We start from the raw sequence: 144,179 nt of genomic DNA, 5'->3' as shown, positions 1-144,179 counted from the left end.
AACATATAAGAAATAAATAAAAAAAAAATAACTTGTATTAATCCCGAACAGTCACGCTGCTGTGGAATTGTAGCTCGATGAGGAAAATGTAGTAAATAATGTTAGTTGGATATAGTTATAGTTATAGTTAGTTTCGTATATTAATATTTTATTATGTTTTGTTGGCCTTCCTGTTACTTGCTTAAGTTATTTACTATTACTTTTTGTGTATGGATGACCCTGACACTGATGTTTATAAATAATATTCAATAATATTATTATATGCCATATATGTGACGGACTGGATGGCATGAAACAATAAATATCTGTTGAACATTTCCACTGTTCCCAAGTGGAATTGGTTGCTCAAGCCTTGGATATTTTTTATTTCGCAGCTCCCGGAAAAATTGATAAATTTCATGCATTTATTGTAAACAGAATGTATATATAAGGAAATAAATTTACAAAAAAACGCAAGTGGAGCTGGAGTATTTCTGTAATAAATTTATTTGTGTGGTTCGTAAGGCCCGGAAATGTTGTCATGCTTAGTGCCCTATTGTTATGTCTGTGTATTTCTCACATACACTTGCTTAAATATATGGAAATAAATACGCGCCAAACATGCAATTTTTAACGGTATGTTTGCTGGAAATGTTTGTGTGTGGGAAGAGAATATATGTGTAGACAAAATATTTCTTCGAGAATTGGAAATGTTTATTGTTTGTGGACTATATTGTATATTGATTTCGTATATATTTTTCAAGGATATAGTAATGTAGATATGTAAAATTATTTATTTATATTATGTACGTATGTAAATATTGCTTTGGAAATGTTCGTATGTCTGTAGTTACATATGTGCATAAAAATGGAAATGGAAAAGAAAATCCGTGGAGTCGCTAAACGGCGATCGGTTGCAAATTGACGGAAAAAAAATCCACCGGTGCCGCTGGAAATCGCAGATCGATATGGCCGAAGAACCAAAATGAGGAGTTGGAAGGGTGGATTTTTACCGGTAGAATTTGCTTACAATAAATAGCTACTTGCTGGTTTAACTTGAATTCCACTTTTATTATTATTTTTTATTTTATCACAATGATCACTTTTAGCCTTCGAAATTGTAACTAACTAACTCTACTTAAACCTTATGCTAGGAGAGCGGAGTTGGAGACTGTTAACAGACCGAGAGTGAGATCAGAGTTCATCTGGACATAACTGCTCTCGACTGTTAACAAATAACATTGACAGTGGCCCCTCCTTGGCGCGGACACTATATATTTGTATTTCGTTAATTTCGAGGTGTAACATTTGTCCCAGTGTGACAGCAAGAATGATGACTTTACAATATGACGGGCCACGGTTGGTTCGACCAAGCGCATTTACGTAAGGAATTTCACAAGGCACGAGCGAATTTCACAATCTTCAGAAATGGAAGTACTATCCGAGATCGCTGGTGGTCAAATAAGTTTAGCACACGCAAATTTGACTCCCCAGGTGTCCAATGTTCAACACTTGTGCATGCAGATGTTATCTGTCTGGGAATGCAGACATTTACAAATCGTCTGATCTCGACTTCACCACGGAGTGTTCGACCTGGGTGCATTGATGAGACCAGATTTGGTGTAGAACGGGCATTTTATAGGAACGAAAGAATTCACTTTTTAACACACTTGGCATTCAGAACCCTATATAAGGGGAATGCAGATCAAGAAGAAAAAAAAATGTAAAGAACCACTGTGAACCGCCGAAATATCCGAGTGACATCTCGCTGTAAAAGTAATAGTGATCCTGGGGATAAACCTGTAAGGACCTTCCAGAACCTTACGAAAATCTAAAGGCTTATTCGAGTGGATTTCTAAAAATGGTTAATTTATCTTCAATTCTTGTCAAGGATATCTTCGTCCTTGAGTGTTAAATACAACAACTACTGTAGACTTACAAATATAATGTATTAATACAACGTCAAAAGCAGGAAAATAAACCACATAAATTAAATGCAAAATAAAATAATTTATCCACTGAACATAACTATGGTCGGAAGCACATCCAAAAATGTCGAGACGTACAACCAGTCTCGAAATCGTTGATTACAACCGACAGATTTCCGAAAAATTTTTACTTTCTTGTTTTGACTACCATTCTAAACTTAGTCCAGGCCTTTGTCAAAGTGAAAACGATTGGGACAATCAAAAAACAATAAAGAAATTTAAAGTGATTAATAACAAACCAAATAAACTAAAACGAAAAGCCATTGAAATGCATTTCATGAAAATAATATAACCAAAAATCTGTCGAAATAAGAAACTTCACGGGTCTGCCAGCAATACACCGTTCGCTACAATGTCTTTATAAGTGAAACATACTATAATCATGTAACGTTGTTTTTGTTTAAGTGCTTATAAGTGAATTACCAAATAGCGTAATAACGTTGCACAAATATATATATTAGAAATAAAAAGACAGCTCTCTACGTTGGACACAAATAAATAGGGCGAGTGTTCCGGAACACAAGTTCCAAATAGGTATCTTTTTATGATCCTATTTAACAATTTTTAATTATTTAATTATATATTTATTATTTAATCATAATAAAATAATAAAAGTTATATTTAGATATGTGCATTTAAATAATTAAATCTATCATTACTCTATTTTTTTTTAAATACTTAAAAGATTTGGTTTACAGTTCAGCGGGAGGTATCAGGTATTTGCAGAAGCAAATACAACCAGCTTCAGAGCGACGTTTGTAGTCGTGCTACATTTTGCATTTATTAATTCAAAAATTATCATTTATATATATGTTGTTGCAGGACGCTCTCACAGCCCTGGGACAGCCCGGAGGACTGGACGACCCCAACAGGCGTGGCCTGCCAGGGTCAAAGGTAAAGTGGTACCTGAGGTACCTCATGCAGGGCATGACACCAGAGGAGGCCTTGAAGAAGGCAAAGGAGCCGAGGGAGCAGCCGGCATTGGGGACAGCACCGGTTGGTAAACGGCTGAACACCAGCCGCACACCACCGACGGACACCCCCAAAAGGTCTAGGCACGGCCCGGGGGCTAGTGAGACGTCCTCACGGGTCCCTGAGCAAGAGGGGCCTAGCACATCAGCAGCAGCGGCAGAAAAGGCAAAAGTGCGGGCCAGGAAGATACCTTCCCAGCCCCATCAAAACCAGAAGCCGACAACCGCTGGAGGAAGACCCTCTAGCTCGGCACCGCCGGTCATCGGACCCCGTCCGACTTACGCGGAGGCTGCCAAGAAAGCCACCCTCATCAGGGTGGCTATACTCCCGGAAGGTTTCCCGGCGGCCAGCCTGACCGCAGAGGAACTATCCGGGCTTCAGGAGTCGGTCATGGACGAGATGCTCACGTCAGCGTGGAGCGGTCCCGTCGTGTTCAGGGGAATCCACTTCAGGGTGGGTTACCTGATTATCGACTGCCTGGATGAAGGCTCAGCTGAGTGGCTCAAGATTGCCGTACCTCAGCTGCGGACGTGGAAGGGAGTACCCCTAGAGACCCGCACGGGAGCAGACATCCCGGCAGCATACAACGCCACGTTGTTCTGCCCGAGGAGCTCCGACCGGACCAATGAAGAAATACTGGCCTTCATTGGTTTCCAAAACCGGGTCGAGACGGACGCCTGGAAGGTCATCTCCAGGAAGAACGACGGAGCTGGTGCACTCCTGGTCGTAGGGATGGACCAGACCGGAAGGGATGAGATAGTGGAGCGTGACCACAAACTCAACTTCCGGTTTGGCCACGTCACCGTGAGCGGTCTGAAAAAGACCAAGAGAGCTCCGGAAGAGACGCCCAATGACGGCACATGCAAGGCTGTCGAGGATACCCTCGAACAACCGAATGTGGAGCCGAAGTCACAGCGTGGTGAACAGGATGAACAATCCATCACCAGCATGGACATTGGGGACGACCAAGGGGATGGACACCCTATGTCATCCCAAGAGCTGGCCCAGGAGCTCCTCCTGGACGAAAGCTGCGAAGAAGCCGAGGTTACCGTGATAGCCGGTGGTGGAGAGACTTGCTCTCTCTCTTCACCAGACCTCACGGAGCATCAAACCTCGGAGTGATGGCTGCAACAAGCAGCACTCGGCTAGCCCAGGTAAACATCCATCGGGCCAAAGCAGCATCTGCTGTCTTGGCGAGGATGTTCACCTCCCAACACCTCGGGCTAGCCCTTGTACAGGAGCCATGGTGGCACCATGGCATAAAAGGCCTGTACACGAAGGACACTAAGGTAATATGCGATCCAGGAGGATCACCTCCCAGATCATGCATCGTTATAAGGAAAGATATCAACTATAGTATCTTTTCAGAGTTCATGAGCAGAGACTGCGTCGCCGTAACCATCGACGGCACAGAAGCTGCACCGAAGCTAGCAGTGGCCTCCGCCTACTTTGCCGGGGAGGAGGCCTGTCCACCGCCAGGAATACCCGGGCTAGTAGACCACTGCCGGACGAACAAGATCCCCCTCATCATAGGATGTGATGCCAACGCACATCACGTGATCTGGGGTAGCACGGATGTCAACAACAGAGGTGAGCAATTACTAGAATTTATTTTAAACAATAACCTAGAGATCTGTAATGTCGGCGCCAGGCCGACATTTGTTACTAGGGTACGAGAAGAGGTGCTAGACATAACTCTAGTAACCAATTCTTTTAAACCCCACATTAAGAACTGGCATGTGTCACCAGAAGAATCAATGTCAGACCACAGGACAATTTTGTTTGAAGTAGCCTTCAAAACAAAAAGATGTAGCCCTAAAAGAAACCCCAGAAAAACAAACTGGGACAAATTCAGGTCAACTCTAGAGCTCAATCTTTCCAACGAACCGTCAGGATACCCTAGACATCCCTTGGAATTAGACAGAGCGGTAGACAACCTGGGTCACAAGATAGTAAATGCCTTTGAAGACAGTTGTCCTCTAGGTAGACAGAGGCGGGAAACAGACGCATCATGGTGGAATGCTAGTCTTGAACGACTACGAGTAACCACTCGGAAGCTTTTCAACAAACCAAAAACTGATAGAAACTGGGAACTATACAGGCAAAGCCTGACGCTCTACAACAAAGAGATCAGGAAGGCCAAACGGAAAAACTATAGGAACTTCTGTGAGGCAATAAGTAACGTCAACGAGGGCGCGAGACTGCAAAAAGCAATGGCTAAAAGTGCAGCGGATAGTAATTTAGCCCTGAGGAAAGGGAATAACACCTTCACCTCCACGGATCGGGAGAAATTAGAATTACTATTTGACACGCATTTCCCGGGGAATACTCCCACTATGGGAAACGCAAGGCGTGATCAACATAGAACCCCTAGGACAGTAGCCAGTGACTGGGCAACAGCCAAATCTATAGTTACGCCCGAGAAACTCAAATGGGCTATTGGAACCTTCCAACCATTTAAATCACCGGGATTAGACATGATCTCTCCAGCTTTCTTACAGCAGGGGCAGGAACTACTCCTAACCCGCCTAAGAAAACTATTGGTGAGCAGCCTAGCCCTTGGGTATATCCCAAGTGCATGGTGCAGCGCTAGGGTGGTCTTCATCCCCAAGATCGGGAAGAAAGACATCACCAGCCCAAAGTCCTTCAGACCTATCAGCTTAACTTCGTTTTGTCTCAAAACGCTGGAAAAACTGGTAGACTACAACATCAGAAGAACAGCTCTCAGAGACTGTCCGCTGCAAAACACACAGCATGCATATAGAGCAGGCCGTTCAACAGACACTGCACTTTATCAACTATGTCGCACCCTAGAAGGGGCAATTGACAGCAAAGAAATAGCTATCTGTGCCTTCCTAGACATAGAGGGAGCCTTCGACAACACATCACATGATGCAGTTCGAGCTGCCCTGTCCAGAAGCAACATAGACACTACTACGAGCAAATGGATTGGCAACCTACTTGAATCCAGGCAAGCAACATGTACACTGGGTTCGGAAAGAGTAACAATCGCTACCAGCAAAGGCTGCCCGCAAGGAGGAGTACTGTCCCCTCTGCTATGGAGCCTGCTAGTAGATGACCTTCTCAGCAAGCTTGCTGGAAAAGGAATTCAATGTCAAGGATACGCCGATGACATCGTGATAATCGCCAGAGGCAAATTTGAAGCGACACTCTGCGACATCGTCCAACTCGGACTAAGGACAACGCTAGACTGGTGCAGGGAGGTTGGACTCAACTTAAATCCTGCTAAGACAGTCATCGTTCCTTTCACAAGGAAGTACAAACTACAGAGAATGAGACAAATCTCACTGCTAGGAACTCCTATAGAAACTAGCCGAGAGGTTAAATATCTAGGAATCACTTTAGATAGTAAACTGACTTTCGCTTCCCATGTCCAAAAGACATTGGAAAAGTGTTACAGAGCACTCTATACCTGTCGGAAAATTGCTGGGAAATCTTGGGGAACCAGGCCTCAGATAATACGATGGCTATACTTAATGATCGTGAGACCAATCCTCACTTACGGAGCACTTGCATGGGGCAAACGAGCTAAGCTCATCAGCATGCAAAACCAGCTAGGAAAACTACAAAGACTTGCCTGCGTATGCATGACAGGGGCAATGAGAACCTGTCCTACAGCTGCCTTAGAAGTTTTGATGGAGCTAACACCACTCCACTATGTGATTGATATCCAACGCAAAGCTACACTCCTGAGAATAAGCACTGAGGGCACAGGTAGTGGTTGCATTCTAAATAACAGGGATGCGACTAATTTGTTAGGTGAGGTGCCTAATACTCCACCCTAGGGATGAAATGACAGCCGAACTAATCTTCGAGCAGAACTTCACAGCACACCTAGGCAATAAGAAAGATTGGACCACACTGTCTGAAGTGCATCCGATGGCTAAACACACCATTGCATGGTACACAGATGGATCCCTGACACAACAAGGCACGGGCCTTGGAGTGGTAGGGCCTCGCATTAAATACCACGAATCCCTTGAGGCTGAGGTATGTGCCATTGGACGTTGTGCAGAGCTCAACATACAGCGTGGATACAAGGAAAAGGACATATCGATCCTTTCGGACAGCCGAGCAGCAATTACTGCTTTACATAGTAACAAAATCACCTCGAAGCTAGTCCTAGAGGTGAAGAGTAAGCTAAATATACTGGGCAGTCGAAACAGGCTGGCCCTCAGATGGATTCCGGGACATAAGGACATATCCGGAAATGAACTTGCCGATAAAATGGCAAAACTAGGAGCCGAACAGCCCCTGGTAGGCCCAGAGCCCTACTGTGGCATAGGGAGGCACACTATAAAAGAATACCTTAGGAAAGCGGAAGGCGCCATGAGACAAGAACACTGGAGAAATACCCCAGGTCTTAGGCAAGCCAAAACTCAAATAAATAACTATAACAAGAAGAGGTTCAAGGAACTTATTCAACTGGGGAAGAACTCACTTAGGATCGTTACCGGATTACTAACCGGGCACTGTAGACTGAAAAGTCACCTAGGTAAGATGGGAATAACCAGCAGTGGAACTTGCAGATTCTGCGACATAGAGGACGAAACCTCTAGACACATCATTGCAGACTGTCCGGCGTTAGCAAGCATAAGATGTAAAATCTTAGGAACCAGAACTCTTACACCTGAGCTCCTAGTAAGAATCAACCCACTAAAACTCCTCGACTTTATTCGAGGAAGTGGGTTGATATCTGAGCTGTAGGCTCTGAATGGGGGTACAATAGATCTTATAGGTCGCGGTACACTGGACACCCCGATATTAATAATAAATAATATATGTTGTTTAATTTAAAGATTGTAGATTTAATAGAATTTTTAATAATGTTTATAAAAATAATTATCAATAAAGAAATGTCAGGAAACGCTCGGTTCCTTCGCGTCTTCGATGCTTGCTGTGCCGCAATGGTCGCAGCAGGGGTTTGGCTCGTGCTTAAACCTGTACATGTACTATTTAAAGCATTCGTGCCCGGAGATCATCGGCGTGAAGTAGAAGTCTACCTTCCCGTTCCATCTCTGCGACCAAGGGACTAGACTGGGGATTTACCTGTGCGTCCACCGTCCTGTGTTCGCTTTGTTCCACCTCCTTTGCCAAACCTCTATCGTGCTACTGCTCCCTGTCTTTCGTTCTGCCGCCTGGAGGTCTATTGGTATTGTGCCTGTTCTGATACCGTGCAGAAGCTGCTTGTGATGCGCAGTGTGCAGTCTGTAGACTGCTTTGCACTGGCAACTGTATTTTGCGGTCTTCATAGCTTCGCCTCATATGGGCGCGGCGTACAGGATGGTCGAGGTCAGCACTGTGGCTATGATCCTTCTGGTGTTATGCTTTGGTCGTCGGGTGATGGCCATCCTTGAGATGGATGCAGTCGGTCTGGATGCCACTGCATACGCTGATGGGTCTTGAACGATAGCCAGTGATCGAACAGTACCCCAAGGTACTTGATTGAATCGCTTGTTAGTATTGAAGTTGAACCGACTCGAATTGTTGCCTTCTCAACAATCTTTCTGCTGCTTATAAGCACTGCCTCCGTTTTGTGCTCGGCAAGCGAGCCAGTTCATAAGGGTGTCTATTGAAAGACTGCACCTTACTGTGGCCTCTTCGAGGGTTTTCGCTAATGTTACCAGCGCTATGTCGCCCGCAAAGCCCACTACGGTGCATCTTCCGGGTAGTGCCTGCCTTAGGATCCCGTCGTAGATGGCCCAGGACTGAGCCGAGCCTGCTACCTTGTCATTAAAAACTTGGAAACTAATAAAGGTATAAACACAGCTATCGTGGTATGAGGTGGTTTTTAGTACGTAGGCGTTGTAGAATAAAATCTCCCTTTCTGTGAGATCTGCAATGAATCGTGCATGCGAGTCATCGATACGTATCGGAAATGATCGAACTCGTATCTATAAGTAGACCGCTACGAGGTCGGTAAGGTAGTCCGAGATTCCCACGAGATGAAGCGCTTGCAGGACAAAGTTCCAGTTGGCAGAGTTAAAGGCATTCTTAACATTCTCCTTCAACTGCGTTAGCAGACAGTTGGGTGACCGTTCGGATCGACTGGTGGTCCGAGAACGCTCTGAGTTCGTCGAGCTCCTCTTCGAGGTGGGTGCAGATTATGTGCTCAAATGACAGTTAAGAGATGGGAAAAGGTTTTTTGTTAAAAAACTTATTTTTAAGAGGCGGGCAAACATGGGCAGCTTTTATTTTTTCGAAAAAACTATTTTTAAGGGGTGGGCAAACGATTTTTGTCGGAAAAATTAATTTTTAAGAGGTGTGCAAATGATTTTTGTTAAAAAACTAATTTTAAGAGGTGGGCAAACGATTTTTTTTTAATTCTTAAATTTTAAGAGGTGGGCAAACATGGGCAGTTTTTATTTTTTCGAAACGACTATTTTTAAGGGGTGGGCAAACGATTTTTGTCGGAAAAATTAATTTTTAAGAGGTGGGTAAAGGTTTTTTGTTGAAAAAACATATTTTTAAGAAGTGGGCAAACGATTTTTTTTAAATTCTTAAATTTTAAGAGCTGGACAATCATGGGCATCTTATATTTTTTTGAAAAAAACTGTTTTTAGTGGGTGGGCAAACGACTTTTGTCGAAAAAGCTTTTTTTTAAGCCTTCGGCAAATGATTTTTGTTAAAAAACTAATTTTAAGAGGTGGGCAAACGATTTTTTTTTAAATTCTTAAATTTTAAGAGGTGGGCAAACATGGGCAGTTTTTATTTTTTCGAAAAAAACTATTTTTAAAGGGTGGCAAACAATTTTCGTCGGAAAAATTACTTTTTAAGAGGTGGGCAAAGGTTTTTTTGTTGAAAAAACATATTTTTAAGAGGTGGGCAAACGATTTTTTTTTTGATTCTTAAATTTTAAGAGCTGGACAATCATGGGCATCTTATATTTTTTTGGAAAAACTATTTTTAATGGGTGGGCAAACGTTTTTTTCGGACAAGGCTGTTTAAAAGCCGGCGGCAAACGTTTTTTGTTAAAAAATCATATTTTAAGAGGTGGATGTTTAATTTAAAGATTGTAGATTTAATAGAATTTTTAATAATGTTTATAAAAATAATTATCAATAAAGAAATGTCAGGAAACGCTCGGTTCCTTCGCGTCTTCGATGCTTGCTGTGCCGCAGTGGTCGCAGCAGGGGTTTGGCTCGTGCTTAAACCTGTACATGTACTATTTAAAGCATTCGTGCCCGGAGATCATCGGCGTGAAGTAGAAGTCTACCTTCCCGTTCCATCTCTGCGACCAAGGGATTAGACTGGGGATTTACCTGTGCGTCCACCGTCCTGTGTTCGCTTTGTTCCACCTCCTTTGCCAAACCTCTATCGTGCTACTGCTCCCTGTCTTTCGTTCTGCCGCCAGGAGGTCTATTGGTATTGTGCCTGTTCTGATACCGTGCAGAAGCTGCTTGTGATGCGCAGTGTGCAGTCTGTAGACTGCTTTGCACTGGCAACTGTATTTTGCGGTCTTCATAGCTTCGCCTCATATGGGCGCGGCGTACAGGATGGTCGAGGTCAGCACTGTGGCTATGATCCTTCTGGTGTTATGCTTTGGTCGTCGGGTGTTGGCCATCCTTGAGATGGATGCAGTCGGTCTGGATGCCACTGCATACGCTGATGGGTCTTGAACGATAGCCAGTGATCGAACAGTACCCCAAGGTACTTGATTGAATCGCTTGTTAGTATTGAAGTTGAACCGACTCGAATTGTTGCCTTCTCAACAATCTTTCTGCTGCTTATAAGCACTGCCTCCGTTTTGTGCTCGGCAAGCGAGCCAGTTCATAAGGGTGTCTATTGAAAGACTGCACCTTACTGTGGCCTCTTCGAGGGTTTTCGCTAATGTTACCAGCGCTATGTCGCCCGCAAAGCCCACTACGGTGCATCTTCCGGGTAGTGCCTGCCTTAGGATCCCGTCGTAGATGGCCCAGGACTGAGCCGAGCCTGCTACCTTGTCATTAAAAACTTGGAAACTAATAAAGGTATAAACACAGCTATCGTGGTATGAGGTGGTTTTTAGTACGTAGGCGTTGTAGAATAAAATCTCCCTTTCTGTGAGATCTGCAATGAATCGTGCATGCGAGTCATCGATACGTATCGGAAATGATCGAACTCGTATCTATAAGTAGACCGCTACGAGGTCGGTAAGGTAGTCCGAGATTCCCACGAGATTAAGCGCTTGCAGGACAAAGTTCCAGTTGGCAGAGTTAAAGGCTAAAGGCATTCTTAACATTCTCCTTCAACTGCGTTAGCAGACAGTTGGGTAACCGCTCGGATCGACTGGTGGTCCGAGAACGCTCTGAGTTCGTCGAGCTCCTCTTCGAGGTGGGTGCAGATTATGTGCTCAAATGACAGTTAAGAGATGGGAAAAGGTTTTTTGTTAAAAAACTTATTTTTAAGAGGCGGGCAAACATGGGCAGTTTTTATTTTTTCGAAAAAAACTATTTTTAAGGGGTGGGCAAACGATTTTTGTCGGAAAAATTAATTTTTAAGAGGTGTGCAAATGATTTTTGTTAAAAAACTAATTTTAAGAGGTGGGCAAACGATTTTTTTTTAATTCTTAAATTTTAAGAGGTGGGCAAACATGGGCAGTTTTTATTTTTTCGAAACGACTATTTTTAAGGGGTGGGCAAACGATTTTTGTCGGAAAAATTAATTTTTAAGAGGTGGGTAAAGGTTTTTTGTTGAAAAAACATATTTTTAAGAAGTGGGCAAACGATTTTTTTTAAATTCTTAAATTTTAAGAGCTGGACAATCATGGGCATCTTATATTTTTTTGAAAAAACTGTTTTTAGTGGGTGGGCAAACGACTTTTGTCGAAAAAGCTTTTTTTAAGCCTTCGGCAAATGATTTTTGTTAAAAAACTAATTTTAAGAGGTGGGCAAACGATTTTTTTTTAAATTCTTAAATTTTAAGAGGTGGGCAAACATGGGCAGTTTTTATTTTTTCGAAAAAAACTATTTTTAAAGGGTGGCAAACAATTTTTGTCGGAAAAATTAGTTTTTAAGAGGTGGGCAAAGGTTTTTTTGTTGAAAAAACATATTTTTAAGAGGTGGGCAAACGATTTTTTTTTTGATTCTTAAATTTTAAGAGCTGGGCAATCATGGGCATCTTATATTTTTTTGGAAAAACTATTTTTAATGGGTGGGCAAACGTTTTTTCGGACAAGGCTGTTTAAAAGCCGGCGGCAAACGTTTTTTGTTAAAAAATCATATTTTAAGAGGTGGATAAAAGGATTTTTTTTAGTTTCTGAAATTTTAAGAGGTGGGCAGTTTTTAAATTTTTGAAAAAATTGTTTTTTTGCCTTCGACGAATGATTTTTTATTGGGTAAAAAATTATGAAAACTTAAAAGTTCAATATTTTCTAAAGTTTTTACTTTTTAAAATTCTAAAAGGTAGACAAACGATTATCTTGCGATTAAAAGAAAAAAATTTAAAAAAGTCAACTTTTATGTTTTCGAAAATCTTCGAAAATTTTCGAACTTCCCATACTTTCAAAACTGGAGGTGGGCAAAAAAACTAATTTGCCCACCAATTAGTTTTTTGGGCAAATGGGCAAAAAATGGGCAAACGATTTCGCTTTTAAAATTTCGAAAATTCGATTTTAGTCGACCCAACTTCTTTGAGCTAGAATACGGAGTGGCTTGATATATGCAGCAGTTTTGGACAGGTTCGTTATACTTCATTCCCTCGATTGGTTTCTTCAAGCGCTGAGATTGTATTCATGAATTTTGTGACGCCAGCATTGAAGCCTATTGAGCCTGCGCCTAAATCGTTTCTAAAAAACTCTCACAATTGCTTTGTTCCGAATCTAGGTTAGCTCCATGACAGGAGTACCGGAGCTGGAACTATATAGAAATAGCAGACATGAAAGTATTCGAATATTAAATATTGTTGAGGCAAACCAAGGAGCACCGTTGGACGATGGACTTTGCCATGGCCACATATGCTCCTGACTATCAGGTGGGCAATAATAAAACAACTCATACTCGTAGATACGCATTTGTTACCACGAATATTACTTCATAGATTTGTATTATTTGCAATGCTGCCGGCATGCAATCTACTATTGTCCGAGTTCCAAAGACCTATCTCCCGCTAATTCAAGAAGCAAAAAGAATGCTCTCTGCATTAATTGTCTTAAAGTTGGGCATCAATTGCTCCAGAGAAACTCCAGTCATTGCACTTTACTACACCTTGGAAATCAGTGCAAGAGGAGGCGCAACCCTTGAACCATAATTCTCCTTCGATGCCTACCACACCCATGAAACTTCTTCATTGCCTTCTACGTCTGCGCCTTGATTGCCCAGGATTTCAGCAATGAGATTTTGTTTTTGCCTACTGACACTGTGTAAGTAAAAAATCGTTCCGGAAACTTCGTTCCTTGCCGTGCGATTCTCAGACTCAGAAATTCATCTAATAACAGCCCGATTCGCAAATCAGCTTCAAATTGGGAAGATGAAGTCCCGAGCTTGTGTCACTGGAATAGGGGACTCAAGTTTCTTGACGGAGGGTTACTCTCTGGGTACTTAGCAACCCTCACTACTGGGGCTGTCACTAGTATTACCGAGCGGCAGCCAAGCGTCAATGTTGACATCTGCGACTGGAATATACCCCAGAACATACAACTCGCTGACACAAAGTTCCATACTTCACAGCGTGTGGATCTTTTAATTGGATAAAGTCTATTCTACGATATTGTCTGTGTTGGTCAAGTCAAGCTCCTGCCCGGATTACCTTTAATTCGGAAGACTCGTCTAGGTTGGGTGGTTTCCGGGGGTTACGTCCGCTTAAATGGCTCTTCCCTAGTAACGACTAATTCGGTATCTTTGGCCAGTAAGGAAATTGATTTGGATCGGCTGGATGATCTTCTTCGGCGATTTTGGGAAGCTGAAAGCTGCAATTAGCCAATAATTCGAGTTTCCAATGAAGAGTTAGATTGTGAGGCGCATTTTGTTAAGACTGTCACTTGCTTACCAATTATTATATTAGGCTCCCTGCCAAGCCTAGCCTGGTTTATTTTGAGATTCCTACCAGCAAGCGCGACATAGATTCTTGTCTCTCGAAAAAAGGTTTACGCATCGCCCAGTTTTTAATCGATTGGTTTCCTCAAGCTGTGCGGCTCAGATTCATGGATTTTGTGATGCTAGCATCGAAGCCTACGGAGCCCGCGGAGGACAATCCCAGTTGCTTAGCTCCAAATCTCGCGTAGCTGACTTAAAAACACTCTGCATAATCTGGAACTTTGTGGAGCTGAGCTCCTATCTAGGCTGATCGCAGAAATAGCAAGCATGAAAGCTTTTAAAGGGGATTTATATTGGTGGAATGACTCCGCTATGGCGCTTTCTTGGATCCGGGATAGCCTTCAAGATACAATATTTTTGTGGTAAACCGCTTGACAGCTATTCAAAAACTCACCTTATCAATGCAGTGGCGTTATTTCAAGCATTTCATATTTACCCTAAGAAGGTCGCAACAAATTTGGTCTGATAACGAAACTAAAAATCCAGTGAACATCCAAACCATGCACAGTGGTTGCGCCCATAGGCCAAAATTCAAAAAAATCGACAGTACCAAAACTGATCGATAAGTATACAAATTGTCTCAAAAATAACCAAATGACCAAGTGGTCAAACGTTCGCAAGAAAGGTCCGAATTAGTTTATTTAAAATGAACGTTAAAGTTTCAGGTATTTACTTTAATAAGTTATTTTTTTGAAATTAATCTGTTTTATTTGTTATTTTTGTGTATGTTTGATTATTAATCCTTTTTTTATGTATTATGTGAATGTCATTTTCATGTTTAAATATACTTTTAGATATGTTACCCCCCGATCCCCCCTTTAGGAGTGTTATCAGTATATTTGTCAATGTTTGAAGGTAATAAAAACGTTAAGTGTAGCTGCTAATACTTGCTAATTTGTGTGTATTCATTAATAAACTTATGCTGTCTTACTGTTTTCAGGGTCAAATTTGCGAAGCAGTCTTCTGCTCTTCCTTTGCTTTTGTGATGTTTCTTTTGTGTTTGTAGACAATTTTGGATATTTTTTTTCGCTCATTTGTATGTTATCATTTTCTATAAGCGCTTCTTGTAACAGCGAATTTTCACACATGTACATCTTTGTTCTTTGGTGCACAGAAGAGGGCAAAAATGCCGATAAAACTCGAAGAGTGACTACTTTGGTAGAAGAGAGCATTAAGAACAAGGGATACGCAGTTGACATGATAACACTTAAGAACTGCATTAGTTACATTTGCAAAAAAATTATTGCCCTTTGGACTAAATACAAGCGTATTAAGAATTTAATTGTTCAATATCACTCTAATTGGCTGAACATTATTGAAACAATTATAATTGAGCCTCCTCATCGAAAGGTTTCAAGTGCTGAACGTGGACGACCCAAAATTGATTTTGCCGAGTCCTCAAAAAGAACAAATCGTCGTCGGCTAGCCCTACTAGAAACACATGATGAGTCTGCAGCTTCTGTTTTGCGCTCATCCGATTTTCCACCGATCCTAAAGTCATCCGAACCAAATATTGACAAGGTTTTATCGCTTTTAATGGAAACTGGAATCACGAAACACCAAAACTTGCTCATTCGTGAATTCATTAATAATGAAGCCCCATGCAATATATTGCCAAGTTAATTGAATTCAAGATATCCGAAAGACATAACAGTAGCTGAAACATATGCAGAAGTCGAGCTGCAGAGTCTACTAGACAACACAGCTTTAAGTATTTTACAGCTCCAAAAAACTGTAATTGAAAATTATCTTGATGGCACAGAGGACACATTAAAATTAATTGGAAAATGGGGATTTGATGGCAGTACTGGGCACAGTGAATACAAGCAAAAGTTTTCAAACTGTAATGACGATGATAGAAGTCTATTTTTAACATCGTACGTCCCACTTCAGCTAATAACTGAAAGTAATTCCAAAATAATATGGAAAAGTCCTAGACCATCATCTACACGCTATTATAGGCCAATCAGACTTCAATTTAAAAAGGAAACAGCCATACTATCCGTTGAAGAAGAAGTCTACTTCAAAAATAAAATACACAACTTAATGCCAACCGAATTTCAAATTCCCGATAAAAAATTATTAATAAATCATGGCCTGCACCTTACTATGGTGGATGGTAAGTGTGCAACGCGTTAAGCAACACATCGTCTATGAAATGCTTTATTTGCGGTGCGAACAAAAGCTTAATGTACAGCAAAGAAAAGAACCAGTCCTCGCGGAGTTTCGCAATAAAATGGGAATAATTGTGGATAAGCCAAGAGACGGAGGCAGAGGAACTTCCAACGACATATTTTGGTAATACGAGTGTGGCATCTGATATTACAGGTATTGATGAAGAAGTAATAACTCGATGCGCAACGATATTGCAAGCCTTAGCATCAGGATATTCCATTAATGCTACAAAATTAGAAAGCTATGCGTTGGATACGGCTAAGAAGTTGATACAAATATATCCATGGTACTATCTTCCACCAACAGTGCATAAAATCTTTATTCATGATGCGAAAGTAATCGAGCACTTTAGGGCACAATCGCTGTCAATTGGAGAGCTCTCAGAAGAAGCTGCGGAGTCGAACAACAAAGAAATAAAGAAGTGCCGGCTGCAACATACTCGGAAGATGTCTCGCATACTGACAAATACAGATTTAATGAATACACTTCTGTTGCGTTCAGATCCTTTTATAACAAGTCAAAGAAAACTACCAAAGAAAGAGAAATCAAGATTATTTGTATCTACATTTGATTTATTAGAAGATATTTGTTAAATATTGTTTTTTTGTTGTTTTTTGTACTGAAATTAAAATCTAAATGATTTTGTTTTTGTTTTTTATGATTTAAATATATTGAAAGAACTAGAGAACCTCATTTGTTTATATTTCGTAAAGCTTGTGGAGAGGGGGAGAGGAGTTACACTTTCACAAATTTATACTGAAGATAATTTAAATATATAAATATATAAATTTTAGCACTGTAACTTCACTGGAAGTATCTTTGCGCACCATCGCCATATAAGTCATACTAAGGTGCTATGTGAGCTATAGGATAGAGTCTTCCGATTTAGCCAATTTTTTTACTCTATATTCTCAATATTTTTTTAGATTTTTGAGGAAAATTTCATAACGATATCTCAACGGGAAATATTTATTGCCGCGGCTCCATACAAGCCCAACCAGTGTGCCATGGTAGGATTGATAGCACAGCTTCCATATCTCAAAAAAAATTTTTCATTAAAAATGTGAGCTATTTTTTCCCCCGCTTTTATTAAAATAGTTGTGATCGAAACCAAAAGAACAGCAAAAAGAGAGAACAGAACAAATTTTCACAATCATTCTGTGAGGAACCTGGGGCACAAATTTTCAACAAACCTGTAATTTTTATAAGCCAACATATGTAAGTTTGATTTAATTTAGAATAAATAATAGCTATAAGTATTCGATAGTTATTTGGTATTCACACTCTTAAAATTGGTATCTGCTTAGCCAATCCACGATAGTGAGTGAGAGGACGATATGGTCACATGTTTCATTAATGAAACTAATGGAAAAAGTAAGAGCTTGCAAAAAGCGTGCTTTTGGCACTGACAACTCTTCTTGCGCAGCGGCCGATTGGCGCTGATTGTAGTCTTCAAAGACGAAACTTCTTTCGCAGCGGTCGATTGATCGTAGTGTGAAATGACGAAACTTTCCTGGACAGCGGCTGGTTGGCAATGTACCAGCGATGCTACGGAGACCAAGACCAGCAGTAGGACAAGCAGTAACCAGGGACGCTACGAAGACCAGGACGGAATTTACTTGGACGGTGGCTGATTGGCACTGAACCAACCTCTCGACGAGTGACCCGACGGAGACGAACACGTGACCCTCAGCAGGAACAAAGGACAGAGTTCCCGGCCAAGGACCAGCGGCCAGGATTTCATCTGCAGGCGGAGACGCCAACCAACGTGTGTGTGTGTGGGAGAGCCAGATGGCCCAAAGTCGAGAGGACCAGGGATTTAAGCGAGGAAAAACTTTCGCAAGCCGGCTGTTTGCGGGTATGTACAGGTGTTTGTATATTTTCCCCGATCTCGACGAGGTATCAGGTTAAGGTTAGGTTAGATCGCCACCCATGTAAGCGCTGAAGCAAAATAATTAGTGAACTGAATTTCGGAAATAATTTCGACCGTTCGTAAGGGAAAGCCAAGTCAAGAGACTCGCCAGTGGGTTGGCAAACATCCGCCAACGGTTGTTGACGGCTCGTTCGAAAGTATGTATAGCCTTTCGACGATTGTCGGAAAGAATGCGACTGCCCTAGACATGGCGCAAATATAAGTGCATGTATAAGTCTTTGGCCAGCTAAGCATAGAATAGTCAATACATAAATCACACAAAGAAGGTACCACCTTACGTGTTCCTAGGAAAGTAAAAGTACCACAAGTGTACCTAAGTACATAATTGTACCTAAGATTCCACAACTCTTCCTCAAATCTTGGATAGATAACCCGGCGTCTGACATTCAACACCTATCGTCAGCTCGCCATTCATCCATGCCATGTCCCAGGCATATGACCCAGAACCAGCCTTAGAACTTCCTTACAATTACCCAAAAAGGAGGGCCCTCAATACGGAAAACACCAAAAGCACCATAGTAAACACCAAACATAACAGTAAACATAAATCAGTAAATCATAATTTTTCTTATATTTTTTTTAATCACATGTGTATTAAATTTAAATCTTTATATTTATTACGAGGCCCGAAAAAAAATATATACAAAGTCGGTATTTGCCTAAATATTTGCGTTTGCTTATAAAATTTGATGAACAAATAGCGACTTACATGTAAAATGCCATATCAACACGTAAACACTGAAATGTGTTGACATTTTTTATTTATTTTTTTTTAATTGCTTTCCGAGGTCCCTGAGGATGTTTTGGTTGCGAAAATACCATGCAGCATGAGTGATAGATCTCAGGATTTTCGATTGTGAACGCTGTATAGACATAAATGTTGCTGCTGCTCGCGTTCCCCCACAGCTTGTATTCCAGACGCAGAGCCGCTGCCGGCTCTTGGTTTTAGATATAGTTTCTTGCATTCGATGTGTCTTCTTCAGGTCAGTCGTCTACCAAGGTAAACGCCGAGTTACATTACTTCGTTGACTTGGAGAATCTGCGTACTATTCAATGATTGTTTTGCCTGTTGAGAGTAAACGAAATTTGTTTACATTTTTTTTCATTTATTATAATACGCCAGTCAAATAGAAAGTTCCCCACTGCGTTGAGTTGATTGGCTGGTAGTGTTTATGCTCGGCTTGAGAACCTACAGCGACTTACGATTGCAGTGTCGTCAGCAAACCTACATGTTGTTTAAAAGAAAGAAGACATTATTTCAACATGATAATAAACTTATTGGTCTGTAGGATGACGGAATTGTGTAGTCGTTTCCGGGTCCGGTATCATTATGATAGTAGATTTTTTTCATATTAAGGGATAGTATCCGCGTTGTATTATCTTATTGAAGAGTTTACAAATAACCTCAATAGCTGAGTTTGAAAGTTAAATTATCATTTTTGGGGTTACCAGTTCACTGCCCGGAGCCTTTTTAAGTTTTAGTTCCCCGATGACTTTTGCGATCTCCTTTGTCTGAAGCAGTTTTGGTAAGGAATTAGTTTCAGATTCGATTTGTGGTAGGACAAATTAACCAGTGGCAGAGTTCGGCTGGAAGACTCTTTGGAGATGTGAAGCAAAAGTTTCTGCTTTATTTTAGTAGCCTGGGGCCTAGCTGCCTAAAGAATTTTTTATGACTGTTTCAATTGGAGAGCTAAGATGGGTGAGCTCTACACAGAGGATGTTTTGTATTGGTGGCAAAAGTTTTTCGATGTACCGTAGTTGTGTATTTTCAGCGTGTTTCTTCAGGATTTGGTTAGTGTGCGTTTGGCTTCCTTAATGCGTTATTTTGTGGATGGTGGTCTGTTGATTTGCCAAGCACGTCGCAGACGCCTATGTTCCAGTATAAGCTGTTCAAATTGTGGATTAGTTTTGAATTGGTTGGTTTGCACGTCCTTCCCTTGTGGTGTTGAATCTAGTATATCTTCAGGAGCATCGGTAGATCAGTCGATGTTCGCTTCGATGTTGAGCTGCGGAGTTAGTTCAATGTTACATACTTTTCAGAGACTTTTCTGGGTTCTGCTGGCCACTATATGGGGCTACCAATTTGTTGCTCAGTCTTACGATTGAGTTATATTATTGTCTATGTTGCGTTTGTTTGGCATAATATTCTGCTATGAAGCGATCTCCTAGTAAGTTGTAAAAATCCATAAATTGTCCTTCAGAAATTGTAAAGAAAGGCGTCAGTTACCGACCAGTCGGTAGGTAACGAGCCTCCAGCCAAGCCACCCAAAACTACCCTGGAATTGGTACGCTGACTTGGTGGCCACTATGTCACAATCCAAATAATGTCAAAGCCGGGCAACGATCACTTAAGTCGTTGCCCAGCTAACGTTTTTGCTGACACTGCAACAGGATGCCCCAACCCACCGGATATGTGACACGAGCAGCACTTGCATTGGAATTCCAAATAAACATTAATTTATTTCTTTGTATTTATGTATTTAGCATTTATGTATAGCATGTAAGATTTCCTATGTACACTTCGGTGGCGGTGGCTACTTGGGCACCGCTGAATAATATATGAACTCAGTTTGAGAATTAACTCCAAGCCGAACGGTCTATACTATTCTGAGATCTTTCAATTGAATTAAAACTATCAGCGGACATTTCATCGAGTCAAGAGGAAAGTTTCCTAGATAAGACTAAAGTGGGTTTTTCGTTCCTGTTGGAAAGGCTAGGGTATTCAGATGTGAAGCCTTGTGGGGTATTCAGCTAGCCAAATAATGATCTTGCAGCAGTGCCGAAAATAACTTTGAGTAAGTGTACACGTTTTGAGTATTTTGAAGGCGCGTCGTAAGCGGTGTTTTAACTCCTTGTAGCCCACACAGCCCCTTTAGTTTGCCCTGTGATTTCCTCCGCCATTTCCATTTCTTCTTTTGGAGGTCTTCCTTGTTGGCAGGGCAGTTTGCGGAATCGTGAAAGTCTCCACAAAGTATGCAGTATGCCCAGGAGTGTCCATACTCCTGCCAGTATCTATACTGAATTCTTTACTCGTGTTCGTGATCTTTTGTAAATGCATTCCGATAAGGCAGTCTTGAGAACCCCTGCATTAGAATATAAGAGAAAAGCATATGGAAATGTCTTTCTTTTTCTTACTTGCACTTTGTTGTTCGCAGCAGTTGACGCTGCTCCGAGTTCTCTGCTGACGGCAACGACGCCAGAGTATTTACTGCTCAAATCGAAGGCAACGGCGTCGACTGCGGAAAGTTTTTCATCTGAATTGTTTCAGCCATGAAAGCCAGAACTGCAGACAAAATCTAGCTATTATTTTAGAAGTTATGAAGGGGCCTTACTAGTATAATTTTTTATCCCCTTGCAGAGGGTATTATAATTTCAGTCAGAAGTTTGCAACGTAGTGAAGGAGACATCTCCGACCCTAAAGTACATATATTCTTGATCAGCATCACTAGGAGAGTTGTTCTAGCCATATCTGTCCGTCCGTCTGTCCGTCCGTTTCTACTCAAACTAGTATCTCAGTTTTAAAGCTATCTGCATGAAACTTTCCCAAAAGTTGTCTTTCTATTGCAGGTAGTATATAAGTCGGAACGAGCCGGATCGGACGATTGTAGCATATAGCACCCATAGGAACAATCGAAAAAATAAATAAAACAAAATTATAACTTTGCTGTTTTTCATTTTTTTTTTAGTTCTTTGACATATAGTAATGGTAAAATATTTCAGAATTGCTGTTTAAATATCAAAAATATATATCAAAATCGGACGACTATAGCATAAAGCTCCCATAGGAACAATCGAAAAAAAAAAAATTATAACTTTGCTGTTTTTTAATTTTTTTGTTTAGTTCTTTGAGATAAGGTATTGGTTAAATATTTCAGAATTTCATCAAAATCGGACGACTGTAACATAAAGCTCAAATAGGAACGATTAAAATATTTTTAAAAAAATTTAAAAATTTTTAATTCTTATTATTATTATTATTTTTTTTTTTATTCTTTTTGCTTAATTAATAATTTGACAGTTCAGAATTACGTTTTTAATTTTAATAAAATCGGAAAAGATATCATATAGCTGCTATAGGAACTATCAAATAAGCTTTAAATAGCTTCAATGTAAACATACACGTCAATCATAATTTTAATGTTTTCAAGAATATTTAATTTTTGCAATAGCTGCAAGGGTATATATACTTCGGCTTGCCGAAGTTTTCTTCCATCTTGTTTTAAAATCAACTTTTTTTTTTTTATAATTGAAAGCTTACAATTTTAAAAAAGTCCTGTGAAAGCGACAAGGTCGTTCCTAAAATAGTTTTTGAAAGGCAGCGTTCTAAAAAGCGTCCACTCGCAGGCCTGTACCGCAGCACCTGAAACTTGCACCGCGATTATCTCGAAACGACATTTTTGAAAGCTGCTGACATCAGAACTCGACTACATTTGCATGTGTGCCGAGCAACCAATGGCCTGTAAACACTCGTATTAGCATTCCGCACTCGGTACGATTTAGCTTTAGAAGTTCAGAAGTTCTCTTCGCATTATTAATTGGCCATGTCTGGCGAGTGATGCGATAATGTCTTACATGTGTCCATGCTAGGCTCGCAAGTTTTTTATATTTGATTTTAATGTTTAGCTTGCAGGTGGCCATCGGAATACCAATGTTATCCTTGTCCGGAAGGAGAGGAACGGTAGTGCCATGCCTGGCCAACTCATCTGCAATACAGTGCCTGCAATGTTTCGGTGACCCGGGACCCATATTAGGTATACTTTAAACTGCAAAGCCATCTCATGTAGGATTTGCGGCAGTTTGATATAGTTTTAGAGTTTGTATTGGTCGAAATAATCGACCTGAATGCCGCTTGACTATCACTGTAGATGTTTACCCATTTTTTTTGACAGCTTGCATCGTTTAGGAGCAACAAAGCTTCACTTATAGCATATGCTTCCGCTTGAAAGACACTGCAATACGGAATTTTGACGAATTTCATGATGTTAAGTTGGTCGGAGTATATACCACCTCCGACTTGATTATTTAATTTGGAGCCGTCAGTGTAGAAATTGACTGCCTCTTTTAGGCCTGGTGGACCTTGCTCCCAATGCTTTAAAGGGGGTGTGGCTGTATTTAATTGGTTCGCATAGATCCGTTTAAGGTGAGATCGTTGTGTCTTGCTTTTTGGGGTTTCCATTGCCCTAAGTCCCGCACTCGAACAGCAGCTATCTTGGACCGTTCCATGCCGGCTAATTCCAGGCTGCGAAGTTCAGAATAGCATTTAGCGCCTCGTTGGGGGTGGTGCGAAGCGCTCCGCTTATGCATAAGGATGCCATTCGTTGAACCTTGTTAAGGTTTTCTGTGGTTGTCTGTTTCATTAGCTCAGGCCACCATATTGACACTCCGTAGAGTAGAATAGGTTTGACTATCGCTGTGTGTATCCAGGTGAAGATTTTCGGGGACATGCCCCATTACTTAACCAATCCAAGTAAGTTTATTTTGTATCCTTTAAAAAAACAAAATTTAACGCTTTATTAATTTTAAAGAACGTTTTTCTTTAAAGTTTAAATTTTCGATTTCTATGTTAAGTTGTACATAGAACGAAACCTAATGAAACATTGGCGATTGTGGCAACGGCGGCGGCTGCGATGGCAGTGGAGAGGGCAGCGGAGACGGCAGTAGGTGGCAGCGTTGGGTGGCAGCAAAGTCAGCGGAATCAGAAAGTTGGTAGCGGGGTTTTTGGCCGCAGCTCAGCGCTTTCGCAATTGTGTCGAATTGGAGGCACAGGTCGGTACAAAGCTCACCACTGTTGCAGTAGCTTTTCGTCAAATACGGAGGTGGGACAACAGTTCCTTAAAAGTTCAGAAATTATGATTTCTCCTTTCAATTGTTGCTAGTCCTCGAGCAACTGTTGATTTTTAGAAGAATGGAATATTATTGAATTTCGGTAGTTAGTTTAATTGGCTCAGGCCTCGAGCAACTAATGATTGTTAGAGGAATGGAATATTATTGAATTCCGGTGGTATGTTTAATTGGCTTACTTTTTTCGGGTTTATTTATAGATAAATCGATAGTCGTGAGAGAGAAATAGACACACCTTTGTGAAGCTCCGCTTTAAACACCGAAAAACGCCTTAAACTCGGCTTAAAAAAATTAAAAACTGCTGACGGCAGCAGCATAAATAAGAGTATAACACATTAAAGTTCCTGTTGCCCGGAATAAATCGGGTTTAAGCAGTAAATCGCTTCTTTATAAATCCACAATTTTAAGTGCAACAACAAACCAATGAAGAAACAGTGCATAGCCAAACACAAGAGCACAGAGACAAAACACTCAACACATCAAAACACTCAACACATCAAAACACTCAACCCTCTTGTCACCAACACAAATATGTCTTCAGCAGCAAAGCGACTTAGGAAGGAAACTCAGTCCGATCTGAAGGGAGCCCGTGGCTCCGATGTTCAACTGCTTCACACGATCGACCTCAGATTTTCCGAGCTAAAGGAAAGTCTTGCAGGGGAGATCCGTGATGGCGAGGCACGTAAAAAGTCTTGCAGGGGAGATCCGTGATGGCGAGGCACGTAAAACCGGCACTCTGGAAGAAAAATTTAAGTTAATAGCAGCTGACTGCAACAAACTTTCACTGAGAGTCACTCAATTGGAGAGCGTGGTGAGAGAGATGGGGATGCTGAGGCAGCGGGTCCAAGAGCTGGAGGCGAAACTGTTCAAAAACTGCCAGTATCAGCGCGTTGATGGGTTGGAGGCAAAGTGGGTGGCCTCTTACAACGCACAGGCGGCGTCTGAAGTCGACTGTGACTTGCGTTGGCATGTTGTCCCACAAGTCCAGGTGGAAAATGTGAAAGCACTTTTTCACGCACTGTGCTTCTCTCTCAAACTGACCCCGCCGCCTAAAGTACGTACGATTTTTCGAATGCGACCGCGAAAATCGATCCGTACAGTAGTGGATCCAATTATAATTATTAAAAGAGGGGAGGCCATTTGCGTGCAAAGCCTGGGCGAACTGGCTTAAATGGAGATTTGCACCACCGATGAATTAGCTGCGCTGGAAGCTGCTAGTTCTGGGACATTAGGAACACCTAAGAGGCGCTTATATTTATATTCCATTGTTGTGAAATTATCAGTAGTTGTTTTATATTTATTTAGGATTAGTATCAGTCGCATTAATTTTATTTTGTTTCTTGCTGTGGTGTGTCTTTATGTCATAAATATTTATAGACTGCGAGCGCAGCAAATATTATAATTAAATAATTTAAATTGGATGAAAGCAACAACAATAACATAAACATAAATCCAAATCGATCAAATAACCATGCGATGTTAAGGGTTCTCGGAAAGAAGAGAGCTGGTCTTAATATGTGTCATATAAATGCTCAAAGCCTCACACGAAAAATTGAAGAACTTAGATACCTCTTTATCAATTCGAGCGTAAATGTTATATGTATTTCTGAAACTTGGTTTGTTCCTAATTTATGTGATGTTTTAGTTGAATGTGATGGCTATAATTTGCATCGATCTGATCGTGATAGTCATGGGGGTGGGGTTGCAATATATGTTAGTAAAAAGTTATGTTCCACGTTAATATGTAAACACTCAACCAGTAGTGCAATTGAATACTTATTTATAGAAATTAGATGATAGATAGATAAAATATATGCTTATAAGCTACTAATTGGGTGTATATACAGACCCAACTGCCGGATTGACTATGAACAATTTTTAAACATCATTCCTGACGTGTCAATTAATTATTCAGACGTCATTATAACAGGTGATTTTAATAGCGATATTTTAAGGGAATACCACCTTGAAGAGGACAGAAATCGCTGGGGATGAAGTTGGTTAACTTTGTGTCCCCTACGCATTTTACCAAATCCCGCAACTCACTTTTAGACTTATTTTTGTGTCTAATACAGACAAAGTAGCTACATATGACCAACTTATTGTCCCATCGTTTTCAAAACACAACCTCATATACTTGACTTATGACCTACACTACCTTGACCATCCAATAGTTTTCAGGGACTTTAGAAATATCAACTATGACCTTTTGGACTCCATATATTCTCTTTCCAAAGTAGACGAACAAGTTGACCTCTTACAAAACAATATTTGTTATTAATATAACTGTCTCGTACCTGTTCGTAGCAAAGTTTTTCGTTTTTCTGAAAAACCATGGTTCCAAAGAAACATTAAAGACGCAATATTACAGCGTGACGGGGCGTACAATAAGTGGAGAAGGAAGAGAACACCTCAAGCTTACGCAGTGTTCACGTCATTGAGAAAAAAAGTGACCAAACTTACTGACACCGCCAAGACAAATTTCTATTCCCATAAATTCAACAAGTTTAACCAAGACTTGAACAAGACATGAATGTAAATGAACTTAATAATAAGTTCTTAAGCTGCACAGTACCTGAAACCACTGAAAATAAATATCTGAACCCACGATTTGTACCTGAAACTGTCTGTGATATTAGACTTAGGTTTTCAAAGTATGCTAAGAATTAAGAGTGACGCCACTGGGTCTGACAACATAAACCCTAAATTCATAAAAATTCTGCTGCCAAAAATCCTGCCATACATAACCTATACCTTTAATACTGTACTGACAAAATCTACTTATCCGGACTTTTGGTAAGCGGCAAAAATAATTCCGATTCCTAAATCAAATAATGAGTACAGACCCATCTCCATCATACCATACCTATCAAAGGTATTTGAGAATCTAATGGCTGATCAAATTAATAAATTTATGTCCGACAATGCAATGCTTACTAATAATCAGTCTGGTTTTAGGAAAAACAGAAGCTGTACCTCAGCTATTTAGTAGACAACATAAGGGAACAAATAGACGAGAACAATGTTACACTCTTAGTTTTACTGGACTATAGTAAGGCCTTCGATACAGTAAACAATAATGTCCTTTGTGCAAAACTACGTAATATGTTTATGTTTTCTAAAACTTCTGTCAAACTTGTGTCTTCAAAATCAAAATGTCTTGTCATAAGTAAAAGAAAGATAATTTTAAACAACTTGCAGCCACTGAGTATGAATAGCACGCCACTTGAGTACGTTGATACAGCTGTAAACTTAGGTTTTACATTTAACAGAACTCTTACCTGGAATAATCATATTACAAAGTCTGTAGGGAAAACATATGGCATAATAAGGACATTATCCGTAACTAAAAATTGCCTGCCCACCAATATACGTTTAAAACCGGCATTGTTCCAGCGCTATTTTATGGAGTAGAAGTTTTTTCAAACTGTGACTGGTAGTGACCAGTAAGAACAAAATTATAGTTCTATTTAATTGCATAGCCAGGTATATATTCAACCAACCACATACAGATCACGTATCCGAATTTTCTCGCTAAATGAATGAATAAAGATGCGAAACTTAATTTTTCTGCAAAAAATTATTTTCCAAAACGAACCTTCGTATCTTTTCGAAAAACTTCAATTTACATCCTCTAGAAGAGCAAATAATCTTACTCCCATAAGACCTAGATCATTGACATCCGAAAGACAATTTTTAATTAATGCTATTCGATCATGGAATCAGCTCCCAAAATAATCTTAAAAATTTTAGCAGTGCCACGCAATTCAAGATAAAATTATTCACACACCTTAAAAACACTATTAAGTAAATTAAAGTAAAAATAGAAGGCGACTTAGGTTAGTTTTTATGAAAATTAGTTTTAAGTATAATGTAACTATTAAATATTTGCAAACTCTTAGTGACTAGCGCATTAACTTAAAAGTTCCAAACTTGAAGCGTTAGGATGAAATTTTATAATAAATACAAATACAAATACATCTGCTGTCTTAGGAATGGTAGGGTTCATTTGTAATATATTTTCTCTTTTCGTTTCCTTGCATTTGAATTGTTTAACCGGTTCTTTTATATTGTTACGTATGCCAATTGAATGGAATGCGGGCTTACTAGAACGGAAAAACAACGAAGACTGAATAATTAAGAATGGAATGTAAATTATAACGGAACAGCGTGTATTTTTATCAAGAGTATAATAGACTACAAATTGACGACGAGGATTTAAATTCTTTATATAACATCAGATAAAACTAAATTTTTGTAAATACAAAAACTTATTGAAAGAAGACATAAAAGCCGAGATGGCGCCTCCAGCCTCAACATCTACGTTTTATCAAATATCTGCCAATCCGGAGTTTTTTCCAAACAACGAATCATTTTATATCTGGATAGAAAACTTTGACATTCATTTATGTGAACTAAATTTAAGAGACAAGAATACAAAGAAACATCGTTTTTAAAATCAATCGGAGCTGCAGTCCCGAGGTGCCGTACAAAAATCTTATTCAGAACTTTGTTCAATACTTATCATACATTAAATACCACCAACGCTCGAATTTCGAGTGCGAAAGAAGTTGCATATGGCCACCAAAGGTGGTAATGAAACTGTTGCGAAGTGGTATGCATGATTAAAGCATTTTTCGCTGAAGTGCAAAGATTTTTGGAAGCATTTGTTTTAAACCAATTTATTATGAGAGTGCCTGGTCCAATATTTGACCGCGATTGTGAAGAAGACAAACAATTTTCATTACCTGAACCATTAAGAAAGGCAATGATAGTTGATACAAAGATTACCACAAAGAGTTTGAATGAGATCATTAATTAAATAAATCGGAACAACACCACGAGCGAGAGAAAAAGATAGATCAACAAAAACAAAGGCTGATTGAGCACTTGTAAAGGTTTCAAGGGCAATGGAAGTCAACGAAGTCCCAATGGCGATCACACAGGTGATTTGCAGCAGTAAAAATCGTGCACACGTTGCGTCTGGAAGAACCACTTCTCGGTTACTTGTAAATACAAAAATTTGGCACTGCCACAAATGTGAAAAAATAGGACACATTGTGGCGAGCATTTGTAAGTTAAATTCAAAATCTGTATCTTATGTAACAAAATTGTATTATTTTTTTTTTATTACTTTGCTATTTATTTATTGAATCTTTTTCTTTGGGTACTAACAATAAGTGTATCAAATCTTATGGTAATAACCTAACTAATAGTCTTAATAATAAGTAATTGGCCATTCTAGCTGGAGGCTTGCCTTGTTACAAGAAATTCATACAAAAAGATCATATTATTGTAAACAAAAATATCGCAAACTCTTGATCTTAATACCTCCGAATATGGCATTGCCCATTAAATTTAACAAAATATTCTTAACGGTGGTTAAATACGACTTCCTTTTTGGTTCTGCCAATTTAAATAAGTAATTGGCCAATTCAACTGCTTTTTTGAAACTTCAAATAATAATCATGTACAGAACTTTTTGTTATATGAATTGAAATGTCGTGAAATGTTCACTATTTGTGTATGCCTGTAAAATGATGTTCAAAATAGAAAAAATTAAAGTACTTGATTGTTCGTGTGTTTTGTTCACATTTTTTTCGAACATATAAACTTTGAATGTGTAAATCATGAAGAAAAGACGAGATTCGGTCATTTTATCAGGCTTTGAATATTCTGTTGTGTATGTAAGGGGTTCTAACAATGTAGCAGATGAAGAAGGCTAGAGATTTTGGGAAAAACTATATTGAATTCATTCAATCTAATAATGTCTTCAAAATAAATTTTACGGACATTTCTCGAGAAACCAGGCGAGAACCAAAACTATCAAAAGTTTGTGAAGCAAGGGTGTCCATATAAAACAACCAGAAGCAGGGCAAGTGAATTTCATTGCATTTTATGGGGATATCGAGTAGTAGTTCCCACCAAACATAGAAAACAAGTGTTACTTGAGATGCACAAATCTCATCTCGGAAATGTTCATATATTTGGTGGTCAGGTCACACAAAAAGAAGAAGTGTGAGCCATGTCAACAACAGAAAAAACGATCCAATAATGTCACCTCACCTCATACCGCACCAATAATGTAACTTGTTTTGGATGCTTTGGCTTCTCCAAGACGACAAAATTGAGCCCTGGCATATGGTATGCTTGGTAAAAAACAACGAAATATTGAAACAAATGCGAAAAATTATATTTTTTCACGAATAACACTGGCTTAAAAATTTCAATCGATGAACTCCTACACTCCCAGACTCAAAAAAATTATACTCAAATTTGTTTGAAAATTATCTATTAAATTTATTGTATGGTAAATTGTTAACACTGAAGTTACGACAACATAAATAAATTCTTAAAAAATACCAGCATGAAAACCGAAAATAATTCTCTGACTTTATCTTGAAGATAAATGTATTTTGTATCTTGTCTGCGAAAAAAGGCTATTATCCGACTGAAGACTACAGGGGTGTAGTCTTCGTTGACATCTGCAAATAACACTTAGCATATGCTTCACAGTCGCTAACAGCCCTAAAATGACCGTTTTTGGTAGCTTGAAAAATCCGTTTAAAATAGATTAACCGGCGGAATGTTGAGGTTAATAACTTGTTAGATACGTGAATGTTCCATCTTCAAGATGTTGAAAACAATTTCGTTTTTTTGTTTTCAGAAGAAATTAGGTAATGTTGTCGGAACTTCAGTTTTAGGAAATTGTTCACACTTTGTTGAGCTCTAGCATCTATATTAGGAAACCTATTCTTAGAAGAAAATGGCACCATTTTGAGTTTCATCGTTTGAATCAGGGAGTCGACCTGCACCGGAAAATCGTGGTTTGATCTCTGGAGGATTTCATCAATTTAAATTTGTAAGCCAGTGTAAGTGTAATTTGCGGGGAATTACCGAGAAATATAACCTTAGGCATCTATATGGTGTGGCCATTTATATATAATGTTGAACGTTGATGCACTATAAACAGTACAAACAAGTGGACCAACGAAACCACGCACGAACTTGTTACGCGCGGGAGTTATAGTATGTTGTAACGGTAGTAGTTAACAGTGATTCTTACTCATCCAATATTCAGTTAACGTTTATATATAAACAGTTGATGTGTTCGCTTTGGTTGTTCCAAACGGAATAATTTTTATTGTGGCTTGAGATTCAAATCAAACCTCCGCCAAAGAATTTTATGTGTTTACAATTATGTATGTGTGGGTGAGTAAATGCTAACAAAGTATTTTCTGGAGCTCTGCTGATTGGGTGTCGTTTAGCAACATCCTGCCTTGTGCTGATGTTGCATTTCTTATGTGCATCCTGTGTGGGACAACGAACGGCTAGCTGTCGGTCACTGTCCACTTGGAAGAGGGTAACACGGGGAGGTTTAGGCGGTGGCATAGTCGATGGTACCGGTACGGTAACTCCTCCCCCCCTAGAATGGAGCGATGGCCACATCTGTGGTATATCCAGAGCGACATTGTGCAGAAAGGCATTGGGGGTGAAGATTGTTTTTGTTTTTCTAATTCTCCATATTGCCAGTACCGTTATCGCTAGGAGCACCAGCATACCATATATTACGGAAAAATGTGTTTCCTGTACTTTTCCCATGTACACTACTTTTTTGAGGTTTCTCATATCTTCAAGATGTAAAACTTCTAGGTTTAACTCCTGTTTAGTGTTATTTATAAGTATCTGCTTACTTATTGTAGTGGTAAGTACTATATGGTCCTCTTTATGTTCCATAACTTGGCCATCATACTTTATGCCATTTATTTCGATCGAACAGTTTGCATATTTGATTGCTAACGCCCCTGATATTGTAATATCTTCTCCACACGTGTTGTTTACAGGTAAGTTCAAAGCATTGAAAATGAATATGTGTCCATCCTCAGGTGCCAAAACCATTTCTCTTCCCTCTAGATTTACTGAATCGCATATTGGTGGTTTGTTCGTTAAAATCTTCCTCAAGCACTCCTTTCCTTTTGTCTCAACACCCAACTCTTCGCTCTCACAAATAAAAGTTTCATGAACTTTTGAACATTGGTTGTTAAAGAAACTTATTTTATACTTATTAATTGCTACATAATTTGGTATTATTAATAAATGAGTTCCATTAATTGGAATTGGTATAACATGATATAGCTGATAAACATTTGGCTCAAAAATTGGAGCTCTTACCCTAAATATTATGTATGTCTCATTTATTTGTGTCTGTATATTTATTAGTTCGTAAACTTGTTCATTTGAAACAATTTTGAGCCCTTGACTCTCTACAAACTGTATAATCCTCTCTAATTCTGTTTCTGCTAAAATGAATTTAGGCACAATGCGAAGTTTCGCTAACAATATGCTTTCCGCAATATTGTTTAAGTGTACTGTTAACAAATCAATACTGTAACTAATCCTATTCAAATGCTGGAGCATATGTATTTCATTGTGCTCTTGTGTTAGTTCCCTAAATACGTTATTCTTATAAATCCTGTATGGTTTAAGCACCTCCCTAAGAATTTTTGCAATTTCCTCTTTTGTGAACTCCTTTTCTGTTATCGTCCTTCTTGTCTTGTTCTTAAAAGGTGTCACCACTGTTCTGCTTGGTGTCGACCCAACCTCAAATATTAACTGGATATTAAAGTCATTCAGTGGCTTTTCTGCCACATGAATGCAACTTAATTCCAGTTCACTTGTATGGGCCGCACAAGTAGCCTGAGTTGACTCTAATTCACTGTTGTGAACTTGTAGTTCAATTCTGCTCAAGGCGTCTGCCACGACGTTTTGTGACCCCTTTTTGTAGGTCACCTCGTAGTCATATTCCAACAGTTGCAGCTTCCACCTCAACAACTTGGAATTTGGTTCTTTAAATCCCATGAGCCAAGTTAGTGGGCGATGATCTGTGACTATTGTGAATTTGTGACCAAACAAGTACGGTCTGAAGTGTTTTATGCCCCAAACTATGGCAAGCATTTCCTTTTCTACTGTGGAATAATTTACTTCAGCCTCATTTAACGTTCTGCTTGCAAATGCGATTGGTCGATCACTTCCCATTGCTCCTTGTGATAACACTGCACCAATAGCAAAATTGCTAGCATCTGTGGTCAAAATGAAGGGTTTTGTAAAATCTGGATATCTCAACAATGGATCATTGCATAACAACGTCTTGCAATATTCAAAAGTTTTTGTATACTCCTCATCTATGATTATCTGTTGTTTTCCTTTTAGTCTCTTAGTTAATGGTTTCGTTATTTTTGCAAAATCTTTTATGAATTTCCTGTAATAGCCAATAAGTCCAAGAAATGACTTTATTTCCTTTGGTGTTTTGGGCAAAGGAAAAAGCTTTATGGCTTCAATCTTCTTTGGGTTTGGTCTGACTCCTTCTTGTGTCACTACATGCCCTAAATACTCTATCTCCTTCTTTAAAAATTCTGATTTGTCTGTTTGAAGTTTAAAATTTGCTCCACTTATCCTTTTAAAAACTGTCCTCAAATCTTGCATGTGACTTTGTAGGGACGGGGAATACACAATTATGTCATCCATGTAGACTAGACAAATCTTGCCCACCAACTCTCCCATCAGGTTATTCATCATTCTTTGAAACGTCGCTGGAGCATTTGTCAGTCCAAATGGCATCCTTACATATTCAAAATGCCCGTTATCCGTTGTAAATGCTGTTTTTGGAATGTCCTGTTTTTCCATCTCAATCTGATGGTATCCGCTAGCCAAATCTAATACCGAGAAATACATATCTTTTCCCAGTTTATCGAGTACTTCGCCAATTACTGGCATCGGATACCTATCCTTCACTGTCTTCTCATTCAACTTCCTAAAATCTACCACCAGTCTCCACTTTTGTTTTCCTGACAGGTCCATCTTCTTTGGTACTAGCCAAACTGGTGCACTCCAAGGTGAGTGACTGTGCCTAATAACTTCCTGTTCTAACAATTCCTGTATCTGATTCTTCATTTCTTCTCTTTGTTTAAATCCATACCTATATGGCTTTTTATAGATAGGAATATCGTCCGTTGTTGGAATTGAGTGAGTTACCGCATTGGTAAATGTCAGTTGATTTCCCTTTGTGTGAAAAATACTTGGAAATTCCGAACACAGTTTTTTAAGGCTTGCCGCCTCTTCTGTATTTAGATGGGACGTATCCAATTTTGCATGGCTTGCATCACCCCCAGCTAATTCCGTTGTGTTCATTTCCCTGCATACATACTCCTGTTTAAATGGTCTTAGCATTTCGATTTCTACATAATCTTTGGAATCATATGCAGTGACAGCCAACGGCTTTTCTAGGTATAATTTCTTTTCTTTTCCTGTGAAATTGACAACTTCTAGGTCGGCCTGTCCCTTCTTTGCATAATAAATTCCACCGGTTATTTCTAACCCTTCTTCCACTAGTGTCGTTTGTATCAAAAATGAACCATTGTTTACTGAAACTGGTAAGGTGACAATTGTTTTAGTCGCCTCCTCCAGGATATGTATGTCAGTGGTCCTATTGGGCTTCAAATGGACTTTAACTGTCCCTGTCTTGGTTCTTAATACGAGATTTTCTAAATCTAAACTTGCACCTAACTTAATTAATATGTCCATTCCCAATAATCCATCAAACCAGGAATGAAAATGGAATAAAAAGAAATCAAACGATTCCCCTTTTGCAATTTCCTGCAGCTCGACATCTTTTATATAACTGTTTATTTTATGACTCCCTATTGGAGTTTTAACTACAAGGTTTTCTTTCAATTTTTGCTGTTGATCTTTACTAACCATTGCGGGATTTAAATACGTATTTGTAGCTCCCGAATCTATTAATAATTTTAGTTCTGTTTCGTTATTTACTTTAACTACCACGTATGGTAATGTCGCCTGATGGGTATTCTTCCTTATATACCCTGTCTGTTTTTTGAGGCATTCTGGCAAAAATTCCCCTCGTCCTCAATGTTATTCAACTCCTGCTCCTCTTCTCTTTCTACTGTATTTAATTGCCCTGACTGCCATCGTTTGGCACCTCTAGGCCCAGTTGATGAGCATTCTGCAATTTCTTGTTTTGGCATTATTGCCTTTTTATTATACCCTGAAGAGTTAGAGGTCGACTGATTGTCATATCCTCTATTCCTAATTCCTTCCTTATTCCACCTGGGGTTCCTGTTATATCCTCCTTGTTGCCTATATCCTTCATTATCTCTGTTAAAGTTGTTATTGTATCCTCTGTTTCTATTATACCCAAAGTTCTGCCTGTTATAACCCCCTGCCATACTAAAATTATTGCTCCTGGGTACCTCTTTAGACCGGTAATAAATGTCTCTCTCCTTAACCGCTATCTCGTATGCTTCCAAGAGCGTCTTCGGAACTCTTCCCCTCACGGCACTACCTAAATTGCCTTTAAGACCTGTTACGAACGCCTCCAGACACGTTTCCTCATATAACTTTTTCTTCGCCTGAATTGCGATGGGGTCCGTATCTGTCCTGTCCGTAACATTACACAATGCCTTATGTACATCAGATACCTCTGAGTAAAATAATTCTACTGTTAGTTTTTTATTTTCCAACTGGTTTAATTCCCTCAGTAAATCAGGTTCTGACCTCTTGTCTGCAAAATGGGCTATCAAAATTCTTTTAATTACATCCCAATTTAATCCACAATTTGATTTTACCAAAATGTCATCGGCCTTTCCTTGGATTTTATTCCTTATTTGCCTAAGGATCATTAGTCCCATAGGTGTTTGATCCATCCCTCTAATCATTAAAAGGATCTCCTCTGCGTTTAAGATAAACTCGTTTATCCTTTCTTTTTCCCCCATAAAAACATGCATCGACCGGATCACGTCGGAAATTTTCACAGTACCTAACATCTCAAATGTTGCCTGTTGCATTCCTAAATTGTCCTGATGCGTCATTGTATTAGCTTCCCTGTTCTGCACTGCTCTAGAAGTTGAGGGCTCAAAATTTAACTGTTCGACTATCGTTGGCAAACTGGTAGCCTTTTTTATAACTTTACTTCTAGTCAGAGGTCTAAGTGACTCTTTGATTTTGCTAATTTTTGACATTTACAATTCTCTTTTGTTTACTCTTTCAACTATTATTATTATTTTTTTTTTCTTTGCTTGTGCTTATTATATAGTATATGTGTATCTTGATATATATGTATATATTGTATTATGTATTTTCTTAGCTTTTTCCTGATGTGTCTTTAATAATTCCTTTTCCTTAGAAGTGAGGTGTGTGTCGGTGTCTTTTATCTGTAAAATTTTGTTATTATCATTTGTTCAATTGTTTTATTACTAAAAATTTTTTGTACTGTGTTGGAAGTGTTGTGTATGTGTTTCTTTTATTTTTTTTTTAATTTTCTTTTCACCCTTCTATACCCTTGCGCGATGCAGTGGTATCAGGTTCCCTTGTATTTTTGTAACATATATATATTCTATTATTATTGCATAATCGTCACCCTTGCGCGATGCAGTGGTTTCTGATATGGCCAAAATTTCTTCTTGTAGGTGTTATAATTTATTATATTTAACTTTGAGATTCACCAAATACCCTTGCGCGATGCAGTGGTCTTTGGGATTTCCTTGTCTGTTTACTATTTTTTTTTTTTTTTTTTACGGTGCTGAAGCTAACTGGAAATCCTGCGCGATGCATTTATTCCAGCCACGAGCGGACAGTCACTTGCAATAGATATTTCTTTTATAATCTGTTTATTTATTGACAGGCAGAGTATCCACCCAGCGACCTGGGTTTCTTTTCCCAAGCTGCATGTTTGATGTTCGCGTCCAACATCGAACTTTCGAACGTCTTACTTGCAACTCAATCCGTCGAACTAAATGGTTCGATGACGTTGCAGGTCGCCAGGTTGCGTCGCACCACATTATTTGATTTAATTTATTCTTGCCAATGTTCTTTGTTGTTGTTTCATTTTATGCCTTTCAATTTTATCATTATTATATCTGTGCACCCTTTCTTTTTCTATTTACACCACACACCTCACTCCCATCACATCACTATTTTAACTTACTGTTGTATATAAATTATACAAATAATTGTTTTCATCATTTCGGTCCTTCTCAGTTCTCCGGGTATGTGTCCTTTTTTTCTCCTTCCGGCTGATAGGTCCGGCTGCGCCAGTTATAGTATGTTGTAACGGTAGTAGTTAACGGTGATTCTTACTCATCCAATATTCAGTTAACGTTTATATATAAACAGTTGATGTGGAATAATTTTTATTGTGGCTTGAGATTCAAATCAAACCTCCGCCAATTATGTATGTGTGGGTGAGTAAATGCTAACAAAGTATTTTCTGGAGCTCTGCTGAGTGGGTGTCGTTTAGCAACATCCTGCCTTGTGCTGATGTTGCATTTCTTATGTGCATCTTATGTGGGACAACGAACGGCTAGCTGTCGGTCACTGTCCACTTGGAAGAGGGTAACACGGGGAGGTTTAGGCGGTGGCATAGTCGATGGTACCGGTACGGTAACTCGGGCCCCATTAGCATAGTGGGCAGTTATCGAGTTCGCGAGGAAAACACAAATAAAATAATGAAGAGACATTTATAAAAAAAACTAAGACTAAGTGCGGTGCAAATATGTTAAAACTGTAGTTTTTAAGACAGGGATAGAGGTTGAAATCCAAATTTGATGATATCGGTTATTATAATTATTACAAAGAACCCGAAAGAGTTCACGCAGTCAAAAATTTGAGGTACATCTTGACAAGTTTAGAGGATGGTAGTTGCGGGTTGGTTTAAAAAGCACATTCAAATTTAAACGCCTTACCAATTCTATGGAGTCAATATCACCTTTGACATATCACCTTTCCAAGCATGATTCTACGATTTACAAGAGTAGGTAAATTTAGTAATATTAATCTTCTAGAGTCAGAAGGCAACCTTGCGTTTTGAACCCAGTTCAACCTTCGTGGTTCGAAAAAAAAAACTTTTTTGTACCGACTCAATGCGATCAATGTAAACTTGATATTGGGGACTCCAAACGGGATCGCAATATTCCGAATTTGGACGGACAAGGGAAGTAAATACTAATTTAGTTGTATAAGGATCGTCAAGTTCTTTTTACCATCGCTTAATAAACCCAAGAATATATACGGTCCAGTGACATATTATGAAGAGAATAGCTTATATATGATGGCGTACCTTTATAAAAAGTCATTACGTTACATTTAAGGTAATTCAGATTTAAGAGGTTAGATTGACACCATCTCTGAAAAAATCTATATCAGACTGTAAACCGAGACCCGATTGCAAATTATAATACAGGGAGGGCCCTCTCGACCTTCGGTATAGAAACACTGAAAAGCTTTGACGTTTGTGAAGCGATGGCTTGTGTAGTTAATAAATAATGAATAAGTTAACACCAAAAAAACATATAAAGGTGGTGACATTGTTTATCGAAAATGGGCGTTCAAAAGTGAAAACGCAGAATGCGTGAAAACTGGGTTTTTAAAAATATCCCTCTGAGTTCTTAAATTCAAATAACATGAAATCCAAGTTAAAAGATTATTCAAAAATTCGAGTTGATCTAATTTCAATAAAAGAAGAAAATGGTTAAAAGAATACTGAAATCTGTATATATAAAATCAGTCTGCATTTTATTATAAAATCCTTTATCTATAATAGATGTCAATTCAAGTAGGTTCGTGGTAGACCTTCGTTTAACAAAACCATGTTGTTAAGGTGATATTCGTGAGGAACACAAATGTTGCAAATGAGAAGTAATAATACGCTCAAATGCATTAGGTATTGCAGACAATTTAGAAATACGCCTATAATTTCGAACATCCAACTTTCTCCGTTTTTATGGAGTAGAATAATAAAATATCGTTCCAGATAATTGGAAAACCTGATGTTGAGGTAGACAATTGAAACAGTTTAAAAATCGGTTTACAAATAGTTGAGGCACAAATTAATACGCACCCAGGAGTCTCGTCCGTCCCTGGAGAGTATGTTGGTGTTGTGGTCTCCAAATCCTTTAGAAGAAAACTTTCTGTTATTACCGTGGAAAAATAAATGTTGACCTTTTTAAATTGTAAGGGTAAGCTGAATTTAGACAAGAATCCGCACTATCGGTAGTTGGGAAGAACTTGGCAAATAAATCAGCAATTTCAGTGTCAGTAGAAGTCTCAGTTGAGTTTAATCGTACTAATGAAGGCAAGGCGGAGTTTTTTCGGTTGACATTTGACAAAGTTAAAAAATTGCTTCGGATTATTTGAAAACTCGGTTTTACACCGGTTCAAATACAAATAATTGCATTGACTGTTAAGAACATTAAAATCCGATCGAGCAACCACATATTTCAAAAAATCAAATGGCTTGCCCGTCCTTTTGTATTTTTAGTAAGTGTTTGTTTTAAGTCTTTGAAGCTCTTGTGTAAACTACGGAGGTCTGTTATGTCTTTGAGGAAGATTGTCAGGGACATTAAAAAAAGTTTTTAAAACTCTGTAGAAAAATTCAGTGGTACTTTCCATATCCATTCAATTGTATAAGTTTGGCCAGTTGCATTTGGAAATCAAGTAGCCCAGCTTATTAATGTTGCATTTGCGAAAGCATTTCGTTTTAGTTTCACAAACTAAATGGGAATATGTATCACGGCAGGGCAAGAATATTGTCAATTCCATTTTGGGATGGTATCGGTCCTCTTGGACAACTAGACAACGACCTCAGACGGATTCAAAACTAATACAAGATCTTATTGCCCATTCAAAGAATTACTGATAAAGCTAATTTTTTGTAATGATAGGTCTAAAAGTCCATCAAGAAAGTCATGGTCCGACAAAGGCGTGCAAACAAGGGAGTCGATAGGAGATGACCAAGATATAACTGGAAAACTAAAATCTCCCAAAACAATCAAATGATTCCTGTCAGAAAGTAGAGATAGCTTTAATAGTAGGTTAATTATGATGTTCATAAATTACAATTTCAGACCCAGGTTACAAAAAATAGAAAAGTAATGTAAGGAGACTTTTACACTAAAAAATTCTATTTCATTGGGGTAATCAGGCTGAATTATCTCCGATGTAAGACTGGAGTTAACAGCAATAAGCACGTGTGGTGCTTTCCCCTAAAATATACGCGATCAGTTCTCTAAATGTTAAAGTTGTTTGGAAAAACATCGGTGTTGGAAATCTCCGGTTTCAGCCAAGTTTCTGAGAAGACTATAATATGTTCATTAAGGGCCGAGCAATCAGCGAAAATCATAGGTAACTTCATTTTAAGACCCCTTACATTTTGTTGGGCTACAAATATAGAAGTGTTCAGTTTTTTGGAAAAGACTGTAAAATCGGAGAATGAAAATTATTTCTTTGTCTTTTAGAAACAAATTCAAATTCAAACAATACTTATTATTAAGTTATCATCAGGCCAAAAACTTTTATTATATATAACGTTAAAAGCTTCTGGAGGAACAGATATTTTAAAATAATATGTATTTCGAGCGTATGAAAATTTTAATTGTTCAACTGTAATGTTTGGAGATGGGTATTTTTCTTAAATAAACTCCATAACATCATCAGATGTGGTTTGGGGGTAAGTCGAGAAACAAATAATTGTTTCCAATGGAGTAACACAGAAATTTTCTTTTTACCACCACCCACAACTTGAAGACTTGTACATTATGACTCCGACTTTCTAATGAAGGGAGTACTCCGCCCATTAGGAGCAGCTGGCTGTTAAGCTTTTGACCAACCGGGCTGCACTACAACTTCCCAGTGACAGGGGCTGCTAACTAGGTGCCGGTAAATGAACAGAATTTAAAGAAGCGCCCATTCTTATGGGCTCAGTTTTTTACGCTTAGGTGACTTACTAAGCAGTTTTTTACTGCAAAACCGTTCACTTACCGCGTTGAAACATTCAGTGTGTTGTTTTAATACTCCAAAAAGAAAGCCACACAACACAAGTTCCATTTCCCTGCAGGACTCACATGACCACTTGAGTCTAGTCCGCAGGTCAATGTTATCTGTAACTCTTCCAACAAATCCTGCATATTTTGCACGCATGATTTTCGCAGAGCCAGCATAAAATATATATTTCTTTTGATGTAGATGGAAGCTGGCAACCTTTCTTTGAGCAGGTAACAGACATAGTCATAAAATGTGCAATGTTATAAAAACAAAACACTGGCAAAGCATGCACAAGAGAAGGAAATTACAATTACAGTGCACAGGGATTAGACAATTTAAAACAAAATTATTAGAACTCTAATAGTGAGTACTGATTTATAAGAAAAACCTAGTTCATAGCTATTAGAAAAGCCTAAGAAAAGCCAAAAACACACAATGAACTTACGCAATGCTTGATTTAAAGAAAAACACCAGTACTTTCAGAAATTAATCCAAAGACAAAATAACAGAGCACGAGATAAACACAACCGATCACAAGCGAGGATAAATCGACTTTTGATATGATCTTTATATGGTATGTTCATCGGATTTTTCCATTAGAATGATATAAACTGCGCGACTTCGACCATTAATATTGAAAAGAGCGACCAAATAATAAGACGTCCCATTTGCTGAGCTATAATTTCAAACTGTTTTATTTCATGAAGTTTTTTAGCAAGTAACATTGATGAGTTTCGTATTCTAGTTTTATCAATGGCCTACGCAGAGCATGTGAGCTATATTTTGACCCCCGCACAAGACCTTTGTGCAGTGTGGGAAACATTTTAAGTCATAATAAATTTCCCTTCCTGTGCCGGTGGTTTCTTCATCAAAAAACGCGCTCGGCAACCTGGGCTCTCTTCCCTGAGTGACAAAGGCCGGTGAATACCCCGCGGACTCTGCCACACTAGTGTTCACGGCCAGCTGCAATTCTGGCCATTTCTCATGCCACGTTCGCTGGTCTTGTCCGGCGAACTGGGCGACCATTGTTTTCACCGTTCTATTGGCCCTCTCCGTAGACTTTTCTTGTGACTTGTAGCCCAGTGTCGCGGTGGTAGCCCTAAGCAACGGTATTATTTCTTTCCACTTCGAGAACCGATCTACGAGCACTAGTAGCATCGAGTTCCCGTGCTTCGACCGAGGAAGCGGCCCAACGAAATCGGCGCATATTGTGGCCCAGGGCTCCTCTGGGATCTGTGTGAGCATTTTTCCGGCCGCCTGAAGCTGACTGGGCTTGTACCTGAGGCAGCTCTCACAGTTCCGCACATACTTCCTGATGTCGCGGTGCATGCCCGGCCAATGATACCTCGTTGCCACACTCGCGATTTTCTTCCGGCAGCCCATGTGTCCGGCCGTCGGCATATCGTGATTCTCAGCAATGACTCGCTGCCTTGATATCTTCGTTGCCCGCTCTGTGAGGAATGTGCCGGTACAGCCGGTTGGCCTCCACTAAGTAGTCCGGATATTTTTGGGAATTCTGAGCTATCTTGCCCCTCATTTCCCTTACCCAGCTACTTTCGGCCTGTTTTACCGGTTGACCTGGTGGCTTCGTCTTCATTTTTCGGCAGGTTTCAGGCAAGGGCTTCCGCGACACTACGTCCGCTACAGTATTCAGCTGGCCTTTTCTGTATGCGATTTCGTAGTCGTATTGTTGGAGCTCCAGTGCCCTTCGTGCGAGCACGGATCAAGCGTCAAAGTCGTCAATGGTCGTCGGTCCATTCCCATTTCACACTCTTTCGGAGAAGGGCGTTTAGCGGATGCACTAGCGTGGCAAAATCTGGCACAAAACCACGGCGCCACTCCGAAATACTGCCGATGGTCCTTGACAGTTGCCGGTGGTTTTAGCAACGCTATCGCCGATATCTTCTCCGGATCCGTCCCGATGCCCTGGTCTGTAATGCGATGCCCTAAGTATTGAAGCTCCTTTCCGAATAATTTACACTTATCAGCGTTTACTTTCAGGTTCGCCGCTCGCAGTCTTCTAAATACTTTCTTAAGCTTACGCATGTGCTCTTCCAGCGTCCGTCCGATGACGATTATATCCTCCTGATCATTTCGGGTTCTATTATCTGGTCCAAAGCCCGCTGGAATGTTGCTGATGCCGAGTGTAAACCATAACTTTCCATCGGAACAGGCCTTTCACTGTTTACTGCGGTTTACTGCCTGCTGGCGGCCTCCAACGGTATCTGCCAGTACCCGTACTTTAAGTCGAGGCTGCTAATGTACTTAGCTTCTCGAAGTTGGTTCAGGATATAGTTGATCACCGGCATTGGATATGCATCCTTCACGTTTATCTGCCTGAAACCTACACACAGCCTCCATTTCCCGGTCTTCTTCCTCACCATGACTATTGGTGGGCTGTACGGACTCCTTGACGGCTCGATGCAGTCCTTTTCAAATAGCTCGGTTACTTTGGCGTTGAATTTTTGGATTTTTCGGTTAGTACTGCTGTATGACCGGCTCATCCTTCATGGTGATCCTGTGTACTGCCACGTTTGACGTGCCTTGCAGATTTTCCAGGCTCTCCAACTCGGTCATTAGAAACTGGTCCACATCCTTTTTCGAAAATCCCTTCGGGGCTTCCACGACTGCTACCGACAATTTTTCCTTCAGCCAGCCTCGGTTCCGATTTTGGTGAGGAAGTTCCATCCTAGCACCAGTGCGTCGATCAATCCTGGTGGGATCAGCAGCTCCATTGACACTGTTCTTGTGCCAAGTCCGATTTGAATGTTTAGCTGCGATTTTATGTCTCCGCATCTACCGTCCGCCATCCGTACTTGGCTCTTTGTGGGTCCAACCTTTCCTGCCGCCTGCAGCCTATCCGCCAGCTCTTTGCTAATCAAGCTCGCTGTGGCGCCGGTGTCCGTGGTCTTAATATTTGCGTCACCTATGAGCACTCCGGCCTTCGCCTTCAGGTCGCCCATTATTACCGAGGAGGCCGGGATCATTGAGCGTTTCCCGAACAGCACTCCACCGTTCGGACACCTGTTTTCCCGCATCGCCAGCAGAACGTGAGTCGCCGATTCCAACACTCCTTCGTCAAATGGTCTGCGCCCCTCATCTACGGTAAGCGTTGGCTGGATTTTGAATAAATCCACTGATCGGGTGGTGGGCCGTGTCACTGCGGAGTATGCCTCCGTGGCGCGTCTGTGTCCTCCTGGCACCGCCTACACACCGCATCCTTCTCTGCCCTTGGCTTTGGCACTGGGTGGTTCTGTATTCTTTGGGAGTTGTTCTCCAGCTCGAACTTCTCCCGTTGCTCCTCGAACTCATCTGCCATCAGGGTGTCCAGGTGCCGACACTCATACGGCCGGATAAACATTCGGAGGGCCGGCGTGCTGATCTCCTTGATCCTGTTCAGGCAGACATACCCAGGAGCCGCATCAGCGTCTGCACGTCCACCATGTAGTCCTTAAATGTTTCCCCGTATGTCTGCCTCCGCTGCCTGCCCTGGTCTGCTAGCTTTTCCATGCACCCTCGAGGGAGGAAATAGCTTTGGATGGTATAAAAAGAGTCTCCCCAGTTGTCCCACTGCTGGTTGTTGGCTATGAACCACTTTAGGGGTCTGCCCTGCAGCAGCTCCGGTATTGCTCGTGGGATCTGGCTTATATCCAGACCTTATGTCACGGATGACCACTCCACCTGCTCCAGGAACTCCAGATGCTTAAAGTTCCACTCTCGGCCGTACGCTTTCTCTCCGTACGCTTTCTCTCCACTCTCGGCTGCCTGCCGTTGCTTGCCATGCTCTGAATATCCAGGCTTGATATCAGACCTTCGGCATTCGCGGTGGTTAATTTAAATTTTGGGACCGGCAGCTTATGGAATTTCATCTCCAGACCTGACAGCAACTCTGCCTCGAGTTCTGCTCCCAGAACATTGCTTACCTCGGCGAAGTCCTCCTTCCTGAGATTATAAATCCAGGACTATCCCATCTTGAATCTTTTGTTTTCTTGGTCAGGACAATCACTCATGGGCGTCAGATGTAACGACCTGATTCCTTGAATATCTCGCTCGCTACGTAAACGGGCGGATAGCTCAGAGAGGTTGTGGGTGATTGCCTTTGACCAAAGAATAACGCAAGAGTTCTGTTGGGATCGAAAAGGTTTTTATTCGTCTCCTTATACAAGCCTCGCGGCTCTTCCGCTACTGCTGCTCCTTGTCGTCGTCCTCTGCGGCGTCGCTCCTCGTCGTTGTCTCTCGCGGCGTCGCTCCTCGTCGTCGACTGCTTGCTGGTTTCTGATTCGGACGGCACCTCCAAGACTGTGGATGTTATGCAAACCTCACTGTCAAGGCGATCTTGATTCTGGTACTCGGCACTCGCTTTGATTCTCGCACTATTACTTCGGGGTAAGCTGCGCTTGCGCCGCCCTTTTATAGTCTGTAATGGTCCCGTTTTTCCTCTCCTCCAGCTCGCGTGATCGGGTCCAAGGTCCACTGCCGCACCGTTAGTTCACGATGCGTCCTCTTTGTGCGGGTCCGAAGTCCGCCAATTCACCGTTCGACCTTGTTGCCGTTGCTGTGTGAAGTTCCAATGTCCAGCGTGATACCGTTAATTCACGGTGTCTCCGCTTTGCCCGGGTCCAAGGTGCGTCGTTCACAGTATGACTTCGTTTCCCTTGACTCCTCCGGCATTCTCGTCTCCTTCGCTGTTGCTATGCAGCTCTCCTGCATCAGGATTTGTGCCTCACAAGGCATTTATAAAAAACTAAAACTAAGTATGGTGCAAATATGATAAAATTTTAGGTTTCAAATCAAGGAAAGAGGTTCAAGTAAAATTTTATAGATAATTATTATTATAACAAGGAACAAGAAAGGGTTCGTGCATTCCGAAATTTGAGTAACATTTTGGCAAGTAAAGAGGACGGTAGTTGCGGGTAGGTCTAAAAGGCTCATTAAAAGTTAAGCGGCTTACCAACTCTATTGAGTCAATATGACCGCTTACAAGATTTTGCATTAAAATAGTTCCAAGCATGATTCTACGATTAAGAAGAGTAGGTTAAATACATAACAGTAATTTTCTAGATTAAGAAGACAACCTTACGTTTTGATGTTTTGATTCCACTTAAATTACGATGTGTACTTGATATTGGGGACTCCAAACGGTATCGCAATATTCCGAATTTGGACGGACAAAGGAAGTAAATTAATTTTGACCATCGCTTAATAAATCCAAGACCACTTATAGCCTTGTTAACAGTAGACTTTATGTGGCAGTTCAATTACAAATTTGGGTCAAGAAAAACTCCTAAGTCGTTGACCGAATATATACGGTCCAGTGGCATATTATGAAGAGAATAGCTTATAAATGAAGGCGTACTTTTATAAAAAGTCATTACGTTACATTTAAGGCAATTCAGGTTTAATGGGGTTAGATTGACACCGTCTCTGAAAAAAATCTATATCAGACTGTAAACCGAAACCCGATTGCAAATTATTATACACGGTGCGCACTCCCGAGCTTCGGTATAAAAACACTGAATAGCTTTGACGTTTGTGAAGCGATTGGCTTGTGTAGTTACGTTTTGGAAACAACAATTCAGTACAATTTGAACCATGAATAACTTAATACAGAAAGAACGTATCAAGGTGGTGACTTTGTTTATCGAAAATGGTCGTTCAATAATGAAAACGCAGCGTGCGTGAAAACTGGGTTTTTAAAAATAACCCTCTGAGTTCTTCCATGCAAATAACATGAAATCCAAGTTAAAAGATTATCCGAGTTGATCTAATTTCAATACAAGAAGAGAATGGTTAACAGAATCAAAAGCCCTACTAAAATCTGTATATATAACATCAGTCTGCATTTTATTATTAAATCCTTTATCTATAATAGATGTCAATTCAAGTAGGTTCGTGGTAGACCTTCGTTTAACAAAACCATGTTGATAAGGTGATATTAGTGAGTAACACAAATGTTGCATATGAGAAGTAATAATACGCTCAAATGCATTTGGTATTGCAGACAATTTAGAAATACGCCTATAATTTCGAACATCCAACTTTCTCCGTTTTTATGGAGTAGAATAATAAAATATCGTTCCAGATAATTGGAAAACCTGATGTTGAGGTAGACAATTGAAACAGTTTTAAAATCGGTTTACAAATAGTTACGCACCCAGGAGTCTCGTCCGTCCCTGGAGAGTATGTTGGTGTTGTGGTCTCCAAATCCTTTAGGAGAGAACTTTCTGTTATTACCGGGGAAAAATAAATGTTGACCTTTTTAAATTGTAAGGGTAAGCTGAATTTAGACAAGAATCCGCACTATCGGTAGTTGGGAAGAACTTCGCAAATAAATCAGCAATTTCAGTGTCAGTAGAAGTCTCAGTTGAGTTTAATCGTACTAATGAAGGCAAGGCGGAGTTTTTTCGGTTGACATTTGACAAAGTTAAAAAATTGCTTCGGATTATTTGAAAACTCGGTTTTACACCGGTTCAAATACAAATAATTGCATTGACTGTTAAGAACATTAAAATCCGATCGAGCAACCACATATTTCAAAAAATCAAATGGCTTGCCCGTCCTTTTGTATTTTTAGTAAGTGTTTGTTTTAAGTCTTTGAAGCTCTTGTGTAAACTACGGAGGTCTGTTATGTCTTTGAGGAAGATTGACAGGGACATAAAAAATAAAAGGTCAGTGGTACTTTCCATATCCATTCAATTGTATAAGTTTGGCCAGTTGTATTTGCGAAAGCATTTCGTTTTAGTTTCCCAAACTAAATGGGAATAGGTATCACGGCAAGGCAGGAATAACGTCAATTCCATTTTGGGACGGTATCGGTCCTCTGGGATAACTAGAGAGTCAATTCTGGATACAACGACCTCAGACGGATCCAAAACCAATACCAGATCTTTTTGCCAATTTAAAGAGTTACTGATAAAGCTGATTTTTTGTAATGATAGGTCTAAAATTCCATCAAGAAAGTCATGATCCGACAAAGGCGTGCAAACAAGGGAGTCGATAGGAGATGACCAAGATATAACTGGAAAACTAAAATCTCCCAAAACAATCAAATGATTCCTGTCAGAAAGTAGAGATAGCTTTAATAGTAGGTTAATTATGATGTTCATAAATTACAATTTCAGACCCAGGTTACAAAAATAGATAAGTAATGTAAGGAGACTTTTACACTAAAAAATTCTACTTCATTGGGGTAATCAGGCTAAATTATCTCCGATGTAAGACTGGAGTTAATAATAATATAATATAACAATAAGCACGTGTGGTGCTTTTCCCTAAAAAATACGCGATCAGTTCTATAAATGTTAAAGTTGTTTGGAAAAACTTCGGAGTTGGAAATCTCCGGTTTCAGCCAAGTTTCTGAGAAGACTATAATATGTTCATTAAGGGCCGAGCAATCAGCGAACATCCTATGTAACTTCAATTGAAGTCCCCTTACATTTTGATAGGCAACAAATAAAGAAATGCTCAGTTTTTTGGAAAAGACTCTAAAATCGGAGGATGAATATTATTATATTAACAAATTTAAATTCAAAAAATTATTAGGTCATCATCAGGCCAAAAACTTGTTTTATTTATAACGTTAAACGGAGGAACAGATATTTTAAAATAATATGTATTTCGAGCGTATGAAAATTTAAATTGTTCAAATGTAATGGTTGGAGATGGGTATTTTTCTTAAATAAACTCCATAACATCATCAGATGTGGTTTAGGGGTAAATCGAGAAACAATTAATTGTTTCCTATGGAGAACAACAGAAATTTTCTTTTTACCACCACCAACAACTTAAACACTTGTACATTTTGACTCCGATATTCTAATGAAGGGAGTACTCCGCCTATTAGGAGCAGCTAGCTGTTAAGCTTTTGACCAACCGGGCTGCACTACAACTTCTCCATTGACAGGGGCTGATAAGCTAGGTGCCGGTAAATGAACAGAATTTAAAGAAGCGCCCATTCCTATGGGCTCAGTTTTTTACGCTTAGGTGACTTACTAAGCAGTTTTTTACTGCAAAACCGTTCACTTACCGCGATGAAACATTCAATGTGTTGTTTTAATACTCCAAAAAGAAAGCCACACAACACAAGTTCCATTTCCCTGCAGGACTCACATGACCACTTGAGTCTAGTCCGCAGGTCAATGTTATCTGTAACTCTTCCAACAAATCCTGCATATTTTGCATGCATGATGTTTCGCAGAGCCAGCATAAAATATATATTTCTTTTGATGTAGATGGAAGCTGGCAACCTTTCTTTGAGCAGGTAACAGACATAGTCATAAAATGTGCAATGTTATAAAAACAAAACACTGGCAAAGCATGCACAAGAGAAGGAAATTACAATTACAGTGCACAGGGATTAGACAATTTAAAACTAAATTATTAGAACTCTAATAGTGAGTACTGATTTATAAGAAAAACCTAGTTCCTAGCTATTAGAAAAGCCTAAGAAAAGCCAAACACACACAATGAAGTTACGCCATGCTTGATTTAAAGAAAAACACCAGTACTTTCAGAAATTAATCCAAAGACAAAATAACAGAGCACGAGATAAACACAACCGATCACAAGCGAGGATAAATCGACTTTTGATATGATCTTTATATGGTATGTTCATCGGATTTTTCCATTAGAATGATATAAACTGCGCGACTTCGACCGAATATTGAAAAGAGCGACCAAATAATAAGACGTCCCATTTGCTGAGCTATAATTTCAAACTGTTTTATTTCATGAAGTTTTTTAGCAAGTACATTGATGAGTTTCGTATTCTATGGCCTACGCAGAGCATGTGAGCTATATTTTGACCCCCGCACAAGACCTTTGTGCAGTGTGGGAAACATTTTAAGTCATAATAAATTTCCCTTCCTGTGCCGGTGGTTTCTTCATCAAAAAACGCGCTCGGCAACCTGGGCTCTCTTCCCTGAGTGACAAAGGCCGGTGAATACCCCGCGGACTCTGCCACACTAGTGTTCACGGCCAGCTGCAATTCTGGCCATTTCTCATCCCACGTTCGCTGGTCTTGTCCGGCGAACTGGGCGACCATTGTTTTCACCGTTCTATTGGCCCTCTCCGTAGGCTTTTCTTGTGGCTTGTACGGGGCTTTGAACTGGTGCCGCACTCCCAACTCTGTCAACTCTTGAACGCCATGCTTGTGAATTGGACCCCGTTAGCAGTGATCAAGACCTTCGGCACGCCGTACCTTGAGATGACTCCAAACGGGATCGCAATATTCCGAATTTACTAATTTAGTTGTATAAGGATCGTCAAATTCTTTTAACCATCGCTTAATAAACCCAAGAATATATACGGTCCAGTGACATATTATAAAGAGAATAGCTTATAATTGATGGCGTACCTTTATAAAGAGTCATTAAGTTACATTCAGATTTAAGAGGTTAGATTGACACCATCTCTGAAAAAAATTTATATCAGACTGTAAACCGAAACCCGATTGCAAATTATAATACAGGGAGGGCCCTCTCGACCTTCGGTATAGAAACACTGAAAAGCTTTAACGTTTGTGAAGCGATGGCTTGTGTAGTTAATAAATAATGAATAACTTAACACCAAAAGAACATATAAAGGTGGTGACATTGTTTATCGAAAATGGGCGTTCAAAAGTGAAAACGCAGAATGCGTGAAAACTGGGTTTTTAAAAATATCCCTCAGAGTTCCTAAATTCAAATAATATGAAATCCAAGTTAAAAGATTATTCAAAAATCCGAGTTGATCTAATTTCAATAAAAGAAGAAATGGTTAAAAGAATACTGAAATCTGTATATATAAAATCAGTCTGCATTTTATTATAAAATCCTTTATCTATAATAGATGTCAATTCAAGTAGGTTCGTGGTAGACCTTCGTTTAACAAAACCATGTTGTTAAGGTGATATTCGTGAGGAACACAAATGTTGCAAATGAGAAGTAATAATACGCTCAAATGCATTAGGTATTGCAGACAATTTAGAAATACGTCTATAATTTTGAAAATTGAACTTTCTCCGTTTTTATGGAGTAGAATAATAAAATATCGTTCCAGATAATTGGAAAACCTGATGTTGAGGTAGACAATTGAAACAGTTTAAAAATCGGTTTACAAATAGTTGAGGCACAAAACTTAATCACGCACCCAGGAGTCTCGTCCGTCCCTGGAGAGTATGTTGGTGTTGTGGTCTCCAAATCCTTTAGAAGAGAACTTTCTGTTATTACCGGGGAAAAATAAATGTTGACCTTTTTAAATTGTAAGAGTAAGCTGAATTTAGACAAGAATCCGCACTATCGGTAGTTGGGAAGAACTTCGCAAATAAATCAGCAATTTCAGTGTCAGTAGAAGTCTCAGTTGAGTTTAATCGTACTAAGTTATAAAATTGCTTCGGATTATTTGAAAACTCGGTTTTACACCGGTTCAAATACAAATAATTGCATTGACTGTTAAGAACATTAAAATCCGATCGAGCAACCACATATTTCAAAAAATCAAATGGCTTGCCCGTCCTTTTGTATTTTTAGTAAGTGTTTGTTTTAAGTCTTTGAAGCTCTTGTGTAAACTACGGAGGTCTGTTATATCTTTGAGGAAGATTGTCAGGGACATAAAAAAAAGTTTTTAAAACTCTGTAGAAAAATTCAGTGGTACTTTCCATATCCATTCAATTGTATAAGTTTGGCCAGTTGCATTTGGAAATCAAGTAGCCCAGCTTATTAATGTTGCATTTGCGAAAGCATTTCGTTTTAGTTTCACAAACTAAATGGGAATATGTATCACGGCAGGGCAAGAATATTGTCAATTCCATTTTGGGATGGTATCGGTCCTCTTGGACAACTAGACAACGACCTCAGACGGATTCAAAACTAATACAAGATCTTATTGCCCATTCAAAGAATTACTGATAAAGCTAATTTTTTGTAATGATAGGTCTAAAAGTCCATCAAGAAAGTCATGGTCCGACAAAGGCGTGCAAACAAGGGAGTCGATAGGAGATGACCAAGATATAACTGGAAAACTAAAATCTCCCAAAACAATCAAATGATTCCTGTCAGAAAGTAGAGATAGCTTTAATAGTAGGTTAATTATGATGTTCATAAATTACAATTTTAGACCCAGGTTACAAAAAATAGATAAGTAATGTAAGTAGACTTTTACACTAAAAAATTATATTTCATTGGGGTAATCAGGCTGAATTATCTCCGATGTAAGACTGGAGTTAACAGCAATAAGCACGTGTGGTGCTTTCCCCTAAAAGATACGCGATCAGTTCTCTAAATATTAAAGTTGTTTGGAAAAACTTCGGAGTTGGAAATCTCCGGTTTCAGCCAAGTTTCTGAGAAGACTATAATATGTTCATAGGTAACTTCATTTTAAGACCCCTTACATTTTGTTGGGCTACAAATATAGAAGTGTTCAGTTTTTTGGAAAAGACTGTAAAATCGAAGAATGAATATTATTTCGTTGTCTTTTAGAAACAAATTCAAATTCAAACAATATTTATTATTAGGTTATCATCAGGCCAAAAACTTTTATTATATATAACGTTAAAAGCTTCTGGAAGAACAGATATTTTAAAATAATATGTATTTCGAGCGTATGAAAATTTAAATTGTTCAACTGTAATGTTTGGAGATGGGTATTTTTCTTAAATAAACTCCATAACATCATCAGATGTGGTTTGGGGGTAAGTCGAGAAACAAATAATTGTTTCCTATGGAGAACAACAGAAATTTTCTTTTTACCACCACCAACAACTTGAACACTTGTACATTTTGACTCCGACTTTCTAATGAATGGAGTACTCCGCCCATTAGGAGCAGCTGGCTGTTAAGCTTTTGACCAACCGGGCTGCACTACAACTTCTCCAGTGACAGGGGCTGATAAGCTAGGTGCCGGTAAATGAACAGAATTTAAAGAAGCGCCCATTCTTATGGGCTCAGTTTTTTACGCTTAGGTGACTTACTAAGCAGTTTTTTACTACAAAACCTTACCGCGATGAAACATTCAATGTGTTGTTTTAATACTCCAAAAAGAAAGCCACACAACACAAGTTCCATTTACCTGCAGGACTCACATGACCACTTGAGTCTAGTCCGCAGGTCAATGTTATCTGTAACTCTTCCAACAAATCCTGCATATTTTGCATGCATGATGTTTCGCAGAGCCAGCATAAAATATATATTTCTTTTGATGTAGATGGAAGCTGGCAACCTTTCTTTGAGCAGGTAACAGACATAGTCATAAAATGTGCAATGTTATAAAAACAAAACACTGGCAAAGCATGCACAAGAGAAGGAAATTACAATTACAGTGCACAGGGATTAGACAATTTAAAACAAAATTATTAGAACTCTAATAGTGAGTACTGATTTATAAGAAAAACCTAGTTCCTAGCTATTAGAAAAGCCTAAGAAAAGCCAAACACACACAATGAAGTTACGCCATGCTTGATTTAAAGAAAAACACCAGTACTTTCAGAAATTAATCCAAAGACAAAATAACAGAGCACGAGATAAACACAACCGATCACAAGCGAGGATAAATCGACTTTTGATATGATCTTTATATGGTATGTTCATCGGATTTTTCCCTCAGAATGATATTAACTGCGCGACTTCGACCATTAATATTGAAAAGAGCGACCAAATAATAAGACGTCCCATTTGGTGAGTTATATCTTCAAACTGTTTTATTTCATGAAGTTTTTTAGCAAGTAACATTGATGAGTTTCGTATTCTAGTTTTATCAATGGCCTACGCAGAGCGGGTGAACTATATTTTGACCCCCGCACAAGACCTTTCTGCAGTGCGGGAAACATTTTAAGGCTCAAGTGGGCTGCGCGAATTATAGTCGAAGGCCGGATCTGGCTGGTGTAGATTAGAGGTCGGATCTGGCTGGTGTAATTAGAGGTCGGATCTGGCTGGTGTAGGCTGTCGAGTTAGGAGGTTTCGGGAATGAAAGACTTATACTTCCAAGTGTCGCTCTAAGACTGATTTTTATTTCTGGTTTCAAGTACAATGAGAGCTTCGTTTGCGGGTGGGGTACATATGTTGAGTTTGCGAAATCTCAGCGGTTTCGGCCGGATGCCCGAGACCCAATTGTTTACACGATCCGGCATCCAGAAACCGCTGCGTTGGCGATCCTATGTCCGGGTTGAACGGCATCGCCGTTAGTGGGACAATGCCCGAGGGGGTTTGGGTGGAGGTGATGTCATCGGGAAGACATCAGCGGTAACTCACGCACTGTAGGGGAGCTACCGCTCAAGCTCAAGCGTACCGAAAAAACGAACAAACGTTTAGGCAGACCGAAAATTGCACTGCTGCAGCGATCGAGAACGAAAACGACAAAAGATAACTCGAAATAGCGGTAGCGGTGTCGGTGTGCGTGTGTATGTGTACGCGGCTAGCGGCTCTTCCTGTGCAAATGCTAACGGATAACAAAGGGCAACGAATATATAAGCCTGACGCCAAAATGCGCGCAAAATTATGAAAAGCGCGGAAAAATTGGAAAAGCGCGGGAAAATTCTGAAAAGCGCGAGAAATGTTGTGACAAACTGCGTCGAAAGTTATTGCCGCTAATTTTCTGAGAGCTACACTTTTCACAATTTGCACTTTTTTCCAGCTATTTTTATTTATACCCTAAATTGGTGCTCACTACGACGAAAGTTGGGGGAATTAAGTTCGCACTAATTGGGTCGACGACGAGTATTTTATTTGCTTGTTTTTTGGCCAAAGCGATTCACATATAATTCGAAATATATTATGTTTATTGTAGAATTTTGGTTGTTAGTACATGCAAATTTTTATATCTTGGTTAGATTGCTCACTATCAACCGATTTTTACACGAATGCAAAAATTTGAAAGATGGGCCAAAACACAATTGACAAAACGCCACAGATTAACATTCAACTTTTGGCACTCTATACCTGGATGGCCGACTTGATAATTGCAACTTCCTTCTTAACTTTGGCGGCAGCAGCAAATTGAGCAATTAAATTTGCCGAAACGTCAGGCGCAACTTCAAGAACGGCAGAAAATTTTCAGCGACGAAATTATTGAATTTAATTTATTGGCCGAACCGACACGAATGAATTGGTTTTTGTGTAGTATTTAATGTTTATAGTTCTTCACCGAAAAAATTAAAACTCGCGAACTCTACTGCTAATCACGTCGGGGTCACCATGTTTGTATTAGCTCGAGCGTTGCTCGACTCTGGTTCACAAATAAACTTTGTAACCGATGAGCTCGCTCAGAGGCTCAAAATTACAAGAGAGGACGTGTGCATGAGCTTGCGAGGCATTGTTGGAACTAATGCCCAAGCCACAAAAAAAATACACACGATTGTGAAGTCGCGAGTAGGGAACAGCCAATTGTCGTCCGATTTTTGGATTATGAAAAATATTTCTGGTTATCATCCGGATCAAGCGGTGAACACCAGCGGGTGAAGGGTGCCTGAAAATATTCAGCTGGCAGATCCATTCTTCTTCAAGCCCCAAAAAATAGATATGCTTATTGTGTGCATGAGCTTGCGAGGCATTGTTGGAACTAATGCCCAAGCCACAAAAAAAATACACACGATTGTGAAGTCGCGAGTAGGGAACAGCCAATTGTCGTCCGATTTTTGGATTATGAAAAATATTTCTGGTTATCATCCGGATCAAGCGGTGAACACCAGCGGGTGAAGGGTGCCTGAAAATATTCAGCTGGCAGATCCATTCTTCTTCAAGCCCCAAAAAATAGATATGCTTATCGGCGCTGAAACATTCTTTGGCCAGATGAGGCAGGGGCCTGAATTCCCCATCCTACAAAAAACAGTTCTCGGCTGGATAGTGTCAGGGAGATGTGCCTCTGAAAATAATAAAAACGCGGAAAAAAGGGTACATCGCAGCTGCCAGGAGGAAGCGTTGGAGTCAATTGACACAACCCTGCAGAAATTTTGGTCTGTGGAGGACTTGCCGCCCAAGGCTAAATTCCATACTCCTGAGCAACAACTCTGTCAACAACACTTTGAGAAAAATACTCAAAGATTGTCGTCCGGTAGATTTTCGGTTCGTTTGCCGTTTAAATCTGACCCAAATATTCTTGGTTCGTCATACGAAGTTGCGAAACGTAGATTTTTGTCGCTAGATAGGATATTGTCAAAGGACCCTTCGCTGAAGAAGATGTATATTGAATTCATGGAGGAACATGTTTCACTGGGCCACATGTCCTCCACCAATGACAAAATTGCGAATACTCCGCACTATTTCATTCCGCACCAATGCGTTTTACGGCCACAAAGTACTTAAACTAAGTTGAGAGTAGTTTTCGATGCATCGAGCCGTACTTCTACGCAGGTAGCGTTGAATGACATCTTGATGGCAGGCCCAACTATTCAAGAGGAGCTGTACTCGACTCTGCTTCGGTTTAGATTGCATAAGTTTGCCCTTGCGGCCGACGTCAAAAAGATGTATCGCCAAGTGATGGTGGACAAAGCTGATCGTAACTTCCAGCTCATAGTATGGAGACGAGATCCTTCTGAGTCCCTGAAAATCTTTAAGTTGAACACCGTTACATATGGAACTTCGCCAGCACCTTTTTTGGCGATTCGGTGTTTAATGCGGCTAGGAGAGATTGCGCAAGCAATTCATCCAAAAGTCGCAAAGGTTATTCAGAATGATTTTTATGTTGACGATTTGTTGACTGGCGCCGGATGCGTTGAGGACCTGCAAAGTCTTCGAGACGAAGTTTCTTGGCGTGGTTTAGTTACCGGTTAAAAAATATTCGTTGCTACCGGTTTATTCTTCCGAATTTTACTTATGTCGTCCCTGAATTCGTGAAATTGGATAACTTCGACAATTTTATCGAAATCAAAATCTAGTTCTTTTGGCGAAATACTTTTTCCAAAGGGCTTCGACACCTTTCTGCACCTTTGAATAAAACAAAAAACCCACACGAAAACTCTCAGAAGCTTCAGGTGTGACGAAAAGGACTCTTTTTTCTGAAGCACATAATTTGGCTATGGGCTGACTACGAGAGCTATTGCCGATTTGCGTAGCTCCATCGACATTACATCAGCCGGCTGTTCGAAATGTTTATTTACAGGTCAATTATTTTCTGAGTCTAGCAAGAACGAAGGCCCACCGAACCAAATGGACGTTGACTTTCGTGGGAACGTGTCTCCAAATTGCTTTCTCCGACCACTCCTGAATTTCTGCAACCCGGTTCAAAACAAAAACCGACAACGACGAGGGATGGGTTTTAATCCAGTGTAAAGTGATCTCGGAGTCTGTCCACAGGAAAACATTCGCAATGGGAGAATTTAGCAATGGCCTGACACGATTATAGAGATCTTCTAATAGGTGAGCTGCACACAGCTCAAGGCGAGGCAAAGTTTTCGTCTTGAGGGGAGCTACTTTCGATTTGGCGGTCAATAAAGACACTTTCAAACCTTCAGCAGTTTGAGTCCGAACGTAGATGCACGCTCCATACGCTCGCATGGAAGCGTCAGCGAAACCATGTATTTGAATCGGGACTTGACGAATCGCGATACCTTAATTTTAGGCAGCTGCAGAAGCGTCGCTTTAAACGTCTCCCACGACGTGAGCAACTGCATCGGTAGCGACTCGCCCCAATCTAATTTTCGAAGCCACAGTTCCTGCAACAACATCTTTGCCTTTGTGACCAAAGGACACAAGAGGCCAAGTGGGTCGAAAAGTCGAGCAGTCACCGACAAAATATTTCGTTTTGTCGCGCGAAGATCCAGGAAAGAGTCATCCAACCGAAATTGAAAGTAATCTTTAACCGGTAACCAAACCACGCCAAGGGTCTTGGTTACGTCTGAGTCTGCCATAAGTGGCATTACAGCGCTATCAGGTCCTCAACGCATCCGGCGCCAGTTAACAAATCGTCAACATAAAAATCATTCTGAATAACCTTTGCGGCTTTTGGATGAGTTGCTTGCGCCATCTCTCCTAGCCGCATTAAACACCGAATCGCCAAAAAGGGTGCTGGCGAAGTTCCATATGTAACGGTGTTCAACTTAAAGATTTTCAGGGACTCAGAAGGATCTCGTCTCCATACTATGAGCTGGAAGTTACGATCAGCTTTGTCCACCATCACTTGGCGATACATCTTTTTGACGTCGGCCGCAGGGGCAAACTTATGCAATCTAAACCGAAGCAGAGTCGAGTACAGCTCCTCTTGAATAGTTGGGCCTGCCATCAAGATGTCATTCAACGCTACCTGCGTAGAAGTACGGCTCGATGCATCGAAAACTACTCTCAACTTAGTTTAAGTACTTTGTGGCCGTAAAACGCATTGGTGCGGAATGAAATAGTGCGGAGTATTCGCAATTTTGTCATTGGTGGAGGACATGTGGCCCAGTGAAACATGTTCCTCCATGAATTCAATATACATTTTCTTCAGCGAAGGGTCCTTTGACAATTTCCTTTCTAGCGACAAAAATCTACGTTTCGCAACTTCGTATGACGAACCAAGAGTATTTGGGTCAGATTTAAACGGCAAACGAACCGAAAATCTACCGGACGACAATCTTTGAGTATTTTTCTCAAAGTGTTGTTGACAGAGTTGTTGGTCAGGAGTATGGAATTTAGCCTTGGGCGGCAAGTCCTCCACAGACCAAAATTTCTGCAGGGTTGTGTCAATTGACTCCAACGCTTCCTCCTGGCAGCTGCGATGTAGCCTTTTTTCCGCGTTCTTATTATTTTCAGAGGCACATCTGACACTATCCAGCCGAGAACTGTCTTTTGTAAGATGGGGAATTCAGGCCCCTGCCTCATCTGGCCAAAGAATGTGTCAGCGCCGATAAGCATATCTATTTTTTGGGGCTTGAAGAAGAATGGATCTGCCAGCTGAATATTTTCAGGCACCCTTCACCCGCTGGTGTTCACCGCTTGATCCGGATGATAACCAGAAATATTTTTCATAATCCAAAAAACGGATGACAATTGGCTGTTCCCTACTCGCGACTTCACAATCGTGTGTATTTTTTTTGTGGCTTGGGCATTAGTTCCACCAATGCCTCGCAAGCTCATGCACACGTCCTCTCTTGTAATTTTGAGCCTCTGAGCGAGCTCATCGGTTACAAAGTTTATTTGTGAACCAGAGTCGAGCAACGCTCCAGCTAATACAAACTCGCCGCTGTTTGTTTGGACGCTCACAACAGCAGTTGCAAGAATGACTCGATCCGATGCATTCGCATGCAAAACATGCGACGTGGATGGAGACTCCTGCATGAGCGTGGGCTGAGAAGGAGGTGGCAACGCGAGATTTGTGTTTGGGGCATATATGTGTAGCAAAATGTGATGTGAGGAATTGCACACTCTACATCTGTTCGATTTGCATTTTTTGACAGTCTGTTAAGCAGTTAGTGCATAAGGGTGCTCTTTTAGCGAAATCGAATCTTTGCTGAACTGTTAGAGCTGCGAAGGAAGCGCAGTTTCCAATCTGATGTTCAGCTGAGTTGCAATTCATGCATTGAACAGGGACGTTCCTGGCAGCGACAAACGAAAAACTCCTATTTCCATTCTTCTTAGGGTTAGATTGGGTCTGCTGAACAGTTTTAGGCTTGGAAGCCTCTTCTGCTACCATGTGTTGGTATCGCCTGTTGAGGGCCGCCTCACATTCGCTCTAAAGTGGAAGCGAAGTATAATCTAACTGTTCTTCCCATTTTCTTTTAGTTCCTGCATCGACCTTGCTCATTACCAGATGTATTAAAATAGCATTAGTAATGCGTCTATCATCCCCAATATACAGCAAGGAGTCATACCAAGGCTGTGACCGTGTCGATGAGGGTTCTCAAGGCTGTAGCTGAAGGCTGGGAAATTTTTTGCAAATTAAAAAGTGTCGATATGTTGTCAAAAAAAATATGACAACCATTATCGTACACCCGTTTCAGGCTAGCAAGGGCTTTGGGATAATTTCCCGCAGTGACTTGAAAGGCCCTAACTCTTCCTAAAGCGTCTCCAGCTGAGCACGAAATTAAATGATTGAATTTTTCATTATCGTGTAAAGTGTCATCTTTGTCAACGAAAGTTTCGAAAAGGCTTATAAAATTTTTAAATTCGGAGTGTTTTCCGCTAAAAGTTGGGAGAGCAACGCTCGGCAGACGGCATTGAGGCGGGCGATTTGCTGGCGGAGCGGATTTCTCGATATTATTTTGTTTGCACTTGTTTAAAATTGAAATCAGCAATGACTTTGTCATTACGGCCCTCTCTTCCAACTCTTCGCGGTATACATCTTTTGTATCTTTCACTTCTATTTGGTTTTGCAAAAGTGAAGCATTTTCAATATGCGTATTTAGAATCTCTAATCGACACTCAAGCTCGACCGGATTTACTGATAATTTAGCTTCTTTTAAGTGGCGATAAGTTCGGTTAATACTTTTCAGCAAACATCTCGTTGGTGTTTAAGCTCTTCGATATCCTTAGTTGCCATTGCGTTTATTTGTATTTATTTGGTTGGTATCGAAGAGGTGTTAAATATTTATTTTTATTAAATTATTTATTTGTTAAATAATATAATAAAAAATCAACGAGTAATATACCGATCGCACAGGGTGTAAGGGAGCTAAGTGCCGAGAGAATTACAGCGAAAAATCTACATAGGGTTTTTATATTTTTTATATAAGCCCTGCGACAGTATATGCCGCACGCACGAATTATAGTCGACGGCCGGATCTGGCTGGTGTAGATTAGAGGTCGGATCTGGCTGGTGTAATTAGAGGTCGGATCTGGCTGGTGTAGGCTGTCGAGTTAGGAGGTTTCGGGAATGAAAGACTTATACTTCCAAGTGTCGCTCTAAGACTGATTTTTATTTCTGGTTTATAGTACAATGAGAGCTTCGTTTGCGGGTGGGGTACATATGTTGAGTTTGCGAAATCTCCTAGGTCAGCGGTTTCGGCCGGATGCCCGAGACCCAGTTGTTTACACGATCCGGCATCCAGAAACCGCGCGTTGGCGATCCTATGTCCGGGTTGAACGGCATCGCCGTTTGTGGGACAATGCCCGAGGGGGTTTGGGTGGAGGTGATGTCATCGGGAAGACATCAGCGGTAACTCCTCCCCCCTTAGCTTGGAACGATGGCCATAATGAAGGTATGGCGGGAGTGACAATGGGGTCCGCAGGGGTAGGGGAAAAAATTATCTCCTTCCTTTTAAAGGTCCAAGCCACAGTTGTAATCAGGATTGACGATGTCACGAGTATGTATATGATTGACAGGTGAGTAGTGGCACGTCCTTCTATGTTGGAAACTGCCAATCCATTTTCCAGGTTGCTCAGATGTAGTACTTGAAGGTTTAAGGGTTCGACCTCGGGAATTGTTGTTAAGTGTTGGATGTGAGGGAGGTTTACTTCAATGTCGTCAATTATTGTAGTGGCGGCCTCGACTTACTTGGTCCCGTTGGCGGAGATAGAACAGTTATCGTATTTTATGAGCATAGAGCCGCTAAAGATCTTACTGGAGATGCAGTTGGAGGTGATGTTCAAGTTCTCCACATTGAGGATCACCATCAATCTCTTTATGGGAATGAAGATCTGTGGCTGATGGTCCCTTTTTATTGTGCTGCAGGTCGCTTCCCTGTCGTCCAGAAAGTTGTAGAGGCATTCTGTGTTATTCGGAGTCGAAGGAGTTTCGCAAACATGTGTACTACCCACTTTTATACAAGGTGTATCAATAATCTTAATTTCTACATCATTCTTAATAATAACATTCGGTACGTTTACAAACATTGTTTTGTTAAGTGGTAGTGCTATGAGTCGGTATAAATTGTAAGATTGTTGGGACAGAATTGGAACTTTAATGTTAAATATGAGTGTTTTATTAATAGTAGTGGATTCTACTGAAAGCACATTATATAATTCGTGTTCCAACTGAACTTCTACTTTCTGATCTGCTAGTAAAGTTTTTAATTTTTCCATTTCCATAGAATTTAATAAGTATTTCGGGACTATTTTTAATTTGGCAAATAGTAGGCTTTCTGCTATATTATTTAAGTGATTGTAAATTAAATCTATGTTGAAATTAATCCTGTCTATATATTGGATAAGTTGAATGTTTTTCTGTTCCTCATCTATTTGTTTTAAGATTTTATTCTGGTATGAATTTACAAAATTGCCTATAAGCTCTTGCTCCCTGTTAATGTGGTTAGTTATTTCCTCAAATCTTATACGTGTTTCATTTTGGAAAATAAGGTTCGTTTCGAAATTACTGCGTAAGGCCTCTAAGTCTTTGTTTATTTTTGCCTCGTCATAGGCTGAAATATCCTGAAACTATTTCAACTATGTGGCCTAATCCATTAATTAATCCTCTCCTGGGCCTATTACCCCCATTGTTGGGAAGCAAGGAATTTAGTCTTTGTTGAACTTGAGATAATTTTTGATGTAAGGTGAGTTTCAAATCTTCAAAACCCTGTTCGTCGGGTAGGTTTCCTATCACCTCCTTTATTTTAGCTGCCGATTCCTCATAATTTTTCAGATGAATTACATGTTTAAATATTTTAAATGATTTTACCACTCTCGCTGTACCCAGGTTGATTTTTAAAAGGGGTTGGTCTTTATCCAATATTTCGCTAACGAGCCGTTGAGTTGTTCCCAAGCTCAATCTGTAAAATTACATTGGGAGTATGATTAACCAAGTTTCGCAAGTATGCTTATGTGTCATTTGTCTGTATTACAGCTCTCCTAACTTTTTGCTTGTGTAGTTTTTGTTTCCTTATTGTTCGTAATGTTACTCCGCTGTCCAGTAAAACCTTGTGCTTACTAAAACGAGGTGTGATTTTATTTCTCTTATTTTCCTTGCGAAAAATAGAAGTTCCAACCGGTAAGTCAGGGGGGGTTTTCCTGTTCTCGTTTAAGCGATCTATTCGTCTTTTCGTTGCGTCCGCCATGTGTTTCTTTAAGGTCGGGTATAGTTCAGTTTGGAATTCGTTAAGTTTTTGTAGGTAATCGTGTTCACTGTCGAATTTGATTGTTTTTTCAAAGATGTGAGTGCGGCCACTAAAAAGTTCGAATGAAGTTAAATTTATGGTTTCGGAAAGTATCTCAGCGAGTTCAATGGTTAATTTTAATTCCTTTCTCTTACTCAAAATGATTCTATAAATCTCTGTTAGAGTGGAATGTAAACGTTCTACTACAGAGTTACTACTGGACTGTTGAAAGGAAGTAATATGAAGTTCTATTTCGTATTGTGCCAAGAAGTCTTTGAAAATAGCACCAGAGAACTCGGCCCCCTGATCAAGTGTTTTTTTTTTTGGGTATTCCAAACTGGCAAAAAAAGGTTTTAAAGGCTTTGATAACAAGAATTGAGTTTCTGTTGGTTAACTGGTAGGCTTGAGCGAATTTGGAGAATTTATCAATAATTGTTAGGTTATAATTATTATTGATAGTATATATGTCCGTGTGTATTATTTCTAGGGGCCTGTTCGGTATTTCTGGTTAAACAAATGGTGGTTTTTGTGGACACCTTACGTACTTAAGTGTAAGGCAGGTTTCGCAATCCCGGATTGCTTGTGAGATTAGAGATTTTATTTTGGGTACGTAAATTTCCCTTTTCAGATGCTGGTACATCACTTCCACACCTCTATGATTGTTGTTAGAATGATGGGCTTTTATTAGGCAGTTAATTTCGTTCGGGTCGATAGGCTCGTGTAAGAGAATGAGACATCTGTAGATCTTATACAAACCGGAGTCTGCGAAATATTTGGTGTAAGCATTTTGAATTATATCGAAAATTTCGTCGGGTGAGTGAACTGCCAAGGTCTTGTTTGGTGTTAAAATTGGTTTTAAAATATCTGTGATTCCTTCTAAGGTATAGGATGGTTCCGTTATACGTGTCCGTGTTTTATTTTTAGATGGATCGCATGTTACAAATGAGGGGGTCTGGCCGATTTCGAATATAACTTGTGTGTTGAATGTGTTAAGTGCCTTTTGGGCTACTGGGATACTAGGTGAAATGGTGCGGTCGCCGTCGTCGGCAAGTATGTTTGGTTCAATTCTACTCAAGTATCGGCAATGACGTTTTGTGAGCCTTTTTTGTAGACAATATCGTAATCGTACTCAGAGAGGGTTAGTTTCCAACGAAGGAGCTTTGGGTTTTGGCAAATTTCAAACGCCTCTATAAATTCTGCATCTAATGACGGATTTGCCACCCTTAAGCTGGCGAGAAATGGGTTTCGTTCTTCTAGCTAAGTCTTTTATAAACTTCCTATAATAACCCAATAATCTTAAAAAGGATTTTATTTGTTTAGCAGTTTTTGGGCAAGGGAAATTTTTCACCGCTGCTATTTTGTCTGGGTTTGGTTTGATACCATCCTGTGTTATTACGTGTCCCAAGAAATCGATTTCTTTTCTCAAGAAATTTGACTTGGTGATTTGAATTTTTAGATTGGCTTGGCGTAATCTCTGAAATACAGAGCTTATGTCCATTAAGTGTTTTTGGAGGGAGGCAGAGAATATAATGATGTCGTCAAGATAGACTAAGCAGATGTCTCCTATTAATTCGCCTAGTACATTATCCATTACCCTTTGGAAGGTAGCTGGGGCGTTTTTCAATCCGAAGGGCATTCTCGTGAATTCGTAATGTCCGTTTTCCACCGAGAAGGCTGTTTTGGCCATGTCCCTGGGGTCCATCTGGATTTGATGAAACCCGCTAGCCAAATCTAAAGTGGAAAAATATTTGGCCCTACCGATGTTGTCAAGAATGTCGTTAATATTGGGGATCGGATACCTGTCGGAGATGGTTTTCTCGTTCAGTTTCCTGAAATCTATTACCAATCTCCACTTCTTTTGTTCGGGGGAGTCAGATTTTTTTGGAACTACCCACACGGTGGCACCCCAAGGAGAATGGCTGTTTTTTATAATATTTTGTTCAAGCATTTTGGATATTTGTTTTCGGACCCCCTCCTTATGTATATATGGATATCTGTACGTTTTGACATGTATTGGTATGTTGTCGGTGGTCGGGATAGGGTGCTTGACCGTGTTGGAAAATGTGAGAGGTGTCGCGTCATCATAGAAAAGATCTTGAAATTTTTTGCTAATTTTAACCAGCCCTTGTTTTTCCTCGTCCGTTAGATGGTCCATTAAAATTTGTTCGCTAAGATTGCCCCTTATTTGTTGGTAGCTTGGGTTGAGTGTTACCCCGTTTATTTGGTCGTAACATTCTTTGTTATATGGTAGTACCTTCAATGGTTGGTCGAGGCATAGGATCTGTCCAGTCCCGGAATTGTTAGTTATTTCGAAGAAGCTATGGCCGTCTGAGGCTGTGTAAAGTCCCCCGGAAACAGAAAGGTTGCTGTCTACCTCTAATGAATTACAGAGAAAGTCACCTTCCATTAGATTTACTGGTAGTTTGATAATGGTTTTACTTTGGGGCTGGATAAAAAGTTCGTCTGTTCCTCTATTAACTTCTGTAATAATGTTGATTGTGGTGAATGGGGTTTCGATTTTAAGTTCCTCAATATTAATCTTTACTTTCCGGTCTGTTAGGCCATCCATTCCAAGAAGACCATCAAAGTATGGGTGGAATTTGAAAAGTAGTAACTGAATTTCTCCATTTCTATTGGTATGGGTAGTACAGCCCCTAAGGTCAGCGAATAACTTTCCAGTACTGTTGTGATTCGGACAGCATTTTCTAATTTTTGTATGTCATCTTGCGGGATAAGGCTTGGGTCTACAAAAGAATAAGTGGAACCGGTGTCGATGAGGAATTTTAGTGGTTTTGGGGAATAGGATAGAGTGATAACTATATAGGGAAGAGATAGACCGTGCGTTTTTTTGTTTATGTAACCGACTTGTCGGTCGAGGCTTCTTGTTGAAAATTTGAGCTGTCGTCAATGTTGTTAAAATTGGGAGCAGGCCTGCGTGAGGTACTGCTACGATTTTGAACAGTATTATTTCCTCCCATTCTATTGTCGTTATTCTACCTGTTGTTATTGAAACGATGCTGGCTTTGTTTGGGGCCTTGGCGGAACGGGTTTCCCGAGGAATAGGAATTTCCACGATAATCTTGCCCGTAATTATTGGAAGAGTAGTTATTTCCACGAACGGAGTTGTTCTGGTGCGAACCCCTCTGATAGGGTCTATTGCGGTCTGAGTTGAATCTATTGTTTTGTAGTTTGTTTTGTTTTTGATAAATGAAGTTCTGCTCAGCTTGGCACCACTCGTAAGCCGCCTCGATCGTTTTCGGATTCCGGGCTCGGATGACCGTTCTTAGTGGGTCTCGTAGCCCGACGAGGAAGGCGTTAAGGCAACATTCCATCATAAAGAGCTCTTTTTGATGCTGCACTTACACCGTGGTCTGGGTCTGCGGGGAGTGACAAAAGTTCGCTACGGAGTCTTGTGATTTCGAAAAATAATTTACCCAGGGACAAACTAGCGGGAAGGTTCTGAACTTCGGCGATGAGTATTGGTTCTGTCTTTTTGGAGTCATACATACGCTTCAGATTTTCCCTGATACTGTCCCATTCTAGCTTGGTGTCCAAAATATTCAGAGTCTCGTCCGCTTTTCCTATAATTTTGTTTCTCAAGGTTCTTAGTAGTAATTGTCCGTACGGGGTCTGGTCCGTTCCCCTTATTAGCATAATAATTTCCGCAACGCTTACAATAAATTTCTGGAGGGTACCTGGGGTCCCTTCGAAAGTAGGCAATTGTTTGACGAAGGCTAATATATCGGTTGGGTTAAGAGTGGTATTTAGGGTTGTGGTTGACGAAGTGCTTAGAATGGTACTAGCATTTCCTATATTGTTAGTGGCACTATCAGTGGGGCTAGTGGTCCTAGAGCCCGATGCGTTATATAATATAATTATAATTTATATAATTTATAATTTCTTCTCCCCTAATATTGGGTAGACTAGTACTATTCCTGAGACCTAGTCTAGTTCTAGTTTTCTCTACTATTGTTTTCCTTGACATTAGGTGGGGAAAATACGTATTTGCGTAAGTAAAGATTTAGGAGATATATATGTGAATTTTGGAATTATATGTTTTGGTAGATATTATGTGCTTTAAAAGGAGAGGTGTCAAATTATAAACTGTGTGGAAAAAGAAAAAAAAAATCGTATTACCTATATTTTCTCGTGTAGCTAACTTAATACGAAAACGTTTGTGTAAATGTCGTATGTGTAATTAAAAAAATAAATATATATATTTTTTCTTGTATATAGGTAATTTTACGTGTAAATATATATACGGGTGTATGGCTTAGTCTATGCTAATAGTTACGGAAATTTGTGTCGTTGTATTACGCTGAGAATCTGTAAAACTAACATAATTAGTGTGTGTGTGTACTTTTATTTGTGGTGACCATGGGGCAAAGTAATTATTCAATCCGTTGGTGAGGCAATGATTACTAAGATTACTGTGTGCTTCTTTTGCAAATTGTTATTTGATTTTACTCTTAAATTATAGTTGAAATGCCAACAATGTAAGTAGTTTAGGGCTTTTTTTTCTCTTTCAACGATTTCATCGACGAGTTTTTATTCTTTTCTGCAGCATTGTAGCTGTTTATTTTTTTTATTATCTTTTGATGATGTGGGTGCGAAAATCAAATTTTCAGTGTACGTTTTATTTGGAGTATTTTAGGTTGTACATATCTGTAGAAATGCGCGATGCATTTTGTGCCGATCAGCAATTGATGGTCACAATTGATACAGATATATAATAAAAATGTGTATAAAAACCCTTATTTATATTTCTTTTAAACATGTCGTTTTATATATCTATAATAATGCGCGATGCATTTTGTGCCGATCAGCGATTGATGGTCACAATTGATATAGATATATAATAATATATAATAAAAATTGTCGTGTATAAAATTTTTATTTATATATATTTTTTTTCTTTTTAACATGTCGTTTTATATATCTATAATAATGCGCGATGCATTTTGTGCCGATCACCGATTGATGGTCACAATTGATATAGATATATAATAAAAATGTGTATAAAAATCCTTATTTACATTTCTTTTAAACATGTCGTTTTATATATCTATAATAATGCGCGATGCATTTTGTGCCGATCAGCGATTGATGGTCACAATTGATATAGATATATAATAATATATAATAAAAATTGTCGTGTATAAAATTTTTATTTATATATATTTTTTTTCTTTTTAACATGTCGTTTTATACATCTATAACAATGCGCGATGCATTTAGTGCCGATCAGCGATTGATGGTCACAATTCGTATAGATACATAGTTTGATTTAGATGGCCACATTTAGATAGATTAAGATAACCACATTTAATGTACAGTGTATACTGTGCTGGTGAACAATTGATAAACACCAAATGGGTATTTGTTATAAATTTTTTGTTAACCGTCACTAACTTGTTGACTCAGATCGTTGAGAAAAAATTTTGTTCAAATATATATATTTTCTTTATTATCCACATTTCTTTGTGGGCACACAAAAATGTTTGCACTTCCATTTCCACTGGCTTATTTTATTTTACTTTGCCCCTTGGCTTACCCGAATTATTACATAGTAACTACTATGACGATCTCGCTGAATTATATCCTTGGTTCTTTTAAAAAAAACCGGCTGCGCCAATTATAGTCGAAGGCCGGATCTGGCTGGTGTAGATTAGAGGTCGGATCTGGCTGGTGTAATTAGAGGTCGGATCTGGCTGGTGTAGGCTGTCGAGTTAGGAGGTTTCGGGAATGAAAGACTTATACTTCCAAGTGTCGCTCTAAGACTGATTTTTATTTCTGGTTGCAAGTACAATGAGAGCTTCGTTTGCGGGTGGGGTATATATGTTGAGTTTGCGAAATCTCCTAGGTCAGCGGTTTCGGCCGGATGCCCGAGACCCAGTTGTTTACACGATCCGGCATCCAGAAACCGCTGCGTTGGCGATCCTATGTCCGGGTTGAACGGCATCGCCGTTAGTGGGACAATGCCCGAGGGGGTTTGGGTGGAGGTGATGTCATCGGGAAGACATCAGCGGTAACTCGCGCACCTATTACAAGTGCTAAGAACTGTTTACTTGCATGGTTTGAGTAGCAGATCGGAAACTTTGGTTCTAGATCGATTGCAAAAGAGACTTGCCCAGAGCTCATAAAATCTTATATTTGTTATGATTATCTTATTTTTAATAACCCACAGAGTGGGTGCGATAAGGGAGATCACAACTGCCCTGACAGTATTTATAGTCAAAGACATTCTATGACCGTTCGCAGCAGATCAATTTACATGTTATGTGTATAAATTTTTTGTTCAGCTCATACGTGTTTATTTCTGAACATTTTTAAAACTGACAAATAATATACAAAATTTTAAAAATGTACCAATCTTTTGCAATTTAAGAATTACATTAATTAAATAATTTAATAAACGGCCTTCAAAAGTTATGGCTTGCAATTGCCTGTCGATGCTACACTTACGTATTACATATATAAATTAAATTACAGCGATTAACATACATATAATTAAAGAAGTATGACCAGATATCTGATGGACATTTAATCCATTTTAAAAGTGCTAATTCTTATCATGATCTATTAATTTCCTCACTATGATTTATTGAGTGGATTTCAAATGGGCTTCAAACAAGTTTCGATATATCCGAGATATCACCTGTATAACCGGTTCTATTACGCTACTAAAATTGATTGATTTGAAATTGAATCTAACGTAACTGAAATTATGTAGCAACCACACACGGTTGCATTTAACTTTTTACCAACACTGCGCCACGCATTACATTCTGTAAACTTAAGCCACATCTAATTTTAGCGCGGAAGCGCAGCTCACTTTGCTTTTGTCTATTACGCTAACAACACAACTTTACAACTTACAATGTTGAATATAACACATGTTTTGCGAAAATACAGCGAAGTAACATTAGAACACAACACGAGACTCAGAGCATTATCAATTGTCCCATGGATGAAGGAAAGTAGCCAATTAGTTGCTACATTAATGGCGACCGTGACAGGATAAGCAATAAGGAGAAGTATTCCTTCAATTTCGTCATTCGAGCGTCATTTGTTTACATAAGTCTCTGATCATTAATTACGTCCACATTATGGAGGCAGTTGTATGTGAATAAGCTAAACAGTCTTTTAGTTCGAGTGGAGTACTCGCACCAACATAAAGGTGGTACTGCCATCGTCATCAACACGGACACATCGCTGGGCTCACCCTAACCTAAAACCCAGCTTGGGAACTTTGGTCAAGACAGTTTGCTACAAGTGGAGAAGCTAAACAGTCTTCTAGCTTGAGTGAAGTACTCGCATATAGAGGGCACATTCTAACCTAAAATCCAACGTGGCCGAGAACATTCGGAAAACAGCATCAACGGCAGCGCCAGCTGAGGAACGCCACCATCGCAAATCATCTCTAAACTTATCATTGACCCTGTAGCATGTGGAGTAGATATCAGCATTTCACCCCAATGACAAAGGCTACACGTGGAATTCAACATCACACACACCATCTCACGCATCGCATTTGTAACCATCAAATCGCAAGTATTCATTCTCGGTTATATTAAAGAAAACCCTTATACTCGGCGTTACCGAGCTTATCGTTATAAATCATATATTCTGCGTCGGTCACGGAATATTAGGCATGGGGAAAGTAGAAGAACCTAATTTAGCTGCCGACGAGGCAAAACTAACTGGCAAAGCAGAAGCTTCCCAGCTATGATGGGAAATACTCTTAGTTTAAGCGGCTCATCACTTCATTCAATAATTTAGTTCACAATCACAATTAGCGCAGACGGATAAGTTTAATTATTTATTATGCTGCTTATCTGGGCCAGCGCTGGAAGTAGTTGATTTCAGATTTCGGAAGATAACTATCCAAAGGCTTTAGAGCGGTTGAAGTCAAGGTACGACAACGACGTGCTCATATTTCTGGACTGCATCTCTAGCTTATTCGCGCTTCTAGCGAAGCGCGATCCTTTACAATTACAGCATCTCGTCGACAAAGCTTCAGCCATTCGCGGCTCTCTACTGTCATTGGAGTGCAGATGATTCACGTGATTTTATCAAAGGTCGACAGCCACACAAAGGCTAAATACAACGAACAACAAACATTCGAGCAGTTACCCTCTTGGGATGAGTATTGCAAGGCTTTAAATCGTAGATGCCAGGTTCTCGAAACTTAAAACGGTGGCGATAGGAAGTCCAATCAAAGGGATCAAAAACTAAAGTCTGAAACACATATATCTCAAGACTCATTCGATACCTCAAACGTTGATTTTTTTTATTGTAATTCAAGCGTACATTTCATCAGTAGCTTCAAAGCATTTGCAGGCTTAGCAATTCAACAACGACAAGAGTTGGCCAAGAAAGCCGTCGAAATTCTCATCAGATCATGGACTGCGGATCTAAGTATATCTGCAAAATTTGTCGCAGTTCACATCATACACTACTGCATCAACTCCGACCGGAGCGTATATCAGCATCAAGCACAAATCATATCGAGAGGCGAGTCACGAATCAAGCGAATCTTCAAAATTTAGCAAGACACGATCCAAGGCCCCACAATAATGTCACCTTAATAGCTCGCACTGTAAAAAGGGGCATTATACCGACAGCAGCCGTCCTAATCATGGACAAATTCGGGCAATTCCAAAATCAATTATGTAATGTCATTAAAAAAAAAAACCTCACTCTACATGCTCGTAAACCAATTTTGGGAAATCGAAGAGTGTAAAATGGGCAAAGGCATTCTCACTGAACAAGAAAAACAAGAAAAGGAATACTTTCTTCAAACAGAGGAGGGTCGAATACAAGTCAGACTTCCATTCAAGGACACCTCTGATAAACTGGGAAATTCATTCGATCAGGCTCTTAAAAGATTCGTGTTGTTGGAAAGGAGACTCAACAAAAAAAAAGAATGTCACAAGCTGAAAGGGTGGATAATGTTAAGCCACACTTTTACATTGTGCATCACCGCGTCTTACGGCCGTAGAGCCTTTCAACAAAACTGCGCATGGTTTTTGACGCATCTGCCAAAATCACCTATGGAAAGTCGCTCAATGATATTCTTTTGGTAGGTCCCACAATATAAGCAGACCCCATAATAACACTTATAAAGTTCCGTCTTAATAAATTCGCACTAACAAACAAAATTTCAATTAATTCTCTGGCAAGGACACTCAACAAACGAGATAAATACTTACAAGTTAAATACCGTAACGTAAGGTATGTCAGCAGCTCTTTTCCTATCCATACGAGCTTTACGTTGCAGCGCAGAAATAAATGGAAAGGACTGCCAACTCGGTGCGTCGGTGCTGCATAGCGATTTGGATGTGGACGATGTATTAACAGGCGCAGATAACTTAACCGAATTAATGGAAGTAGGGGAACAGTTCAGCAAAATATTTGGTAGGGCTAGATTATAGCTCGCAAAGTGTAGCAGCAATTCAAAGGACATAGTCGAAAGATCTCAAGATAAGCGATACTCGCTTATGTCTACCGAGCTATCAAAACGTTGCAGCAGCTAAACACTTAAAAGTAAAGGACGTCACACACATTCCTGCGCGCGAAATGAAACAGACATTTTGAATATTTTATTCTTTATTCAAAAGAACGTGTATTCGTCTGAAATTCTTGCGTCAAATTTGCAGGCGCTTACACCTTTGTTACAAGAGACTACATCAGGAATCGTTATAATGAGGGTAGGAGGACGACTTATCAATTCGAAATTACCATTTGACTCCAAGTTTCCAGCCATCTTGTGTGTCTTTACATTGAATAACTTCATCGCTCAAATCATCGTATGACATGACATCGTAAACAACGAGAGAAGCAGCTAAAACTAAGAAGACGAGTAGATGGTCAGAAGACGCATTTCTAAGGAAGACGAGCCGATGGAAAAGAAGACGACGATCACTACAACGAGATGTGACGACGAGGAGACGAGCAGAGCAACATATCGAGAGGACGAGCGTCAGTTGCTGACGGGATCGAGTTGAGTAAAGACGTGCTCAAGCGAACGACGTGTGACGACGATTAAATCAAACACAAAGATTTCTTACTATGTTAATTAATATTAATGATCAAACTTTTAAATAATAACCTACTTAATAAATAAAAACCCCACATTTGGGAGCTCGCCGGGACGTATCCGAGGAAAGCTGAAGGTGAAGGTGAAAATTGACTAAAGACGACTGTGAAATTAAAATTTTTTTTCTAATCTATGGCTTGCCTAAACGATCTGATTTCCAATACCCTGAAAAGTGCATCGAAAGAATGCATTTGTGCACTTCAAAAATTCATATTCAAAGGAGAAGGGGACAGAAACAATTGCAAACGTTTACGCTTATTTGCTGGCTTTCAGTAGGACGAAATTGACGCAATTTATAAATCCAAATGTGTATACATACACGCGAAATTGAAAGAAATAGATTTGATATCAATATGCGCAGTTTTGAGAATTAACTACGACGTAGAAAATGTGCAGCTGCACATTTTTCGCAATCTGCAGAATGGCAAACTTCTCTTTTCAACGAAGTGGACGATTCTGAGAACGAGGAAACCGACGAAGAGAAGGAAAATGACGAAGACAGCCAAAATGATTATGAAATTAGAACTGTAACTGAAATACCTTCTACAGGCGAAAAGAAAAGAAAGTCGAATTCGCAACGAATCAAGGAAGTTGATATGCCGCGTTTTGCTCTAAGTTTTCGAGACATAGAAGAGTCAATTAAACATTTTGATGGGAGTGATGAAATTCCAGTTGAGGTATCGATAAGCGACTTTGAAAATCAAACCTTTCTTATGCGTTGGAACGCGCTATAAAAGCTTATCTTCGCCAAAAAGTTACTTAAAGGTGTCGCTAAGATGTTTATATTGGGCGAAAAGGGATTAATTTCGTGGAATGCATTAAAGGAGTCTTTGCTAAATGAGTTCAGGTCGAGAGTGAGCAGCAAACAAATACATATGCAACTAGGAGAGAGCAAGCGATGTGCAAACGAAAATGTGCAAGAATATTGCATCCCGAGGAAATGTTGAGGAAGAAGCTCTTATTCAATATGTGATCGACGGTATCGACGAACTTTTTTTAAATAAATTAATTCTGTACGGTGCTAAAAACATGAACGAATTCAAGTACAAATTGAAGGACTACCAAACAATAAGTGCAAAATCGAAAGTTTTGGTAGGGAGTGTAAAAGACAAAAACGCTTTTTCAGCAAAAAGTGGTTCAAAAGGTGGTAAAAAGGAAGTCGTTTGCCACAACTGTGGTGAAAAGGGACATATTTCTGGTGGCTGCAGCAACAAAGAAAAAGGAAGAAAGTGTTTCAAGTGCAACAACTTTGGACACATTTTCAAGAATTGTCGACAAAGTGAAAAGGCAGTCGAAGAAAGCAACCCAACGCGCGAGTTTTAAGTGAGCTCAGTGACATGACGAGCAAAGCAGTTTCAATTCAAAATCAGAATTGCGTGGCGCTGTTTGATACGGGCAGCAAGTTCAACATTTTGCGAGAAAACTTATACAAGCAGTTAGCTTTGACAAGATTGAAAGAGTGCAGTGTATATCTAATTGGATTTGGAAAAGATCGCAATGCCAATAAGATCAAGCCGATTGGACAGTGTAAGCAAGCAGTATCGATTGACAACAGTGTTTATGACTTGAACTTCTTCATAGTTCCGTGTGATTGTATGGACACTCGTTTGATAATAGGGGAAGAACTGCGCTTGCAAGCAGAAGTTTCGTTCAGTCCAAGTGGTTTGCGTGTGCGAAAGTTGAACAATCTTGACGAAGATGAATTGGAATCCAATTTAATGAAAATCGAAGCAGTGCTTGACAACGAAGAACTCGATATTAATCAATCAGCCAGTGAGTATGCAAAGAAAGAGGTGCGTGAACTAATAAAGGAGTACATTCCTAAGCCATCAAAGTCAACAAACATTGAAATGAAAATCATTTTAAATGACGAAACTCCAATTTTTTCGCGTCTGCGTAGATTTGCATTCGCTGAAACGAAAGTAATTGACGATCAGATCGAGCAGTGGCTCTCAAACGGCGTAATCGAAGAGTCCGACTCTGAATTTAAAAGCCCGGTAGTGCTTGCTAAGAAAAACGACGGTTCCCAACGACTTTGTGTGGATTTCAGGCGTATCAACAAGGTAATAATAAAAGACCATTTTCCGTTGCCCCTGATTGACGACCAGCTTGATCGCTTACAAGAAGCTATGATGTTCAGCACGATTGACTTGAGGAATGGCTTTTTTCATGTGCCAATAGCCGATTCCAGCAAGAAGTTCACCTCATTCCTGACCCAAAGCGGGCAGTACCAGTTCTTTAAGGTGTCTTTTGGTTTGTCAAACTCACCTGGAGTGTTTCAGAGACACATTAATGCGGTTTTCCGAACGCTGACTCGCAGAGGAATCGCTCTCCCATACGTTGACGATATCATTATACCAGCAAAGGACGAAAAGGAGGCTGTATCGAACCTTAAAGAAGTTATAGCAACTTGCAGCGACTATGGGCTAGAACTCAACCTAAAGAAATGTCATTTCCTACAGACCCGTATTCAGATTTTAGGTCACATCATCGAGAATAAATCGATATCCCCGACACCTCAGAAGATCGATGCCGTTTCGAAATTCAAGATTCCACAGAATCTCAAGCAGCTACAGAGTTTTCTGGGTCTCACCGGATACTTTAGAAAGTTTATCTACAACTATGCTCTTATTTCGAAACCCTTGACTGATCTGACTAAAAATAAAGCAAATTTCGTAATTGGTCCAGAAGAAGAGAAAGCGATTGAATCCCTTAAAAAGTACTTGACTTCCACCCCTGTTTTGGCAATTTACTACCCGAAGTACACATACTGATGCATCAATCGTTGGTTTTGGCGCCGTGCTTTTGCAAAAATCACCAGATGACTGCCAATTTCACATTGTCTACTTCATGAGTAGGAAAACAACGGATGCTAACGGAAAATATTAAAACTACGAATTAGAGGTGTTAGCGATTATCGAGGCCATAACAAAGTTCAGAGTGTATCTCCTTGGCATTCCATTTAAGATAATCACAGATTGTAATGCATTCGCGAAGACGCTAGACAAGCAAAGCCTGTGCACTAGGGTTGCACGCTGGGTACTTTTGCTCCAAGAGTACGACTACAAAGTTGAACAGCGTTCTGGTTCACGTATGAAGCACGTTGATGCCCTTTCTAGGTACCCAATAATGATGATCGTTGACGACTCCATTGCCCTTGGTTTCAAGCAAGCGCAAGAAAAAGATGAACACCTGAAAGCGATTATTAAAATCCTAGAAGACTCCAACTCACCATATGAAGACTATTTTCTGAAGGCCGGTGTCCTGTACAAACTTTTCAAGGACTTAGAACTAATTGTAGTTCCGAAGGACATCCAGAAGCAGATCATTGGTAGAGCACATGACCGAGGACACTTTGCTATTAAAAAAACGAAGGCGCTGATTTGCAACGAGTATTTTATCGAAAACATTCACGAAAAAATACAGAAATTCTTAGGTCCACTAGACTCCACAAGCTAAAATTACAAGCACATTCTCGCCGTAATCGACTCCTTTACGAAATTCTGTTGGTTTTACCCTACCAAGTTAACCACTGCCAGCGAAGTCATAGCCAAACTACGAGGCCAAAGTTATATATTTGGTAACCCAGCTTGCATTATATCGGACCGAGGCTCAGCTTTTATCGCGCAAGACTATCTTCAGTATTGCGAAGACGAAGGCATAAAGGTGGTGAAATCAACGACAGGCCTACCACGTGGTAACGGACAAGTGGAAAGACTGAATGCCATCATTATTTCAGTTCTATCCAAACTGAGTGTGGATGATCCCACAAAGTGGTACAGACACGTCGACCGAGTTCAACAAGCCATCAACTCCACTTTTTCGAAAAGCATCGACGCCACTCCTTTTGATGTTCTAATCGGAGTCAAAATGAGAAACAAACGCAAAGACCTTCGACTCAAGGCAAAAAGTCAAATTTTGAAAATCAAAAACTAAAGTCTGAAACACATATATCTCAAAACTCATTCGATACCACAAACGTTGATTTTTTTTATTGTAATTCAAGCGTACACTTCATCAGTAGCTTCAAAGCATTTGCAGGCTTAGCAATTCAACAACGACAAGAGTTGGCCAAGAAAGCAGTCGAAATTCTCATCAGATCATGGACTTCGGATCTAAGTTGTGACGCTCAGGAGCGCACAAAGTAGATATAATAACATAACCTATAGATAGTCGTTAAGTAGGCAAGGAGCCGAAATAGTTATAAGTTCAATACCAAGAGGCAAGAAGCCGAAATAGTTATGAGTTCAATACCAAAAGGCAAGAAGCCGAAATAATTATAAGTTCAAAGGCAAGAAGCCGAAATAAATTTAAGTTGAAGGAAAATATTCAAATTTAAATATCCGGGCGGGCGCGCCAAACAAAGGAAACGGTCACACTGACCAATAGCCACCACAAGCCACACGCGGTATGGCCATGGTTATAAGATTATGAAACTACAGTCACACTGACGAGGGCCGGGAGGATATAAAAAGGGCGCCGGGGCCCAGACAGATCACTCTGCGGCCGACGGCGATCGGAGAAGGTAAGGCTTACCCTTTGGCGTGAGCTAACTTCTCTGGGAGTTAATTGCGGAGTCTTTTTCGGGATAGGGTCTAGTACCCCGTCCACCCAATACATTGTAGTTAGTTGTTTCCCCCCCCCTTCCCCTCCTTCCCACCTCCTAAGGACCGGCCGTCATCAGTGATATCCGACCTTTGGGATCCCACACCCCAAGACCGACCGTCATTAGTGACACCCGATCTTCTGGGGACTCCACCACTCGGTTCTCCGATGCGCTCCCCGGCCGTCTGCCGAACCGATCCCACCTGGTAGACCCAAGCGGCCTCCACCTGGTAGACCCAAGCGGCCTCCACCTGGTAGACCCAAGCGGCCTCCACCCTCTTCTCGGACCTGGTAGACCCAAGCGGCCTCCACCCTCTACTCGAAACTGGTAGCCTCAAGCGACTCCACCCTCTTTTCGGAACTGGCAGACCCAAGCGGCTCCACCCTCTTCTCGAAACTGGTAGACCCGAGCGGCCTCCAAACTGTCTTATCTTCCTAGACATAAGCATAGCCAAGAGGGACGTGGCTCTTTCTTTCTCATCCACAGGGTACCCGCCGCCACCGCCGCCGACGCCGCCGCCACCGGGACGACGACGCCCAACGACGACGCCGAACGACGAAACGGAAGGCCTCGGCAACCTACGGGCGGACGAGCCCTGCAGCACGAACTGTATATATATATATATCTATGTAACAAATAATTCTTAATAAACGCATACCGATTCGATTTCACTGAACCCGCTTCCGTGTCATACTCTGGGAACCGGGTCGGCCTCTTACAGCAACCACTCCTGACACAAATAAATTTTGGAACGAGCCCCTGGACACCGTTGAACTACCTCAGCAAAGCAGGATCGTTACAAAGTATATCTGCAAAATTTGTCGCAGTTCACATCATACACTACTGCATCAATTCCGACCGGAGCGTATATCAGCAACAAGCACAAATCATATCGAGAGACGAGTCACGAATCAAGCGAATCTTCAAAATTTAGCAAGACACGATCCAAGGCCCCACAATAATGTCACCTTAATAGCTCGCACTGTAAAAAGGGGCATTATTCCGACAGCACTCGTCCTAATCATGGACAAATTCGGGCAATTCCAAAATCAATTATGTAATGTCATTAAAAAAAAAAACCTCGCTCTACATACTCGTAAACCAATTTTGGGAAATCGAAGAGTGTAAAATGGTCATTCGATCACGCTCTTAAAAGATTCGTGTTGTTGGAAAGGAGACTCAACAAAAAAAAGAATGTCACAAGCTGAAAGGGTGGATAATGTTAAGCCACACTTTTACATTGTGCATCACTGCGTCATACGGCCGTAGAGCCTTTCAACAAAACTGCGCCTGGTTTTTGACGCATCTGCCAAAATCACCTATGAAAAGTAGCTCAATGAAATTCTTTTGGTAGGTCCCACAATACAAGCAGACCCCATCATAACACTTATAAAGTTCCGTCTTAATAAATTCGCACTAACAAACAAAATTTCAATTAATTCTCTGGCAAGGACACTCAACAAACGAGATAAATACTTACAAGTTAAATACCGTAACGTACGATATGTCAGCAGCTCTTTTCCTATCCATACGAGCTTTACGTTGCAGCGCAGAAATCAATGGAAAGGACTGCCAACTCGGTGCGTCGGTGCTGCATAGCGATTTGGATGTGGACGATGTATTAACTGGCGCAGATAACTTAACCGAATTAATGGAAGTAGGGGAACAGTTCAGCAAAATATTTGGTAGGGCTAGATTATAGCTCGCAAAGTGTAGCAGCAATTCAAAGGACATAGTCGAAAGATCTCAAGATAAGCGATACTCGCTTATGTCTACCGAGCTATCAAAACGTTGCAGCAGCTAAACACTTAAAAGTAAAGGACGTCACACACATTCCTGCGCGCGAAATGGAACAGACATTTTGAATATTTTATTCTTTATTCAAAAGAACGTGTATTCGTCTGAAATTCTTGCGTTAAGAAAAGGAAAGCCTATGCAGTCAAATTTGCAGGCGCTTACACCTTTGTTACAAGAGACTACATCAGGAATCGTTATAATGAGGGTAGGAGGACGACTTATCAATTCGAAATTACCATTTGACTCCAAGTTTCCAGCCATTTTACCAAAGCATCATAGGTTTGTGTATCTTTACATTGAATTACTTCATCGCTCAAATCATCGTATGACATGACATCGTAGACAACGAGAGAAGCAGCTAAAACTAAGAAGACGAGTAGATGGTCAAAAGACGCATTTCTAAGGAAGACGAGCCGATAGAAAAGAAGACGACGATCACTACAACGAGATGTGACGACGAGGAGACGAGCAGAGCAACATATCGAGAGGACGAGCGTCAGTTGCTGACGGGATCGAGTTGAGTAAAGACGTGCTCAAGCGAACGACGTGTGACGACGAAACGACGATTAAATCAAACACAAAGATTTCTTACTATGTTAATTAATATTATTAATCAAACTTTTAAATAATAACCTACTTAATAAATAAAAACCACACATATATAACATCGGGATTGTTAGAATTGCTTTTTTTACCTACCGTCAACATCCACACAAAATCGGTTTTTGACCAAGGAGGCCATCCACTTAAAACACTTTATTCTGCACAATGAGAGCATATAAATCTGTCAGTCCCCATTTAATTTGGAAGTACTTGTGCTTCCATTTTTAAAACTTTCTTTTAAATTTTTTTTATTGAAAACCTTGTTTCTTTAGAAGACATTCCACTGATCTCCGCTTGGGATCACATTTTCGGTAATCTCAAAATATTTACAGATTTTTCTAAAATGTTTGTGTTTTGTGAACCGTTTTCAACCAATAATGCATATGATGTTTTAAAACCTCCATTTGAGGATTCAATTTGAGCGCCATGATGGTTCTTCTTGCAAACAAGCTTTATCACTTTTGCATTGCTCATAACTATATCTATTCAATTGGACATTAAAAAATGTTGTGTCCCATACCTTTGCAAAAAGAAGAATCTCACATTGAAACTCATTATTTTTTTGCCGGCTATTCGCCCTGTTCAGAGCAAGTCGAACAAAGCCGGTGCTCCAACAAATGCATAACATCCGATAATTTCTGAATGACTTTTGATTTTTCAATATGACCTTCATATAGTTGTCTGAGTCTGGGTTTTACATTTTTTGGGCATTAGATGAGAAAATATCACATTATATCACGTTTATTATATTCATAATATTTTTCAATGTTTAAATTTGAAAGTTCTATCCGGCGATTAAGCTACTCCGAGAAAATTTTACAATTATTTTCGTTCCGCTTGGTTAGGAGTTCCCAAGCGGCACTGTTATTCTCTGAGCGACAACTATTCGCGCTCCACTTTTTAAAGCTGAATTTAAATAATTAAATTTAGGTAGGTACTTAGATTCTGACTTGTATGTATAATTTCGACATACAGTTCTTAAAAGAGGTCCCACTCTTTGTGCGACGCCGTCTAATGTGGGCACCTTATTTTTATTTAACCCACCACCACCGCAAATTACTTACTTCTTTCTCCTTAATTTCTCATTTATTTCAGCCGAAATTTTCTGGATGTTAAATTCCAACTCGATTGTTATTCCAACAAGCCCCAAATTTTGTTTTTAACTCAGAAATATTTAGCCAGAGGTTTTTGACCTCGTATTTTTAAATTTTTCGTTTGATTAACGGATGTCGTGCTCTTTTATAACCGCTTCCTCTTTTGAAGTGCTTTACAGTCGATTTTTAATAGATTTATTGTCGACAATACTTAGTCATACCTCTTCTTTGTATAATATACTAGTCTACTGGACCAAACTTTATTAAGGAGGAATGAGTGGCTTTAAATTCTCTTTCGAACTCGTTAATAAATTCTATCTCTTCGTTCGAGAAATTTCGACCACCATTTTCGCTAATTTCTCCACAGGCTTTGTTTATCTCTGACTCGGACACCACTTTACGAATTTGTATTATATTTTTAAAAATATTAATTTAAATTATATATCTCTTATCTTGCTTTTGTGCAGGTCGCTGGTGTCGACGCTGCTATTGCCGTTGCTGTAGATGCTGCTGTTGTCGTGTCTGCTGCTGTGTATGCTGCTGCTGTTGATGTTGCTACTTGTAGTTGTTGCTGTATATGTTTTTGTGTTAAAAATTGTTTTTGATGCACTAGTATTTGTTGTATTGCACTAAATTTTTACTCATCCCAAAACCGCAATAGATGATGCTAAGGCCTCAAGCACGCCTTACCACGATTTAAAAAAAAGCAACCTTTAGCTTTATTTTAAGACGATATAAGGTGCTTTAAATTAAAAAAATTTAAGGTGCAGGTTTATAGCTCTCTTATAGTCTCTTACCTCTGGTGGGGGAAAACTGCAGAGTGCCAAGAAGGACCAAAAATGAAAATAAACGACCAAATAATAAGACGTCTTCATATTCTGAGTTATAATTTCAAACTGTTTTTTTTCATGAAGCTACTTAGCAAGTAACATTGTGCGATTCGTATTCTAGTCTTATCAATGGCCTACGCAGAGACCGCATCTATTTGCCCTGAGCGGGAGAGCTATATTTTGACCCCGCGCAAGTCTTTTGTGCAGTGTGGGAGACATTTTAAGTCATAATAATTTGAAGTCACGTGTGGCCTGTTACATGTGCTAACTGTTCCCTTGCATATTTTGAGTATCAGATCGTAAATTATGGTTCTAGATTGATTGCAAAAGTGAGTTGCACAGAGCTCATAAAATCTAATTATTGTTATTATTATCTTATTTCTAAAAACCCACGGAGCGGCTTGTTTATTACTAACTTGGGAAAATATTCTTAAGTGTGATAAGGGAGATCACAACTACCCTGATACCACTCATAATAAAAGACATCCTGTGACCTCTCGCAGGAGGTCATATTACATGTTATGCATATAAATAATTTTGTTTGACTCAAGAGAAAACTGTGTTTAGCTTATACTTAAATTTATACGTGTTCATGTTTCAACAATAAAGCTTTCAAAATACGAACTTTCATTGCTTAGTTTTTTGGTCAAGCGTCTTACACGCTGAGCTACACTCAGTAGAATCCACAGCTGATAACGACGAAAAAATATTTTCTTGTTAAAAAATATATTTTTACCAAACCGTTTAAAATCGCAAACATCTTACAATGTATATGTAAAAAAATGGTTTTTATGTTTCTTTTAAGACAATATTTTAAAACAAAGTATAATACTTCTCATTTTATTTTTGCATTGTTAAACAATTTTTATGATTTTAAAACCCTAAGTTTGAAATTTGCAAAACTTAATATTTTTCTAAAGGGTTTTATTTTAGATGAAATTTTAAAACATTTGAAATAATCTGGTTTTCTAGTACGCTTAGAAAAAAATTCTTTAAAAAGACTGAACAAATGATGCTACTTAATTCTATTTAGGGACACAAAAACAATAACTAAATAAAGCTTAAAGAGGAAAGAAAGCAAACTTCGGCTAACCGAAGTTTATATACTTTACAACATATAAATTTAGAATTATATGAGTACCCATTAAAATCCATTAAAGCTATGATGATATTCACCCCAATTACTATGGCAGCGATATGAAACCGTTTTCTGATTTTATTGTAATAAAAATTAAAAGCGTAGCTCTAAAATTTTAAACTATTACTATGCAAATTAACAAATAGAGAATTAACATTTTTTTTTTTTTAATTTTTTGTTTATTCAGTTTGTTTCCACGGGAGCTATATGCCATAGTCGGCCGATTTTTATGAAATTAAGCCAATACCTCATCTTGTGGAACAAAAAATTAATAAACAAAAAATTTAAAATACACTTCCAGTGGGTATTGTAGTTTCAGTCAGAAATTTGCAACGCAGGGAAGGAGACATTTGCGACCTTATAAAGTATATATATTCTTGATCAGCATCACTAGGAGAGTCGATCTAGCCATGTTCGTCTGTCCGTCCCTCCATTTCTACGCAAACTAGTCTCTCAGTTTTAAAGTCATCTGCAAACTGTATCTGTATCTGTAAACTTTCCCAAAAATTTTCTTTCTATTGCAGTTAGTATATAATTCGTAACGAGCTGGATCGGACGACTATAGCATATAGCTCCCATAGGAACAATCGGAAAAATAAACAAAAAAATTATAACTTTGCTGTTTTTGAATTTTTTTGTAGTTCTTCGACACATAATAATGGTTAATTATTTCAAAATAACGGTTTAAATTTATTTAAAATCGGACGACTATTTAATAAAACTTCCATTGGAACAATCGCAAAAAAAATTAATAAAAAAAAATAAAATAACTTTGATGTTTTTTAATTTTTTTTAGTTCTTCGACATATAGTAATGGTTCGATATTTCAGAATTACGGTTTAAATTTCATCAAAATCGGACGACAAAAACAAGAAAAATATATAAAAAAAAATTTTTTTTTTAATGTAACTTTTATATTTTTGTAAGTTTTTATTAATAATTTTTGACTTATTGACAGTTCAGAATTACGCTTTTAATTTTATTAACATCGGAATACGATATCATATAGCTGCCATAGGAACTATCGAATAAGTAATCTGCAAACCATCATACATTTAATGTTTTTAAACATTGTATATATGTAAATTATAATTTTCAACAAAACTTTGTTTTTGCAAAAGCTGCAAGGGTATATGAACTTCGGCTTGCCGAAGTTTGTTTCCTTTCTTGATTTAAATTAATTTTTCCGATTGTTCATATGGGAGCTACATGTTATAGTTGTCCGATCAGGTTCGTTTCCGAAACTTCCGGAACGAAAATATTGATCGACGACTGTGAAGTCAAATTAACGGATGACACTGCAGCCTCTAGATCATTACTGGTGTAAGCCAACAAAATTGGCGGTGCGGAAACATTTCACACGTAGGGCCGACTTAGTCTTAATTTCTGCAACAATCTCAACATTCAACAACAAGGTTCGAAGGAAGGGTTTTCAGGCAGCTAAAAGGTAGTAAATTAAAGTAAAATCAAGATGTCCGTTCATATGGTTCTTAAAAAAGTTTATCTGACCCAGAGACATTTCCGTCAGGCCGTCGATAAAATCGTGCTGACTTTCGGCAAAAAGAAGAGTGGAGTCCATTGAAGAAATCAAAGACAAGTTCGGTATGTTGAAATATATTATTACAAGGAGGTCCTCATCGGCATTAGAAGAGAATAATTATTGAGTGTAAGAGGTAAATATGACTGTTGTTATATTTTAAGCTGCAACAAATTCAAATTAAAAATTAACTTATGCATAGAAACAGCGTTTTTCGGGGCATGAAGTTTCTCAGAGACGAAGATCCTCACATCGGCGGCAGTGGCTTCGGGATTAAATCTCGTCCCGAATATAGTTTTTTGAATTACCCCTCTCAGAGGTATACCAGAGACTTCCGAAGTCGCATCACTATTCCTTGGACGGATACTTCTTGGAACAACACTTAAAGGGCACCAGATGTAGAGCAGATGTAGGAGCAGAGTTGGTAGCAACAGAAGCCAATTTCTGCCGGTAGAACATTACCAAGTGATACCGCAGCCAATAAAGCATGAGAGGAATCAACAGAAGACTGCGGAAGGGACAGTGTTAAATAGATCTGCAAAAGGTCCATATTATTAGCGTTAGTTGGCGTCGAGATGGATGGTAAATCATTTGCAGGAAGTATAAGATTGTTATTTGGGATTTTTCTTTTCGGTGACTCGCTAAGAATCTAAAGACCAAAAAACTGAGATTCCACTGCCAGGAATTTGCCATTCATAGCGTTGAAGAGTTTACGAAATGTCCCAGTTTGCCTCTTGATCGTACGCATTTCATCCGTCATCTCGCGGCATGAAGTGCAGGACCAGTTAAAGCCAATTCTTTTTGAGATTAAATCCCTGTTGAAGCCAGCTCAAGCGCACTTAACATGCGAACGATTATCACATAACCAGAATATGAGGTAGGTTTAGCCTCTAAACGCCATGATACAACGCTTAAGCACGCACCCAAGCCCTGGAGAGTATGTTGGTGTTGTGGTCTCCAAATCCTTTAGAAGAGAACTTTCTGTTATTACCGGGGAAAAATACAATTTGACCTGTTTTAATTTTAAGGGTAAACTGAATTTTGACAAGAATCCGCACTATGGGTAGTTTGGAAGAACTTGGCAAATAAATCAGCAATTTAAATGTGTCAGTAGACGCCTCAGTTTAGTTTAATAGTACTAATGAAGGCCAGGCGGAGTTTCTTCGCTTGACATTTACAAAGTTATAAAATTGCTTCGGTTTTTTTGAAAATTCGGTTTACACCGGTTCAAATACAGAGAATTGCATTGACTGTTAAGAACATTAAAATCCGATTGAGCAACCACATATTTCAAAAAATCAGATGGCATGCCCGCCCTTTTGTACTTTTAGTAAGTCTTTATTTTTAAGTCTTTGAAGATCTTGTGTAAACCACGGAGATCTGTTAATTCTATGAGGAAGACTGTCAGGGACATTTAAAAACATGTTTAAAAGTCTGTAGAAAAATTCAGTGGATCTTTCCATATCCATTCAATTGTATAAGTTTGTCCAGTTGCATTTGGAAATCAAGTAGCTTAGCTTATTAATGTTGCATTTGCGGAACCATCGCGTTTTAGTTTGAGAAACTAAATGGAAATAGGTATTCCGTTTTGTGATGGTGTCGGTCCTCTAAGACAACTACAGCACGTATAATAAGTATAGGTTGTCTCGTCGTCATAAATTTGGTACCTCTACAATCATAACAACGAATGTGAGTGAGAGGTGCTCAGCCTAGTAAGTGCAAGCGAGTCAACAATTTAATGTGTGGATTAACTCTCAGATGGTGCGAGGGGCTTAAATTTGTTATTTTAAAATTAACATTAGCAAGACCTAAAAATATCAGATTCAACTATTTAATTTTGTCTATGAATTGGACAGACGGTTTCATGAGCCCTCCATAAAACACTTCGTCCACCCGTTGTCGGCCAACACTAGCCTGCAAAAAGTCATTTTGTATAAGGGTTAAAGTTTTTAAAAATTCGTCCGCACACAACCTTTTCCATTAACAAGCGAACACGCACTGAAGCAAAACCTAAACCTTTCGAAAGCTAACGAGACTACATTTAGTTATTGTATCTGGTGCAAGCGATGGTCATTTTGCTTAAGTCTCAGGGAGCGTCAGTAGCAGCAGCAGCGCGGAAAAAATGTCGAATAAAAGCCTCGAGCGTAAGCGAGAAAAGATGGGCAGCAGCGAAGGTGAGAGCGATAAGCTGTAAGCGATTAACAGCAGCAGAGCAGCTACCGTATAAACGTTAAAGCAGCAGTTAAAGCAGCAGCGGTGTGAAGAGCGGTCAGATGTAAACGTAGAACAGCAGCAGGGCAGAGAGCGTGTAAGCGTTGAAGAGCAGCAGCAGTGGTACAGACAGCGGTTAGATGTAGACGTTGAGAAAACTAGTGCAACAAATGCAGCTTCGTGTGAACGTACACGGTGAGCACAAAGAGCGCAATGTCACAAACAGTACCAAGCTTTCTGATTAGCGGTAAACGCTGACCAAGCCGAGAATTACAGAAAAATAGGCAACTGACAGCTTGTTTTAATATAAATATACAGTCATTAACTTTTAATTTTTCCAAATAGCTCGTATTTATGCAGGTTGCAAGGATACTGACAGACTGTAAGATAACTGAGCTAGGCAAAATACGCAAACTCCTGAAAAACACGGTGTGAAAGAGGTGCGTCGAAATACACGTCCGATTAGATGAATCTCTGCGATGAGTTTGATGCTGATCATGAACATATATACTTTATAGGGTCGGAAATGTCACCTTCACTGCGTTGCAAACTTCTGACTGAAATTAGAAATACCAACGCAAAAGAAATTATAATTTCATTCAGAAGTGTGCAACGCGGTAAAGGAGACATTTCCGACTCCATAAAGTATATACATTCTTGATCAGCATCACTAGAAGAGTCGAACTAGCCATGCCCGTCTGTCCGTCCGTACGTCCGTTTCTAAGCAAACTAGTCTCTTAGTTTTAAGGCAATCTGCATAAAAACTTTCCCTTCAGTTGTCTTCCTATTGCAGGGAAGTCGAATCGAGCCGGATCGGACGATTATTTCAAATAGATCCCATAAGAACAAACAGAAACATAAATGTTTTTTAATTTTTCTTTGTTTCAGAAAAAGTAATTGTTTAATATTTTAGAGTTACGGTTTTAATTTAATTAAAATCGGTCGACTATTACAAAAAGGTCCCATGGGAACATTCGAAATATTAAAACAAATTAAATAAAAAAAAATGTTTTTTTTTTAATTTCCTCAAAATTTTCTTTTGAACATTTATAATTAATATTATTATAACATATTATAATTATAACAACCTCTGCAAGAGTATTGAAGGACCGAGTACATTTAGAAAATTTATTGTTTGACAAAAGTAAGACGATTTGTTTTGTTTATGGAAGAAAACAGTATCAATTTTCGAATTGGCTAAAAACAAAATGAACAGAAATCCATTGTGGTACTGAATTCCCGAAAGATCTGGAACTCGTAAAAACCGGAACGGCCGTTTAAGCTTTAAGTATTTCATCTAAAACTCGTTAACTTACCTATGGTCCAAAGTTCGAAAGTGAGTTCATTAATCTTGTAAACACAGAGTTCACAATATTTAAGAACAATTTAAGGATATAGGGGTTGTTTTAATGTTTATAGATAAGATACAAAATCGTATCTTAATAATTGATGCTTTTTTACATAAACTTTAAAGCTAAGTAGGTTTCTCATTCAATGCATTTCCCGTTTTACGTTCCCAATAACTTTGCATTATAATATATGATGAGAACTTAACTCCTTTTTTTCTTATAAATTTTGTTTCACTCTTGGCCATAAATTTGAAAATACACAAAATAAAATTCACTTGTCCCAATTCGTTTGTAAATTTAAACTATTTTAAAATAGTGTATCTTATAATAAATACAGACGTAGTACACGTAATAGCCAGCAACTTTATTATTAAACGACTTTTCCTTATGTGCACTCAATTCGAAACTAAAAGAGCGTAGTAAACGGAGAAAACTAAAAATTTGGTGTTTGTGTTTCAGAGGCATATACTCTTTTAATCTCTTCCATTAAAAAATGGAAAAGAGGGAGGAAGTTTCAATTGTTCAACCAATTGAAAATTGATGATGATATTAATGAAAACAAATTTTTAAATATATCATTTTTTAAACTTGTCAAGATCTTACATCTGTTTGATAAGGGATTACACAATTTTGCTCTTATCTTAAGAGTGTTATTTCTGACTCTCTTTTTATAATAGGGTGGTTTTTGAATATACTTGTGCATAAGGGAATAAACAAAAATACATACTCATGATTTTTTCGTAAGTTGCCAGTTCGAAGTATTAAATTCAGAAATATATTTTAAAAAAGGCTAGAAGCTTTAATAACAGGGATTTATTTAAAAAAAACAGCTGATAGCTTTCAAGCTTGTTGATTGAAATGCCTACTTTAATTTCATATAATCGTAGAGAGACCAGTTTGCAGCTGTCGTATCAGGTGTGCAGGTAAAAAAGTAATACAAAACAATGTTTATAAATTCTTTAAAATTTTTAGATAGCAGTGCTTTTACATATAACTTACCAAAACGAGCTTTTTTTACAAATGTTGTTATATATTTTAGGAACATTTGTATGATTGCACATTGATTTAAATTAGGTCGATAAATCTTCGCAAAAATAAGAGTGATTGCAAATTTTCAATTTGTTTATATTTATTTAATATACTGTGGCTCTCTACAAGGGTATAACAATTTGAATGTAAAAATTGAGGAGCAAAAGTAAATTCTTGTTTTCGTTTTTTCGTCTTATTTAATTTGTGCTTTGACAGTACGGGTGCAATTTTATGCTTAACGCAAATTTTGTTGCATGCACCAATAACATACTGCATACGTAATATAATGGTTATAACATAACATACTGCATACGTAATATACGTAATATAATGGTTAGATTTTTGTTAATTGCTTTGTTCGGCGCAATGAATTTTTTATTATTATGTAACATTTTAATGTATTATTTGGAAGCCTAGGCCTCGTGAATTTTGGAATAATGTAAAAAATTTTTAGTACATATAATAATATATTATTAAGAATTTGTATGTTATTAAAATAAAATTAAAGCGAAGTTTAAAAAATTCGCCCTACAACATTTTAGTTTTTTTAATAAAAAAAAGATTTACAGTTTCAATGGTGTTTATTTGCTTTCTGAATGTTTGCGCACTTAGCGCTTGTATGTAAATCACTAGTTGTAGGGCGAGAGCGGGAGCCAATAAAGCTTTCGTCTGTTCGCTCTTGCGAATTCGCCCCGTCTCTCGCCACCGTAGCATAAGTTAGGTTCTAAGAGAAATTATTGAAATATAATTGTTAGTGATCCATCGAACATCATCGTAGCCACTCCCTTTCGTCGCGCTTTCGACATAGTTTCACAATTTGTCGCAAATTAAAATCGCCAGAACTACTGCGTTCACAAAGTTTTTCGCGTTGTTAATACAAAATAGTATTAAATTTTCATGGTGACCCCGACGTGATCAGCAGTAGAGTTCGCGAGTTTTAATTTTTTTGTCGGTGAAAACTATAAACAATACCAACAACAACCAATTTATTCGTGTCGGTTCGGCCAATAAATTAAATTAAATAATTTCGTCGCTGGAAATTTTCTGCCGTTCTTGAAGTTGCGCCTGACGTTTCGGCAATTTTAATTGCTCAATTTGCTGCTGCCGCCAAATGGAAGACAAAAGGAAGTTGCAATTATCAAGTCGGCCATCCAGGTATAGAGTGCCAAAAGTTGAAAGTTAATCTGTGGCGTTTTGTCAATTGTGTTTTGGCCCATCTTTCAACTTTTTGCATTCGTGTAAAAATCGGTAGATAGTGAGCATTCTAACCAAGAAATAAAAATTTGCATGTACTAACAACCAAAATTCTACAATAAACATAATATATTTCGAATTATATGTGAATCGCTTTGGCCAAAGAACAAGCAATAAAACACTCGTCGTCGACCCAATTAGTGCGAACTTAATTCCCCCAACTTTCGTCGTAGTGAGCACCAATTTAGGGTATAAATAAAAATAGCTGGAAAAAAGTGCAAATTGTGAAAATTGCATCTCTCAGAAAATTAGCGGCAATAACTTTCGCCGCAGTTTGTCCGAACATTTCCCGCTTTTTAGAATTTTCCCGCGCTTTTCCAATTTTTCCGCGCTTTTCATAATTTTGCGCGCATTTTGGCGTCAGGCTTATATATTCGTTGCCCTTAGTTATCGGTCAGTGTATCATTCTCCGTTAGCATCTGCATAGGAAGAGCCGCTAGCCGCGTACACATACACACGCACACCGACACCGCTGCCGCTATTTCGAGTTATCTTTTGTCGTTTTCGTTCTCGATCGCTGCAGCAGTGCAATTTTCGGTCTGCCTAAACGTTTGTTCGTTTTTTCGGTACGCTTGAGCTTGAGCGGTAGCTCCCCTACAGTGCGTGCGTGCGGCATATACTGTCGCAGGGTTTATATAAAAAAAAAATATAAAAACCCTATTTAGATTTTTCGCTGTAATTCTCTCGGCACTTAGCTCCCTTACACCGTGTGCGATCGGTATAGTACTCGTTGATTTTTTATTTTATTATTTAATAATAAAATTTTATTATTTATTTATTAAAAAATAATTTAATAAAAATAAATATTTAACACCTCTTCGATACCAACCAAATAAATACAAATAAACGCAATGGCAACTAAGGATATCGAAGAGCTTAAACATCAACGAGATGTCTGCATGAAAAGTATTAACCGAACTTATCGCCACTTAAAAGAAGCTAAATTATCTATAAATCCGGTCGAGCTTGAGTGTCGATTAGAGATTCTAAATACGCACATTGAAAATGCTTCACTTTTGCAAAACCAAATAGAAGTGAAAGATACAAAAGATGTATACCGCGAAGAGTTGGAAGAGAGGGCCGTAATGACAAAGTCATTGCTGATTTCACTTTTAAATAAGTCCAAACAAAATAATATCGAGAAATCCGCTCCGCCAGCAAATCGCCCGCCTCAATGCCGTCTGCCGAGCGTTGCTCTCCCAACTTTTAGCGGAAAACACTCCGAATTTAAAAATTTTATAAGCCTTTTCGAAACTTTCGTTGACAAAGATGACACTTTACACGATATTGAAAAATTCAATCATTTAATTTCGTGTTTAGCTGGAGACGCTTTAGGAACAGTTAGGGCCTTCCAAGTCACTGCGGAAAATTATCCCAAAGCCCTTGCTAGCCTGAAGCGGGTGTACGATAATGATTGTCTTATTTTTTTGACAACATATCGACACTTTTTAATTTGCAAAAAATTTCCCAGCCTTCAGCTACAGCCTTGAGAACCCTCATCGACACGGTCACAGCCTTGTATGACTCATTGCTGTCTATTGGGGATGATAGACGCATTACTAATGCCATTTTAATACATCTGGTAATGAGCAAGGTCGATGCAGGAACTAAAAGAAAATGGGAAGAACAGTTAGATTATACTTCGCTTCCACTTTGGAGCGAATGTGAGGCGGCCCTCAACAGGCGTTACCAACACATGGTAGCAGAAGAGGCTTCCAAGCCTAAAACTGTTCCGCAGGCCCAATCTAACCCTAAGAAGAATGGAAATAGGAGTTTTTCGTTTGTCGCTGCCAGGAACGACTCTGTTCAATGCATGTATTGCAACTCAGCTGAACATCAGATTGGAAACTGCGCTTCCTTCGCATCCCTGACAGTTCACAAAGTTCGATTTCGCTAAAAGAGCACCCTTATGCATTAACTGTTTAAGAAAAGGGTCACACTGTCAAAAAATGCAAAATCGAACAGGTGTAGAGTGTGCAATTCCTCACATCACACTTTGCTACATATATATGCCCCAAACACAAATCTCGCGTTGCCACCTCCTTCTCAGCCCACGCCTCATGCAGGAGTCTCCATCCACTTCGCATGTTTTGCATACGAATGCATCGGATCGAGTCATTCTTACAACTGCTGTTGTGAGCGTCCAAACAAAAAGCGGCGAGTTTGTATTAGCTCGAGCGTTGCTCGACTCTGGTTCACAATTAAACTTTGTAACCGACGAGCTCGCTCAGAGGCTCAAAATTACAAGAGAGGACGTGTAAATAAATAGAATTTTTTTTTTTTTTTTGATTTTTAAAATTTTTTTTTTTTTTTTTTATAAAAAAAGGAAAAAAAAGGGGGGGGGGGCTTAAAATTTTTTTTTAAAAAATTCTTTTTTTTTAAAACCCAAAAAATTTTTGAAAAATTTTTTTAATTTTTTTGGGAAAAAAAAGGGGCGATTCCCTTCCTAAAAATTTTCGGGGGGAAAGTTATAAGGAAATTCCTTAAAAAAAAAAAAACAATATTTTTAGGCAGGAGGAAGCGTTGGATATAACAAACCCGAAATTTGGGAGTGCCGCCAGCTAAAGTCCAAAGGAAATTGTCAAAAGACCCTTCGCTGAAGAAGATGTATATGGAATTCATGGAGGAATATGTTTCAGTGGGCCACATGTCTTCCACCAATGACAAAATTCCGAATACTCCGCACTATTTCATTCCGCACCAATGCGTTTTACGGCCACAAAGTACTTCAACTAAGTTGAGAGTAGTTTTCGATGCATCGAGCCGTACTTCTACGCAGGTAGCGTTGAATGACATCTTGATGGTAGGCCCAACTATTCAAGAGGAGCTGTACTCGACTCTGCTTCGGTTAGATTGCATAAGTTTGCCCTTGCGGCCGACGTCAAAAAGATGTATCGCCAAGTGATGGTGGACGAAGCTGATCGTAACTTCCAGCTCATAGTATGGAGACGAGATCCTTCTGAGTCCCTGAAAATCTTTAAGTTGAACACCGTTACATATGGAACTTCGCCAGCACCCTTTTTGGCGATTCGGTGTTTAATGCGGCTAGGAGAGATGGCGCAAGCAACTCATCCAAAAGCAGCAAAGGTTATTCAGAATGATTTTTATGTTGACGATTTGTTGACTGGCGCCGGATGCGTTGAGGACCTGCAAAGCCTTCGAGACGAAGTTTCTCAGGTTTTGCAAGAGGCAGGCTTTGAATTGGCAAAGTGGTTTTCAAACTGCCCAGAGTTATCCGCATCTGATAGTGCTGTAATGCCACTTATGGCAGACTCAGACGTAACCAAGACCCTTGGCGTGGTTTGGTTACCGGTTAAAGATTACTTTCAATTTCGGTTGGATGACTCTTTCCTGGATCTTCGCGCGACAAAACGAAATATTTTGTCGGTGACTGCTCGACTTTTCGACCCACTTGGCCTCTTGTGTCCTTTGGTCACAAAGGCAAAGATGTTGTTGCAGGAACTGTGGCTTCGAAAATTAGATTGGGACGAGTCGCTACCGATGCAGTTGCTCACGTCGTGGGAGACGTTTAAAGCGACGCTTCTGCAGCTGCCTAAAATTAAGGTATCGCGATTCGTCAACACAGATCCACAAGTCCCGATTCAAATACATGGTTTCGCTGACGCTTCCATGCGAGCGTATGGAGCGTGCATCTACGTTCGGACTCAAACTGCTGAAGGTTTGAAAGTGTCTTTACTGACCGCCAAATCGAAAGTAGCTCCCCTCAAGACTAAAACTTTGCCTCGCCTTGAGCTGTGTGCAGCTCACCTTTTAGCAGATCTCTATAATCGTGTCAGGTCATTGCTAAATTCTCCCATTGAGAATGTTTTCCTGTGGACAGACTCCGAGATCACTTTACACTGGATTAAAACCCATCCCTCGTCGTTGTCGGTTTTTGTTTCGAACCGGGTTGCAGAAATTCAGGAGTGGTCGGAGAAAGCAATTTGGAGACACGTTCCCACGAAAGTCAACCCAGCAGATATAGTGTCCCGAGGATGTGACGTAGAGGAGCTTACAACGTCCATTTGGTTCGGTGGGCCTTCGTTCTTGCTAGACTCAGAAAATAATTGGCCTGTAAATAAACATTTCGAACTGCCGGCTGATGTAATGGCGATGGAGCTACGCAAATCGGCAATAGCTCTCGTAGTCAGCCCAGAGCCAAATTATGTGCTTCAGAAAATAGAGTCCTTTTCGTCGCACCTGAAGCTTCTGAGAGTTTTCGTGTGGGTTTTTTGTTTTATTCAAAGGTGCAGAAAGGTGTCGAAGCCCTTTGGAAAAAGTATTTCGCCAAAAGAACTAGATTTTGATTTCGATAAAATTGTCGAAGTTGTCCAATTTCACGAGTTCAGGGACGACATAAGTAAAATTCGGAAGCATAAACCGGTAGCAACGAATATTCAAAAGTTAAACCCTTTTCTTCAGGAAAATAAATTGGATTGGTGCTCCTCGACATTGCTACGAGTTGGGGGTCGGTTATTGAATGCTCCTATCCCGTACGAAGCCAAATTCCCGTTGTTGCTGTCTAAAAGCTCACAGTTCGTCAGATCCTATGTGTCATACCTGCACGTTACGAACTGTCACGCTGGTCCACGAGCTCTCGTAAGTCGTCTGCGCGAGAAAATCTGGCTAGTTAATGCTCAAGAAGTCTGCCGACGAACAGTTCGGTCGTGCATGCGCTGCTTTCGCTGTAAGCCGCAACTTTTGACGCAAATTATGGGAAACTTGGCAGATAGACTTCGAGCTCTCCGCCCGTTCAATATTTGTGGCGTTGATTTTTGTGGTCCCTTCAGCACAACGTATCGTATCCGTGGTAAGCCACCGTACAAGTCGTACGTGGCCTTGTTCGTCTGTTTTGCGTCCAAAGCGGTCCACTTAGAATTAGTGTCTGACCTAACCACTGATGCGTTCTTGTTGGCATTTCAAAGGTTCGTGAGTCGTCGCGGGATTCCGGAGAGGGTGTGGTGCGACAACGCCACCAATTTCGTCGGCGCAGATCGCCACATGAGAGAGTTCCGAGCCCGTCTGGAGGAGCAGGGGGCGGTATCGAAACATTCGCATCAAAAAAAGGATGCGAGTTTGCGTTCATACCGCCCAGAGCACCGCACTTCGGCGGACTATGGGAGGCAGGTGTGAAGTCTGCAAAGCACCTGTTCCTTCGGACGGTAGGCCAAGACCTCTTGAGCGCGGAGGAGCTCGGAACTCTGCTCACCAGCGTGGAGGCCGTGCTCAACTCCAGGCCCCTCGGCGCTCTAAGCAGCGACCCGAACGACGGCGAGGCCCTGACCCCCGGGCACCTGCTCATCGGCGGCCCTCTTCTGGCCCCACCATCAGCGGCGCTCCCGGACCAGATCAGCCTGACCTGCTTGCGACGATGGCGAGGTGTCTCGTCTCTCAGGCACAGGTTTTGGCAGCGATGGTCCCGGGAGTACATCTCCAGCCTCCAACAGCGGTCCAAGTGGCACCAGGGGGAGCCCAACCTCGTCGTGGGAGCGCTCGTCGTCGTCGCAGAAGACAATCTTCCGCCCCAGCAGTGGAGGATCGGACGAGTGGTAGCGGTGCACGCCGGCGCCGATAGCAAGGTTCGCGTGGCGGACGTCAGGACGCAGGACGGCGAATATCGGCGAGCTGTTCACCGACTGGCCCTGTTGCCCGTTCTGGGCTGAAGGACGTCGTCCCTTCAGAGGGGGCGGTGTTTGCGCACTCAGCGCTTGTATGTAAATCACTAGTTGTAGGGCGAGAGCGGGAGCCAATAAAGCTTTCGTCTGTTCGCTCTTGCGAATTCGCCCCGTCTCTTGCCACCGTAGCATAAGTTAGGTTCTAAGAGAAATTATTGAAATATAATTGTTAGTGATCCATCGAACATCATCGTAGCCACTCCCTTTCGTCGCGCTTTCGACATAGTTTCACAATTTGTCGCAAATTAAAATCGCCAGAACTACTGCGTTCACAAAGTTTTTCGCGTTGTTAATACAAAATAGTATTAAATTTTCACTGAACTTCAGGCCATGACTTCAATAATATTTATCTAACGATTTTAATATGCATTAACTGAATAATAAACCCGAGAGGACTAGCAAGTTTCGTCTATTTGTATGTGTATATTTTTTAACTTTCAAACGTATCTGTGTGCCGATCCAGAAGCTTGCTATTATCAGCTGTATACTTTTTAATTTTGCGACATATATTAACAAAAAAGAAAGCAAACATCGGCAAGCCGAAGTTCATATACCCTTGCAGCTATGACAAGAATTAAATACTCTTGAAAACATTTAAATTATGATTTACTTGCGTATATGTTGAAAAACATTGAAGCTATGATGATTTGCAGCTCAATTATTAGATAGTTATTTTATACATTTGTGATAAAGTCGTCCGATTTTGATGAAATTTAAACCGTAATTCTAAAATATTTAACCATTATTATATGTCGAAGAACTAAAAAAAAATTTAAAAAGCAGCACAGTTATAATTTTTTTGTAATTTTTTTTCCGATTGTTCCTATGAGAGCTATATGATATAGTCGTCCGATTTTGATGAAATTTAAAACGTAGCTTTAAATTATTTAACCATTACTATATGTCGAAGAACTAAAAAATATTAAAAAACAGCAAAATTATAATTATTTTTTTTATTTTCTTGTTCCTATGGGAGCTATATGCTTTAGTAGTCCGATTTTGATGAAATTTAAACTGTAATTCTGAAATATTTAACCATTACTATATGTCAAAAACCTAAAAATAAAATTAAGAAACAGCAAAGTTATAATTTTTTTTCATTTTTTTGTCGATCGTTCCTATAGGAGCTATATGCTATAGTCGTCCGGCTCGTTCCGACTTATATACTACCTGCAATAGAAAGACAAATTTTTGGGTAAGTTTCATTCAGATAGCTTTAAAACTGAGAGACTAGTTTGCGTAGAAACGGACGAACAGACGGACGGACAGACAGACATGGCTAGATCGACACTCTCAGTGATGCTGATCAAGAATATATATACTTTATAGGTTCGGAAATATCTCCTTCACTGCGTTGCTAACTTCTGACTGAAATTAAAATACCCTCTGCAAGGGTATAAAAATTTTCCCTTTAACGTTTGAAAAGCTAAGTGCATTGTTGTAACTCTTTTATGGCCAACTACCGACTACCAAGCTTCTTCGCCATGGACAGAAACATGTGGTAATCCATTGGTTCGAGGTCCGTACTATACGGGGGATGCAAAAGAACTCCCCACCCGAGCTCCAGAAGCTTCTGGCGCGTCACCAAAGATGTGTGTGGCGTGGCGTTGTCCTGATGGAAGACAATTCATCCACTGTTGATCAAAGATGGCCTCTTCTGCATGAGTGCATCCTTCAAGCGGTCCAGTTGTTGGCAGTAGCGTTTGGCCATAGGGTAGTAGCTCACAGTGCATGATACCCTGCCAATAAAACCAAACACAGAGCAGAACCTTCCTGGCCGTCAATCCGGTCTAGGCCACCGTATGGGCCGCTTCACCGCGCTTTGACCTCGAACGTTGGCGCACGAACTCAACATCGCCAGTCACCATCCGCTTCAGAAACGGGTTGATTTTGTTACGATGGCCACCTCTTGGCCGATGATACGAGCAATTCAGGGACTTGTCGCCAATATTGACGACCGTGGCGCATCTTCGACCACCTCTACACCAGAACGAAAACGTTGAAACCATCGTTGTGCGATGGAAATGGAAACTGTATGGGTCCGTAAATTGCAAAAATTTAAATGGCGGTTTGAGATGCATTTTTGCCTTTGTCGTAGTAGTACTGTAAAATATACAAGATTTTCTCCTAAATTTGCTCCACGTTTGCGACTCTATAACTCACGAAACAACAAACTCAACTCGTCAAGCGCGTGTGTTAGCGCGACCTTTCCAACAAACTATAGAAATACCCGATGCGATAAATACCACAAGAACTACGCGACTGCAACGACACCCTTATGCTTTGCAAATTCTTGGTATGCTTTCGAATTCTTTTAGCTTTAACAATAAAACTGATTATCAGCTGAATTATTCGATCGTTCCCATGACAGCTATATGATATCGTTTTCCGATTTGAAAAAATTCAAACTAAGTATTGCCACTAGAAAACAATCGAAATTTAGGTGGCGCCATCTGTCGAACTGCACAGACATCACTAGAAGCTAAGTGCGTGCAGAGACACTTGCCAAAGCGCCCGATTATCATATTAATTGCCTTCCATGTAACGCATTACAACGCACTTTTAATTTCATTTTCCTGTTTTTTTCTTCAAAAAAAAAAAAACATTTTTGACCAATAAGTTATTGCGCAATAAAAAATCGGTAGAGTCACTCTTCAAAAAGCGTCGAAGGAATGGAAAGATGTCAATCATCTTCTCTGTCACCTTTAATTATCTTATTTTGTTTCTTACTCGCACTTTTGGCGCGCTCCCTACTTCTACACCTTTTCAATAGTGTATTTTAATTTTGTGGGGACGTTGTAAAAATTACACTACTTTTACAACGTTCCCACAAAATTACAATAAGAACAACTATATTTATTTCCAAATATTTATCAATGCTCTTAAATTCTACGGCGTACAAGTGTCGGTGCGCCACCAAAAACTTTTCGGTATAACTCCGTAGGGGTCCGGCAGAACACAAAGAATAGAGATGAAGAGAGAATGGGGGAATGACGAATTATGCGTTTGCTAGCGTCGAAGTGAAGTTAAATACAAATACAAATAGCACAACAGTTTTTGTAAATGAACATGATTATGGAGATGTGAGGGACGGCACATTAGGTAAGCTTGCTAGGCACATTTGAGATCCTTGAGATCCAATTCGTTACTGATAAGACCGAGGCAGGACAACAACAATTCCATTGTTTTTTTTTATGGCTATGCTAAATGAAAATTGTTTTTGTCTTTACCTCGGCTCTACACAGAATTCTATACTCGTATTCGTGATCTTCTTTAAATGTGTTGGTAAATGCACTGCCCTTAAGTCAGTTTTGAGTAACCCTGCATTAGAAAATAAGAGAGAGAAGCATATGCAAATGTCTTTTTTTCCTTACTTGCACTTTGTTGTTCGCTGCAGTTGACGCTGGCGACGACGCCAGAGTATTTTCTGCTCAAATCGCAGGCAGCGGCGTCGACTGCGGAAAGTTCTTCATCTGAATTGTTTCATCCATGATAGCCAGAACTGCAGGGTATCTATCGGTAGACAAAATCTAGCTATTATTTTAGAAGTTATAAAAGGGCCTTACCGGTGTAACTTTTTTTAAATCAATTTTTTTTTGTTTTCCAAATCGATAGTTTACAAATTCATTTATCTCGGACCGATATTTTTAAAAACTGTCCATAGAGATATGAGTGTGGACTATCTGCCCCACGCCGAGAGTCAAGTCCGCAGAAGAATTTGGTTGGACGAGCACATACATCTTCTGAGCTAGCCGAACTACATTCGTGTCGAGCAGATTTAAATAAAATCAGTTCGTTACATCCTGACGAAGGACTATAGGCCGATTAGCCTTGTCTCCTTCATTATGAAAACACTAGAGAGAATAATGGATATTCAAATCCGAGAAAACACGGACCAGCAGAATCTTTCAGACGTACATCACGTATACCGAAAGGGCTGTACGTCATATAGAAAAGTCGCTACTTTTGTGGCACTTACCACATACGCTTTGTGAAGAGAGGCACACCTCCTCCTACCGCCGCTGCTCTGGTTAATCAAGATAAACAACATATTAAGAGGACTCAATAGCGGAGGATTAAAAGTGGTAGCCTACACAGATGACATGGGCGAAAACCTGCGGACTAGGTATAAACTCCAATAAAGCTCTACACGCAAAGAACAAAGATTCCGGAATACAGCATACACAAAATAGATGAAATCGAACTGGAGTTATCCGAGAAAGCTAAATATCTATGAATGGTAATAGACCCGAATCTTTCATGGAAGCAGAACATTACGGAACGGGTTAAAAATCAAGCACAGCATTCTACTCGTTTAGGAAAATGTTGGGAACAAACTGCGGTATACACCCAGGGATAATTCTAAGGCTCTACACATCAGTTCTAAGACCAATTCTAACATATTGGGCCCTAGTATCGTGCCAGCTCTGACTACTGTCTACAAAGTTACAAAACTAACAAGCCTGCGCAAAATCTACTGGGGCGTTAGGATCATGCCCAGTGGCCGCACTGAACACAAAACTGGACTGGAGTCCCGAATACCTGTACATAAGGGACACGGCAGCACAAAGGGCGGTCAAACTAAAAACGAGTAACAACTGGAAGATTTACCACACGGGACAATGCCGAGTCCTAGAGGAGGAGGATGCCCTAGCAAAGAGCAAAACGGACTACATGACAACGACGTTAAGATTTGGAAACGAGTTCACAACGACATTCCCAACAAGAGAAAACCTGAGAGAAGATTGGAAGGGAGAAAGGGAGACCGGACGAGATGAGGTGTCACTCTACACAGAAGACTTTGGTGTAGGGGCTGGAATTTTCGTTGAAAGCTGGTGGATAGAATCGAAATTTCTCTTCCCAGAATCAACGATCGTTTTTCATGCTGAGGTACTCGCTATATTGGAAGCTGTTAAGCTTTCGATACAGCAGTGCCTTTGGAATACCAAAGTAAGGATATCGGATAGCCAAGCGGCTTTCTAATCTCTCTCAGCAGTAAGGACTTACTCGGTTCTAGTAGCCGACTGCAAGTCGTTCCTTAATATACTTGCAACAAATAACCATGTACAGATAAGATGGGTGCCAGGATAACACGAACAATTCAGTAATACCAGTTTGCCTGAACATAGTTCAGTTAAGGGATCATGTTCATTTTAAAACACAAGCCAACAGGAGATGGTCGGAAAATCAAGATCATAGGAGATCAAAGCTTTGCTGGCTATCTTTCGAAAGCAAAAGGACACGAAAACTGATAGTCAAACCAAAAGGGATATCAGCAGCATACTGCAGTCATTTCCGGCCATTGAGCTTTCGGCATGCAAGCCAGGAAGATGGGAACGTCGTATAAAACGAGCTGCAGAAGCTGCAAATAAACGGACACACAAGAGACACCTGTGCACATGCTTTGTTATTGCATAGCAATAGGCTCGTATCCAGGTAGATTCCTTGATGGATATAAGAAAGCAGAAGATATCTGCAATCTTAGGATTCCTAAATGAGGCAGGGTGGTACTAAAGGAAACGCAGTTAAAACTGTTTAGGAGGGTACGAATCAAAACGCAGTCTTATTAGGAGGTTTTTAGGAAGAACCTTATCACATATTCCTAGATACCTTGTTGCCATAAACACAAATACAGCTATGTACCTGTTGCAACACCATGTGGCAAACAGACGACAACAACACTAAATATAATTAAAACTTCTTGTTTTCCAGGTATAGTTTAATTTGGCCAAGGACAATAACCAATTATTATATAGTTGACAAAATACGAAACCAAATTTAATAAATTGTGTTGTCGTGCCGCCAATCTCACATATACTGCATTTCTGTTGATGGGCGACGCCATCTCATAATTCATTGCTTAAGAAATATCGATAGTGCGCCAATAAGTTGGAGATGAGGCATTTCAAAGAAATTTAAATCCTAACGAACCAGCAACATCCAATCCACCGTAAAACGACTATGGGGTTTTACCTAGCACATCCAATACTGCTAGCTTTGATACTGGACGCTTAAGAATCCCAGAAGATGTCTCGACTTCTGCCAATTGAATGTGACCATCCTAAGTCGGAATCGTGCTTATTATGATTCCTCTTTTCCAACTTCCTCTGGACTGATTATCCTCGCAAATGATAACAATATCGCCAACGGCGTTCGGCTTGTTTCTGGAATGCCATTTCGTCTGCCTAGTCAAGGTCAGCAGATATTTTTTAATCCATCGACTCAAAAAGTGGTCCTCTAAATGTTGCGCAATTCGGTATTGTTTACGATGACAGAAGTTGTTAACATCTCCTGGAGTTTGAGTTGAATTGGTTGCTCCGGATCATCTATGTTATAGGAACACCTCTTCTATTAACGAAGTTCCGTATACATAAACCGGCAGTCAGTTTAAAATGCATGGTTCTGATTGTCAGAAACGTAAAGAGTGCAACCCATATTTTTCTTGCCGCCTTCCGATGGTAACCATAACGGGACCAAAGTAGTCTAGTCCTTCAAATGAGAAGGGCTGTTGAAACGGTGTCAATCTCTCTTTTGGCAATTGACCCATTAAAGGAGTGATTGGCTTGGCACTACGATTCTTACAATACTGACAATTGGACTTTGCTGGAACGACCGCTTTTCGCAGGTCTCATCATTTTGATGATGGTAAGTCTCATGATACCATTTCACAATTAGTTCAGTGAAGCTATGTCGAGAAGGCAATATTATTGGCTGTCGTTTAGTTACTAGAATGTTAGTGGCGTAGACCAATCTTCCCGCATCTACTAAAACGCCACAAGCTTTCAGCTTTGGAGATAGGGTGTAAATGGAACTACCCTTAGTCACAGATGCTGAAGTTTGTACCTCTGCCACCTCTTCTGCGAATCCTTGATTTCGCACTAATTTGCACAACTTAACTTCAGCAAGGAATAACTTATCTGCTGATAATTCTCTCTTTCTCTTTACCTTGAATCTGATTCTGACAATTTTTTACGAATCTCAAAGACCATCCCATCATGCGCTTTAATCGAAGATAGTTCGAGAATCGGCTCATATCAAAAAACTGAGTGGTATGAACGTTCATGGTAGTTTTACGCCTTTCAATGCTGTCATCTGATGAAAAAGTGAAGTCTATTTTAGGCCAAGAATCTTCTTAAGAAAGCAAGAACTATGCACTGCCTATCCATTTTCTATCAACAACGTACTTTGGTCATTATCTGTTGTGTTCAAATGCGTTGGAACCCAGCACCAGTCACTTTCTGATGTCGTTTCCAAAATCTCGCTTACCCGATGGGTAAGGCTTAAGCTGTCGGTAATCTGATCGAATCCATATAATGACTGTTCTAGACTCTGACTAAAGCGATGTCCTTTTAACGTTTACATCATGACTTTCTAAAATAGTTTTCATTCGGCGTGTACCCAACACCGCTGCTTGCATCTCAAGTCTGGGAATGGTTAACAATTTTAACGGTGCGCACCTGGTCTTTCCGGCAATAAATGCCTTCACCACAAGATAGACGCCATTATGCCACAGCTGCAAAGGACTGTTCGCAACAGTCCTGCAAAGGACTGTTCAACAGTTACTGTGTCTGTTTTTGTGACTTCTTCAGCATGTGCTCGATTACTTTGTTGTAGATTTGGTCGATCTGTGGTCTTTTTGGTCGATTTATCGCTTGACTGCTATTTGCATCAAATTCTTGGTCAACTCGTTCAAATTCGTCACATACCAAGATTCGTGTGAGTTCGTCGATTTTTGCCTGTTTGTTAACGTTGGCTAAAATATTGTTCGTGCGTTAACCCAAAGTATATTTAGATGAACTCTTAGTCCGTGTCGTCGTATCTTCCTTCTTTTCAATCTTGAGGCTTCACGTGCTTCCATAAAGTGGCCTTTCTCAGGTTTTCAGCCTTTTTCGTTGTCTTCTTCTCTCTTGACCGTGTTGCGTAGCGCTCTTTCGCGGTGCCGTTGCGTAAAAACCTTATGTTTTTCTCGACGGTATTGCGTCAACCATTTTGGCGTTGGCAATGCGTATAGTCTTGCACTTTTCTTTGTATTCGTTCATTCCATTATATTTTCTAAAACCAAATTTACCTTTTTATGTCATTTAAATTAGTAATTCTGACCTGTCAAAAATTCATATGCTCTGGCTCAGGATGGTTTTATAGCATTTATAATAAACTTATTTGGCATACGTCTGTCCTCTTCAGGTCTAATGATGTTTTTAGATGCACCCGGATAAACGCCTTGTTTTTTTTCTGAACGACAGCGAAATGCTGATTAGGTTTAGGAAGGACTTGCTCCTGCTGACGATCTGGCGCCCTTGGATTTATTCTATGATCCTTAATCTCCTAAACTTTCGTAAAATATACATTTCGTGATTTATTTCAACTTCTTCGGCTAAGGCCGATGGGTCATCTTTTGATTTTGCCGAGAAAATAACACCCATGAGGCTGCACTTTAGACCAGAAATGATCGCCCGCAAAGCGGTTTCCAAGCGACGATAGCACAGCAGCGGCGGGGCTCTTAACTATTAACGATAACCGGTTGGTTGTGGTGGGAGCTGCCATCACGTGTCGCCGCAAATTCGGGTAGGATTTGGACGGCGTCTAAGGGCTCTATACATTGGATATTGTTACTTATTTCTGTATCCTTATTTGTTTTTGTTTAAAATCTTTGTTCTTGCTCTTTCCTCTGGCTTTGGGATTTTTTTGTAAGGCCGTTGGTGACGGCAGCCTTTATTATAATCCCAAACTTTTCGGGGTCTTAACCTTTTGCTATGATATATCTTTTATTTTTTTTTTTTTAATAAATTTCCTTTGGATTTGCGGAAGGTAATATTTTTTTCTTTAAAAATATAAATATATTATATTTTTATTTTCAAAACAAAGTGAGCATTAAGGTTATAAAATGAGAAATTATATCTGCACGATGTGTTCATACAATTTAATTCCCTCTGGTTGCATCTCATCCCTTTGCATATGCAACCTGAGTTGGGGTATACAGCAGTTGCAATGTTTGCACCGGTTTCATGTGCTCACCTCGCTTGGAAAATCTTGTAAAAGGGAGTTCTTAAACTGTTAGTCAACTCGTTCAAATTCGTCGCATACCAAGTGAGTTCGTCGATTTTTGCCTGTTTGTTAACGTTGGCTAAAATATTGTTCGTGCGTTAACCCAAAGTATATTTAGATGAACTCCTAGTCCGTGTCGTAGTATCTTCCTTCTTTTCAATCTTGAGGCTTCACGTGCTTCCATAAAGTGGCCTTTCCCAGGTTTTCAGCCTTTTTCGTTGTCTTCTTCTCTCTTGACCGTGTTGCGTAGCGCTCTTTCGCGGTGCGTAAAAAACCTTATGTTTTTCTCGACGGTTTTGCTCAACCATTTTGGCGTTGGCAATGCGTCTAGTATTGCACTTTTCTTTGCATTCGTTCATTCCATTATATTTTCTAAAACTAAATTTACCTTTTTATGTCATTTAAATTAGTAATTCTGACCTGTCAAAAATTCATATGCTCTGGCTTAGGATCGTTTTATAGCATTTATAATAAACTTATTTGGCATTCGGCTGTCCTCTTCAGGTCTAATGATGTTTTTAGATGCACCCGGGCGTCAAGATAAACGCCATGTTTTTTTTCTGAACGACAGCGAAATGCTGATTAGGCTTAGGAAGGACTTGCTCCTGCTGACAATCTGGCGCCCTTGGATTTATTCTGTGATCCTTAATCTCCTGGCCTTTCGTAAAATATACATTTCGTGATTTATTTCAACTTCTTCGGTTAAGGCCGATGGGTCATCTTTTGACTTTGCCGAGAAAATAACACCCATGAGGCTGCACTTTAGACCAGAAATGATCGCCCGCAAAGCGGTTCCCAAGCGACGATAGCACAGCAGCGGCGGGGCTCTTAACTATTAACGATAACCGGTTGGTTGTGGTGGGAGCTGCCATCATATGTCGCCGCAAATTCGGGTAGGATTTGGACGGCGTTTAAGGGCTCTATACATTGGATATTGTTACTTATTTCTGTATCCTTATTTGTTTTTGTTTAAAATCTTTGTTCTTGCTCTTTCCTCTGGCTTTGGGATTTTTTTGTAAGGCCGTTGGTGACGGCAGCCTTTATTATAATCCCAAGCTTTTCGGGGTCTTAACCTTTTGCTAAGATATATCTTTTATTTTTTAAATAAATTTCCTTTGGATTTGCGGAAGGTAATATTTTTATAATATATTTATATTTTTATTTTCAAAACGAAGTGCGCATTACGGTTATAAAATGTTTGAATAAGAAATTATATCTGCACGATGTGTTCTTACAATTTAATTCCCAAAAACATCCCGCAAAACCGTTTAGGTTTTATCGTTGAGCGCCAATTAGTTATGCCAAGCTTTCTCTAAGAAGTTATCTTGCATATCTGTGAATAATATTTAATTACCAGTCTATCACAATTTACTAAGTACAGGTACAGCCGCCGTGTGGCAGCCGTTCGTTAGTGTGTACTACACTTTTGTGAGGTAACAACGAAACTGATGATCTCTGTAATCTGCCGCACTATCACTCCGCGGTAGGGACCAAGGGAGGGGGAGGGGTCATCTTCGAAGGGGTAACTGCCCCTTTTTACTAAAAGTCTTGTGACTGAGTAGAGTGAGAAATAATTAAAATGAACGACTAAGGCCGAAATTACAATAAGAGAGCAACATTGGTTGGGGTGTCAAAGGGGCCACTCAAATCAGCTGTGTTCTCCGGCTATCCACAAGTGTCCGATCAGCGATTAGCCCGGCGTTCAGCTTTGGACATTCGGTCCTCGACTCTCCGGTTGACTTAAATTTACTAGAAAACTCAGGTAAATTGAAACCTTAAACAAACCTTAAACCTTACAAAAAAAAGTGATCTTAGGTCTTTAATAATGACAGGAAAAGTGCGTTCAGTAAACTTTGACTTATTCATTTTCACGTGGTTCGAATGGTATTTAAGGCTCCCTGTTCCAGTTTTCACTTTATAAAAAGCACGGTATCTTTGGATTCTCTGTCAATTTTATGTTACCTTCCAAAAAACATGACGGAAATTTTTTGCCAAGCTTTTCGTTTTACAGTTTTCATTCTAAGAAACCCACACGGAAATTAGTTAATTTAAATAATTAGTTGAAATTGTTTTGCTTGCTCTAACTGAAGTACCCAAAGCTTAAATTTGCCAAATAGATTTTCCGGTAACATGTCATTCCAGTGTATCCCAGATCTCCAAACATCTTGGGTCAAGATTTTGCCGTGTATCATTGGTCTGCTAACATTCCAAAGGAATCATAAACGGACATAACTAGACTTAGCAGTTGGCGTTTAGTAGGGCACTTCATTCCACAAATGATTTCCTTATCGACACGGTTAAGCTTGTGATCGAATACAAACTTATCAGACTGACTATCCCAACACATTCCTAAAATCTTATCCGTTGATTCGCTGTTAATTCGAACCGTTGGTTCCACCAAATCAGTGTTCCTTGAGACATTAAGCGATTGTTGTATACGTTTGGAATTGGAAAAAAAAGCCTCTGAGCTCAAACTTTCCCAAATTATGGACCCGTTTAACTTTCTGACTGATCTGAAATGCTTCCTCTTCAGATTTGAAACTGGCTTCGAAGTCGTCCACATAATGCTTTGTTTAAATGGCATCGATTACCTCTTCCCTGTAACTTTCGGCATTTTGTGCGTTAATGTTGCGACTTGCGACTTGGCCTTGCCTGAATTTAAAAAGAATCCTCGTCAATTTTGGGTTTTCATCAAATCTCTTTAAAAGCATGGACTTAGGAGAAATACCGTTGATCGTAGCCGCGTCAAATACCAATCTCATCTTTTTGGGCTTGTTTTTGCTAACGACGCCGAAGTTCGTGGTCCAATAAGAGCGGCTTCACGATCAGACATTTTTACCGCGTATTCTTTATGTATGAAATAATGGCTTTATCATATCCCGGCATTTCCCGAGTCCGTGCATTTTTTTCTACGCCCTGTAGCCTCTTAAAAGCCATTTCGTAGATGTCCGGGAATTTAATCACATCTTCTTTCCAAAGAAGACCAGTATCTTAGCATCCATCTAGTCTTTTGTATTCTTTGATATATCCCTGGCTCTAGATATACTTGCAGATTCGTAAGGCTTAAGTGGAATCCTTACACCAAAATTTTCTGTAGTGAAGTAATCTGATATCATGTCATGTATTTGCTGTTCAGGCTTGTTTTCTTTGGAACAGGCGTGTAGGACTACAGACAATCGCGACGATCCTTTGTATGGGTCATCGGTGGAATCAGAAATAAGCCAGCCTAATAGTGTTTTAGCTGCAACTTTGTACCTAACCATACATTATTAATGTTTGCTATTACGTGACAGTTATTAATTCAAACTAAAATCAAAGGATCTGCATCTGTATATCCGTTTATTGAGAGATTTCTTAGCAGAGCATACTTTTTCGTGAGCTTCTCGACATCTACCGATTTCAAAGGTAGATCCAAAGTGGGAACTGTGTTTCCATAGATACGCAGCCATTTCTTATCAGCTCCAGGTGATCTTATGCGAAGATTGCTTTCCATGGACAAAAATTCTTTAGCATGGTTTTCTATCCAGTTCAAAGTCAATTTTCTCTTTGTTTCAAGTATACCCAGACGTTCTGCTAATTTCTCGTTTATTAATGAAGCAGACGAACCTTCGTCTAAGAACACGTAAGTCTGTATGATCTTATTGTTTGGCACCATAATCTCAACTGCCAATACCTTAAAAAATAATTGTCGAGAAGCTGGCTTGATCGTGTTAATCGTAGCTTTTTTTGGTTCAATGTTCTCTTTCTTTTGAGAATCGTTTGAATGTAAAGAAGTATTGTGGCTTTTCTTGCATTCATTTTTCTTACACTCTCGTTTGTACTTACAAGCTTGCAAAGTGTATCCGCGTCGAAGACAACCAAAACAGAGGCGAAGAGTTTTTATAATTTTGCATTTTTCGGCTATATCAGCCATTTAATATATATCACAGTTATATATATAATATTCGCTCCTGACATTGATAATATTCCTTTTTGCTTCCTTTAGGTGCATTACTCGAAGAATGTAAAATAGAGCCTTTGTCATACTTCGTCTGTTTAATATTAACTGGGGCTGCAATTGTTGCCCTTGCAATGCTTCTTGCCATAGTGCTCAGCCAATTGCTGAAGTGGTCTAAATTAGGATATGGCTGAATTGGCGATAAATATTCAATCCATTGAACTCGCTTATTGAGTGGCATCTTACCTTCTAAGCTCTCTATCAGAAAAGGATTCTGTAAATGCTGAGTTGCATTTGCTGATTTCAAAAATATAACCAAGTTGTCTATCTTAGAAGCGAATACGACCAACTTTTCTAAATTATTTTCTGTAACCGGGGCTATTTGGTTAACCATGTTCATTTGACTATTTATTAATATTTCTGGCCTTCCATAAGTAAACTGAAGTCTTTCCAATGTATACAACATCTAGTCACTCCTATTAAATTTTTTTTGCAACCTCAAAAGGTTTTCCAAGTTGGTATAAGTAAAAGAAAGATAATTTTTAACAATTTGCCTATGAATAGCACGCCACTTGAGTACGTTGATACAGCTGTAAACTTAGGTTTTACATTCAACAGAACTCTTACCTGTAATGATCATATTAAAAAGTCTGTAGGGAAAACATATGGCATAATAAGGACATTATCCGTAACTAAAAATTGCCTGCCCACCCATATACGTTTACTAATAGCTAAAACCTGCATTGTTCCAGTGCTATTTTATGGAGTAGAAGTTTTTTCAAACTGTGACACTACCAGTAAGAAAAAAATTAAAGTTCTATTCAATTGCATAGCCAGGTATATATTCAACCAACCACATACAGATCACGTATCCGAATTTTCGCTGAAAATATTCGATATCTCGCTAAATGAATGGATAAAGATGCGGAACTTAATTTTTCTGCAAAAAATTATTTTCCAAAAAGAACCTTCGTATCTTTTCGAAAAACTTCAATTTACATCCTCTAAAAGAGCAAACAATCGTACTTGCATGAGACCTAGATCATTGACACCCGAAAGACAATTTTTAATTAATGCTATTCGATCATGGAATCAGCTCCCAAACCATCTTAAAAATATTAGCAGTGCCACGCAATTCAAGACAAAATTATTCACACACCTTAAAAACACTAGTACGTAAATTAAAGTAAAAATAGAAGGCGTCTTTCCGCTTCTTTGTAAGGTTTCTGTTGTTGGTTCGTTAGAATTCAAATTTGTTACCATGCCTCATCTCCAACTTATTAGTCCACTATCGATATTTCTTAAGCAATGAATCACTAGATCGCGTCGCCCATCACAAGAAAACAATATATGTGAGATTGGCGGCACGACAACACAATTTAATAAATATTTTATTTTTGTATTCTATATGAAAATTGCTTATTGTCCATCGCCAAATTAAAACTTAATCTGGAAAGCAAAGAAGTTGTGATTCTGGTGTGGCAACATCTTTATTAAATTTGTAATAGCTGGTCGTCAAAGTGTGCAGAAATTTCTGGAAAAAAGTTGTGAAATTCATTATTGTATACACATGAATTTGCGCAGTAACAAATAGTTGGGATTCGAATTGAGCGAAATGGCTGGAACATCTACTCCGACGCCTAAGAGTCAACAATATCAGAAGCAGAAATGGATTCCGACAAGGATAAAACAATCATGGATTTAAAAGAGAAGGTCCCCGAAAATTATATCTTTCGGATATGATGGACATGATGAAAAGCGAAAAAGATGCTCAATCAGAATTAACTGCTCGAGTAATAGCCTGAGTGATGGTCAGGCAAATCAAGTCATACTTATTGAATCCCGTTTGTTGAACATGTGTAAAAGTGAAATCAGATCTGCCGTAAAAATGTTCGAAGAAACTACAAAGCGTACATTGGCACCCCCAAATTCTGGCTCGCATGACGGCGCATACGTTCTTGGCGCTCATGGAGTCGCAGGTAATCCTGGCTCGCATGGAGGCGCAGCTAATCTTGGCGCTAATGGAGGCGCAGCTGATCTTGGCGCTCATTGAGTCACAGGCAATCCTGGCTCGCATGGCGACGCAGACGTTCTTGGCGCTCATGGAGTCGCAGGTAATCCTGGCTCGCATGGAGGCGCAGCTAATCTTGATGCTACTGGAGGCGCAGCAAATCTCGGCGCTAATGGAGACGCAACTAATCTTGGCGCTACTAGAGGCGCAGCAAATCTTGGCGCTATTGGAGGCGCAGCTGATCTTGGCGCTCATGGAGTCGCAGGTAATCCTGGCTCGCATGGAGGCGCAGCTAGTCTTGGCGCTCAAGGAGTCGCAGGTAATCCTGGCTCGCATGGAGGCGCAGCTAATCCTGGCGCTATTGGAAGCGCAGCTGATCTTGGCGCTCATGGAGTCGCAGGTAATCCTGGCTCGCATGGAGGCGCAGCTAATCTTGACGCTACTGGAGGAGCATACGTTCGTGGCTCGCACGGAGGCGCAGCTAATCTTGGCGCTATTGGAGGCGCATACGTTCCTGGCTCGCATTGAGGCGCAGCTGATCTTGGCGCTCATGAAGTCGCATGAAAGTCGCATGGCTTCAACGTTGCTGGAGAAACCTTTCAACGTCAAAATAGAAATGTCGGTATGTACGGCCTTGATAATGTTGGTGGTGTTAATGGGCATGGTTTAGGTAACACTGATAGCAATGTAGTTCAATATCAGCACTCCCGAAGTATACATCCAAGAAAACTTATAGATTTACCAGAATTCAATGGCAGTCCAGAATCGTGGCCTGTATTTTCAACTATGTTTTGGGAATCATCGAACTCTTATGGATATACCAACTTGGAAAACCTTTTGAGGTTGCAAAAGAGTTTAATAGGAGTGACTAGATGTTGTATACATTATGGAAAGACTTCAGTTTACTTATGGAAGGCCAGAAATATTAATAAATAGTCAAATGAACATGGTTATTCGATGGATTGTATATTTATCGCCAATTCAGCCATATCCTAATTTAGACCACTTCAGCAATTGGCTGAGCACTATGGCAAGAAGCATTGCAAGGGCAACAATTGCATCCCCAGTTAATATTAAACAGACGAAGTATGACAAAGGCTCTATTTTACATTCTTCGAGTAATGCACCTAAAGGAAGCAAAAAGGAATATTATCAATGTCAGGGGCGATTATTATATATATAACTGTGATATATATTTAATGGCTGATATAGCCGAAAAATGGAAAATTAAAAAAACTCTTCGCCTCTGTTTTGGTTGTCTTCGACGCGGATACACTTTGCAAGCTTGTAAGTACAAACGAGAGTGTAAGAAAAATGAATGCAAGAAAAGCCACAATACTTCTTTACATTCAAACGATTCTCAAAAGAAAGAGAACATTGAACCAAAAAAAGCTACGATTAACACGATCAAGCCAGCTTCTCGACAATTATTTTTTAAGGTATTGGCAGTTGAGATTATGGTGCCAAACAATAAGATCATACAGACTTACGTGTTCTTAGACGAAGGTTCGTCTTCTTCATTAATAAACGAGAAATTAGCAGAACGTCTGGGTATACTTGAAACAAAGAGAAAATTGACTTTGAACTGGATAGAAAACCATGCTAAAGAATTTTTGTCCATGGAAAGCAATCTTCGCCTAAGATCACCTGGAGCTGATAAGAAATGGCTGCGTATCTATGGAAACACAGTTCCCACTTTGGATCTACCTCTGAAATCGGTAGATGTCGAGAAGCTCACGAAAAAGTATGCTCTGCTAAGAAATCTCTCAATAAACGGATATACAGATGCAGATCCTTTGATTTTAGTTTGAATTAATAACTGTCACGTAATAGCAAACATTAATAATGTATGGTTAGATACAAAGTTGCAGCTAAAACACTATTAGGCTGGCTTATTTCTGATTCCACCGATGACCCATACAAAGGATCGTCGCGATTGTCTGTAGTCCTACACGCCTGTTCCAAAGAAAACAAGCCTGAACAGCAAATTCATGACATGATATCAGATTACTTCACTACAGAAAATTTTGGTGTAAGGATTCCACTTAAGCCTTACGAATCTGCAAGTATATCTAGAGCCAGGGATATATCAAAGAATACAAAAGACTAGATGGATGCTAAGATACTGGTCTTCTTTGGAAAGAAGATGTGATTAAATTCCCGGACATCTACGAAATGGCTTTTAAGAGGCTACAGGGCGTAGAAAAAAAATGCACGGACTCGGGAAATGCCGGGATATGATAAAGCCATTATGAATTTCATACATAAAGAATACGCGGTAAAAATGTCTGATCGTGAAGCCGCTCTTATTGGACCACGAACTTCGGCGTCGTTAGCAAAAACAAGCCCAAAAAGATGAGATTGGTATTTGACGCGGCTACGATCAACGGTATTTCTCTTAACTCCATGCTTTTAAAGAGATTAGATGAAAACCCAAAATTGACGACGATTCCTTTTTAAATTCAGGCAAGGCCAAGTCGCAGTATGTGCTGACATCAAGGAAATGTTCTTGCAAGTGCAAGTTTGTAGAGAAGATCAAGATTCGTTGAGATTTCTTTGGAGACATGATAATCGAAATGCTCAGGTTGACACATACAAGATGACTGTCCTTATATTTGGAGCAGCATGCTCGCCCTGTTGTGCTCAAAACATAAAGAACATTAACGCACAAAATGCCGAAAGTTACAGGGAAGAGGTAATCGATGCCATTTAAACAAAGCATTATGTGGACGACTTCGTAGCCAGTTTCAAATCTGAAGAGGAAGCATTTCAGATCAGTCAGAAAGTTAAACGGGTCCATAATTTGGGAAAGTTTGAGCTCAGAGCCTTTTTTTCCAATTCCAAACGTATACAACAATCGCTTAATGTCTCAAGGAACACTGATTTGGTGGAACCAACGGTTCGAATTAACAGCGAATCAACGGATAAGATTTTAGGAATGTGTTGGGATAGTCAGTCTGATAAGTTTGTATTCGATCTCAAGCTTAACCGTGTCGACAAGGAAATCTTGTGTGGAATGAAGTGCCCTACTAAACGCCAACTGCTAAGTCTAGTTATGTCTGTTTATGTTCCCTTTGGAATGTTAGCAGAACTAATGACACACGTCAAAATCTTGATCCAAGATGTTTGGAGATCTGGGATACACTGGAATGACCTGTTACCGGAAAATCTATTTGGCTAATTTAAGTTTTGGGTACTTCAGTTAGAGCAAGTAAATCAATTTCAACTAAATAGATGCTATCTGCCAGAATTTTTGTCAGTCAAAGATTATATCGAATTGCACATTTTCGTGGATGCGAGCGAACAGGCCTTTGCAGCTGTAGCATATTGGCGCGTATCTTGTGGTGAAGGTGTTAAACTAGCCTTTATTGCCGGAATAACCAGGTGCGTTCCGTTAAAATTGTTATATATTCCCAGACTTGAGCTGACATATTTTTTTTCATCAGATGACAGTATTGAAAGGCGTAAAACTACCATGAACGTTCATACCACACATTTTTGGATATCAGCCGATTCTCAAACTATCTTCGATTAAAGCGCATGATGGGATGGTGTTTGAGATTCATAAAAAATTGTCAGAATCAGACTCACGGCAAAGAAAATGGAGAATTATCTGCAGATGAGTTATTACTTGCTGAAGTTAAGTTGTGCAAAGTAGTGCAAAATCAAGTATTCGCAGAAGAGGTTGCAGAGTTACAAAATTAAGATTCTGTGGCTAAGGGTAGTTCCATTTACACCCTTTCCCCAAGGCTGAATGCTTATGGCGTTTTAGTAGTTGCAGGAAGATTGGACAACGCCATTAACATTCCAATAAATTAACGACAGCCAATAATATTGCCTTCTCGACATAGCTTCACCGAACTAATTGTGAAATAGTATCATGAGACTTATCATCATCAAAATGATGAGACGAAACGAAACGAAATAAGACGCAAGTTCTGGATCACAAACCTACGAAAAGCGGTCGTTCGAGCTAAGTCCAATTGTCAATATTGTAAGAATCGTAATGCCAAGCCAATCACTCCTTTGATGGGTCAATTGCCCAAAGAGAGAGTGACACCGTTTCAATGGCCCTTCTCATTTGTAGGACTAGACTACTTTGGCCCGGTTATGGTTACCAGCAAGAAAAAAGATGGGTTGCACTCTTTACGTGTCTGACATGCATTTGGAACTGGCTGCCGATTTAACAACAGACGCTTGCATTTTATGTATACGGAATTTCGTTAACAGAAGAGGTGTTCCTATAAGTATACGATCGGACATGGGAACTAATTTCGTGTTAGCAGATAATGAGCTCAAAAAGATTAAGGACCTTTTTGACTGGGATTACATTAAATCGGAAATTCAATTTCAATTTCCCTTCAAATTCCAGTTCAGGTGGATGCTGGGAACGCTTGGTAAGATCTACTAACGAGTTTTAAGCGTAACGCTCAAGGAGAAAGCGCCTCACGTCGAAACCCTAAGGAAAATATAATAAATAGCCGTCCTTTGACTCATATACCCATTAACATAGATGATCCGGAGCCTTTAACGCCCAATAATTTTTTGCTCGGGACAACCAATTCAACTCAAACTCCAAGAGATGTTAACAGCTTCTGTCATCGTACGCAATACCGAATTGCGCAACAATTAAAGGATCACTTTTGGAGTCGATGGATTAAAGAATATCTTCCGACCTTGACTAGACGAACGAAATGGCATTCTCGAACCAAGACGATCGCCGTTGATGATATAGTAATCATTTGCGAGGATAATCAGCCCAGGGGATGTTGGAAAAAATGAATTATAATAAGCACGATTCCGGCTAAGGATGGTTACATTAGATTGGCAGAAGTCGAGACATCTTCTGGGACTCTTAAGCGTCCAGTATCAAAGCTAACAGTATTGGATGTGCTAGGTGGGTGGGATGTTGCTGGTTCGTTAGAATTCAAAATTGTTGCCATGCCTCATCTCCAGCTTATTAGCCCACTATCGATATTTCTTAAGCGATGAATCATGAGATTGAAGCCACGCAATAGCAAAACCCCCAGTGCAGGGCATCGTCGAGCAAACCTTCAGGACTGTAAGGTGAGAAGCTGAAGAGAGCTTAGTGTGTGCCAGCAAAGACCAAGATAAAAAAAGACCAAGCAAAAAACAAGATAATATTTGATTTCATCAAATAAGATGATAGTTATTTAAGCCATAAGCTATTTCTTGTTATAAAATGGAAACATTATCTCTTATCATTATCCACAAAGTAAAATATGCCGGATTGTCCCTTACTTTGCTCCATGTTTGCGACTCTTTAACTCACAAAACAGCAAAGTCAACTCGTCAAGCGCGTAAAAAGACCTTTCCAACAAACTACAACACAAACTAAGCGATTGCACCGACACCTAGCTTTATGCTTTGCATAGTGTTGGTATGCTTTCGAAATCGTTTAAATTTAACGATAAAACTGATTTTCAGCTCAATTTTTCGATCATTCCCATGATAGCTATATGATATCGTTGAAAAAATTCAAACTAAGTATTGCCGAACTGTATAGACAACTCTAGAAGCTAAGTGCTTGTAGCACCCCATCCCCGCTTACAGTTCTCTACTGCAGCGCTTACCGGTAAGCAGCGGCGCGGCAGAGCGGCAGAAGAAGACTTCAAAACAACATAGCTTCTAAAATATTAGTTCGATTTTTAAAATGTCTATGTCTACCGATAGATATGACCAAAACACAGTCCACAGAGTCCAACACCTAAGGTCTAACATGTCTCAGAGCGACGTGACAGACGTGTTTAGCTATTTGTGAACGTTAGAGTGGGCGTGGCTCCGTTTTGAAATAAACTTGCCCTGCTTAGGAAACACTAGAATATGCATGCCAAACTAGCTTTTATAGTTTCTGAGATATTGACGTTCATACAGACGGACAGACAGACATGGCTAGATCGATTCGCCTATTGATCTTGATCAAGAATATGTATGCGTTATGGGTTTGAAAACGCTTCCTTCTATCTGTTACATACTTTTCAACGAATATGTTAATTCGGTGTATTAGTGCCCAGTCCAAAGGACTTAGGCCGAGGGAGTTACGTCCTGGGTAGCACACTGGGTGCCGGCACAGCTCGCCGGACGGGGTGGGTTCTTTGGAAACCACTCCCTCCCCTACATAACGAGAATAAATTTATCGTGCCTTAGGAAAAAGATAGAGCTCGTTCAATTCGTTTTATCATTTGTCGTCGCTGCCCACAAGCTCCTCAAGTAGCTATCTCAAGCGCTTTAACGAATTTCGAATGGCCTGCCCCTTCATATGTTCCGTATGCCGATGGATCGCTGCCGGCCACTGCAATGGGATCCCCTAATGTCAATGTCGTCAGTCAAAAGTTACGTCATTGCTCTTGACCCGAGTAGTTTCCATTTGCGCCAGCTCCCCCTTTTATAGACGTTTACCAAGACATTATTGACTTCTGCTTAACATTATAATTTATTGAAACAATTTTTCATTTAAAAAGGTGCGTATTCAATTGACAAATAAAATTGTATATTTAGGTGCCAAATTAATCAAGAGATTCGTCGTCCTGGGGTCCACGTTGTCCTTGTTCTGCCTCCAGGTATCTCGACCAGCTCCGCTCCTCGTTGTCGACTCGGTAAGCTGCCGTTCTGGGACTCTAGCGGTGGACCGCTGTGCTCTCAACGCATACGCCTTTCGAGACACCAGCTGAACAACCGCGCGTCCTTACGGGCTATTCGCAGCAGGACCTTGTACAGTTCCTGCAGGACGATCAAGCATACGCCGGAGTTCGCCAATGCAGTCCTTGTGGGCAGAATCCCCTCCTTGTTGGCGACTCGGTAAGCTGCCGTTCTGGGACTCTAGCGGTGGACCGCTGTGCTCTCAACGCATACGCCTTTCGAGACACCAGCTGAACAAACGCGCGTCCTTCCGGGCTAGTCGCACCAGGACCTTGTACAGCTCCTGCAGGACGATCAGGCATACGCCGGAGTTCGTCAATGCAGTCCTTGTAGGCAGACAGCTAGTTCTAGACAACTTTCCTTCTGAGCCCACGGTTCTTCGTCGAAGGACTCTATTTGTTCACTTTGTCGGACACGCCGGGTGGGATGCCAAGCTCAAATCGCGGCAGAAGTTATAACAAAGCTCCTGGACTTAGCCGTGTGATGCCGTAAGGACCTCAGCTACCTGTGTCTCAATTCGGAGACTTTAGCTCTAAGTCCCGAACGTCTCGACGTAGCGATCTTGTTTCCTTGATGACTCCGCACGGCTTTACTTGCTCCTTCACGTTGTTTCACTATTTACTTGTTCACTTGATGACTGTTACTTGTTGACTTTGTAGAATCGACTGATACAGCTTCCTGCGCTCGGTTGGTTTATAAAGGCCTCCATTTACCGCTTGTTATCGGCGTCTCCTTGCCTCCTGGTCCAAAGTCCGCGGTTTTACCGTTCGACCTTTCGCCCTCTGCGCACGGCACCAATATCAGGGTCCAAAGTCCGGTGCCGTCCCGTTATTTCCTTCTGCCCACGGCCCTTCGCCGCTCTCTTCTATTGCTGTCCCTCTCGGACTCTCCTTGTCCTTGTCTGGTGCTCAGTGCACCACTCTCTCTCTCTCCGCACTACCGGTACTACGGGCGAATTCGCCGCGTAACTGGTGACTGGTAGGCCACTGCTTGCATGCGCTTACCCTGCTTGCTTCTTAACTTGTGGGGAGTTATTCAACTCCTCACAATATATATATATATATATAAATGTTTAAATTGAACATAGATTAAGATATATATATATATATATATATATATATATATATATGTCCATATATATATATATGTCCATATTCCTATGAGACTCTGCATATATTTAAGCAACACATACACAGTCCCATAACACTCTGAATATACCCATTACTTTATGTATCTACAATATACCCTATACTACCCTAGAATTATTCACCCTTGTAACAAGAGCCCAAAATCGAAGGCCAACGGAAAGTCCCCAAATATGTTATCACCCAAAATTGTAGACTAAACAACTCACCCCAATTGTTACGTTTACACGTTCAAAGATAATCAAAGTTCGGCTCGCAGACACATAAACTCCTATTTCAAAAACACATAAACTCCTATTTCAATCCAAAGACATTTCAAAGTCGTAAAATCTAAGAGCGCACTTGTATCCAAGAGTCAAGACACTTGAACCAAGAGTAATCAAAGTTTCACTCAAAAGAAACTGAAAGTTCTCAGAACAATTTCACAACTCACTCAAATCCCGAAAAGCTCGAGACCGAGGCTTGATCATCAACAGAATCAGATCAGCAAGTTAAGTTCAGTTTGAGACCTCAAAGTAATCGTTCGGTGTTCTTCACTAATAAGTTTAAAACTCTGTAAACCACAAGTTGAATAAAATAAAATTATATTTTTTTATTTAATCGGAGTTGCAAACATTTAATTGGCGCAGCCGGTAGGATCTAAAAATAAAGTCCTTTTAAATACGGTACTGATCAACAAAAAGATATACTACACAACTAGTTATCTTGATCAGTGAATTGAATAAAGTGCACTTAAAAAGATCCGCAAAAGAATCTACATGACGTAAAACCTACGAGTGGTCATAAGACATCTAAAAAAAAAAAATAAAAAAAAATCCAATTCGGTCAGAAATAAAAACATTCTGAAAATAAAATGTACGTGACATAACACCTACGAGTGGTCATAAGACATCTAAAAAATCCAATTCGGTCAGAAATAAAAACATTCTGAAAATAAAATTACGTGACGTAAAAACCTACGAATAGTCATAAAATATCCAAAAATCCAATTCGGTCAGATATAAACATTTTAAGAATCCCAAATAAAAACTCAAGACAAGATGGCAGTCCAACAGTTATCAGAGATCCATCTGAACCAGTCACTGGGTCAGATCAAGGAGCTACAGTACTTCGATGGAACACCAGGAAAACTCTCAGGATTCATCAACGAAGTCGAATATTTGTTACAACTGTACCCAACCCAAGAACCAAGACAGGCACATGTAATTTTTGGAGCCATCCGAAGAGTGATAGTCGACACAGCAGCAGAAACCGTCGCACAATCTGGAGCCAATAACTGGGTAACAATGAAGACAGCTTTAATCACCGCCTTCAAAGATCATAGGCCCTACGAAACAATCATCAAGAAGCTGGCGGAAACACAATTCAAAGGGAGTCTTAGTAAGTTTATAAGCGAAATAGAAAAACAATATAGGAATGTATTCGATAAATTAGAATTAGAATCTGATCCATCAGATAAAATAAATTATACAAGAATGTTGGATAGAACAGTTCATATTACCATTGATCGAAAACTTCCCGATCGCATGTATATGTCACTAGCAAGAAAAGATATAACCAGTATTCCAAAATTAAAACAAGCATCTATGGAGTTAGGATTTTATGATGCAAATTCAGAAGAAGAATATACACAAAATAGAAATAACCATAAAAATCATAGGAATAAAGGAAAATATCAGAGTAATAATCAAAGATATTCTTATAATCAAAGAAATTTAAGTTCGTATTACAATTCAAATTCTAATTCTAATGCAACAACTTCCCAGAATAACCAAAATCAATATCAGCAACGTCCCATTCCCCCACATTTGCAAGGCAATTACCAAACATTTAGAAACAGTTTGAATCAAGCCAGACCGTACTTATTTGGGAGATCTTTTGAAATACTTAGTGATCATAAACCCCTTGTCTGGCTTAATAATATTAAAGAACCAAATATGAAACTTCAAAGATGGAAAATTAAATTAAACGAATTTGATTATAAGATTAAGTATCTTCCCGGAAAAGAAAATTATGTAGCAGATGCATTATCGCGTACCAAAATAGAAGAACTAATGCTTGGCGAAGTTGCCAATAGTGTAGATGCAACTATACATAGCGCTTCTAATGATAATCTTAATTATATATCCATCACCGAACGACCATTCAATTATTTCTCTAGACAAATAGAATTAGAGAAAGGAGATAACGATGAAAATGAGGTAAAGCATTATTTTCACAAATTAAAAATCAAAATAACTTACAAAGAAATGACAGATGACTTTGCTTAAAACATCATTAAAGAATATGTATGCACTAGGAAAAGCGCAATTTATTTCCATAATGATGATGATTTCTTAACATTCCAAAGGGCATACGTACAAATAATAAGTCCCAACAATTTAACGAAAAGATATTAAAAGATATTCTGACTTATGCCGAATTCAAAAATATAATATTAAAAATGCATAAAGAACTTCTACACCCAGGAATCGAAAAAACTATCAACTGGTTTAAAGAAGAACATTACTATCCAGATAGCCAAAATTTAATACAAAATATAATCAATGAATGTGAAATCTGCAACATTGCAAAAACAGAACACAGAAGTACAAAACTATCATTTGAAATAACTCCAGAAATACTTTAGGCAAGAGAACGATATGGAATTGATTTCTATATGGTCGGTAGCCAGCAATTTTTATCTTATATCGACATTTATTCGAAATTCGCTACTTTAATTGAAGTGAAAAGCAGAGATTGGCTAGAAGCAAAAAGAGCCATAATGAAGGTATTTAACGATATGGGAAAACCACAAGAAATCAAAGCAGACAAAGACGATGCTTTTATGTGTATAGCCTTACAAAACTGGTTAAAATCTGAAGGAGTAGATATATCGGTAACAACCAGCAAGAACGGTGTATCTGATGTAGAAAGGTTTCATAAGACAGTAATTGAGAAATTGAGAATTATTAGTAATAAAAAAAAATATAGAGGACCGATGCGGCAAATTCGAAGTAATCCTATATGTGTACAATCATAAAACAAAACACAACACGACTTATAGAACTCCCGCAGACATTTTCCATATGCAGGAACACCAGATATTAATACTCAACAAAATAAAATCAATATAATAGACAGGTGAATGAAAATAGGCACGATTTTGAAGATAATACGAAATATAGACAAGCCCTATTAGTTAAAGCCAAGATTATCAATCCCTTCAAGAAAACCGGTTTAATAAGACAGGCTGACAATAAACACTTCGAAGAAACAAATCACACATTATAAGTCAAAATTTAAAAAAACAAAAGAAGACTAAGAAAACTAATATGATAATTCCAGACAAGCCGAAGAAGAACAACATAACCAAGTCATCCCTATATTATCCCTGATATTAATCTCGCTTATAACAACCAAGGACAAAGTATCGAAATAAGTCCGATAAACGCAAGAAACGGATATCTGATATTCATCAATGGAAATCCCAACGAATTTTGAATACCACCATTTAAGTATATATTTAACAACGACCGAAACGACATTCGACCATCACTGGACGAAGCCAAAGAATTCAAACACATTGTCCACAACCAATATGTAGTTGAAAAATTAAAAAGGGAAATGAATGGGTTAAGAATAGTCAGACGAAGCAAACGCAGGCTTTTAAACGTGGTAGGTTCAGTTTATAAATATTTGTTTGGCACACTAGATGAAGACAATAGGAAGAACTCGAAATGAAAATTAATAATCTAGCAGATAATTCCATCCAAAATCATGATTTAAATATGATTATTGACGTTGTTAATAACGGACTTGACCTAATAAACAAACTTGAAGAATCTAAAAATAAGCAAGAACAAGAAATCCAATATTTTGTTGAAAAATTAAAAAGAGAAATGAATGGGTTAAGAATAGTCAGAAGAAGTAAACGCGGGCTTTTAAACGTGGTAGGTTCAGTTTATAAATATTTGTTTGGCACACTAGATGAAGACAATAGGAAGAACTCGAAATGAAAATTAATAATCTAGCAGATAATTCCATCCAAAATCATGATTTATTGACGTTGTTAATAACGGACTTGACCTAAAAAACAAACTTGAAGAATCTAAAAATAAGCAAGAACAAGCTGCAGTTCTGATTTTTAATCTCCAGCAATTCACAGAATACATAGAGGACATAGAATTAGGAATGCAACTAACAAGGTTAGGTATATTTAACCCAAAATTATTAAAACACGATTATTTAAAACAGGTTAATTCAGAAAAGTTGTTAAAAGTAAAAATATCAACTTGGCTGAAAACAGACACGAACGAAATCCTGATAATTTCCCAAATTCCTAATGAAATAACGAAAACTCCTGTATTTGAAATAATTCCATATCCAGATGAATTTGATAATATCCTAACAGAAAATACATTTGATAAATATTACATTTATGAAGATAAAGTATTCAATGAAAACACAGGTCAAATTATTTTCGACAAATGCATAATTGGAATCCTAAAACAAGAACCGACAAAATGCAAATATGTAAAAACCCATAAAAACTTCCAAATAAATTACATGGAACCGAATATTTTGTTAACGTGGAATATACAAAAATCAACTATAAATCAAAATTGTATAAGCACAGAAGTTTCGATCGTTGGTAATAATATTGCTAAAATAAAAAAATTGTACTATACAGTTATATGAGTTCATAATATCCAACAATATAGCAGATTATACACAATCAATTTATGTTAACAACAATATCACAAAAATCGAACCATTGTCATATATCCAAACTAAAGAAATAGTCGAATCCCATATAAAATATTACAATACATTTCAGATAATATGTTCAACCACATTTGTAATAACTATAATAAGTTCGACATTATATTTAATTTATAAATTTAAAAATATTCCTAAGAAACTTATTGTTAAATATTCTAAACGTGAAGAACAACCAATCATAGAAAATAAGAATGTAAAAACTACTGAGGAAAATATTGTAGCAGAAAATATTATGTTATACCCTACGTTATCGCCCTTGGAAAATTAATTATACACATATACATAAAAATTAGTGAACAATTCACTTAACATTATCAATAAATTGTTAAATTAATTTATATGCAAAAAATATTATTATGTTAATTGACATTTCTTAGACTTGAGAAATGTTGGTCATTTTTCACAAACAAAAAAAAAAAGGTATTCGCTTTATTGCGATACAAATTGCGAGGAAGAGAAGAGTGAAAATGGCACTCGCGATGATTGACGGTAGCACTTATAGCAGTGGTTTCTCCTGGTGGTTCCAATTACTATAAAAACGTTGGCTTGTATTTAGTTGTTCATTTATTATTGATGGGTGTTGTTGATTGTTCAGACGAGTTTTATAGTACCGAAATTAAAATAGTTACTAATAAAGTAATTGTTATTTGTGCACGGGATGATATGTTAGTGCTGGCTCCTTTCTGGCCAATTGGTGGTGACAGCTACGATATTCTCCAGTTCGTGTCCCGTCGTGGTCCCGACGAATCTGCACAGATCGCTTGTACATCCGGAGGAAATTCAGAATCAATATAAGGATCAAGAGTCCAGTAATGAGGCACAAGACGTTGTAGACTTTAGTAATGTCCTTCTTCTGATCTACAATTTCGACGTTGTTTACCACGTCTGCCGTATTGCCGCATGGCTTCGAGGTTGTAGATCCCATGATATATAAATAGTGTGTTTCTGTCGGGTTCTAAATTCGATCACTCGGATAGGTCCTCCGCTATTACTGTTTTCGCCGGTAGTGGACCTAACGCGGTTCTTCTGTCGTTTCTGTTTCGACCCTCGATTCTCAATTAACTTGGACTGTGAATGCTCGATCCTAGGGTGGGGATCTTTTATACCGGTGGTATTGCTTCCGGGTCATTTATGTGTTTTCTGGCTTAATGGCTTACTTCTGGATTCTGCTAAGTTTTTTATTAATTGCTGTTCACACCCATTGCCTGCTGTATGTTCTTGTGAATTGCTTACACTGATTAATTCGTTGCTGGTTACTGTATTGGCCAATTTCGGTGTTTCGCCAGTGTCTTCTGTCTCTCGTCATTTTATTTTGCGACCTTTGTCCTTCAACTATTTTTCGACACGTATTCCATCTCTCTTAAGCTCGGCTAGTGTAGATATGCTTGACGGTGGATCCAGTGAGTAGACAGTGAAATTCTCGGAATACCTGTTCATCGCTATACCCATACAGTGCTTTCATGCGATCTACCCCGAAGAGAAAACTTTCTATTGACATCCCTTAGCTGGTCCCATCAAATTTAAGATTCCACTTGTGCAATCTAACGTTACGGTTCTCTGTTGGTCGGTGCTCAGGGCCTGATATTTTCCATGCACTGTTGCTGTTCCGTCTGCCAGAGTCTTTCTGATTATGCTGGTCCAGAGAATTAAGTCCTGGCGGCGGTGCTGACCCCGGAACTCCTGTTTTGGTGTTAAGTTGATTCTCGTAGCGGCTTGAAGGTGCCGGCGGAGTAGTGCTGTTTTTTTGCAGGGGTATCTCCGGTTGTTTGTGAATTACCTGATTGTGATTCACCTATTTCTGCTATTTTTGTTTGTAGATTAATTATTTGGGTATTTAATTCCGTAATCTAGGTTGCGACTATAGCCCTTAACTTGTTGCCTTGCATGATCAGCGCAGACATCATTCGTTTTCTGACTCCGAATGCCGCGATCGTGCCCCTGTATTAGGTAACACGCTGAACCTTCCTTGTGGTGGTCCTAAGTAGTAGTTTTCACCGCCTACAGCTCCTGACGACCATGGTAGAACTGTGGTAATCTGCCAGGCTTCCTAAATTATCTAGCTCGCTGCTAAAGCTGACCGACTGTTAATGTGCCTGTTGATCGCTAGTTGTCACGGTTTGTCTTGCTCTCCAGGCCTGTCTTGCGGCTAAGGTAGAAGCCCTTACAGTCCTAGTAGGCGGTATTGTCAACGTTATCTTCTTCCTCTTCCCTGCCATTTACTGACCTATCTTCTTATTTCAAGGTTTTGGCCAAAGTAATTTAATAATAAATAAACAATAATCAACCTTGATAGTGACACACGCCTGCCACACTTTTTTTGTTAAATCAGAAAATTATAAAAATTCAAAATAATTGAGGTATATCTTCAAATTACCAATTCGAATGACGACGATAAAGACACTTGAGCCAAGACGCGACTCAAAAAGACTGGACAAATATAAGTGTGTGTTCGTTCACATTTTTTTTGCATACAACAACAGTTTTATTTGACAATTATATTATGAAAAGAATACAGAAATTTTTAAATCGGGTTCGCTGGCATTGGACGTTGTTTATGGGTCAAGAAATAAAGCCCCCAATAAATTATAAAAAAAAATAAGTGAATTTTATGATAGGATTCAACTGGTCTCCACCGGAGATACCAGTTCCATTCATGTCTTTCTGACCTCTTCCCAGGACTACAGCCTCCACCGGCGTGCTGATTCCCCGTAGAAGGAATTGTCCGAAACCCCCTCCTGCCCAGTCGTCGAAAACAAGTAGACTTGCTCACAGACAGACGAATAGAGCCTTATTTCAGACCGACGAAAGAAATTGCCTCCCTGTTTCCTCTCTCCCTGGACTCGAACCTCTCGAGCGACTTGGTTCATGCCTAGTACAAGCGGATAGCGTCGGCCAGAGAGATAGATTCAGTCCTCCCGCCCTTGTATTGGTGGAATCCGTACAGACTCGAACCTCTCAAGCGACCTGGTTCTTGCCTGGTTCAAACGGATGGCGTCGGTTTGTACGGATCTGGTCTGTTCGCCCCCCTCTTGGTCAATCGGTTTTCTCTGGACTTGAACCTCTCGAGCGACCTGGTCCTTGCCTGGTTCAAGCGGATAGCGTCGGCCAGAGAAAACGAAAAAATTAAATTGGTTCCCTAAAAATGCTATGTCGGTCTTGCACTTGATTTGATAATATTATATAAGGACTATAAAATTTTCAATTAAAATGCATTAAATATTTCTATTAATAAAACAATGACAAATGATTTTACTAGATATTGAAAAGAGTCATAAAGTCGCACGGCTATTCTAAGACAAGGTTCCGATTGCGAGGCCTCTCAATTCAGACTGTCGCTGAAGTTTGGGACTTTATATGTGCAAGAAAAAAATTAAATAAAATATACCTGCGAAGAGGAATTTTAGGTTGGGACACAAACTATTTTTGATCTTTGTTCCGAGAAATATAAAATTATGTCTGGCAAGTAATTTTTCCGATATGCCCTACATCCGGTATTCGGATTTTGAAATCGTAACCTTTAATACGTAAAACAAAAAATCTTCAGATGTTATAAGTCCTAGTTCTAAGGATGCGAAGAATCCATTGGGCGCCAATTCTGTTACGTTGGTGTACTAGTGCCCAGTCCATTGTCGAAGGTAAAGTGGTACCTTAGGTATCTCATGCAGGGCATGACACCGGAGGAGGCCTTGAAGAAGGCAAAGGAGCCGAGGGAGCAGCACCGGCTGCCAAACGGCTGAACACCAGCCGCACACCCCCAACGGATACCCCCAAGAGGTCTAGGCACGTCACAGGGGCTAGTGAGACGTCCGCAAGACGGGTCCCTGGGCAAGAGGGGCCTAGCATATCAGCAGCAGCAGCGGCAGAAAGGGCAAAGGTGCAGGCCAGGAAGATACCTTCCCAGCCCCGCCAAAACCAGCAGCCGATAACCGCTGGAGGACGACCCTCTAGCTCGGCACCACCGGTCATCTGACCTCGTCCGACATACGCGGGGGCTGCCAAGAAAGCTACGCTCATTAGGTTGGCCATACTCCCAGAGGGTTTCCCGGCAGCCAGCCTGACCGCGGAGGAACTATCCGGGCTCCAGGAATCGGTCATGGACGAGATGCTCACGTCAGCGTGGAACGGTCCGGTCGTCTTCAGGGGAATCCACTTCAAGGTGGGTTACCTGATTATCGACTGCCTGGATGAAGGCTCAGCTGAGTGGCTTAAGGTTGCCGTACCTCAGCTGCGGACGTGGAAAGGAGTACCCCTAGAAACCCGCACAGGAGCAGACATCCCGGCAGCTTACAACGCCACGTTGTTCTGCCCGAGGAGCTCATACCGGACCAATGAGGAGATACTAGCCTTCATTGCTTTCCAAAACCGTGTCGAGACGGACGCCTGGAAGGTCATCTCCAGGAAGAACAACTTCTGTGAGACAATAAGTAACGTCAACGAGGGCGCGAGACTGCACAAGGCAATGGCTAAAAGTGCAACGGATAGTAATTTAGCCCTGAGGAAAGGGAATAACACCTTCACCTCCACGGATCCGGAGAAATTAGAATTGCTATTTGACACGCATTTCCCGGGGAGTACTCCCACTACGGGAAACATAATGCGTGATCAACATAGAACCCCTAGGACAGTAGCTAGTGACTGGGCAGCAGCCAAGTCTAAAGTTCCGCCCGAGAAACTCAAATGGGCTATTGGAACCATCCAACCATTTAAATCACCGGGATTAGACATGATCTCTCCAGCTTTCTTACAGCAGGGGCAGGAACTACTCCTAACCCGCCTAAGAAGACTAATGGTGAGCAGCCTAGCCCTTGGATACATCACAAGTGCATGGTGCAGCGCTAGGGTGGTCGTCATCCCCAAGATCGGGAAGAAAGATATCATCAGCCCAAAGTCTTTCAGACCTATCAGCTTAACTTAGTTTTGTCTTAAAACGTTGGAAAAACTGGTAGACTGCAAAACACACAGCAAGAATACAGAGCAGGCCGTTCAACAGACACTGTGCCTTTCTAGACATAGAGGGAGCCTTCGACAACACATCACATGATGTGGTTCGAGCTGCCCTGTCCAGAAGGAACATAGATGTTACTACGAGCAAATGGTTTGGCAACCTACTTGAATCCAGGCAAGCAACATGTACACTAGGTTCGGATAGCGTGACAATTGCAACCAGCAGAGGCTGCCCGCAAGGAGGAGTCCTTTGCTATGGAGTCTGCTAGTAGATGAGCTTCTCAGCAAACTTGCTGGAAAAGGAATTCATTGTCAGGGATACGCCGATGACATCGTGATAATCGGCAGGGGCAAATTTGAAGCGACACTCTGCGACATCGTCCAACTCGAACTAAAGACAACGCTAGACTGGTGCAAGAAGGTTGGACTCAACTTAAATCCTGCTAAGACAGTCATTGTTCCCTTCACAAGGAAGTACAAACTACAGAGAATGAGACAAATCTCACTGCTAGGAACTCCTATAGAAACAAGCCGAGAGGTTAAATATATAGGAATCACATTCAGATAATACGATGGCTATACTTAATCATTGTGCGACCAATCCTCACTTACGGAACTTACTTACTAGGAAAGCTGCAAAGACTTGCCTGCGTATGCATGACAGGGGCAATGAGGACCTGTCCTACAACTGTCTTAGAAATTCTGGTGGAGCCAACACCACTCCACTGTGTAATTGAAATTCAACGGAAAGCTACACTCCTGAGAATAAGCACTGAGGGCACAGGTAGTGGTTGCATTCTAAATAACAGGGATGCGACTAATCTGTTAGGTGAGATGCCCCTAATGCCCCTAATACTCCACCCTAGGGATGAAATGACAGCCGAATTAATCTTCGAGCAGAACTTCACAGCACACTTAGGCAATAAGAAAGATTGGACCACATTGTCTGAAGTGCACCCTATGGCTAAACACACCATAGCATGGTACACAGATGGATCCCTGACACAACAAGGCACGGGCCTTGGAGTGGTAGGGCCTCGCATAAAATACCACGAATCACTTGGCCAATATACCAGCATATTCCAGGCTGAGGTATGTGCCATTGGACGTTGTGCAGAGCTCAACATACAGCGTGGATACAAGGAAAAGGACAGCCGAGCAGCAATTACAGCTTTACATAGTAACAAAATCACCTCGAAGCTAGTCCTAGAGGTGAAGAGTAAGCTAAATATATTGGGTAGCAGAAACAGGCTGGCCCTCATATGGGTTCCGGGACACAAGGATATATCCGGAAATGAACGTGCCGATAAAATGGCAAAACTAGGAGCCGAACAGTCCCTGGTAGGACCAGAGTCCTACTGTGGCATAGGGAGGCACACTATTAAGGAATACCTTAGGAAAGAGGATAGCGCCATGAGGCAAGAACACTGGATGAATACCCCAGGACTGAGGCAAGCCAAAACTCAAATAAATAACTGCAACAAAAAGAGGTTCAAGGAACTTATTCAACTAGGGAAAAATTCACTTAGGATCGTTACCGGATTACTAACCGGGCACTGTAGGCTGAAAAGCCACCTAGGTAAGATGGGAATAACCAGCAGTAGAACCAGCAGATTCTGCGACATAGAGGACGAAACCTCTAAACACATCATCGCAGACTATCCGGCATTAGCAAGTATAAGATGTAAAATCTTAGGAACCAGAACTCTTACACCTGAGCTCCTAGGAAGAATCAACCCACTTAAACTCCTCGACCTTATTCGAGGAAGTGGGTTGATATCTGAGCTGTAGGCTCTGAATGGGAGTACAATAGATCTTACAGGTCGCGGTACACTAAACACCCCGATACTAATAATTTCTTAATAAATTTAAGCACTTGTAAAATGTGATTCGATAGCACGCAGTTTTTTCCTTCTCGTTGCCATTTGCCAATTAACACCATCAAGTTCCTTTTCGTGGATTTTAAATAGAAAAAATATTCTAAGTTTTTTAGATTATTTAATGCACTGTCAAAAAGGGATTTTTCCACGATTAATAATATAAAAGAAACAGTAATGGTATTAGGACATTGGGATGCAGACTGTTTGCGCACTTGGCGTTGTTATTTAAATTAAAGTTACTAGTTTTAGGGCGAGAGCGGGAGCTCTTTCGTTAGCTCTTGCGAATTATCCCCGTCTCTTGGCACCTTAGCATAAGTTAGGTTCTAAAAGAAATTGTTGGAACGTTAAATTTAGTGATTGTTTGAACTCCATCGAAACCACTTTCTTTCGTCGTCGCAATTTCGCTACATTTTACACAAGTTACATTCGCAATTAAATCCGCCGAATCCTACTGCAGTCACACAAGTTTCGCGTTTCATTAATACAAACTATTAAATTTTCAACGTGATCGCAGTAGAGTTCGCGATTTTTTTTAACAATTTTTTTCGGTGAAAAACTAAAAGAATTACCTAACAAACACACACAAGCAAATTATTCGTGTCGGTTCGGCTTAAAAATAAACAAGTTGAGGTTCCGAATTAAATTTCGTCGTTGGATCTTTTTTGACGTTCCTTTTGGTCTTGCCCAAGCCATTTCTTCGTCGCCGCTCCACTTTAATTGTTTAATTGGCCTGCTGTCGCTGGATCGTGTGGTGGGTTGATGCAAAACGCTCGTCGCTTAAGTGCGGTGGCTCGGCACTCTTCGTGGCTGTCTTCGGGTCTCAATGGCCAAGTTCGTCCCAAAAGAATTCTGCTGAAAGGGTGCAGAGAGAAAGGTGAAAAGGAGAAATTGGAAAACTTACACGGAGAAAATTTCAGGGGCGGGAATTCCAAAGTCTATGGGGAATCGTCTGGGGCGGGAAATTCAAAATCGGAAAGGGGGATCAGCGCTGTGGAACTAAAGAAGGAGCTGTGAGCGTCGTGGGAACCATCCGGAAGAACGAGTTGACTCGACGGCTGCAAGTTAACGGGGACAAGTGCGAGAAGTAGACAGGTCGAGGGAAGGATGTCAGAATATGGAGGATATCAAGGCAGAGAAAAGAACGAGTCTCTTTTTCGTTCCCGAAGTAAGGGGAAAATGTAAGGAGTTTAATAACTCCCCACAAGTTAAAAAGCAAGTAGAATAAACGCATGCAAGTAGTGGTTGTGGTTACCAGTTACGCGGGGAATTCGCCCGTAGTAACGGTAGTGCGGAGAGAGAGATTGATGCCCTGAGCACCAGACAAGGACAGGGAGAGTCAGAGGGAGACGGCAGTATAAGGGAACAGCGAAGGGCCGTGTGCAAAAGAAAATAACAAGACGGCACCGGTCTTTGGACTCTGATATTGGTGCCGTGCGCAGAGGGCGTAACGTTGAACGGTAAAACCGTGCACTTTGGATCACGTTACCATTGGCATGGAAGGCAAGAGCATGGAGCAAAAGTTACGTTTGTTAGTTGAGCAGGGTGTGCTAGAACACGTAGACAGTTTAGAATGGGGAACGCCACTAGTTCCTATACATTACGTGACATTACGATTTGCGGTAACTACAAAGTAACTTTGAATAGCCACTTAATTGATTTGCCGAGAACAGACGAGATTTTTGCAACACTCGAGGAAGGTACATTCATCATCGAGCGTCGCTTGTGTTTACCTTGTGCTCTGTGATTTTGTCAAGTTTTTATTTATTTCTGAAGGTACATTGTGGGAGTTTGGAACTATGCTTTTCTTATAAGTTATTCACCATTAGAGTTTTAATATTTTAAATTGTCTAATGCCTTTGCCTTGTTATTGTAATTTCATTCTCTTGCTTTGCGAGTGTTTTTTTTGTAACATTGCGGATTAAATCTATGTAACTATTTTCTCTCTCTACCTCCCGCTCTACTTTTTAAGCCTTCTTTAACCGTGTACGTACATAGTTGTGAGTGTTTCACAAAGCACGCTCAGTCGATTTAAATGATTTTATTTCGCGCTCTTCCGCTTTTGCATTTAATCGCGTTTCTTTTACTTCTGTGTTTATAATTTTTGTATTTTCATTTGATCCCAGTGACAAATTGACTGAAGTATTTATTTATTATTTTATTTTTTTACTTAATAATTTACATTATTGCTTCTTTACTTACTATAAATAAAAAAAATATTTAATTATTGTGTCTGTTACCTGTGGCAAGAGCGGTTGCCAGCTTCCATCTACATTAAAATATATATATATATCTTCAGCTGGCTCTGCGATACTATCATGCATGCAAAACGATCCTTAAATCTTTTGGGAGTGATACAAAATTGCTAAGTGAGTGACTTAAGCGTAAAAAAACGAACATATTAAAACGGAATCTGACCCAATTATAAATTTATATACTTGTAATAGGTATTTACCGGCACCTAACTCATCAGCCCCTGTCACTGTAGAAGTATTACAGCCAGCTGTTTCTAATGGTACTGCGTGCTCTGGATACTCCCTTCTTTAAAAAGTCGGAATAAAAATGTTCAATGTGTTCAAGGGGTTGTTTGTGGTAAAAAGAAACTAATTGTTGTTCCCCATAGGAAACAATTCTTTGTTTCTCGATTTACCCCCAAAACCACATCTGATGATGTTATGTAGCTTATTCAAGAAAAATACCCATCTCCAAACCAGTGTTTAAAAACCTGAAGTATGTTTCATTTCATATGATTTTGCTTCTGCTTCTGCTCCTATAAAGACAGAAGTCTCAGTCGAATCAAATGCAATAATCAAAAAGCGACAAAAATCAGAAAGCAGCAACAGTCGCTGTTTTTCGTTTCATTGCTTGCTGCTTTGCTGTTGCTTACAGTTATGACCGTAAGTCGGAGCTACGGAAGGCATCGACTTTCGGAAGTCGTCAGAAGTCGCAGACGGGAAAATTAATATTTTCGACCGTTGAATGAATTTTATTACTGTCGCTTTTGTTTTTGTTTTAGTAGCGAAAGTTAAAAAGTAGCATCTGAAACTATTCACAACACTTTGGGAAGCACATGCCTTGTATCTTCCAGAAACAACCCAGCCTAGAAGGGTCTTCTGCAGAGTTAGATAGTCAGGACCTTATTTTATTTGACCAACAGCTAACAATTAAAAAAACTATTCTGCTTCAATCAACATATCTATTCTTTGTGGCTCATAAAAATATCGGTGAGCAGTTAACTGGCTACTTTCCGTCATCCATGGGACAATTGATGATGCTCTCAGTCTCATGTTGTGTTCTGATGTTACTTCGCTGTATTTTCGCAATACAAGTGTTTTTTTTCCATATTTTAGCTAACTTGTGTTGTTAGCGTAACAGACAAAAACATTAGATATGGCTTAAGTTTAAAGAATGTTATGCGTGGCACAGTGCTAGTAAAAAGTTTAATGCAACCGTGTGTGTGGTTGCTACATAATTTCAATTACGTTAAATTCAAATCCAAATCTTATAATTATAACAAAAGATCTCCTCCGACATTCTCCCCCGTTAAAGAACCATTCTTTAAGATTTAAGCTGCGGGGAGGAGAGCGAGTTTATGCATCGGACGCCTCATAGTACCCTTTAAAGTTTCCAAATCGGCTAGCATTTGAAACTGTTTTTAATACCAAAGTCTTCGTTGATTTGACTGCGACTTCCATAATTCCATCGAAATGGGGTGACCTGGGGGGTATAAAACAGAATTCGAAGCTTTTACGACTACTGTACGAATGAAGAAAGTTTATTGATACTTCATTAAGCATCTGATCCTTGAATTCCCTTAACCTTGATGAGGCTCCGACAAAGTTGGTGCCGTTGTCGCAATACAATTTTAGATGAATGCCTCTACGTGCGACGAAACGGCGGACACTCAGCAGGAATGCAACCGAAGACAGCTCAAATACTCTGCACAACACAGCACAAATAGTTTTGATTGTTGAGAACCTTGAAAACCATTCAAATGGAATCTTTTGTCTAACTTCAGCGATTCCACTTACTTCTTGTTGTACATGAGACCTGTCAAGTTGAAGACCCTTTGATGTTTCCTCGGTTATGAAATTAACTTTGGAACAGGATTTTAATAAAGCGCGAACTGGACGGAATTGGCCGAATTTGTCCCTGATTGGGACGACTGCTGTCGGTATAAAGCCCCTTTTAACAGTGCGAGCTATTAGGGTGACATTATTGTGGGGCCTTGGATCGTGTCTTACTTAATTTTGAAAATTCGCTTGATTCGTGATTTTCCTCTCGATATGATTTATGCTTGATACTGATATACGCTCTGGTTGGAGTTGGTGCAGTAGTGTATGATGTAAACTGCGACAAATTTTGAAGCTAGACTTATAGCCTGATTCCATTGGAGCATTAAAACGCATTTAGCCTAATGCGCATTTATTTACACAGGGAATCCCATAAGGCTAAATGCCGCATTTAAAATAAATGCGATTATTAAATGCGATTAAAAACCATTCGCCACTAACGTTTTTAGAAAAAATACCAGAAAAACCCGATATTTAACGATATTTTGTTCGTGCCACCACTACAACAGCTGTTTTCTATATGCAAGGTTGGCGCAATTTTTGATGTCTTTTAAATTTAAAATCTATTTTGTATAAAAATGACTGAAACCTAAAGCGCACGCTGCAAATTTTCTCGCAGTACCACAATGCATTACTGCTGGATCTCTGGCAGGAAATAACTCTCACATATACGGGGATCCTTGCTCTTTTTAGAAACTGTGGTGGTCTCCATTGCAAACCCTTCATAACAACGCAATCAGCTTCTCTTCCTTGTCGTTGAAGTTGGCAAATGCCTCGGTCCATTATGGATATCCTGCTGAGAATTACAGAGTTTAGTAAACTCACTCATGTTCATTAATTATAATTAATTTCTTTTGTATTTGCCAAAATTTTAAAGTAAACAAATCCAGATCAGCTGTCGGAGTAGCATTAGCTAAATGCTAATGCGCCATTGGAATCAGGCACATTTAATAAGTTCACTAATGCGGCAATGGAATCAGGCTATTAGATCGGCAGTCCATGATCTGATGAGAATTTTGACTGCTTTCTTGGCCAACTCTTGTCGTTCTTGAATTGCTTAGTCTGCATATGCTTCTCAGCCACTGATGAAGTGTTTGCTTGAATTACAATAAAAACAATCAACGTTTGTGGTCACGAATGAATTTTGAGATACATGTGTTTTAGACTTGAGTTTTTGATCCCTTTGATCGGTTTTGACTTTCGAGAACCTGGCATCTCGAATGTTTGTTGTTCCTTGTATTTAACCTTTGTTGGCTGTCGACCTTTGATAAGATCACATGAATCATTAAGTTATTCATAATGTCCTCTGCCCTCCCCAATGAAAGTAGAGAGCCGCGAATGGCTGAAGCTTTATCGACGAGATGCCGTTATTGTGAAGGATCGGGCCTCGCTAGAGTTGGAAGCGCGAATAAACTAGAGACGCAGCCCAGAAATATGAGCACTTCGTTGTCGTACCTTGACTTCAATCGCTCCTAAGCCTTTGGATAGTTATCTTCCGAAATCTGAAATGCCTGAACTACTTCCAGCGCTGGTCTAGATAAGCAGCCTAGTAAATAATTAAACTTATCCATTTGCGTGAGGGAAGAGTCATTGTGAACTAAATTATTGAATAAAGTGATGAACTGCTTAAACTGGGAGTATTTGCATTAAAGCTGGGAAGCTTCTGCTTTGGCAACCTGATATGGTGAGATCCAGCCAACGTTGTTTCGAAGACGCTTTGATCTACAGGGCCTTGACGTTGTCTTCACTGGATATGAAAATGCTGCTATGAAACGTTCATCTATTTCCGCCCAATTGTTATCAGTATACCTCAGAGATTCAGAGAACTCTAATTTCTTCATTGTCTCCATCAGCTATGACTTTGCTATGTATCTTTTCTATACGGCGTTCGATGGTGCTTCTTTGTGATCTAAGATGTGTTCTTTTTTCCCCATGCCTAATATCGCCGTAACCGACGCAGAATGAGGTTAGGATGAGCCCTCTATATGTTTCCGTGATGATGTCGATGAATGTACCACCTTTGATATGGTGCGAGTATTCCACTCGAGCTAGAAGACTGTTTAGCTTCTCCGCTTGTGGCCAACTGTTTTGACCAAAGTTCCCACGCTGTAATTTATTTAAAAAAAAAATTGAAAATCAAAATTGAGCAAAATAAATAACTGAAATCCCAAAAGATGCACTAAGGGGCAAACGACTACTTTTTATGACATTAATTAATAACTTAATAACAGAGAAATTTTCTCGGGTTTTGTTTTTTAAATTAAGGCAATGATACGAAAAGCTAGGTTTTATAAAAATCATGGGCGGGTTTCGGTCTTTTTGTAAGTTTTTTTTTTTATTGTATAATTATATTATTATATAAAAAATTTTTTTTATTATTCAGAAGATTATGTTGAAAAAATACAAGTTTGGAAAAAAATGGGCTTGGTCTTTCCTTTTTATTAGGATATAACAGGTTTTTTTTTTTTGGGAGAAGTTATTTTTAAAGTAAACGCAGTAATTGTATTGAAAAGAATTTAAAAAACTCTGTAATAAAGAAATCTATAATTTCGTTTTAATAAATAATTAAAATTTTCAAAATATAGGCAAGGTCGGGTTGAGCGCGCATTCGAGCAGCTGCACTTGCAGCTTGAATTAATTATCTAACATTGCCCGCCTGCAAGGATGCTAGATCTGTCGCTTCGTTTCCTTACGTTCTATATTTTTTCGATAGATAGAACAGTATAGGCCGTCCAACCGCTCTTAATGTTTTATTAATTCTAACATTTGAATGCGAGCTTTGCCAAGAAGAATGCATTTGGCTGAAAAGAATTGAATTTCTTTTGCACTTTGCCCACTTCTGTGTTACATTGTAGCAAAGGCTTTAACTTTTTTAAAAAAAAATTGCCTCGTCTTGCTTGAAACAAGGTCCACGTATTAACGCTTTTAAAAATTCGAAGATGGTAATCTCCTTTGTACTCTTTGTCGGCTCTACTTTCCATATGTTAAACAACTCCGAGTTTGCAAATTTGAGGTTAGAACCTAAAAAGTTTAATTTCAGAAAAAGTGCACTTTTATACTAACAGAATATAAAAGAAATTGAATAATCTACAACATGTAACAACTTTAAGAGTTTGAAAATGCTTGAATCACTTTGTGGCTTTATTTAAAAACAAGAAAGGAAGCAAACTTCGGTAAGCCGAAGTTCATATACCCTTGCAGCTATTGCAAAAATTAAATATTTTTTAAAACATTAAAATTATGATTTACTTGCGTATTGAAAACGTAAAAACATTGAAGCTATGATGATTTGCAGCTCAATTATTATATAGGTATTTTATATATTTTTATTATTTCTATGGAAGCTATATGATATAGTCGTCCGATTTTGATGAAATTTAAAACGTAATTCTGAAATATTTAACCATTACTATATGTCGAAGAACTAAAAAAAAAATTAAAAACCAGCAAAGTTATAAATTTTTTAAATTTATTTTTTCGATTGTTCCTATGGGGGCTATATGCTATAGTCGTCCGATCCGGCGCGTTCCGACTTATATACAACCTGCAATAGAAAAACAGCTTTTGGGAAAGTTTCATGCAGCTTTAAAACTGAGAGACTAGTTTGCGTAGTTTTTTTGGGTTATAACTAACACAAGATTACAGGGACACCACGATCGATAACTACAATTCACGTTTACAAACACATATTACAAACCACTATTGTTGGACTGCAAGCCAAAAAATTGCACTTTAATTGGCTTTTATGCTTCTTTTTTAGTGTTAAATTTGGAAGAAAAATTTACGACTTAACAGCGCTCGCTTCAAATTGCACAAACAGCTGACTTTGACAGCTAATAGCTTAACAGTAATGCGCTTTGTTACAATTTTCTGTTTGCAACAATTAAGATTAGGGTTAATCCTATCCATCGCGATAAAAAAATATATATATATTTAACGACTTTAAAAAAATGGGTTTTGGCCAAAAAAATGTGGTCGTTGGCCCCATAGTGCGATGACGATAAAAATAAGAATAATTGGTTATGTATAGCGGCTGGGACCAACTATTATTTTGCGAATTCAAAGAGAAGATAGTAGGGGAGACGCCAGTGATTGCAGTAACAAAATTTAATATTTAACAATTTTGGCATCCAATTGCAGTGCAAATAGGTTATGTGTTTTATATATGTAAATGAATATGTAAATTGGAACAATTTTATTTGAAATATATATTGTGCATATGTGTGTGTGTGCAATATAGAAATGTGTTTAATGAATGCAATCTAGCTCTACCATAGATACGTATGTACCAAGAATTGAAAGCGAGGTGCAAGACAATTATGTAATATTTAATTTTTGTCTACAACTCTAGCTTTCAATTTTTTGCACAAATACCTCTCTGCGTTCGGATCTTTTAATCCGAATGCCACTTTCCTCATGCAATCAGAGCAATCGCTCGGTGATGGCAGTATTGGCGAAGGCAAAAAAACACGGTATTTCGCGTCCGGCACGATTTGTTAGCAATTTGCGTTTGCGCAATTTGTTGCGCGGGCAACTTTTTATATATATAATATATGTTTTTGTGCAAATTGGTTTGCAAGTAAAATTCACTTGCACTTATACTTTGTTTCTTGTATGTATGTTTCACTGTTACTCAAAACTTGTCGCCTTGTCGCCATGAAAAACAAAAAAATTTTTTTTATTTAAATTCAACAAAAAAGAACTTGGTTATGTGAACTTTATTGGCAAACGACAACGCAAAGGAAAAAACTGCGTGCGATCGAATATTTGATTTCTATAAAAGAACTTAGAGCCTAGCTTAAAGAAGGTTTGTGAAGACGGTGCGAATTCGCGAGAGCGAGAGAAAGCTTTATTGTGCTCCCGCGTTCGCCCTAAACTAACTTACAATAAACTTTATTTACGATGACTTCAATAACTTAAATGTTTTAACAAATTCAATATAAAAAAAAACACTCAAATGAGCCAACATAAACTATCAGGAAGTTTTCTTTCTATACATCTTTTAATGGTTTTATTTAATGATGCTGTATAAAGTGATTTATCAGTTGAGTCTGTTTCTAATTCTAATTTATTAACCATATTTGCGGATTTTTAATTTAGCTCGTCTACGAACTGTCTCTGATTCTAATTTATTAATCATATTTGCGGATATTTGTGTTAGCTCGTCTACGAATTTACTGATACTTCTTTTGTAAGTCGTCTAGTTTACGTGGTCAACAAAGTCTTCGTATGGCCTATGGTCTTCGAATGCACTAGTTAAGTCCAGTTTTATGGAGATGGATTTGTCGGGTACAACTGCAGTAGATATGCAACTCGTCCGTTATATCAGTCTAGATCAACTGGATTTTCATCGAAGTATGACAACTCTTTAGTCTGACCAATCAAATTGTTCATATGGATCTCGGACAACTGAGGTGGGTTTGTCATTTTGATTAAGTTTTTTTAATATTTCACTTTTAATAATTTGGATTTAATTTTTTTTTTAAGTAAGTTTTCCAGTATTTCACTTTTCGAGGTGAGATTGACCGGATTGGATTTTTACTTGGCTTACGCACGACAATTCGAACATTAGCTCTTTGGCGGATTTTGTTTGTGTGTTCAGTCAGGATATACTAGTTGTATACTAAAATCTCTAAAATCTCTCTAAAACCGACGTTAACTTTTTCACTTGAAATCCAATTAAATGTTCGTACCGTAAGTATGGAATAAAAAAACCTTATTTTATTTTATTTGAACCGATACAGTTTTGTTTTATTTTTGGAAAAACACCGACCTGATAGTTACAAGTCTCAAACTAAACTCGCTTCCTAACTCCTATTTCTTATACGATCAAACCTCGGTTCTTTGGAGGTTTTTCGTAAGTGCAAAGTCACTACTATGTTAACATCTTAATTGCAAATAAGATCAAATATTTTGGACTTAAAAGCTGCAGGCTGCTTTTGCAAATCCGACCCTGATTTTGAAAGGGCGCAGTTTTTATTTTTCTGTTTACTTTATGATTATGTAGTGACTTTTAAAATTTGTCTGTTAATGTAATTGAGTTCTTTGATGCTTATTCTTGATAAGGCATCTGCAATGTAATTACTCTTTGTCTTAAGGTACTCCGCTATAAAATCTTATTATTGTTAATTTGAAAGCTGTTTTTTTATTGAAAATAAATATGTTAAAGACTTATGGTCTGTTTTAATAGTGAAGGGTTTTCCATATACATATGCTCTGAAAAAATGTACAGCCCAGTATATTGCTGTTTATTCTTGATCAGTTGTTGACCCTTACATTCACCTTTTGTAATTGTTCTTGAAGCGTATGCTATTGGGAGGTCTATCCCATCATGTGATTGAGTTAAGACTGCTGCGTAAGCTTGCTTACTAGCATATGCTGTTATTCGAAATTCTTTATTGAAATCTGTTGTAATAAGCTTTTTGACATTCAGGTGTCCAAAAAAATGTTAAATTTTTCTTGCAAAGGTGAGTTAAGCGTCTTGAATAATAAGAAAAGTTCGGTATAAAGCGTCTGTAATAGTTGTAAAAAGCTACAAATCTTTTTGATTTATGTGCTTCAGAAGGAATGCGAAGTTAATGCGTCTTATTTTTGACAAGAGGTAAAATACCTTTGTTTGTGTATTTTTGCTCTAAAAATTTGACTTCGCGCACGAAGAATGAACATTTTTCTGTGTGTAACTTCAAATTGTGTTTCCAACATGCGCTAAGCCCAGTCCCACAGAAACAGTTCTGATTTTTCAAGGATGATGGACTGGTGTTCCCACTGAGCCACCATCCACCTACCACCATCCACCGTCCATCAAAAGTCACAGGGGCGTATGCAGAATTTTTCACTCTATAAAACTCTTTTAAAAGTACTTTTCCGGCTCTTATTTGATTTTAATGCTATGGATTATGATTTTAGTTGTTTCTGAAAAGGAATCATCCCCAATTCAAAATTTAAATATTTGTAATAGGTCTTCACCGGCACCTAGCTCATCAGCCCCTGTAACTGGAGAAGTGGTAGAGCAGCCCGGTGGATCAAAAGCTTTACAGCCAGCTGGTTCTAGTGATACTGCGTGCTCTAAAATACTCCCTTCATCGGAAGGTCAGAGTAAAATGTTCAAAGTGTTTGAGGTGTATGTGGTGGTAATAAGAAACTTTCAGTTGTTCCCAATAAGAAATGCTCTTGAATTTATTCAAGAAAAATACCCATCTCCAAACATTACAGTTGAACAATTAAAATTTTCATACGCTCGCAAGATATCCCATTTTATAATATCTGTTCATCCAGAACTCCTCTGCCTTTAATGAACACATTTTAGTCCTCACAGAAACTTGACTGAAACCGGAGATTTCCAACTTTCAAGTTTTTCCAAACAACTTTAACATTTATAGAACTGATCGCGTATCTTTTAGGGAAAAGCACCACACGTGCTTATTGCTGTTAACTCCAGTTTTACATCGGAGATAATTTAGCCTGATTACCCCAATGAAATAGAATTTTTTAGTGTAAAAGTCTCCTTACATTACTTATCTATTTTTGTAACCTGGGTCTGAAATTGTAATTTATGAACATCATAATTAACCTACTATTAAAGCTATCTCTACTTTCTGACAGGAATCATTTGATTGTTTTGGGAGATTTTAGTTTTCCAGTTATATCTTGGTCATCTCCTATCGACTCCCTTGTTTGCACGCCTTTGTCGGATCATGACTTTCTTGATGGACTTTTAGACCTATTATTACAAAAATTCAGCTTTATCAGTAATTCTTTAAATGGGCAATAAGATCTTGTATTAGTTTTGAATCCGTCTGAGGTCGTTGTATCTAGAATTGAACCTCTAGTTGTCCAAGAGGACCGATACCATCCCAAAATGGAATTGACAATATTCTTGCCCTGCCGTGATACCTATTCCCATTTAGTTTGTGAAACTAAAACGAAATGCTTTCGCAAATGCAACATTAATAAGCTGGGCTACTTGATTTCCAAATGCAACTGGCCAAACTTATACAATTGAATGGATATGGAAAGTACCACTGAATTTTTCTACAGAGTTTTAAAAACTTTTTTTAATGTCCCTGACAATCTTCCTCAAAGACATAACAGACCTCCGTAGTTTACACAAGAGCTTCAAAGACTTAAAACAAACACTTACTAAAAATACAAAAGGATGGGCAAGCCATTTGATTTTTTGAAATATGTGGTTGCTCGATCGGATTTTAATGTTCTTAACAGTCAATGCAATTATTTGTATTTGAACCGGTGTAAAACCGAGTTTTCAAATAATCCGAAGCAATTTTTTAACTTTGTCAAATGTCAACCGAAAAAACTCCGCCTTGCCTTCATTAGTACGATTAAACTCAACTGAGGCTTCTACTGACACTGAAATTGCTGATTTATTTGCCAAGTTCTTCCCAACTACCGATAGTGCGGATTCTTGTCTAAGTTCTCTTCTAAAGGATTTGGAGACCCCAACACCAACATACTCTCCAGGAACGGACGAGACTCCTGGGTGCGTGATTAAGTTTTGTGCCTCAACTATTTGTAAACCGATTTTAAACTGTTTCAATTGTCTACCTCAACATCAGGTTTTCCAATTATCTGGAACGATATTTTATTATTCTACTCCATAAAAACGGAGAACGGAGTTCGATTTTCAAAATTATAGACGTATTTCTAAATTGTCTGCAATACCTAATGCATTTGAGCGTATTATTACTTCTTATTTGCAACATTTGTGTTCCTCACGAATATCACCTTATCAACATGGTTTTGTTAAACGAAGGTCTACCACGAACCTACTTGATTTGACATCTATTATAGATAAAGGATTTAATAATAAAATGCAGACTGATTTTATATATACAGATTTCAGTATTCTTTTAACCATTTTCTTCTTTTATTGAAATTAGATCAACTCGGATTTTTGAATAATCTTTTAACTTGGATTTCATGTTATTTGAATGGAAGAACTCAGAGGGATATTTTTAAAAACCCAGTTTTCACGCATTCTGCGTTTTCACTATTGAACGCCCATTTTCGATAAACAATGTCACCACCTTTATATGCTTTTTGGTGTTAACTTATTCATTATTTATTAACTACACAAGCCATCGCTTCACAAACGTCAAAGCTTTTCAGTGTTTCTATACCGAATTTGCAATCGGGTTTCGGTTTACAGTCTGATATAGATTTTTTTCAAAGATGGTGTCAATCTAACCTCTTAAATCTGAATTGCCTTAAATGTAACGTAATGACTTTTTATAAAGGTACGCCATCATTTATAAGCTATTCTCTTCATAAAATGTCACTGGACCGTATATATTCTTGGGTTTATTAAGCGATGGTAAAAAGAATTTGACGATCCTTATACAACTAAATTAGTATTTACTTCCCTTGTCCGTCCAAATTCGGAATATTGCGATCCCGTTTGGAGTCATCTCAAGGTACGGCGTGCCGAAGGTCTTGATCACTGATAACGGGGTCCAATTCACAAGCAGGGCGTTCAAGAGTTGACAGAGTTGGGAGTGCGGCACCAGTTCAAAGCCCCGTACAAGCCACAAGAAAAGCCTACGGAGAGGGCCAATAGAACGGTGAAAACAATGGTCGCCCAGTTCGCGAGCGAAGGGATGAGAAATGGCCAGAATTGCAGCTGGCCTTGAACACTAGTGTGGCAGAGTTTGCGGGGTATTTACCGGCCTTTGTCACGCAGGGTAGAGAGCCCAGGTTGCCGAGTGCGTTTTTTGATGAAGAAAACACCGGCACAGGAAGGGAAACTCAGACCTCGTCGGAAAACGCAAAAAATTTAATTTATTATGACTTAAAATGTTTCCCACACTGCACAAAGGT

This window comes from Drosophila elegans, unplaced genomic scaffold (assembly GCF_018152505.1).
Source record: "Drosophila elegans isolate 14027-0461.03 unplaced genomic scaffold, ASM1815250v1 contig_38, whole genome shotgun sequence".
Lineage (NCBI taxonomy): Eukaryota > Metazoa > Arthropoda > Insecta > Diptera > Drosophilidae > Drosophila > Drosophila elegans.
The sequence above is the reverse complement of the archived record's forward strand: the minus strand, read 5'-3'. Positions refer to the sequence as shown.